The sequence below is a fragment of the Pygocentrus nattereri genome, chromosome 1 (assembly GCF_015220715.1).
Source record: "Pygocentrus nattereri isolate fPygNat1 chromosome 1, fPygNat1.pri, whole genome shotgun sequence".
In the NCBI taxonomy this organism is placed as follows: Eukaryota; Metazoa; Chordata; class Actinopteri; order Characiformes; family Serrasalmidae; genus Pygocentrus; species Pygocentrus nattereri.
The window spans coordinates 33223641-33345536 of NC_051211.1; the positions used below are offsets into that span (position 1 = coordinate 33223641).

Sequence of the window (121896 nt, forward strand, 5' to 3'; positions counted from 1 at the left end):
GAAAATTTCACAATGTTCCTTATCTTAAATTTCCCCATCTCAACTTTGATTAGAATGTGTTGTATGCATCTGTTTCAAAATATTTGTGAGTTTATAAACAGCCAATGAGGTAAAACATTACTGTGCATTTGTCTGGCAAGTTGATTTATGGTGTTTATGTTTTTTTATGTAAACTTTTTTTTGTCAGCATACCAAATGAGCATGGATGTGTGGGAGGGAATGGAAGTGGTGAGAGAGCAATTATTTGTATCTATGCTATCACTGTTCATCTTCTTTTGTGGAACTAGGTTTGTATAAAGAGTTTCTGCCTACAAAGTGGCCCTGGGTTGCTACTTGGTCATTCTTACTCTGAATAATGTCCAGCTATTGATAATTTAGCTGCCAATTTTATTCATCTGTTGTTGCTAATGTAATTCCAGTTGCATTGCATGCCCACCATGGGAACAAATGATGTCTTGAAATAGTTTCTGAGTGGAGTTGACATCCTAACACTGCTTCCTTATAGGGTCATTCTAATAGGATAATACGGTACTTGATGGGGTATCACTCTTAAATATGCAACCATAGACACACACACACACACACACACACCTTCTAAGCTGCTTCGCCTTCTGGGTCATGGGGGTGTGGAGCCCATCCTAGCTCTCATCGGGTGGAAGGCAGGATACACCCTAGACAGGTTGCCAGTCCATCACAGGGCAGACAGACAGACATACACATTCACTTACACACTCACACCTAGGGACAGTTTAATATGTCCAATAGGATTGACTGCATGTCTTTGGACTGTGGGAGGAAACTGGAGAACCCGGAGGAAACCCACGCTGATACAGGGAGAACATACAAATTCCACACAGAAAGGACCCTGGTCGGGGAATTGAACCCAGGCCCTTCTTGCTGTGATGTGACAGCGCTAACCACCGAGTCACCCTGCAACCATACAGTGCACTGTAAAAAGTGGCTCATCAGATCTACCTATAAAAATGACTTCATGTGGTAATAAGTAATTTAAATAATTTTATTTAACCTAAATAAATACTTTGAATGAACAGTTCTTTCAATCAACATAGGTTTTTAAGTTGAACTAAACTAGTTCAATTATCACATGAAGTAATTTTTTAAGTAGATCTACTTTAATGAAACCAGACCACAGTTTGATGACATGAGAGCTCTTTCAAGTCTCACACCAAATTTACAAGTGCAACACATCAGTACCAAATAAGCGTATGTGAAGCACGAGCAACCATGCAGAAAATTCACACACTGCCTCTGACTCTGTCATAAAAAGACTTCAGGCAGAAATATCAGCTGTTTATTCTTTTTTTTCCTTTTCTAATTGAATAGTTTTGTAGAATGTTTAAAACTTGACAGTGCAATCAGCATATCTTTCTTTGTAATGAAATAAGAATTACAGGTAGTGTTTTTTTATCATAACAGTAGTCTCCATACACTTCCAAGACAGCACCATCACCATTTAATGATCTTGTTGAAATTATTTTATGTATAGTTTAAAATGCAATAAAAGGTGGAAGTGTGTGATTTGACTGCATATATATGGCAGTTATGCTTTACTCACACAAGCAAATAAAAAAAATAGACTTTGTATGTTCATATATATATATATATATATATATATATATATATATATATATATATATATATATATATATACACACACACACAAACTAGGCCGTTAAGAAGGGCTAGTGTTTTGATGGAGGTAGAACAGTACTGCCAGTGGAGATTGAAGCAATTGTGAAACCAGAAGTGTTTGTAATCCATTGGATTGATGAGTAAAATGCTTTAAAAAAACAGCCTCCAGTGTAAATTGGCCTTCATGGCATATTTTATGGTTGATTGATTGACTCATAAATCAATGGGCAGATAGACAGATAGAAACACAATCAAACACCCACATATACAACACAGATAGACAAACACATAGGCTACACATTTGCTACACCAGCTAAGCTTTGCTGAGCTTATCAAATATGGACCTGTCTAGTTCCAGGAGCCTGTTTAGTTCCACTGTCTCTCAAAAAAGTTCTGTAATGCTGAGGTGAATAACTGACTGACCACATTGATTTATCAGTCTACTTAGGCTTTAGCAGAGCTCAGTAACGCTGAGATTAATTACTGATCATCACATGGATTTATCAGCCTGCTCAGGCTTTGGCCAACAACAGTAATGCTGAAATGAATAACTGACTGAACCCATTGATTTATCAGCCTACACAGGCTTTAGCAGAGCTCAGGAATGTTGAGATAATTAAGTGACAGATCACATTGATTAATCAGTCTAATCAAGCTATGACAGAAACATGAATATTTCTAAAGAAGCAGTTTGTTGGCATGCTCTTTAAAATATGTCTTAACAAACTGTGTGCTGATTTTAATATTGTTAATAAACAAACTTTGATTGTGTTTTTAGATGCTATATATTTTACAAAATACAGCTTTGAATACAGATTTCTGTATTTTGCACATCTTCCAAATACTACTGATAGATTCTTATTTCTGCCACTGGCCTGGGTAAGGTCCAACAATTTTCTCATCAAACCAGAAACTAAAATCGTCCATGTAAGATGGTCACCTCTGCAGCTACAATTCCTTAATTTCAAGCCACTTCAGGAGATTTGTATAATGGGGCAAAAACACTTCACACAGCAATTTAGCATATTCTTTGTTCAGGCAGGGATGGGTTGGGTGTGTAATGACTGCAAATTCATCCGCATGTGTGCAGATGGATGCATATGCATGATTAAGTGGTCTTGCCCTATGAGGACCCATCTCATTACATCTTCATTATTTCTTTCAAAGATTTTTCAGCACTAGACTAGACTTTTCAGCCTAATGATTATGTTCAAGTGACCTTATTAGCATGGCATCTCATGTTCATCAAGCTTTACACATAAAATGCATGCCCATCTAGGCAAAAACTGGCTACATGTGAATAGAGTTTACATCTAGAGAATGAATGATATCTAAATCTTATCAGTTACTTATCCCAAATATTTTTGTAATCTTTGTCCTCTCTCAAAAAATTGGTTCTTCACAGGATTATTCTAGGTATTTTATTTGGCTACTCTGCAGAATGAGCATTGATATGATGCACAAATATCCCCAAAATGTTGCGTCATATTTCTACAAACAGGTCCAACACCTCCTATTAGAGTGAAGAGAATGAATTGCATGATAAAAAGTGAAGCACTAATGCTAGTTATCTATTTGCTGTGGAATTGAAGTAGGTTACATTTACCCAAGGTTCAAAATGGGTGAGGGGTGGGCATTCTGGCTATTTGGTGAACTGCAGTACTTTACAAAAGTAGAGACCAGTCAAAATGGCCATTAAGTACAAATTATTAATTTTTGAGCATTTTGAAAATCCAGAAAATCTAAAGTACTATGCAAGTTATTTTTTAAGAACATGTTGCAAGCATTGCAATCAGAGTGGCTGGCTAAAATATTAAACTTGTCTTTGTGACGGTGGGGAACGATGTTGAGGTGAATGCATGTGTGGAGACAAATGAGATTTATTATGGGCAAAACCAAAATCAGGGTCAAGACAGTGCAGGTTCATAGAGCCAATGCGAAGAGATCGGGGTGCAGACATGGTAAACAAACACAGAACCTCAAACAAGAACCAAACAACGCGAGAATACAGTACAATACATCCAAACAAGACCAACAAGAAACTCAGGAAAACACAGGACTTAAATACAAGGGTTACTGAGGGACAGGCGGAAACACAGGTGGGAACAATCAGGGGCGGAGTCACAAAACAAGGGGCCGGACTAAAAACCAAAACAAAGAAGCATATGGACAGGACTGGGAAGTAAACACAACAAGAGCGGACAGGACAGGGAGGGGCCAATCGTTACAGTCTTTGAGTTTAAATACAGATCAAAGTGGATCTACAAAGACAAATTGTGGTTTTTATTTACATTTCACATACTGTCCAAAAATGCTTGGAATTGAGCTTTGTATTGTATTTAGTTGTTGAGGCTTCTGTGTAATTTTCTGTTGAAAGCTTCAGACACTACAAAAGGTATTTTTAGAATTTGTGCAGAAAGCACTTTCAGTTTTCAGTCCAGATAAATGTGGGTTAGTGTCACTGTGCAAGCTATAATGACCTATGCTGCCTGTCAATGTATAAACCAATAGAAACAACACAATGCAACTAGCTAAAAAATGCTAACAGTTAACCCCTTAGTCATTTCTGTCGTTTTTCTATCTACATTTATTTATGTAAATATATAATTACAAAGTTGGCTACACACTGAATTTCACTGAAATTTGACTTACATTCTGTTTTGACAGGTTTGAGTCTTCACATATGGCTTTTTTTCCTGTTTGTTTCAAAGTGATGAAAAGAAAAATATTAAGGGTGGTTTCACTCTCATCAAGACTCCATATGCCCACAATACCCTTTCATCAAATTCAAGCCATGATAAAATAAAATATCTCCTCTTCTACTTACAAATGCAAGTATGGTATGCATTTAACGTTTCCAAAGAATTCCACAGTGAGAAATAATTCAGATAAAATTGCAACATGTTTTATTAACACCAGCCATTACTGAGGTTCCTAGAAACCAATTAGCATTATGCAAATGACATAGTGCTAATTGGTGTCTCTGCTAGCTTCTATTCATTGTTAGCCATGTATGCATTTTTAGCAGTAGTTCTCAATATCATTCCTGGCAGGCCATGCAGTGCACATTTTTCTGTGTTCTCTACTCCAGCATGCCTCATAGAGAGCTTGATAATTACCTGGTGAGCTAAATTAGGTGTATTGGAGCAAAAAAGTGCCGGGGATTAGAAAGCACTGCTCTAGGGCATTTGAAAATACCAACCACCACAATGCTTTGACCTACAGAGGTGGAGGCCATCTGTTATTTAAGAGGAGAATTAGCCATTTGATGAATTAGGGTTAGCACCAAGGGTTACTTTGGAGAATAAATCATTTGTGCCACCTACTAAACATCTACCTGTTAATTACTTTAAACAAACTAAACTAAACAGGACTGCCTTTGTTTTCCTATAGACAGCATAGGAACCAATAAAGAAAAAGGGGACAGAAGCAAGAAAATGGGAATTATTAGGTTTTTCAATATCAAGGTCAAACGATCAACATCAGTCAATTTGGCAAAGATGTGTTAAACTCCATTAAAATGCTGCATCCAAACCTTTACATTAGTAAAAAAAAACCTCTCCACTCTGTTAGCACTGCATTACCTACTTGTTTTTGGGAATTTATTAGAAATTAAGAAGTTGTGCATGGGTAGCTTAACAGGTATGGATTTATCATCAGTTCTGTTTACCAGTGTTCAATCATCCGAATGTTTAGTGACACGAAATATCACTTATATGGAGCACTTCCACTGCAAGCGACTGAATTATTTACTACAGCTGCAATTTACTTCTTTTTTTTTCTCTCTCATGTTTTTCTCATCGATCCAAACAATGGAGTGCTGCTCAATAGCATGGAGCACCTCAACACCTGCACATCATGCACTTCCTCTATGAATAGACATTTAAATGTATTAACCAGTGGTGTAGGCAGAAATACATGTTTGGCTAGGCCTGTGAAATAGTAGGCCAACTTGGTAGACACAATTTCCACTATGCACTGCAATGTCAGGCTATAGCGTACTGCTAACAGCAGTGCTGTCATCATTAAACCTTTTAAAACCTAAGAGATATAAGACTATCACGGATGTGTCAACTGGTATCACCCTGAATGCTGGATTCACATAAACACACACAACATTTCACTTTACTAACCAACAGCACAAAGCAATTGCCCACTCACACACAAATTTGGTCTAATGAAGATGACATACTTTAATTTACAAACAACTGAGATGCACATAGATGAGGAAAAACAGCAAGCTTGAAATCTTAAACCAAACCACGTTACGCTAAAGCATATTGACATAGGCACGAAAAATCAGGTGATTTTCAGGTGAATCAGGTCTCCTTTTCTCTCTTGCTTCTCACTCTTCACTGATTACTGAAAAGCCTATATTAAAATGTCATAAAAAGCTGTTTCTACCAAACCGTAGGTTATAAAACATAATACAGCCTAATGCACCTGTTGATTTCTAAATTGTGTTTCATGATGCTGTGCCATCAATATGATAGTTAACCTTTGCATGCTTATGGCATTTTATGAGTAGGTAATACAATTACTTGTAACTGTCATTCATTTGTCAATCGACCACTAATATAGCCAAATAAGGAGCGTGTAACCTTAGAGTAAACTGAGTAGCTAGTGGATGAAGGCTAAAGCATGCTAGTTTAGTGGTCCAAATAAAAAAAAATTAATTATGGGCTTTACAGTCATGATCTATTAGTTACTCTCGTGACATATTCTAACATAGGTATGTAATAGGTTATGTACTGCATACCTGTGCACCTTGAGAACAAACTGAAGGCTTGAGGCAGTGGTAGGTAGCAATGGTTGCTAAGCATTGATTAGGGAGCTGAAAAAATAAAGCATAATGATTTAAACTGGCGGATCCAAAGCTTTATTTTATTTCTATGACCTAAGATTAGCTCAACCAATTTCCACTGACTTCTCTGTAGGTACTGAACAATAAGCTGCAATTATGTGCAATAAGCCTGGGATTTTAAGGGGCTAATTAACCATAACACAGAGGTCACTTTCCTGTGTGTCGCTGAAATTCCATACATATCCAACAAGTGGCAGTGTGACCTCTGTCTGAACAGTCAGATTTGAATTCCTGTGATTTTATGCCCATCCAACTCATTCTTCATCATAATTTCGCATACGCACAAATGGACCCTTACATCATCAAAACGTCTGAAGCTTCACATCTTTCATTTTTGAAGGACAAGCAAGACAAGCATGTACACAAGTTCACATGGTGAGACAAATCAAACAGATTTTTCAAAAGCAGCTTTACTTCAATGATATTTAAAGAGAGAAAGAAGCAAAGGAGCTTTCCATAGAATAAATTCCTTTATGCAGTGTATATATTGGCGTCTTGTAGCTGCGTTTGTGCCCCTTTGCTAACATTCTTCTTCACAACAAGTAAATTACAGAAATTGAACTACATTTCTCTGCTTGATATTTTCTTTGTAAACTTTATTTCAATGTGGTCATTTAGTGTCTGCTTTTATTGTTGTCCTTCATATTTAAAGCAGCTATTCAGACATTTCAGGTCATGCCATGTTCAGGTCATTTTGACATTGCGTGGAAGAGACTATCAATTTTAAGGAAATGTGGAGGACAGCTTGTTGGATGAGTGGGCCAGATAGATCAGCGTTCTTTTGTACATGTGGCTTAGTTTAGGAGAGTGATCTTTTCAGACTCTTGCTAGGGGTATGTCATATTAAAAAGATAAACAACCAAACAACAAAATTACATTTGGGCAGTAAACTGGATCCAGGCCACTTTTACTTACAGTCTGAACATATCCCAACAATACTGAATTTTAATAGGCTTAATCAAATGATTTAAACACATGGCTTAAAAAGTGTTCTATAGATTTGTGCGAGCTCCAAGAACATATGGACCAAAAGAAATTGAAGATTTCAAGCTTTATTTCATTATTTCTTTATTTAAGGTCCACATGCTTTGTGGATGCTCAGCTAACATTCAGCAGATTTTCCAGTTTAAAGACCAGGAAAATCCCCCTCTGATGATTTATCATTTATCATTAGACAAGGTAGATTTCTGGGGGTGGATTGGGTAGAATTAGATTTTTCTTTAGCTCTGAATGCAGAAGGAACTCGAATGTAATAGCTAATATTACTTCTAGGGAGCCAAACATCTTATTGCAGCCATATAACTGTATTAACTTCAAATTGTTATTTATTTATCTGGAAGCTTTATCTCAGTTTGCCACCGTTTCTCGGTCCGAGGGTTAAATACTTGTCACTGGTGTCCTTTTGTGTTGAATTAAGATATAACTGCAATTTTCTGTATAATATTGTTTGTCAACTGAGGTAAGATAAGCTTTTAATGCTAGCTTGGTTGCGGCTATTAGCCTATAGATCAGTGGCTAGGGTAGCAGACAGGACTGGTTGACACCACAGGGATGTCCAGATCTGTTACATGTTTGAGCATTGTAGTGAGAGAACACTGATGAACAAAGACTTGAAAATTTTTGTAAAATCTCGATTTCTGTTAAACTAATAAGGCTGAGCAATATAATACTGTGCTAAAGAATTCTGCACAACCCGACACTCAACATATTAATCCAGTTTTATGCCAGAATAACTTCAGCACAATATCTGGTGATAAACAAGGTTCACCAGATTGTTAACAATGTGAACATTTGCAGATAATCTATATAGAAATCCAAAATAAAGTGTGACCAGATTATGGATGCTAAGGCCTAAATAATGGATGTTTATTATTGCATTTCTGCTTTTCTTATAGGACAAGGGTCCCATAAGGGTGGAGGACACAGATGCATAGCAGCCTCTGCTGGACACAGAGGCTTTCAAAGGCCTATTTTTATCAGTGAGCAGTCAGTAGTGAGACCAGGCTCTTTCCCTTGCCAAGTCAAGCAACAAATGTTCGGCTTTGATACGTTTTCAATTTTCCACTTTCAATCCTCCATTTATGGCATGCATAAAACATAAGCGCGCCCTGTTCCTTTTCCAAAAATGTCGAATATGAATTAGCACACCCGCAGTGAGTTTTCACAGGGCACCAAATGCACTGTAATGAATATACGCTGTTCCCAGCAATAGGGGAGCTCTACATGGATGGCCGGTCACAAGGTTTAGCCTTTCCCCTCTGTTCATCTCCTGTGCTTCTCTTCTTATCCTTTCCTGTGCCCGTTTGAAAGTCTTCAGCCTTTACTTACTGGGTGGTTCATGTGTGAGATCTCAGTGATCTCATAGGTTCATCTACACTTCAGCTCAAGGATTTGCATCAGAAAGTAAATTTGGAGATTTTTGCTAATAGCATGGTTTAGCTTAGGTAGTAAAGTGTAAAGTGCATTATTTAACTGAAGGACATGATTCAACTGCATCACATTTGGAATGTTGAATCAGTTAGGAACCAATTAAAATATCCAATAAAATATGAACTATTGTTTTATGTATTGTTTTATCTGAGGCAAACCTTTACTGTTAGAGGTAGGTCTTCAATTCAGGCCACTAATGAGAAAAAAAACACCTCTATGATTAAACTTGTTTCTACTTCACTCCTATAGGATTCTAGAAGTGTGTATAAGTATCTAATACTAGTGTTGATTCACATTATTTGGCCATTCTATATCAAACACTGACATTTGAAGCTTGTAACAAATCTATTAACATATTTTTGTGTGGCATACTTGAGATTCCTTCAGGAAAGAGCCGTTTCATAGACCTGCCTCCACTGTTTTCCATTTCTAACATCTTACTGAAACACATTGGTCAGGCTACCATTTCCATTTCATTTTTAACAAATGTGGTCCAACTTGTTGTAAATCAACTCAAAATTGATTAATTTCACTGTCACTTGCCAATTGTGTTAGTGGTTAACTTGTCCCTTTTGGCCTTCAGTTCAGCTCCTGAAGCCCAATGAGACCAATCAATGAGAGAGCATGCTTTGTTGTATCTATTCAGAACCTGATTGGATCATTTTCTGGTGATTCAAGAGTTTCCAAACAAAATGTAGCAATGATATACTACCTTACTACATACTTTCTCAACATAAATTCTCACAATACTAGGTTACAAGCTTGATGATTAACTAAAAGTCTTTATTTTGCAGATATCATTAGGCCTTTATTAAAGGCCTAGAAGACCTCGACATGATGGTTTTATCATCTATATTCCACTACTACTGTGCAAGAAGTTCCTCCTGTTACATTTGCATGCTTAGAGTTTTTTTCAGAGTTGTACCAAAAATTAGATGAAATGTGGGATTTTGTAATGCCTCAAATGAATGCAGTGAATACTTCATTAGAGTAACTTTCTAAAGTTAGTGGAAACCTGTTCCTCCAGCATTTCTTCTGAAACCAATGGTATGAATAGGGAGTTTGTCTCCCTTTGCTGAAAGAACAGTCTTTACTGTTCTGGGAGAACTTTATACAAGATGTGAGAACACTGCTGTGAGGATTAGATTCAATAACGAGAGCATTAGTGTGATCAGGATGTTGGATATTCTGGATCCTAAATGCCACTCTAACTAATCCCAAAAGTACTGGATCGGGCGCCATCGCTTCAGAGAACACAGTTCTACTGCTCCACAGCTTAATGCTGGGGGATTGTATATCCCTCTATCTTATGCATTGGACATGATGACATTAGGCTAATTTTCAGCTTCATCTTCTGGCTCTGAGCTGGATTCTGCATCTGCTAGCTGAAACAAGGACAACTGTACAGGTCCAATAAAGCTGCTAGACAGAGCCAATTGTATGTGTTTGTGTCAGCTGAACCACTGCTAGATGCTTCATTTCAATCCAAGAGAAGCTTTGCCGCCTAACCTAGTAAGGTAATGCAAATGCCAACATTAGTATGAGTCGGATGTCGGCCTACTATTTGCCAGTTTTTTGTTAAAAAATTTCCAGATCTACCTTAAAATGGTGAGCAATTACATTCTGGCATATACAAAGCTGAAGTCACCTTCCTAAATTTTCCTGTTTCCACCTTTAACGGTGCAGTAATTACAATGTGGCAAATACGAAGCTGAAGGTAGCTTCCTATTTGAATTCTCCCATTCCACCTTAAATGGTTCAGGATTTACATTCTGGCAAACATGAAGCTGAAAAGAGGCTGTACTGATGTTATACACTTAATACTTAAGAATGTCTTATTCTATTGGCAGTGCTTTTCTGTGGAGATTCTATAAGCTGTATGTGCACAATTGATCACCTGTATCAGCAAAGGGTGCACCTTAAAGTAGATTAATACTTTTGGATGTGTAGTTTTTTTGATGCAGTAAATCACAAAGAATTGTAATTGACTGTAATGAAGATGAAGTCAGAAACGTATCCCTCAAGAAACCTCTAGAAGTTAAGATCATTTTTGGTGATACATGGTAAACCTGTAAAATTTTGGACAGTTCTGGGATTGATGCACACACCAACACTTAGCTAGACCCTGTAGACTGTAGAAGCAGCACTTATATTAGAGCAGGAAATGAGGAAGAAGAGGAGATGTGCCTGGACTGCAATGCTGCTGGTTTGATGATGATGAGGAGCAGACGAAGACGCTCATCAATCTGACACAGGCTTCAAACTCAGCAAGTCACAGACCTGTAACCTCACAAAAAAGGCAGGCTTACTTTGAAATGTGCTGAAAAACTATGGCTGTTATGCAGATTAGCTTTAGTATACCTCATTTTTACTTCTTTGGTGACAAAACCTGGCAAATTTGAAAATCAAATCAAATCAAGTGCATTGGACATGATGACATTAGGCTAATTTTCAGCTTCATCTTCTGGCTCTGACCTGGATTCTGCATCTGCTAGCCGAAACGAGGACAGCTGTACAGGTCCACTAAAGCTGCTATCCAGAGTGAATTGTATGTGTTTTTGTCAGCTGAAGCACTGCTAGATGCTTCATTTCAATCCAAGAGAAGCTTTGCTGCCTAACCTAGTAAGGTAATGCAAATGCCAACATTAGTATGAGGCTGATGTCGGCCTACTATTCGCCAGCTTCTTGTTCAGTTTTTTCAGTTCCACCTTAAATGGTTCAGCAATTACATTCTGCTGAACATGAAGTTGAAGAGAGGCTGCACCTTTCCCATGATTGGGTGTGGTTTCAGCTCCTTCAGCGGACAGCCCCCAGCATTTCAGAGCAGAGAATATTGCTTATTTTTCATGATTTTGAAACGTAATTTTATATGCTTGGTGATTTTTTAATTATTGAAATGTGGCTGTTGGTTAATAACACAACTTCTGGTGGTGTGACAAACTCAGAACACACATTTATTTCTGCTTTACATGGACTTTAACTAAAATCCATGCTGATTACAAGAAGACATCAAGGACAAAATAAAAACTTAATTAAGATTCTTCATCCAGTCTAAATTTTATTTAAGAGTTGAAATTTTAAAGTCATACTGTCAGTCAATATCACACTCGCATTAAATATAGAGAAAAAGAATCAGAGATCCTGTGTTTTTTTTCTTCCCATAATCTTCAGGAAATTCGGATAATGCAGCTTCCTGTTGAACATGTGACAGTTATATTCCAGATATTTCATAGGATGGTTTTGTTCATGTATTAGGATTAAGTGAATAATGAGGGACACAGCAAAAATCTAAATAAAAGATAAATAATAAATAAATAAATTAGATGGTCTAATTAAAGTGTAAAGTGTAGCTATAGTAGACTGGGAAAGTTAAAAATGCTATTTACTTTAACTTTTTTATTTTACTTTAGAATTATTTTAGAAATGATGCTAAAAGACTTAAAAAACACCTCATTATATTAACATACATCAGAAGCATTTTTTTCCCATAATCTGTAAAGTTTTTTCCTTTATCTGTAAAGTTACCCTTCAGGGTTCTTCAGACAGTGATAGCGTATTATTGATCGCTAATGGCAAGATAGATTATTAGAAGGGTAGAAGTTGCATGACAAGACCTAGGAGCTTGGAGCAAATTAGGATTGAAAGCTCAATAAAAGAAAATAGAAATATTCCACAATATGGTTTGCTGGAGGATTATACTCTGCTTCTTTTGGAGAGAAGACAGGTCCATGAGTCTTCATAACAAAACCAGCCAGTAAGAGGAAGAAATCTTGAAAGGAACCAAGACTCTAAGGGGAGCCCATCCGCCTCTGGTCAACACTGGATAGAAAACAATAACACAAGAGCAAAAGGAAAAGAGAAAAGGGTTTTGGTATTATTATAAAATATTAAAATACAGAAAAGGGGAAAAGCAGGTGAAACAATGGCTATTATTAAACAATTTGAGTCTGTGCAGCAGCAGTACCATCAGGAGGATCAGTACATGCAGGTGAGGTTTGCCCAGCGTTGTACAGCAGGAAGCTCCATGGTGGTCAAAGTGGTCCAGAAGGCAGACAAGCAGTGTGCACCTAGTCGATGCAGATGAAACAAGAGCATCAGACTACACAGGAGAGGCAGTTGTTCAGCTCAGCAAAGAAACAGATAGACAGTTATTTTTGTTAGGAGACACTCAAAAGTGCATTCACTGAAGAAAGTTTATTGAAGAAAATGAGTGACTGCACAGCTTAAGCAGTTCCCAAGCATTGCTAGGGTCTTGTGGTATGAATGTGGTGTTATTGTATTTTAGATGGTTGCTAGGTGGTTTCCCTGGTATTTAAGTTGGTTGCTAGGGTTTTAATTAGTGGTTGTTAGGAGATTGCTGTGGTATTCCAGATGGGTTCTATGTTGCTGCTAATGCATTGTCAGATGACTGCTATGGTATTCCACATGGTTGCTAAGCTGTTGCTGAACTGAGTTGCTATGATACCTCTGGGGGTTGCCAGAGTTTTTCTAGGTAGTTGCTATGGCATCCCAAGAGGTTGCTAGAGTATTGCTAAAATACTTATCTCATGGTAACATTGGGTATATAATTTTTTTTGCCACATTGTTTCACCATTCATTCATATGGGAAAAAAAATCAAGTTTTAATTCTTCCTACAAGGAAACTGTATGCTCACTGTATACAAATCTGCATATCATAATCAGACCAAACAAACTGGCTGCAGAGCTGCAGATGGTTTTTTTTTATGTTGCAGAATTTTGATTAGAAATTTTCAAAGTGAAAAATCTGTCAATCAGAAATGGCTTTTCTCTGTTGTATCTAGGTAGATGTAGCTAAGCAAGCTCTTCTTTTGGTTGTGCCTTCAAAAGCTGAAGAGAAGCCCTAATGTGTTACATTAACTGCCTACATATTTTGTATTAAATCACTCTATGCCTTCTGGAAGTTCCAGATGCATTACTATCAGTGAATATAAGCAGCAGCATATTCAGTGAGTTGTTAGAAATGGAAATCAGTTGAGGCAGCTCTACATCATAGCTCACTGCTGAAACTTTGTACCTGCTACAAGGTAAAATATATGATAGCATGTCTGTCACAAGGTCTGAGTACAACCCCATTTCCAAAAAAAGTTGAGACACTGGGCAGAATGTAAATAAAACTATAGGATATAATGATATGCAAATCATTTTAAACCATATTTTAAAGGAAAATACTATAAAAACAACATATCAGATGTTGAAATATTTTGAATTTGATGCCACACATTCCAAAAAAGTTGGGACAGGGGTATCTTTACCCCTGTGTTTCATCACCTCTTCTTTTAACAACACTCTTTAAGTGTTTGGGAACTGAAGCGATCATTTGCTGTAGCTTTGAAAGTGAAATGTTTTCCCGTTCTTGTTTGATATAGGATTTCAGCTGCTCAACAGTTTTGAGTCATATTTTTTCATTTCATAACGTGCCAAATGTTTTCAGTGGTGACAGATCTGGAATGCAGACAGGTCAGTTTAGTAGCCTGACTCTTTTAATATGGAGGCATGCTGCTGTAATATATGCAGAATGTGATTTGGCCTTGTCTTGCTGAAATGATCAAGGTCTCCCTGAAAAAATGTGCTTTTACAGATGTCCATGTCACCCATGTCATGTGTACTAATGCACTGCTATACCATCATGAATACTGGCTTTTTAACTGTGCACTGGTAACAAGCTGAGTAGTCTTTAGTCTGGAGAATGCAGTTTCCTTGATTTCCAAAAATGGTCCACAGGACACTTTTCCACTTCATCTCAGTCCATTTTAAATGAGCTTGGGCCCAGAGAAGGTGGCAGCGTTTCTGGATCCTGTTTATATATGGTTTCTTCTTTGAGTTTTAACTTGCATTGGGTGAACTGTTGTGTAAACAGTGGTTTTAGAAGTGTTCCTGAGCCCATTGAGTGATTTCATCTACAGAATTATGTCTGTTTTTAATGTAGTGTCACCCGAGGTCTCAAAGATCATGGCCAGCAAATACTGATTTTTGGCCTTGTCCCTCACATACAGGGATTTCTCCAGATTCTCTAAATCTTTCAATGTTATTATGTACCATAGATGATGACTCAGCCTCTCTGGGACACTTTTTTTATACCCAATCATGTTACTAACTTGCCAATCAACCACCAGATTTTTTTCTTAGCATTACACAACTTTACTACTACTCTTTTCTTTGCATAATCCTTCCATGTTTTGTGCAATCCTCCATTCTGTGTTTTCCCATGCACTATACATGGCTGAGTATCAACCAGCGCAAAAGGCCAGAGTATTTGACATTTTTTAACATGTACACTACTTCACAGCCGAAGCTTCTATTTCTTGAACTCTTCTAAATGAACTGGTGTGCAAGAGACATTTTTCTAAATGTCAAAACAACAGATGATGCAACAACATTAAATTCCAAAGGCAAATTCCACAAGCACACAATGCTATTCAAAAATAACATCCAAGGTTAATTGATAAGAGCCACGTTAGGACAGATTTTAATGAAATTTTCCTCCACATGTTTAATCAAACATGTTATCTAAGATTCTTGCTCTATAAAATAGACACTTTGTAAATAATCCTCTTGCAGAGGCATGCTATGTCATGTACAATCGCTTTGAAGTCCTGACTGTACAGAACTAATAGAGGAATTAACCATTGTTGAGTAAGTGTTCCATATCAAACTAGGAGCTTTGATGTTTTTTACCTTTTTTTTGCTTCTTTTCTGCTGATGTAATTCAAGAATTAAAAAATAATAATGATCAAAACTGAAAACCAAACCAATTTTGGTCATTCATATTGGAAAAGATATCAAGTGCTGTAGGTTGCTCTGTGGATGCATTTTGAACATAAGCCAAAAAAAGGAAAAAAAAAACACTATCTTATGAAATGTATTCCTGTATGATATTGTGTGCTTGTTTAACATTCATAATAAAGAAGAAATAGTTATCCCTTAAATGCATGATTTCCAGTCCTGAGGGCTTGCATACCCAGAACAACCAACGAGCATGACATTCTAACCACTCACATGACTTACTCTGCCCTTCAAATGTTTGGAAGCTATTGAATATAATTTTACTACAAATATGTTTTCTTTTGTCAGTTTGTAATAACTTACCATATTAAAGAATACAGGTGTTTATATAGTGGAAAACAATATCATACCTATTACTATTATTTATAAAGTTAGGGACAGTGCTAGCTTAGGAAAAAAAGCCAAAGCCACTCATTATACCCCCTTGTTGAGATGCTAGCACACATGAACATTCAAGAGTTTCAGATGTTTTAACAACCTTTGGCCAAGGAGAGTTTCCATATGCACTTTTAACAATATTTTGGAAAAGAAAACTCTAGACAACACCTGGGCTTTATGCCACAGAAGAGGCTTTGATGAACATGAAGCTAAGTGTTGAAGATGAAAAGTGCATAGCTTGTTTCTGCTAAGAAAACCTATACAGGAGTTTTTCTTTCATAACTGTTCATAGTTAAAAAGTAATAGTGAGAAAATACACATTTCAAACTAAGGCAAGGCATCCTCAGCCTTGTTATCAGTCTTATCCTCTGTTGTGGTTGTTCGGTAGTTGCAGCTGTTTGATCTTAAGTTAGAGTAAAGTAAAAGTTTCTCCTAAAGAAACTTAAATTGTAAAGTTTCTCCTAATCCATACATTGAGAACAGTAAGTTTAAAAGGTCTGTGGTTGGTCAGTTTGCATGTCAGTCAACCGGCCCCTTTCTTGAAAAATAGGAGGTTGTTGCTCATGTTAACCCTTTTAATGTCCAAAGTTTTATTACACACTATAACATAAGAATAGCACAGCCAGTTTGCATTGAGGTCCCTGTAGTTACAGAATAATATGTTAAAACATAATGACATTAATGCGAATGGAGAAATACTTTAAACGGAAGGCAGATGAACAAATCCAAACTGTGCTTTACAAGAAAGTGGTATATTCTTTCATCTCTTCTATTTGTATTTTATGTGTGTTCATTCTGTTCTGCCACTTGGGTATCTTAGTGCAGGGGTGTTCAAATTAGCTTTGGTTTCCAATAGAATTAGCAGTGGAGAGTAGAAAAGCGAGTGCTAATTAATTTGCATTTGAATTAGCTGAACACAGGAACACTAATGCTAAGTTAATGGCATTAACTACATTAAGGGTTAAAAATGTTAAATAATGTTATAAAGTATGCATTATTTATGCATGAACTTAGTGATACATAAATAGTATAGTTATTATTTAGTAAATGATTAGTACTTAGACATTGGTAAATAAGTACTCTTTTAATTGATTACCTAGTTTGCTATTAGTTTCTAGCTTAATCGCTCATTTACTGTTGACTAATTGTTGCTTATTACACTGCTAATGAACTGATGTGAGTTTACTCTTAAAAAAGTAGCATGAGAATTGACAAGTACTTATGTGTTAGCACTGTTAATTATACGTTAATTCATCAGCTGATTTACCATTTTCTTTCCTTGTACATTCTTTTATGGATCACAGTCCATGGGCATAGGAGATATATCACCATATGGCATTTGAGATATAACAGGTGCTCTGGTCTTTAAAATAGCATCTCATGTTCACATTCTCATTAGGCCTAACACAGGAATGGTCCACTAGGCTGCTTACAAAGACATATAACGTTTCCTTTAAAAGAAACAGAATGAAGTAAGCACATATTGACAGTATCTGTTATATTATTACTGTACACTCTTAAAAAGAGTGCTTCCATAAGAGACCTTCAGTTAATACAATGGTTCTATACAGAACTATGAATACTCAAAGAACCATATTTATATGTAAATGGTTCTGTATAGCACCAAAAAGGGCTTTCTGTATTGTTACAAGCTTGACTTCATAACAATGGTAGAACCTTTTTGGACACTTAATAATATCATGTTAAATATAAAGCATGGAAAAGCTACAATGACTGTATAATAGCAATCACCTTTTACAGTAATAGTTACTAATCAATTAATAAGTGTAATAATTGTATCATTGTTTTTCAATTATTACTAAGTAGTTACCACTACAAATAACATTCTCTACAAATTTATTACCAACTACAAAATTGCAATGTTTGGGTCAGTACTTGTTAGTGTTCTTAGGTAGTACCACTTCTTAACACAACAATTGCTTATGTATTATTTAGAAACACAAAGAAAATTTAAATGTAGTTTTTAGATCAGTACAACTTGTTACTGTAATATTATTATTTTATTATCTGTTTATTACTGATCTGTAAAGTAAAGCGTTACCTGAATTTTTCATCGCTGCGCCACTGAAAACATAAACTATCCAGTTTGCCATTGACCACCTTTTGTCAATGTGTATAAACATAGCATAAGTCTATGTTGAAACTATGTTAGTTGGTGCAACTGTTTATATTTTAATAGCTTGTAAACTCAAATGTACAGGCAGTTCATATTCAAACTAGGCTAGGATTAAACTTACATTGAGTTGATATGAAACTGACATCAGTAACATCAACCAGCTTCCACCTGCCAGTAGCCTCAGTACCCTCAAATGCATGCAAAGGTGTTTGATTAGTCTCACCTCATTCTTGCTCTCCATAAAAGAACACCTGAAATTTCTGACAGTTTAAATCTAACACAGGAATACATGCTTTAACACGTCATTGTTTTGAGAAACTGTTGCACAAAGGTGTGAATGAGCACAGTAAGATCACAGCTATTCTTGATTTCCATGCATGTGTTGAGATCTGTTTGTTTGTTTATGTTCATCATAGCATCTATGTGTGTTCATTTGGCACAAAAACTCATAAACTGGTTAGAATGGGCTAACAATTTGGGAGAAATTTACCAAATTATGCTTAGAAGAAATGGCAACACTTTCTTTTACAGTCTGTAAAGCTCTAGATATTAAACAGAGAGGTATGAGATACAAACACCAAAGTACTAGGTAACTATTTTTGGTCACATGATCATAAGTTCCAAAGCAGTCTGCACTGTAAAAAATTTGGTTCATCACATCAACCTCATAAAAAATACTGTGTAAGAAAATTATTCTAAAATGTCAAATCAGTTCTAGGTATTAAGTGGATATGTCTGCATCTCCACAGTACTTTGCAGTTTTGGGGGGTAAATATTAATGTACTGTGAAGAGCAATTTGGGCTTTTACCTTAAACAAAAGTCAATGTTCAGGCTGCCATAAAATTGAATTATTTGAATGTCAGCTTTTATAATTTAATTGTTATACTGACTGACATTTTTTGTCAATGTTAAAATAAATATTTAGCTGAGCTAAGATGAGAATATCTGTTGTACAAAGAAGTACAAAAGTACAAAAATTACAAATTGGTGTTGGCATTGTACTTGATTACACACACACACACACACACACACATACATATACATATATATATATATATCCATCCATCCATCATCGTTGACCGCTAGTCCAGACAGGGTCGTGGTAGCAGTTGGGAGAGCAGAGAATCCCAGATGACCCTGCCCCCCCGCAACTTCCTCCAGCTCATTCCCAGGGACCCCAAGCCACTCCCAGGCCAACTTGGAGACATAATTCCTCCAGCGGGTCCTAGGGCGACCCCGGGGTCTTGTCCCGGTAGGCCATGCCTGGAACACCCCCACCGGGAGGCGTCCAGGGGGCATCCGGATCAGATGCCCGAACCACCTCAGCTGGCTCCTCTCAATGCGGAGGAGTAGCGGCTCTACTCTGAGCTCCTTCCGGATGACCGAGCTCCTCACTCTATCGCAGAGCGTGTAGCCGGCCACCTGACGAAGAAAGCTCATTTCCGCCGCTTGTATTCGCAATCTCGTTCTTTCGGTCACTACCCACAGCTCATGACCATAGATGAGGGTTGGGATGTAGATCAACCAGTAAACAGAGAGCTTCGCCTTTTGGCTCAACTCCCTCTTCACCACTACAGTCCGGTACAGTGACCGCATTACTGTTGCCGCCTGTCCCAGCCTTCGGCCGATCTCACAATCCCTCTTCCCGTCACTCATGAACAAGACCCCAAGATACTTAAACTCCTTCACCTGGGGCAGGTCCTTTCCCCTTACCTGGAGTGGGCATGCCATCCTTTTCCGGGCCAAGACCATGGACTCAGACTTGGAGGTGCTGATCCGCATACCAACCGCTTCACACTCAGCTGCAAACTGCTCCAGTGAGCGCTGGAGGCATCCATGTGATTCCGCCAAAATAACAACATCATCTGCAAATAGCAGAGACACCACCCTCCGGCCTCCACACATAATGCCCTCCTGACACCAGCTACGCCCTGACACTCTGTCCATGAATATCACAAACAAGAGTGGAGACAGCGCACAACCCTGGCGGAGTCCAACGCTAACACTGAAAGAGTCTGACTTAATTGCTTAATTGAGTCTGACTTGCCGAGTATACGGACACAGCTCTCACTCCGGGAGTACAGAGATTGGATAGCCCGGAGTAGTAGCCCCGGCCCCCGTACTCCCGGAGGACCTCCCACAAGATATCTCGAGGAACATGGTCATAAGCCTTCTCCAAGTTCACAAAACATATGTAGACTGGGTTGGCAAACTCCCATGCCCCCTCAACAATCTGTGAGAGGGTGAAAAGCTGATCCATTGTTCCATGGCCGGGACGGAATCCACATTGTTCCTCCTCAATCTGAGGTGCAACTATCGGTCGGAGTCTCCTTTCTAGCACCTTTGCATAGACTTTCCCAGGGAGGCTGAGTAGTGTGATACCCCGATAATTGGCACACACCCTCCGCTCCCCCTTTTTAAAAATAGGGACCACCACCCCAGTCTGCCAGGGTACTGTTCCCAAGGTCCATGCAATATTGCAGAGGCGTGTTAGCCATGACAGCCCCACAATATCCAGAGCCTTAAGCATTTCTGGACGAATCTCATCAATATATATATATATATATATATATATATATATATACACTGGCCACTTAATTATGTACTGCTACCTTGTATTTATGCTCATTTCCCATTTAGTCAGGTCCATTTAATGTATAAGCGCACTTTCTAGATCTGCGCACTTTGCTAGATCTGGCCCTACTGTATCACATACAGCAATGCTTTTAACACCTCAGCATGACTGTTGAAGTTAGAGTAAAAAACAACATCTACAAGGAGGACTAACAAGTTAGGATTGTCTAATAGAGTGGACAGTGAGTGGAAACGGTGTTTAAAAACTCCAGCATCACTACTGTGTCCAATATATCACCCAAATAATACTAGCTCTCTGGAGGGCCTCTGAAAAGTGAAGAACAGGGTGAAAGGCGAAAGGCTAAAAGGTATGCAGAGAAACAGACAGACTGCAATCTTTAAGTTGGGAATACTTTTAAAATGACCAGTGTGTGTTTACGTATGTGTAAGAAAGAGCAAGAGAATAACCATCTGAAGCCTATCATTCTGTGCTAAATACACACATCCCTCAACAGACGGGGAGGTCTCTGGTCAATTCATTTGTCACTTGCAGCTTCTGAGGATGGATTCCCTTACAAAAATAACTGCAGTTTCTTGTGACAGTACTGCATGTTTCCTTGAAGCAAAAACACAAATGCATTAAACTGCAGGTTTTTATAAAATACTACAACCTTGGCAGGCTCTATGCAGTTCTAATACAGTAATAATGTAATAGAACTGCAATACACACATACACACACACACACACACACACACACACACACACATTTTCTAAGCCGCTTCTCCCTCAGGGTCGTGGTGGGGGGTTGGGGGGTGCTGGATCCTATTCCAGCTGTCATTGGGCAGAAGGCAGGATACACCCTGGATAGGTCATCAGTCCATCGCAGGGCAGAACTGCAATACAAAAGCAGTTATTTAATTTGATTATTTAGCAATATGAGTGTAATTGAAACAATAGTGATACTTGTAGTACTGTACATACGTCTTCAGTAACTGCAGTATCCACAAAACACAACTGCAGCCCTACATTTATGACCCGCCTCAAAAATTATGGTTAATAAATGGTAAAGAAAATTAAAACATACCAAATGAAACATCCAATGAAATTTATTGTCACAGTTCATTTACAGATTGTGATTTTTCTAAAGATACAATTTTATTTTCACTTATCTAAGCATGAATTATAACAACTGAATTCAAATTCAAACAACTGAAATCAGAGGATGAAACTGGTGCAACACAGAATCTTTTTTTTTTTTCAAAGTTTGTCTTTATTGTTCAGCTTTGTACGGATGACTGCCTTAATCTCAGATGCTGAAACATTAAACTTTTGCTGGATGTGGTCTGTAACAAAATGAAGAAAAAAAGCTTACATAATTCAATTCAATTCAACTTTATTGTCCTTATACAATACAGGGTAGTACAGTATAACAAAACACTATCGGGCTACTTTTCCAGTGCAGTAATAAAAGATAAAGAGCAAACAGTGCAAAGACAAAAGACAGTAAAAGACAGACAAAATGTGCATAGTCAGTAGGTACAGGTGTCGAACGTAGACAAAGTGTGCATAGGTAAAGTTTATAACAGGTATATTGGACATATAGTCAGATATTGAAGTGTATCAGATATATAGACAGAAATGTGCTGGTGAATTGCAGTTCATTTTCCGTTAACTATTCTTATTTAAACTACACTGTATGTATTTTATCACAATTTAGTTATATACAGTTCCACTGATTTTTCCCCCACTCCACCACAAAACAGACATCCCAAGCAAGTAGGGCTGCAGGCCACCACATGTAGCAGAGGAGACTTTTATTTTCACACAATTTGAAGGACAGCTGCTGTATTCAAATGACTATTTAAAATAAAGATACTTATGGTTTTTCTTTTAGCTCTTGAATCTCCATTTTAAGTTTCTCTACCTCCTTCGACAAATTGTTATCTGCTGATCTCATCTCAGTGCCTGGTGTATATTTATACATGAGGTTATAAAATGGATGACCTTGAAAACAGTTAAGATACAGGGGCAGAAAAAAAAGTGACTACTCACCATATTTTCAGAGCAGCTTTGTTTGACAGCAGCCGTTATATTTTGATGAATGACATTTTTGTTTAGTCTTTATTTCTTTGCATTAACTGGAAAGTCTTCCTGTGTAAAAATTAAGAACAAAACGATGATTCAGTAACAACAGTTTAAGGTTATTACACATTACCTTAATTGCAGCTACAACACTGTCTGTTGATGATTCACAAATGTTTATGCAGAACTTGAGAATCCACATTTTTCAGCTTTTTTGAGCATCCCTGGGAGTATCGGACATGCTGCAATATTCTTCATGATTCTGTTCAAATGTCCTTAGAGTTTAAGGGTAGGCAGCTGTGCGGCTAAGATCAAGAAGTCTGCTGGATTAATACCAGACAGATTCTGTAACTAAGGCAAACAAGTGAATGCCTTGAACCGTGACCATACATTTTTGAGTGCTAAAATTATGAAGCTCTGTGTGATGCAACATTTACAGCTTGAATGATAACCAAAAAAAGCTTTTGAGCAATTTATTGTGTTTCTCTTTTCTCTTTATTTTTTCAATCTGATGTACAAGTAAAGTAAATAAATACATAGACTAAAGAAAATACTAAAACCACATAAAACCTCACCGAAAATGCTTTCATAAAGTGATATCCTGTGTTAATAACCTAGTTTGTACTAAAGCTTATAAAGTACTGATAATTTACACTTTGTTACATTAAAAAAGGGGCTAGTATCATGGTATTTGACAGTAAATCCACTAACCGTTAAGGAAGTCACCCCAAGCTCATGGCTGTATCAAAAATGAAGAAAAAGTAAGCACATTGAAAATAAACACTCACTAGACAAAACATGAGATGGGAAAGTTTTAGTTTGTACTTTTCTGTCACTCCAACACCTGTCACTTGACCTTTTGCTTAGATTTGAGCCTTTATCCATTGTGAGTTAGAATAAGTTAGCTGGAACTGAGCTGCTCTTCCAGCAGAGCAATGAACTTGGAGCCTGCTAACATTAGCTACGCTTGCACAAGCATGACAGCTAGCTAATGTAACGTTAAAAATTTATTTTTTTTTGTTAAAATTCCACCAGAATCCTGATTTTTCCTGATATTTTTCTGAATTATTTGTTTTCATGTTACATATTTTATGTATCTGCACTGGGGAATCTCTTATTTTGAAGTTTTTGTTAATTGTGTACTGTCACTTTAAGAGTCATAGTATTGCTTGCATAAGAAATGCAAACTTGGAGAGAAGTATCAGCTGTTATAAAGAGAGCCAGTAATCAGCAGCAGATGTGGTTTGAGCTCTTTCTTCAGTCATTGCAGGACTCATTGAACACAACGCAGATTAAGGGGTTAATGGTTGTTCAGTGGGACTGCTTTAAAAACACACAAGTCACCACAAACTCCAGTTTCACTAATATCTTTACTAGGCTAGCTACCACAGCAAATAATGACGAGCTGGCCAGCTAGATAACTAACTGTTAGCAAATGATGCTCATGTTTGTTTTATGAAGAGATCAATATTAACAAATTATAGTATTAGGTTTGAATAAATACCACTCTGCAATGTCTTCCAGGTTTCTCAAGCTCTAGAGGGCGCTCCCGAGCAAGTCCAAAATGAATGGGTCTCTATGGAGCATTTGAGTAAATCATAGTTTATAAATGCTTAAACATTTGTAATGTAAAAAAATAGAATAATTTCCTGAACACAGAAGAGCATAAAACATTTTAACACTGCTGTTATATTTTAGGCAAAATATCTCATTATGAAGTAGTTGTTGCAACATTATAACATCTTTCAAATTGCCAGATAAATGCTTTATTTCTTGAAAGATCTGTCTGTACAGGAAAATAATTTCATTGGATGAAGTGACCAAAGATAAGCAAAATGTCTAAAAATATGTTCAGTAATCTTATAAAAACTAATGTAAGGCATACTTAGTACAAAAAAAAAATTTGTTAGCCAAAACATCATGTTCTGCACTGTAGGTGAGCATGCCAGCTTAAAAGGTAAAGGAATACCTCCCAAATGGTGTATAGATCCACTCTCTAGCATCCAAGGTGCCTTCTTTTCCTGGCAGCTGATAATCCTCTTCTTTCATAACTTTTCAGCTCTTTAAGGTCTGCTCATAACCTAAGTGAACTCAGGTTTGTTCATTTTTTCAGTGGGTAAAGATTATTGTCTGTATTTTTCTCTCATTTCTATCTGCATTTGTGTCTGATATGTAAAGCTTTCAAGTACCACTTTCTGCACAACCTTCAGTTTTTCCATGCTGTGAATGATGAGATAGCATGATATGCATCTTCTGCACTTGTCCTGCTTTTAGAGTAATCTTCAGTTTTCAATTCAGGAGCACATTTGACCAAGCCTAGAGCACTTCACATTTTCAACTCAGAGGCTGGTAGCTTATTACATTTCACTGTGATGAATGGCATGTCAAGTTTTTCACCTTTTCTGTACGTTGCTACAGTCTAATTGGAAGGATTGCTTCTTCACTGGATAAATTCAGCTCAATTTATCCTTTTCTAACCTTGCTGGTTCAGTCTCCGAGGGTGTGTTAACTTGTGTTTCCATGTAAAAGCATTACAGGTTTTTCACAAATGTCCCAATTAACCTAAATCCTTTGTCATACAGCCATGATATGTTTCTGAAGTTTGCTTCATAGTTTCTAGGTTGTCTTAAAACTCCAGCTACTCTTTACATTATGTGAAAATGGAAATGATGCTTGACATTGTGCTTGATGATGTACGGCTTGCATGCAGCTGCTCGGACATGGAAACACATACTATGAACTGTTTTTTGTGCTGATGTTAATGCCAGAACTCTGCAGTTATAGAGTCAGCAGAGCGCTGGCAACTTTTGTGCTCTATGCACCTCAGCAATCAGCGACCCACTCTGTAACTTTATGTGGTCTGACACTTCATAGCTGAGTTGCTGTGATTCCTAAACACCTTCACTTTTTAATAATACCACTCACAACTGATCGTGGAATATCTCGGTGGGAAGAAATTTCGCGAACTGAATTGTTGTATCGGTGGCATCGCATTACCGTACCACACTTGAATTCAGGGAGTTCTTTAGAGCAACCTATCCTTTCACAAGACAGCAGTGGCTGGGTTCTTGATTTTATACATCTGTGACAATGAGACCAAATGAAACACTTGAATTCAATAATTAAGATCTGTGTCCCAGTACTTTTGTGGTATGGTGTACTGTTATCTCATTATCTTAAGTCTTAGGTGCCAAAAGGTTTCTTTTTGGAGCGAAACCCACTCCCTTAACCGTGATTGCATAACTATATTTATTAGGAGCATCATACAAGAATATCATATATCATACAAGAAAAGCACAATAAAATTACAGGTAATGATCAACAACTCATACAAACATTTCCAGATGTTGCAGATGTCATCCATGTGTATTTTAACTTAGAAAACACTTATAAATTATGTGTAGAATGTGACTGTCTTAAGACATCCCTGCATCTTCAAAACAGTGATAGGAAAAGTCCATTTGTCATGAAATGTGCACACAATGTAAAGAGCAGCTGGTGCTTTCAAACAGTGCATCAGGAACCTTTGATGTGTCTCTCAATCCAAAGCAAACAGACTTCTGTGACCGTAACCATTCCATTGCCTTCATCTGAATCCCCACTTTCAACAGGTCACATCCATCCATTTTTACACAGAATTGGTCATGAATATTACATGACTTTAAATTATAGAGTAGGAGTTATTAGCTCTGGTCACGTGTGCATATTAGTATGTTATGTATGTATGATGGCACAACTCCACCACTGATGCTAGCCTGGTATATCCAAATGACTCATGAAATCATTTGGAATTCATTTTTATTGTGTATAGACTATATCAATCATGTGCTTTTACAATTTCTGACCTGAATTTATGCCTGCATTATCTATGCAACTTTAAGGCCTTGAACATAAATTTATCACAGACGTTGCCTTTTCCAGATGGTGTCCCAGATGGCCATTTGGGTCCCAGAATTAAAAAATGGCAGCAGACCTCTAACACCGATGCTAGCCTGGTTCATAATCTCTCATTAGGCCAGTAGTGCATTTCATCACAACTCACTTTGAAAACAGTGTTTTGCAGTTAAACCCAATACTCAGATATCAAGCATTTTAATTCAGTAGCACATTTCTCTAGTCAGTTATTAGCAGGAGATGATTTACCATGGAAATAAGTAACAGGAATGAGAACAATTGATTAAGCAAAGCAATCTGGAAGTATTTATTAGGTGTTCTGGCATGCCACTACACACACACACACACACACACATTCTCTCACACACACACACACACACACACACACACACACACACACACACACACACACACACACACACACACAAACACACACATCTTCTTCTGTGTCGAAGGGGGAGCTGGAGCCTATCCCAGCAGTCATTGAGTGGAAGGCAGGATACACCCTGGACAGATCACCAGTCCATCGCAGGGCAGACAGACTGACAGACACATTCAATACCACTATACAGTTGTGTACAGAGAAGAAAAATAAACATGCAGTTTTCAGTGACATTTTATTTTGAGGGGTACTTTATATGTGAATCAAACATTCAACAGACTCTCAGTAACATGTCAAAAACATATTAGGTTCTTGGTTAAGGTTAGAATTAGGGCTAGGGTTAGGGTGAGGTTTTAGATAGAGTTGGGTAAGGTTAGGTTTTGTGTAATGGAAGTAAAACACAAAGTTCACTTTGTGTGTTACTTCACTGATGTTTTACTGATGCTCTGATAAGAGTTTATTAATCATCTACAAAGGATCACTCCAAATAAAGTGTTACCTTAAGTGTTACCTTGCCATAACTTTTGCAGAGGATTTGCTTAATTTCCCTTAGAACATCAGCAAAACATGTCATTTGAACAGGGGTGCCCAAACCTGTGCACATGACTGTAGTTCTGCTGTCATGATGAGTTGGGTTGTTGGAATAATAGTGTCAGTATTTTACTTTGTTTGCAGTGTAGCAAAGACGGTTGTTGGTAACCTATTCAAAACTGTAAAGGTGAGTGTAAATTAGATATGTCAGCAATGTGGAATAAGTGAAATGGTCACATGAGTCAATCTTCACCATAATCTCCAATCTATCAGCAAAATAGTCTGTCCACAGCTACATAGAAAGGGATATTATAGCAGGGCTACAAGTGCATAACCCTCCTCATTACAAAGACAAATGCACATTTGAGTGTTCAGTGGTGTAAAACCATCAACACTGCTCTACAGAGATGTGGAAAAGGGTTATATGATCAGATGCGTCATCCTTCACTGTATCCTTCACAAATGGGAGACTGCATGTGTAATGTACACCAAGAGAATGGTGCAGGCCTAAATGCTAGACCCTTACAGCGAGAGAGTTTGGGGGATTTGTTATGCTACTGGGGGCATTTTGCTGGCATGGCTTGGGTCCACTTATCCCACTTAGAGACATGGCTCACTGCAAATCAATACAAAGCTTTGCTGATTGATCATCTTTATGCTGTGATGAAACATATCTATCCTATTGGGTATGGTCTCATCCAGGATGATTCTCCCATCCACAGGGCACAAGGGGTCACTGAATGGTTTGATGAGTAGGAAAATGACGTGAATCATATGCTGTGGCCTTTGCAGTAAAGAGATCTCACCCTAATTGAACACTTAGAGATTTTAGATTGATGTGTTATGCGGCGCTCTCCATCACCATCATGAAAATATTAATTAAGGGAATATCTTTTAGAAGAATGATGTTCCATCCCCCCAATGCAGTTCCAGAGACTGTATAATCTATAGCAATGTGGATTCTGTTCTGGTGGCTCTGGTGGTCCAACACTTTACTAAAACACCATAGTCACCTTCTATGTTGTCACTGTGGTTTGTACCCCTTATATTACTGGGGTGGTACCCTCAAACTGGGGTGGTAACCTCAACTGAAGTTAATGCCATTGCAGTTATGTTCCATACACCCTTTCTCTGTACCGTTCCCCTGGAATTGTTCGTTTTAAACCTAATTTAAGCTACACAATTAGATCTTAAGATCACTGTTTAGAATGTATATTTTGTTTGTACCTTAATGAACAAAAAAGGACATGTATGGTTCCTTTGAGAGTGTATTTATTTACACATATATTTTAGTATTTAATGTTAAAGAGGAGATGTTAAGATGTTTAAAACAGAAACAAGAGCGTGAGACATGGAAAGAGAAGCAGTTGTCGTGACTTTATTGCCTCATTTTCTGCAATGCATCATGGTTTCAATACCAATCTGCACTCAGTAAGTTGCATCAATTTACAATTGTTGTTGTGAACTGTGTGTCTGTGTCCATGCTGACACGATGACATGTAAGACGGAGTCTGTCCATTGTTTTCATAATGAGAGTTTTGGGGCAGAACGGGATAATGAGAAGACTCTGCCTAGAAGTTTTGGAAAGAAAGAGGATATAAAAAAAACAATAAAAACAATAAATATTGCTACAAAACAAGCATGGATGAACTTCACCTCCGAAGGATGGTGGCAAGCTGACAAGAAAACTGTTGCCTGGCCAATTAGTGAACAAGGAGTGTAGGCAACCAACCATGTTTAGACAAGATGTCTCCCAGATCATTTACCTGAAAACACACATCCACTCACACACATGCACAGTCCTGAGCTAATGATTGAGAGTTATAGAAAGAGAGAGCATAAATGTTAAGAGGAAATAGCTACAAATTGTCATGCTGGCTGCAGCATTAAGCATCCACTGGGTGCATCTGCAGAATCTACAGAATGTCAATGGTGGAATGATAAAAAAAAAAAACACACACACAGGCCACAATCACTTGTCTTTACCAAACTCAAATTGCCAAAGCGTTTTACTCTCAAATTTATGTTCTCTGTAATGGACAGCATTACTTTACCATCGCTAATTTGCTTTCTTTTCCATCCCTCATTTCCTTAGACAGATATCCGATTTGTACCATATGCAGTGGCATTTCAGGGACTATTAGCCAAGCTGGAGTGAACACGGTGCTGAGCTCAAATGAGACAAATAATGTCTCTGCTATGTACCAGTGACTGCCTACGTTTCTCAGCCTGCCCAATCAATGGCCATCCCATTTTATCTGCCCTGTCTGTTCAATCATCGTTAACACTCCATTACAGCCACTGACCACCACAGTCTAGCCATCGACTGCTCCGTCCCTGTGATTAGGGGAGTTAGCTTCACAGTGCCCGTCTTGTGAGAGGCATCAGTCATGTTGGGTTTGGCTTATTTGGAGAGAATGGCTTGGCCCCACTGGGTTGTAATAAATGTATACGGCATTAGCAGCGCATGGCTGGGCTGTTACCTTCAGAGGACCATCATCAGTCAGTTTCCTTCAGGCAGAAAAGCATTCAGGTGTAATAAGAGTTGTGGCTTTCCAATGAAGGGTTGAATCTGTGTCCTACCCTTAGGTCAGTCACTTCCTTTAAGTCATGGACCGTGGAATGGGTGGTGGGAGGCTCTTGCGCCATGGCTTGAGTTTTCACTATCCTGTCATCATATTAAATCCACATGTATCATCCCCATACATTAAGTTATTGATTTATTAGGTACACCTACATCATTCCACTAGGTACACAACGACTTGCTCAAGGACCATCATAGAGCCACCACTGATCATATATTCTTTGGGCAAGTGTGTGGTGCTTGTACAAGTGTATGCACAGGCCTGAGAGTGGTCTCACCCAAAAATATCCAGTGAAAAGAGTGCCTCTGTGGTCAGAAATGATCACTTATGAAGGGGGTAGAGGATGACTAACACAAACTGCCTCAGCAGATGTGCTGTCTCTAAGAGTACAACAGTAAAGTGGACCGAACAATCAGGCCTGCAATTTTGGTCTGAACTTGAATACAGCCTGAAAACTTAGTTTGAGCGCTACTCGACCCAGCCTATACCATTTGAGTCCAGTTTTGTGTCCAAACCTGAAGCAAGCCTTGAAAAACATTTGTCCAAACACCACTTGGACCATATCAACATTTTCTTCTGTCCAAACTGAGCAAAACTTTTCCACTATCACCTGAAATGCCACAGAAAACTCTGACAGGATAGAGCCACCTGCCATGTAGTGACAATAATAACCACCGCAAGATCACAGACAAAAACAAAAATCTAAAACAATGTGATGCAATGAAAAATTAAAAGTGATGCTTTCAAACAACATCCCCATTGTGTGATGTTGATGTGTGGTGCCGATATAGAAGGATGTGACCCTTCAGTTGTTTGATGCTAAAGTTCTATTTCATTGCATAGGACATAATGCATACATAGAACATGTAAGGCGGGCTTTACAAGGTAAAAGTTACATGCAACTTTAGTTGCTTGAAACATACATAAAACTATACTGCACTTCTTGGACATCAATTAGTGTAAAGTGTTCTGCAGTTTACTTTACACTCAGGCACATTTTGTGAAACAAGTTACATGAAACAGTCAATCAAAATACTAACAATGCATCATGAGATCATATGGAATTACATAATTTCAAACTAATGATTGGATCACTGGACCTGAAAATAGAACAGAGGAAGTTTCTTGGGGGTTGAAAGGAACCTTTTTACCATTTTATCAGTTTTCAGAGTCACAACAACAAACTCAAAGCTAACATTTCTGTAAGCAGCTGCTTTATCTGTACTGCTAATACTAACAGTTATTGAAATTGATGCTTGTGCCACTGTTTATTTTTCTAGGCTGCTGTTATAGTGATCTGTATAGTGAGTTTTCTGTGAGTTTCAGAGAATAACATTTTTTTACAGAGCAGGTGAAAGAGACAAACTCCTCAGTGAACAAGAGATTAAAAAAGTAAAGTATATAATACAGAAACCTAGTGTCACAATTGGCTCCTCCCACTCCATGCACTTTTTTGTTTTGTTCCAGTCCATGTGCGTTTGTTTTGGTTCGGCCCATACGTATTTGTTTTGGTTTTTAGTCCAGCCCTCTCGTTTCCTGACTCCACCCCTGTCCCTCATCAGCCCTGCTGTATTAACGCTCAAACACCCCTTGTGTTTGCTGGTCTTTGTTGGTTGTTTTGGATGTACTGGTTAATGTACTGTAGTTTGTTCTGGTTTATGCACTGTTGTTTGTTCTGGTTTGTCCATCATGTCTGCCCCCCGATCAATCCGTGTTGGCTCTATGACCCTGGACTGTCTCGACCCTGATTTTGGATTTGCCCATAATAAATCTTGCTTATCTCAGCACGTGCATCCGCCTTCTCGCTCCACGTTACACCTAGACAGACATAAATATATAGAATAAAAGAATAAGAATGACAGGTGGAAAAAAGAAGCACAATAAAAATGTGGCCAATATTACACTTATATTATATTACAATTTGAGGATGACTTCATGAAAAGAACAAAATAGTTTATCAAAAGAATATGAGCTGCTAATTTGCCAAATTCTTGCTACCCAAGCGGAGGAACTGAATGTGTGGCATGAAACTTTGTCATGTCTTTTTGAATTGGTTTGCGTGACTTTCAATTTGCATGGAAATTATGTTGCAGGCAACTTACAACATGCAAAAGGTTGCATGAAAGTTTCACAGTGCAATGCCAGCCTAACACAAAACAATATTTTTGACCATACAAAAACAAAAACAATCTTTTGGCTGCACTAAATGTCTGTTTACTCACAAGTATAGGCCTTATGGACCTTCAGCATTAACAACCATTTTAAAGTAAAGAAAGCAGAAAGGAAGAATCAAGGTAAGGTAAGGTAAAACCTTAGGAAGAGGAAGAGGGGGAAATGTGGGGTAAAAACTGTTTAAGTGGGAGGCAGGCTGTAAGAGCCAGAACATGAAATTTGAACCGGACTCGAGACCAATATATACTTGAGCAATGCAACCAATGAATCCAGCTTTGGGTCCCATCAGGTTCCGAAAAATATTCCAAGCTACAGTAGCTACAAGGGAGGGATTTCTAATAAAGTGTCCAATAAATGCATATTCATAGCATAAATAAACTATACTTTTGATTCTTAAGACATTTTTAAGACATTGGTGTAGTTTACAAGCCTATTTGGTCTCCCTGTGTCACAATCAAAGCAATTAAATAAGCATTATTTGAACTTCTTCTTCTTCATGATTGGTTGGCTTAATTCTGCACTTTCTGCAAGCACTGGCAAACTGTCACAGGATTATAGAAACAGAATAAATGTACTGTGTACTGAATGGATAGCAGTAAGTGACTGCTCTGAAACAAATGACTGAAGCACTGTACGATGATAACCTATTTTTTCAAATCATAGAGGCAACTGTGACAAATTATTTTACATCTTATGAAAGTTCAAGTAAGGATTGGGTATATTAGTCAGTGGTGGTGTGTGGGTGGAAATACTAATGCCCAACCTTGCTTAGTAAAAATACATTCTGTACTTCATGGTTTCAGTGAACAGCATTAAAGTTGAGCAATTTAAACATTTTGTTGTTGCTATGTCAACAATCCAACTATACTATTTTTTACATAGAGACAGTGAGCAGCAACTTTTTTTATCATTTAATGATGTAAAAGAGGCCATCTAAAAGCAGATACAAATACAACCAAGCAGTATTGAAGAATTATTAAACTTTGACATACAAGACGTTTACATAATCAGCATATTGTCACTATCCAATCAAAATCTAATTTTTTCACTTAATAAAAAAATTAAAGCCTCTTTTTCTTAACTTGCATTAACAATTAAGGATGGTTTTACCTTCTCTAAAATAATGGCATTACTATTTTATTGCGTTACATATTAGTACATTATCATTTTGGAGATATGTGTTTTTCTTTGGATAGCAAATATATTCATTGTGAAGGAAATGGTCTAGTTTTCCATTCAGTGCCACACAAATTATACAATGAAGGTTTTTACAGAATGCAAATTATGCTTCTAGCGTATGGATGTTTGCTAACACTTCTTCATTCATGTGTTAAACAGGCAGGGGGACAATTTTGAAATGAGAAAATCGAGAGACATTTAATTGTAATGAATCTGTAGTATTTTATCACTTGTAATCTGTTTTTATTGTACAGAGGATGGGGTTCTTCAAGGTTTTGATTTCTCTTAATTGCATCTTGTTTTCATGTTTTTTTTTATCAGTTCTCTTCATAGAAAATGTTTTTTTTTATGTGTGTGTGTTAAAAGATGTTATTGCCATGCTGAAGGTTTGGACGTGGATATATTTTATAGTTTTTTCTTTTCTTCACCATGATCATATTTTGTGTTCAAATTTACAAGTTCAGCTTGTCTTGCTGTAATAAAAGAAAACAGATGGTGACTTGAAGCTTAGCAGTTGCTAACTGGGCTTTCAGCAGGCAACCATGAAGAGATTATGTACTGTAATTTTCTGTTAAAGAAATGATCAATCTGACTGATAGATTCACTGAAAAATGTATAATGGAAAATATTATAGAAAGTATATTTTCTTTCATGTTTTTTTCAGCCTACCATCAAGAAGGAGTTAATTGTATTAGTTTTAACCAGAGTTAAATGAATCATTAACACTTAAAAAGTCTAAAGTAAATTTTGAATAATCACTAATGCTGTATGTTTTTTTTAATTGTTGGTATGCTATCATTATGTATGAGCAATTATACAGGAGTAAGAAAGGGATGATAAAGAATTATCTATGCACTTTAACACATAAATGCATTTTAAACCATAGATACAGGCTTCATAAGAAATGTTACTTGTGTCTCTTTTTACAAGAAAATCAGTTCTGTCTCTACCTAATAAGCAACATAAGCAGCTGCTGTATTACTGCTGTAATATTGTCAGTATATAAGGTCCTATTCAAGTTGGATTAGTTTTACCTGTGGAGATGTTGTGATTATTGGTGGGATCAATTATTTTAATCCAGTATGAATCTGCATAGTTTTTAAAAGTAATAATTACAGACCAAATGATCTTTTATTATTTGTCAAATACTTGGAGCTCCCTCAGTATTAGTAGTCCTGTTTGAATTGACATCACAGCAATGTAATAACAAAATCTCGTAACAGGAAATGGCATTGCCATTTGATTTTGTGTGACCCACAGACAAAACTAACAGCTAAAATGGACGTGAATGAATTTGGGCCATTTGCTCAATCGACAAGTTCAGGAAAAGACAACATTTTTGGTGATGGCTGAATGTCACTCTTCTACAAGGAGAAGGAACATGAAATATCTCAAAAGCATTGCAATGCAGTGTGTTTTCTGTCTTGTTTGGCAGTGCTCTTTAAGTAGAAGGAACCCAGCCTAATGTTAGTCTGTATGCCATTTAGCCATGCAATGTGTTATTATTGTTCAGCAGTATGACACCTGTTGCATAATGCTGATGTAAACATCCACGTGATGATGTTTCAAAGCAGCCAGTCTTTAGTTGCTCAAGTGAGGAGAGAAAAGCAACTGGTTAATTATGTCTCCAAAAAAAAAAGAAAACAGAAGATGAGGAAAAAAGCTTAAAGGTTTCATTTGGTAATGTTGAACTGAATTTAGGAAAGAATTAAGAAGGAAAGACAAAGAAAGAAAGAATGAAAGAAAAGAGTGAGAGAAGAAAGGACAAAAGATAAGTATGAAAGGAAAGCAGACAGAGAGTGAGACTGGTAAATGAGAGATCTGGTGAAAGTGTATAAATGCAAGTTCACAGCTTTTTGCTCTGAAGCAGCAGACGTGTTGACGTGGAAAAGCAAGAAAAGTGCAGAAGACAGAGAGAATGAGAGAATGAACATGGAAGCAGCAACAGCAGCAGGCTTTTTTTTTTGCCCTCGTGTTTCTCTGCTCTAATAGCAGGGCCGGGCCTTCAAAACCACTTGTCTCTTCTGGCTCGCCTGGCGCAGTAATTAATGCCTTGGTGACAAATCACGCCGCCCAAAAACATCAGCAAACACACGGTCTTAACGAACTTGAAGTGGGCTTTCCACTGATGCTGTAATGGTGCTGTTTCCTTGACAGCAGCCTGCCCAAGGCTAAATCACCTCACATGCCTCGGAACTTCTCTTCATGATGATTTCTCCCCCTCTCAACACTTTATTCAATTTCACTGCGTAAAACGTACAGCTTTAAAATTCATATGCTACTCTGCTCCACCCAGGCAAGGAACAGCCAGTCTCTTCTAACTTATTGGTTTTCTAATGCATTTAAATGTATTAATTATTCACTGCTGATCTAAAATTTCCATCCACTGCAGTGAGAATGAAGATTAGTTCATATCCCGTCTGGAATACTTGGAACTTCCAATGGAAAACTGCTTTCAACCCTTTCATACAGAGGCCAATGTAACTATTTGCATCTTCATAGGTTGTCCTATTGTCATCAACTCCCATTTTAAACAAGTTAATGTATTAACATTAATATATTTCATACTTCAAACCATTATTGTGGCTGTAATGAAATAGATAATGCTTCCATAGTGTTTCCATTCTGTATGTATCGGAATGCTTACCCTTAAACTATCACAGTGTATCCAACAATGTCAACATTGAGCTCTGGACCCACTTTATATTAATAAATGTGTAGTTACACATTAACAATACATGCAACAATGGTGTAACTAATGGTCATGTATTTGTTGTTATAGATGGAGTACAGTAATACAGCTAATGTACATACAAATGTGTCTTAACTTCAGTTTTTGCTCATGTAATGGCATTTTGATAGTTATTGTCACTGTTGTGACAAAACTTTGTATCTACAAAATGATAACTTTATATTAGAAAGGAACTTGCATATTCAAATTCTGCAAAAACATGAAAACTGGAAAATGGAGATACAAGGTTTTGCTCTGACAGTGACAGTAGTTTTTCTAATGTTATTACTCATATGTAATAGGGTGAGTGTAATTACATTTGTATGAATTGCTGTTTTCCAATTGGGGCTTTTCCAATAGAAGATTACTAATATTCTACATTATGAGAGCATTTGTATCTGCACAGGAAATGCCAACTTTCCTAACATGTAGCTAGCTGTAGTAGTCAAGAGGCTTTTATTGTAATTCCATCTACGTACAAGTACACAGTGGAGTGAAATTACATTCCTCCAGGAACAACACGATGCAACAAGGAACAAAGAGTACAAAGTGCAAACATGCAGTCAACAGACAGGACAGTGCAGCACAGACACAGCACTCATTCTGGACGTGAGGTAGTGGAATAAGGTGCAGAGATGCTTAACATGCTGTGATCTATGAGTTACGCAGTCAGATAACATACATAAACACAGCAATTAATGAGGTAGTACTTGAGTAAACCGTGTAAACACAGTGTTAGGAGCAATGTTCCAGATTTTATGTAATTATGTAATAAATTTATATGTTGTCCCATGTCTGGAATATCAGGCTATAATTTTACTGCATCTACATAACAATTACAAAGAAACTTTCTACTTACTATGGTTTTCTTGCAATTATGAAAAATGGTAATTTTTTTATATAGTACTGAATAGTGGGCAGTGTTTGTGTACTCAATTTTTATCATGATTATACAAGTCCAATAGCAATAATCCATGTGAAATACTATAACAACCACCAAGCAACAACTTGGAATACCAAAGCAACCACCTAGCAACAGCTTAGGCAACTGCCTGGAACACCATAAGAACAATCTAGACATCCCCGAAAAGGCACTTGGGATGTTGCAACCACCGTTCACATAAGATAATATGTGTTTTAATATCCAATGTGCAAAGCATTTACCAGACATTACTCACAATTATAACATATACTACTGTTAAACAGTTTGATATTACTTATCTCTCATTCATAATTTATAATAGCCCCAATTCCCAAAAAGTGGGGATGCTGTATAAAATGTAAATAAATGTAAATAAAAACAGATGCAATGATTTGCAAATCTCATAGAACCATATTTTATTCACAACAGAACATAGAACACATATCAGATGTTGAAACTGAGACATTTTACCATTTCATGAAAAAACATTAACTCATTTAAAACTTTATGGCAGCAGCACATCTCAGAAAAGTTGGCACAGGGGCATCAAAAGGCTGGAAACGTAAATGCAACTCATAGTAAAAAACAGCTGGAGGAGCAATTTGCAGCTAACTAACATGACTATGAAAAGAGCACTTTAGAAAGGCAGAGTCTCTCAGAAGCAAAGATGGGCAGAAAAATATATATCTAACAATTCTGGAACAATTTCAGAAACATTTTCCTCGATTGTAAAATTGTGAAGAACTTGAATATTCCACCATCTACAGTACGTAATGTCATCACACTGGAAATCATTATATGGGCTCAGGAACACTTCCAGAAATCATTGTCTGTGAACACAGTTCACTGTGCAATCCACAAATGGAAGTTAATGCAACACGATCAGATGAATCAAAATGTTTTATTCTTTTTGGAAACCATGGACACCATGTCCTGTGGACATAGCAAGAGGAGAGGGACCACCCAGCTTGTTATCAGCACACAGTTCAAAAACCTCCATCTCCACATTCATTCTTCTCCCAAAACTCCAGGAATTGGTCTCTTCGCTTCCGAGACGTTTATAGACTGTTGTTAAAAGAAGAAGAGATGCCACACAATGATAGACGTGGGCCTGTCCCAGCTTTTTTGATATGCATTGCTGCATCTCAATGAGTTGTTTTTCATGAAATGGCAAAATGTCTCACTTTCAGCGTCAGATACGTGTTCTGTGCTCTATTGTGAATAAAATATGGGTCTGTGAGATTTGCAAATCATTGCATCTGTTTTTATTTACATTTATTCACATTGTACACATGCATCCAGATAAGTGCAATGTGCAATCCAGATGTGCAATCATAACTTCTACAGTGTAAATTTAAAAGTCCTAAATATATACTTAAGGCATTTTTTGTTTTATTTAATATTGTGAGTGACATTGTTATCAGGACACACCAAAAGTTAAGGGTACATATATATTTAATTAAAAATTGCACAGAACAATTTCTAACAATGCACTAATTGTTAAAATATATAAATATTCTGAACATTAATTCTATCATAACCTTATGATGTCTTGTCACAATTGGCCACTCACAGTCCTGTCCATGTGTCCTTGTAGTGTTTTGGTTTTAGTCCAGCCCCCACGTTTCGTGACTCCACCCCTGATTGGTTCCACCTGCGTTCCCGCCTTTTCCTCATATATCTAAAGCCTGTGTTTTCCCCTGTCTGGCCGCTGGTCTTTGTACTGGTCTTTGTTCTGTTGTTTGTACTGTTCTGCTTGTTGATTCTGGTTTCTGTCATGTCTGTCCCCCCTGATCAATCCGTGTTGGCTCTATGACCCTGGACCATTTGCACTATGACGCTGGATTTGCCCATAATAAATGTCACTTATCTCATATGCACATATGCATCTGCCTCCTCGCTCCCTGTTACATGTCTTTAGTTATTGTGGGTTTATCTACAACTCAGTTGATCATTCTAGACACTTTTATTGTTGTCTGAATTTTATTTAGAGCCAAACCTGTGAAATTGCATATGGCTTGAGTATTATAACTATTTTTTTGCTTTACATTCTTTTCAGCATTGATTCCAAAAGTTTGAATGGTAATCTATTTGCCTATTAAATATTAGGTACTTTAAAATGTCATGCTAATCCTGGAGAAATCAAAACACCACAGGCTCTTTTCCACCCAGTTAGAAAAATCTATAACAAACTGAATCAAAAAATAGACCGCCAGACAAGCTTTTTCTGGAATCAGTCTGAACTGCATGAACTCCATCAGCTAATGAATTGACAGGCTTGCACAGCACTCACTGAACATTGTGGAACAAGTTTTAATAAACAAATTAATAAATAACAACACCAACAAGATGTTGTAACACCATGTGAATTTTGTCCTGGCCTGCCACATTCCACTGCAACAGTCATGTGTTCATTATTCCTCATTAAATTCCAGCTTTGGCTGGTAGGGGCTAATTACAGTGTGTAAGTGTGGTTGTTAAAATGGGTCAGGATTGGACAGTGGTGTGAACATCATTAACAAGCTTCCCAGGCACCAAGGCCCGTGCAGTGGAGTGATAAGCTGGGCCGCAAAAATATTCATATCAAGGTCAGCTCAGTATAGTCACACACTTCTTAGGTCCAAAGTTCCATGAGTCAACACACTCCTTACAACCTCAGTCCAAGCAGATACAAAGGGAGAGGCCTATAGCTCTTGAAAATTCCCTCTACAATCATGCAAGCGATATCTGAACGTGTTGTGAATTGCCCCTGCATTCAATGTCTTATTAACCTTTTGCCAGATAGTTAACAGTGCTCTAAAAAGTGTATGGCTGGCAGGAGTGGAGTCTTCTGTTCATGTAGTGTAAAGCATTGCTTTTAAGACTTGGGCGACATTCATTTGTTAAAATTGTCAAATAGCTGTTACATTTCATGCAGGGCCTGCTACAGCCCATTGAGATCCCTAAGCAGGATTTTACTTGAGTTTCTAATAAGTTGTAGTTTCAATTACAGATAACCTTCTCTGCATTCTCATTCCAGCAGACTCACAATGAAGTATTTCTTGCTTACCTAGCTGATTTTAAGCTTAGTTCTATGTAACCCCAATGGCAGTGGTGTAAGCATCATTTTTACAGTTATAAATGCTTTAATTTACATATTTGTGTAATATGTCACTCTTTCATGTGCATGTATACGTGGATTATCACAGAGTATTTAAACCTGGGTTACCAAAGAAAGTTGATAATGTTGTAAACGAGGTTACCACGTCTGTGTTTGTTAAGTTTTTTGAAGCTAAAACTGAATTACAAGTCAAAATTCACTGATCAGGCATAACATTATAACATGCTTGTTTCTATGCTCATTGTCATGTTTTGTCAGGTCGACTTACTATATAGGTGAACTTTGTAGTTCTACAGTCACAGACTGTAGTCCATCTGTTTCTCTGATACTTTGTTAACCCTTTCACCTTGTTCTTCAGTGGTCAGGACCCCCATGGACCCTCACAGAGGAGATACTATTCACATGGTGGATCATTCTCAGTACTGCGGTAACACTGATGTGGTGGTGGTGTGTTGTGCTAGTATGAGTGGATCAGACACAGCATTGCTGCTGGAGGTTTTAGACACTGTGTCCACTTACTGTCCACTCTATTAGATACTCCTACCTTGTTAGTCCACCTTGTAGATGTAAAGTCAGAGACGGTAGCTCATCTGCTGCTGCACAGTTTGTTTTGGTCATCCTCTAGTCCTTCATCAGTGGTCACAGGCCCACAGGATGCTGCTGTCTGGATATTTTTGGTTGGTGGACTATTCTCAGTCCAGCAGTGACAATGAGGCTTAATAGTTACACTGAAAAAGCAAGTCAAATTGTTAAACACACAGATACACTTGTAATATTGTAATCTTGAAATCTGTGCTCCAGGAAGGAAAATATCTCTGATCTAGGACTGCTGCTTAAAGGCTATTAAGTAAGTATGAGCAAGTATTGCATGCTTGGAGGAAAAGTGGCTGATGTAACTGCTATATTTAAGGTGGAACTTCAGCACGATCACACACAACATGGTATGTCAAAAATAGAAAGACCTCTGTCACATCTGTCAAAAACGGAGTGCTGTCTGTTGTAAACAGCTTCGTTGATTGCAATAGAAGTATTTAGTTTTATAGCAGGCTTTTTGCTCGTGATAAAGTTGTGGACATTACTTTAACATTGCTAGGTTACTAGTGAATAAGGGGGAGTGAAAGAGATGCATTCAGAGTGCCATTATCAGTAGATATTGGCACTCATAGAATGCTTCTCAGCTAGTCACATTGTCAAGTCAGAACTAATTGTGCTATAATTAAAGGTAAACATAACTCCTAACAACCACACAAGAATTTTGCAAGACCTATTGTAGTGTTTCTCAGTTGAAAATGAATAACTTGAATAACCTGAATTTTAATGGTCAGTAAAAGTTGTAATACACACTTTTATGAAGTCTTACAATAGCACCTTAACCTGTTTACATTAAAGTACCTGTAGTTAGTAAGTAATAAGAAGCCTTCGTATGTAATAAACCTGAGATTTTAAGGGATTAATATCCATTTTAAACTGGAAATTATTGAAATGGGGTGTATGTATATATATATATATATATATATATATATATATATATATATATATATAGACCCTCTTGGGCCTGGAATTCACCAGAGCTACACAGGTTGCTAATAGAATCCTCTTCCATTCCTCCATGATGACATCACGGAGTTGGTGGATGTTAGACACCTTGCGCTCCTCCTCCTTCTGCTTGAGGAAGCCCCACAGGTGCTCAATTGGGTTTAGGTCTGGAGACATACTTGGCCAGTCCATCACCTTTACCTTCAGCAAGGCAGGTCTCATCTTGGAGGTGTGTTTGGGGTTGTTATCATGTTGGAAAACTGTCATGTGCCACAGTTTTTGAAGGGAGGGGATCATCCTCTGCTTCAGAATGTCACAGTACATGTTGGAATTCATGTTTCCTTCAATGAACTGCAGCTCCCCAGTGCCGGCAGCACTCATGCAGTTCCAGACCATGGTGCTATCACCACCATGCTTGAATATAGGCAAGAGACAGCTGTCTTAATACTCCTCACTAGTGCGCATCCACACATGCTGGACACCACCTGAGCCAAACATGTTTATCTTGTGCATCAACTTCAGAAGAGGCTTCCATCTGGGATGACGGCCATGCAGACTGAGTTGATGCATAGTGCAGCGTATGGTCTGATCACTGACAGGCTGACCTCCCACCTTCTTCAACCACTGAAGCAATGCAGGCAGCACTCATGAGTCTATTTTTTGTGGACCCAACTACTTTGGTCGACCCTGGTGAGGCCTGTTCCGAGTGGAACCTGTCCTGGAAAACCGCTGTATGCCCTTGGCCGCCGTGCTATAGCTCAGTTTCAGGGTGTTAGCAATCTTCTTATAGCCTAGGCGTCTTTGTGGAGAGCAACAATTCTATTTCTCACATTATCAGAGTTCTTTGCCATGAGGTGCCATGTTGATTATTCAGTGGCCAGTCTGAGAGAATTGTACCCAAAACATCAAATTTAACAGCCCTGCTCTGTGTTCTCACCTGTAACCTTGTAACTCTAATGAGTCACATGACACCAGGAAGGGACAACGACACAATTGGGCACAGTTTGGACATGTTCACTGTGAGGGGCAACTTGTGTTGCCAGCTATTTATACATTAATGGCTGTGTGTTGAGTTCTTTTCAGAGGACAGTAAATCTGCACTGCTACACAAGCGGTACACTGACCATTTAAGTTACATCTAAGTTTCATTTCTATAGAGTTGTCCCATGAAAAGATATAATAAAATATTTACAGAAATGAGGGATGCACTAGCTTTTGTGAGATACTCTCTCTCTCTCTATATATATATATATATATATGTATGTATATTAGTACTGTTTGGCCTGTATCATGCATTTCTAATGGTCCATTCATTCATCATGAAATATCCAATGCAAAGTCTAGCTGATATTTTCAAGTTATGTTCCAACAATGATAATGTATACTTATCTATTACATAATTTTCACTCTGTTAGCACAAATGTTTGGACTTTGGTATTTTGACTCTAACATTTTTGCAAGTACAATTTGTATTTGGTCAATACCCACCCACCACCAACACTCCCCTAGCCCCCACCCCATATGCACACATGCAATTTGTAATCAGGCCATACAGCACTTTAATGCGTTCCTCCGTCTTGACCACCCACCCAGTCAGATCACCCCAATCTTTTATTAGAGATCAAATATGTTCAGCAAGTCACACACCAGACAGCAGCCCACCCACTACCAGGTATATAAGGGAGGTGGGAGTGGAGGTTTGTCAATTCAAAGACAATTTCTCAGCAACAGGCCGTCCCTTTAAAAATAGGCCTCTCTGTAATAAAGGAGCTATGGCTTTTAGCAGAAAGGATGAAATGGGTGTGCTGTGAAATAATAGTGCACATTAGTGGATCTGCTATAATGCTGCTGCTGCAGAGGCTAAGCTAGAGCTCCTGCATAGTCAATAGAGCCTCTACGACAACAGCTCTACTGACACCTTTGGGATCATCAGAGGAATTACAATCAAGTAATCCCACATTTTTCTCTCTATTAGCACTCTGACCAATTTACCAGAAGCTCATCTCTAGTAGGTCCACCTTGCTGGGGTACAGTTAGAGACTGTAGCCCATCAGTTGATACAGTTTGAGCTAGTTATCCTGTAGTCCTTTATTAGTGGTCAACGTCTGGCCACGGAGACAATCTTGGCTGGATATTTTGGGAGGAGGTGTGTTGGGTGTCACTGCTATGCTGACAATGGTCCACCACCCACATAATATCTGGACAACAGCGGTCCTGTGGTTAGAAGCAGAATAGTGATGAATGGGATATTGGGTCTGATAGATTGTGCTGCAGCAGATGGACTACAGTCTGTGTACTTATATAGTGGACCTATGAGGTAGGTGGAGCTCATAAAGGTGGAATGCCTAAAGCAGGGATCGGCAACCCAAATGTTAAGAAGAGTCATTTTGTCCTTTCAACAAAAATCAAATCACCTTGGGAGCCACAATATTTCATGTTCATTCTTTTAAAGCAACGTTTTACCATCTTGGCTGCAAATCTGTCTCAGTATGTGCTAATACACTAGTATAGGCTACAAAATGTGACATATGACATGAAATGGGGACTCACTTTGCTCTACTTTAACCTTTAGCTGAGCTATAGCCGCTTTTCTCTCTTCTCTTGAAGGAAACTTTTCTGCAAAAGTAGACTAGTTTCATGTAAAATGTCTGTCAAAGTTAGACTTTTTATGAGGAAGTAAAAGTCAGCTTGAAGTCAGCTTCTTATTCGCCAGCTTGTTTCTGTTCCACCTTAAATGGTGCCTGATGCACCAGAAAGTGACTGTTGCCCCATTAAAGGTGGAACGGAAAAATTTGAATGAGTGGGTGACTTCAGCTTTGTGACTTTTTAATGTTTGACAGTTTCTCATTGCAGATTAAACATATCAGGAACCTGGAGTGATTATGAATTCAAATAAGTATTCATCTCTAAATGATCGATTTTCATCTTAAATCTTTCTCTTCCTCTTCTGATTAGCTAGACGAGTCTGTGGTCTGCATTGCTATGTGGCCAGCAGTCTGCGCACCAATCTTCAGGGTTAAAAGCAGTTATAAGCAGTTGTACTTTAACTCCAGACAATTTATTGTTTAAAATGTGTTTATTTCACTGCAAAGAAGGATTTTATTTTTTAACTAAGACTCTGCTCTGGAGTAAATAAGCCACACGTGACTCCAGAGCCTTATGTTACTGACCTCTGGCCTACAATAAGGACAGGGGGGAGAGGACAGTGATCCAATTTTGTCCTTTGTTTTAACATGTACAACTTTTTTGTACATGTATTGTTGACCAAAAAGGCACGTTTTAATTTTGTGTGAATTATTTCTCACTTACACCTTATTGAATAAAACAGAAAAATTATGTAGAATATGTAGATTATAAATTTTCCATACATGCTATATCAGCACTGGTAAGTTAAAAAAAAAGATATTTTATTATGATTGAATTCCATGCATTTTATTGTTGATTTGTGGGAAGAACAATCACCCTATACATGTTTTTGGCTGGTTTGAACACCGAAACGAACAGAAAAAGGTCAGAAGTTCAGATTAAAACCTATTGACGCAGACTGTAAATTCAATGGAAATGTATTCCACTGCATGAAATAGATAGGCATTCATTTCATTACTTATGAATAGTATGGTAATACAATACTAATAACACTCAACTCATAGGGCTCTGTGTTCAGTATAAAAAGCAACTTCTGGTGGTTAAACTATGTTATGAGTGCCCTCTCCAGGGTGCTACAGAAAGCAGAATGTCCACACTGTCTGGGCAGCTGCTAAAAAGGTCATTTCTTCCTTCCCTCTGTCCCTCTGTGTCTGCTCGATCTGCTTGTTTTTTATTGCTCTAGATATTGATTCTGCTCCAAAACTGATTTAAATAATTTAATTGTGGGGTGGCTGGCTATGATAAATCATAATTTGGCTATAAAGCCTGATATGAAATATTATTTATTAAATGCAGCATTATTAGAAAAAAGTGATGCCACTATAATTCCTTACTCACATCACAAACATAATTTATACTTTAGTGGAGATGAGTCAGAAAGACGCATTTCCAAATCCACTGTAGAACCTGGAGTTCTCAGTAAAACAACATGCAGTAGTCCTGGATAGCATTTTACTTTATCTTCATTGGAGATTCCACATGCAGTTTTTCTTAATTGATCAAAATCTGTGTACCTTTCTTAAACAGCTTGTATATGACCATAACACATAATTGTAGCACTTTTCTTTAAAATGTTGTGTTTTAATGTGTTGTTTCTCGCTGTAATAGTATGCTGTCAGTCACCTCAGACACTTACGTTGAAGTAAAAGCTTTAATTAGACACTTATCGGAACAGTAATGTCAAAGAAAATGCTGTACTATGAATCATTCCTGTTTGAAGGAAATAGGTGCTTATCCAAAGTGTTTATTTATTTGTTTGTTTGTTTGTTGGTTCTTTCTAATGCACCATTAATAATGCATATTATAATGCACCATTAATCATGCATATTCCATTTTAAGGAGTTTCATAATGCTGAACAAGCTCTACAGTTTTTCTCTCACTATGAAAATATAAGGGTTGTTGTTGTTTTTCTCCTTCTTCTTTTTGTTGTCAGGACTTGTGAATTACTGACTGGGCAACAATCTCACAGCCTCTTGGCCCTCAAATCACATGACCTGAGGGAGGTCAAATACTTGGGACCATTCAGTGCAAATATAAACATTAGATCAACAAATACCCTTAAATTGTAGAAATCATGAAAAACATTAGATGAAATTAAGAAATGTTTCAGCCCCTTGAGTTTTATTTTATTATTATGGGATGGCCATTGAAATAGGATAGCTTGAAAAACATGAGAAGACATAAAGATTCAAATCTTACAAAAACAGTTTCAAATGCAGACACAATAACACACTTCAATAAGGCTAATTTGTTTGTTTTCCAGATTTTTATTGACCATTCCTCCAGGAGCGCATTTGTGAGGGCAGACACTGATGTTGGACGAGAAGGACTCCACTCTAATTCATCCCAAAGGTGTTCTATCAGGTTGAGGTCAGGACTCTGTGCAGGCCAGTCAAGTTCTTCCACACCAAACATGCTCATCCATGTCTTTATGGACCTCGCTTTGTGCAGTGGCTCACAGTCATGTTGGAACAGGAAGGGGCCGTCCCCAAACTGTTCCCACAAAGTTGGGAGCATGTAATTGTCCAAATCTGTTGGTCTGCTGAAGCATTAAGAGTTCCTTTCACACCATAATCCCCCCTCCACCAAACTTTACACTTAGCACAATGCAGTCAGATAAGTACTGTTCTCCTGGCAAACCTGACAAATACTCTTCTTCCCATCACACCCAGACTCGTCCATCGGAGAAGTATGATTCATCTTTCCAGAGAACAAGCTCTCCACGCTGTTCTTGAGCTAATCTAAAGGCCACAAAGTTTGGCGGTCTGTAGCGATTGACTGCAGAAAATTGGCGACCTCTGAGCAATATGCGCCTCAGCTTCTTCTAACCCCGCTCTGTCATTTTACATGGCCTACATGGAGTTGCTATCATTCCCAATCACTTCCACTTTGTTGTAATACCACTGGCAGCTGACTGTGGAATATTTAGTAGCGAGGAAATTTCACAGCTGGACTTGTTGCACAGGTGGCATCCTATCATGGTACCATGCTGGAACTCACTGAGCTCCTGAGAGTGACCCCTTCTTTCACAAATGTTTGTAGAAGCAGTCTGCAGGCCTAGGTACTTGATTTTAAACACCTGTGGTCATGGAAGTGATTGGAACACCTGAAATTAAATGATTTGGATGGGTGACTGTTTGGAAATATACTTTTGGAAATATAGTGTATATATATGTTTGACTGGAAATGTGTGCAGTTGGTGAGTTGAACCATTTCCAAATCTCTTCTTGAAGAAGGAAGTCCAGTATGAACAGTTGCCATCTAATGCCTACTTTATCTACTCAATCTTTCATTAAATTAAACATAAATCAGGTGCTGCTGATGGAATACAACAAATCCATGCAAAGACTGGAGTTCAACAAGAAGTCAGGAACCAAAGGTTTTTCTAACTGAATTGTTCTACTCAACATATAGTACTAATAACTTCAATAAAAGCAGAAAAGAATTCATATTCATGCAATGCTTTAGTGTATTTGTGTTCATCTGTATTATTTGTATTTCATGTAGTGTTTAACTGGTAAAAACACATTTTTGCACAGTATACCTTGACTCTAAAGCTGAGCCTTCACACCCAGCTAACCTCTGCTGCAAGGTTCACAATTAGACTCAGATAAAATTGCTACCTAAAGTCCCAGTCATCAAAACCAAAGTCTGAGCTGACTGACAGCCTGCCATTACTGTGAATAAAAGCATATTCAGTCCCAAATAGCTGTTCACCATAACCTTTAACCCATCTGCCTCCCCTTTGGCATGTATGTATTACATTTTGCTTAGTTTTTTCTCTCTTGTAGCTCATTAAAAAAGCAGAGATATTGTCTGGAAGGTATAAATTCTGTGGCACACTGGTGTTTGAAAGTAGAAGAAAAAAGAGATTTGTTGAAAAGCTACTGTTGCGTCTTGTTACACGGAAAGAAAAAAAATTCATTTTGCAATGTAAAAAATAAAAAAATCACTATGGTGCGCAGTGTGTGCGACTGTTATTGAGCTATAAAAACCTCATTACCATTTTAGAATGATCATTACGCTCCAGTGGTCTTGTGTAGGCTAAATTCAGAGCTTGTGTAGGGGAGTTGCTAGATTGGATCTCAGACCAATGTTAATGTAATAATACATGCTAATTTAAGCTCATGGTTGAACATACCTGTAATGAAATCTTCACCCTAATTGGGTGACTTGTGAGCACAGTCTTACCACTCATTTATCATCCCCCACTCTCAGATGTATTACATAGACTGGATCTAGTCCCCCCTCCTTATATATACATGTGAATCATATATAGTGCATTATAGCACACTTTCAAGAATTTAAATTTTGTTAAATGCTGCTGAAGTTGACTTGATCCTTAATCTGTTATAAGTATCGCTGTCTTTTAAATATATTATTTAGTCGTTTACTGTTAAAAAAGAAGCGGGGTTCTTCAGGGGTTCTTTAGAGAAGATGGTGTTCCTATATAGAACCATGAACATATTTAAGTAGTTCATTGCCTGGTGAAATGTTTCTTTAGATTTTTGGAGAATGTGTTGTATGAGGATCTATGTAGAACCTTTTTCGAGAAGGTTTCTATATAACACCAAAAAGGGTTCTTTTGTTTTAATGTCAACCCTTTTGGAACCCTTTTGGTGCTATGTATAGAACCATTGTATATGAACCTTTGGAGTATATGCATGTGTTATTAGGTTCTGTGCAAATAGTTATCTAACAAAGTGTTTCTTGCATTAAAGAAAAATTAATAAACAAAAAAAAATACAATGAATTGCACATTAAAAAACCTGTGCATCTGCATTAAAAAGGGTACAGCTCTTCCAACAGTGAGATACAGCTTATCGTAAGGACTTTTTCAGATGATTTAATTTCATTTCTGTCTCTTTTTGTTGTTGAAATGAAAAATTCTTAGAGCTGGTTGCTATTATTCAGAAGAGTAGTGAAGACTGTAATTTGGCCTATGGCGGTGTACAGGGTGTCATGTAGGGCAGGTGTTGTGTAATGTTCAGCGCAGTCCACCTACACAGCACCTCCACTAGCTACAGCGACCTTTTTGCCTTTTGTCTTGAAAGAACCACTTTGCTTGCTATTCTCGGACACTTGGGGCTGAGGGGAGAGCTGTCTTTCACAACACGTCTCTGACTACCTCACTCTTCTGGACCTTACACTCTCCCTGCTGCCTCCCAGGAGTAATCAGATTTCTTAGCACTTCATCTGGAGTGGATCTGAGGACACTCTTTTACAAAAGAAAGCCTAGTGGAATGAACAGCAAAGCAGGAACCTGAAAGTCATGAGTTTTAATGTCAAGTCTGATTAGATGTTCTTGTTTGAGGCCCAGGCCGAATTTATATTGTGTTTATGAGTTAATCATGGTATACTCATACTATGAATATCACAATACTTTAGTGGTTATTATTGTATATATCCCTGTACTGCACCTGCCATGTGTCTATTTTTCATGAAATATTTTTTTTACTTAAATTATATGTCATTTTATGTTGCATTATTTATTGCAATAACAAAATTAGATATACAGTTATATGCAAAAGTTTGGGCGCCCCGGTCAAATTATTACAGAGAAAAAATGGGAACATATCCTCTAACGAGAACTATATATATATATATATATATATATATATATATATATATATATACATATGTGTCTATATGTGTGTGTGTGTGTGTGTGTGTTGGACTGCCTATATATATATATATATATATATATATATATATATATATATATGTATATATATATATGTGTTACCCTTTTTTCTCTATTACTTTTGCCTGCAAAAGAAATGCAAGAAATCCAGAACCAATCCTGTGTTCTTCTAATTAGCCCACAGAACACGACTTCTTTTTTTATTCTTGCTACTTTTTTTACTTTATCAATGTTTACTTGTATTTACTTTAATGTTAGAGACCGTGACAAGATAATTCACACTTTTTTAAATCTCACACAATGTCATAGTTCTACTTTTTATTATTTTTCCTTATTGAAGAAATGAGGAGCTTCAGTTAGAGGAGCACAGCATGGCAATTTACCTTTAACACATCTGATTCAACTCACTGCCTAATTATCATGCCCTTTATGCCACAAGTGAGATCTATTAATGTGTGCCTGTCAACCAAAGTGATAATTAAATATTTAACAGGAAAAGTGAGCCTCATATTCAATTACATGTGCTTTGCTCAAATCATGTTTTTGACATACAGTGGGTTGCAAAAGTATTCAGCCCCCTTGAACTTTTCAACCTTTTGCCACATTTCAGGCTTCAAACAAAAAGATATGAAATTGTAATTTTTTGTGAAGAATCAACAACAAGTGGGACACAATTGTGAAGTGGAACGAAATTTATTGGATATTTTAAACTTTTTTTAGAAATAAAAAACTGAAAAGTGGGGCGTGCAATATTATTCGGCCCCTTTCAGTGCAGCAAACTCACTCCAGAAGTTCAGTGAGGATCTCTGAATGATCCAATGTTGACCTAAATGACTGATGATGATAAATAGAATCCACCTGTGTGTAATCAAGTCTCCGTATAAATGCACCTGCTCTGTGATAGTCTCAGAGTTCTGTTTAAAGCGCAGAGAGCATCATGAAGACCAAGGAACACACCAGGCAGGTCCGAGATACCGTTGTGGAGAGGTTTAAAGCCGGATTTGGATAGAAAAAGATTTCCCAAGCTTTAAACATCTCAAGGAGCACTGTGCAAGCGATCATATTGAAATGGAAGGAGCATCAGACCACTGCAAATCTACCAAGACCCGGCCGTCCCTCTAAACTTTCAGCTCAAACAAGGAGAAGACTGATCATAGATGCAGCCAAGAGGCCCATGATCACTCTGGATGAACTGCAGAGATCTACAGCTGAGGTGGGAGACTTTGTCCATAGGACAACGATCAGTGGTACACTGCACAAATCTGGGCTTTATGGAAGAGTGGCAAGAAAAAGCCATTTCTCAAAGATATCCATAAAAAGTCTCATTTAATGTTTGCCACAAGCCACCTGGGAGACACACCAAACATGTGGAAGAAGGTGCTCTGGTCAGATGAAACCAAAATCGAACTTATGTTTGGCGTAAAAGCAATACAGCTCATCACCCTGAACACACCATCCCCACTGTCAAACATGGTGGTGGCAGCATCATGGTTTGGGCCTGCTTTTCTTCAGCAGGGACAGGGAAGATGGTTAATATTGATGGGAAGATGGATGGAGCCAAATACAGGACCATTCTGGAAGAAAACCTGTTGGAGTCTGCAAAAGACCTGAGACTGGGACGGAGATTTATCTTCCAACAAGACAATGATCCAAAACATAAAGCAACATCTACAATGGAATGGTTCACAAATAAACGTATCCAGGTGTTAGAATGGCCAAGTCAAAGTCCAGACCTGAATCCAATCGAGAATCTGTGGAAAGAGCTGAAAACTGCTGTTCACAAACGCTCTCCATCCAACTTCACTGAGCTCGAGCTGTTTTGCAAGGAAGAATGGGCAAAAATTTCAGTCTCTCGATGTGCAAGACTGACAGAGACGTACCCCAAGCCACTTGCAGCTGTAATCACAGCAAAAGGTGGCGCTACAAAGTATTAAAGCAAGGGGGCTGAATAATATTGCACGCCCCACTTTTCAGTTTTTTATTTCTAAAAAAAGTTTAAAATATCCAACAAATGTCGTTCCACTTCACGATTGTGTCCCACTTGTTGTTGACTCTTCACAAAAAATGTCAATTTCATATCTTTATGTTTGAAGCCTGAAATGTGGCAAAAGGTTGAAAAGTTCAAGGGGGCTGAATACTTTTGCAACCCACTGTATTAAATTGAAGACCTGGAAAACTGGAGAAGCACATAATGGTATGTCTTTGTGGTAGGACTGTCTTTGAGGCTGTAAAATGTGACATAGACCATATTTATCTTTGCTATATTTTGCTATTGAATTGACTTGATTCAGATGTCACAGTAACAAAACTGAAGTTGTAATGTAATTTATTAATGCACAAAATATGTACTCAATTGTTAATGCAGTACATTACTTTTTCAGTATGTGACTGTTAATTTGCTTAGGATACACAGTGATATTTTGAAGTCTTCAGTGTTTGACTGAGGAACTTTTTGTAGTGTAAGTACATTAAAGTTCATTGCAATAAAAGGGTTCTTTACTACTTTTTACTGCTAAAGCATGGTCAGTGAATTAGTACTGTATCAAAATATTTTTTGTAAATTTTAATGTAATGAAGTATATTAGTATATTGTAAGTTTAGTGATGATGTACATTAGTATGTTATAGGTATAAATATAGCAATGAAGTGTAGTCGTATATTATAAGTATAGTAATAAAGTATATTACTTTGTCATAGGTATAAATATAGTAATGAAGTATAGTAGTATATCACTGCTGTCAGAAGAAAAACATTTTTTTACATGAAAATGCCTGATGCCCTTTATATTGTATGTAAATTTCATGACAAATGGACCAACAGAAATGGCCCAAAACAACTTGGAAGAATGTTTGGTTCCACTGACTTTAAATTATTATTATTATTATTATTACTTTAAAATAAAGAATGTAAGTTTTTTAATTCCCATGTGAAGTTACCATTTTGGAGATACTAGGTTTTCTTCCAACAACAATGATATTATAGGTGTAGTAATGAAAAAGTATATTGCAATGTTATAGGTATAAATATAGTGATGAAATATAGTAGTATATCATAAGTATAGGAGCGAAGTATATTTGTATATTATTAATATAAATATAACAATTAAGTGTAGTAGTGTATTAAGATAATTACTAATTTTGGAATATTATGAAAAATGTAATGAAATGCATTAGAATACATTTTATATTATATATTGACAAAGTATAATTATGTCTTTTCTTTCCGCTGTCAGCTGCTGGAATTAAATTTGGCTGCACCCTGCCATGCTGTGTTAACTTGGTGTTAAATTGACAGCTTTACTGCATATGGCTTTTTCAGGTATCTATCAAGGTGTCATCCAGAGCTTTAATTGATTGTTTGCCTTTTGTCTCCTCATCTTATGTTTCTCACACAGCAACAGTGCTTAGTTCACTAGCTTTCAATAAACTGGACTAGCAAAATGTGTCTACACTAAAAAAAAAGGGGGTGACAGAACCAGTTCTTTGCATATTGCCATGGAAGAACCACTTTTGGATCCCTAAAGAACCTCTCCGTGGAGAATCAATTTCATAAATGTGAATGTGAAGAAGGTTTAACATTTTTAAAAATGTTTGAAGAACATAAAAGGGCTCAGTAAAAGGGATTTCCTAGAACCACAATATCAGGCCAAGAACTGTTTAGGAACCTTTACTTTGAAGAAGGGCTATAAAGGTTTCTTCCAGCAACATCACAGAAGAACAAGTTTTGGTTTCTCAAGTGTGAAGACCCTTCTAAATGTTTAAAGGAACTTAACATACTGTGAACATGATGTAAACGTTTAACAACAGTTTAAGAGGTTTTTTAATTTTGAAAAAGTTCTTCACACTCACACGTCATTGAAACACACACACAGACACACACACACACACACATACACACACACACACAGCCTCCCCAGACCAATTTAACACACCGAGCAAGCTGTACTAACAATATCCACTCAGTAACAACTACTTACATGAAAAAGTTTTTCTTGATGGGAACCCAACGCTTTCCCATGGTGGCACAGTGGGTAGTGCTGTTGCCTCACAGTAAGAAGGGCCTGGGTTTGATTTCCCGGGTAGATAACCAGGGTCCTCGCCGTTTAGAGTTTGCATCTTGGGGACCTACAGAGAGACTGGGCAGAGCCTCTGGGGTGCTGCAGTTGGGGTATTTGAATGTCCACCACCCTGGCAAACGAATATGCCAGTGAACATGTGCTTCTCTTACACACGGGCACAGAGTCCTCCCTCTCAGCCCTGCAACTTCTCCCCAGGTGTCCTTGGCTGTGAAGACTTGAAGGTCGGCTAGTAGGACAGACCACAAACACTGGTCCAGCTCCTCTGGCAGCAGCATGCCCCATGCTGCCTTACCAAATGCCAGAAATGCCTGCCTGACCATTGTGTCCAACACTACCAGGCCTCCACGTTTCCCTGCCAGCAGGTTCTTCTGGCTGGCCATTGCCAGGTGTCCCCCCAGCCCTCGTCCAAGACTCTACGCTACTGATTCTTTCCACTAGGCTATGCTGCCAGTTCCCACTATGCTGTCACAGTGCTTTCAGGAAAGGCTCTTTTATTGAACTAGCAGCAGTGGAGCACCACCACTCACTCCAACACAGAACAGAGGCTAGAGGTAGTGCAGAGGGGCATAACACACAGGGAAAGTAGACACACACACACACTAATACATCCACACTCTCTGCACTGATTTAACATGCCCTGCATGCTGTAATAATAATGTCCAATCACTCACAACTATTTACATTAAAAAAGTCTCACTGGGAGTCTGGTCCTTTCCCAGGGGGCTCTGCACGTCTACAGCTGAGTGAACCAATAGTGGAATGGTACAATAAATAAATAAATAGATAAACACTAGTCAACAAATCCTTATAAATAACCTTGGTTATCCTTGGTCAAGAAAAGGTGTTTCAGTCTAAATTGCAACTTTTTTGAAAGTGCTGGATGATTTCCACTAGAAAAAAAAAACAATTTTCAAGCCAGGCAAAGTTCAAAGTCACCAAATTATGCAGTAAAGGTCCTAAGAGCCAGCCTGGATTACACACTCTGAGAAATGTTCTTTTCATTAAGTTCCTAATTAGCTGACTAAGATATATTCATGAAACATGTGGAGCACATATTTCATCATATCAATGCATAATTTATCATTCTTATAGCATGGTATAGATGCTATATTTTAGAATGATTGATTGCACATAGAGACAGGTGGTAACCAGTCTTGGTTAATTTGCAATTTCTTTTCAATAGGTGCAAATGGCTTCTTCATTAATGCACTGTTTATCTTGAAGTGAGATGAGATCAGGATGAGTAGGTGTGTCTAGAGGGGGGTGTGATTAGGTATGAACTGATGTGCAAGCCATGAGGCAACATGGTTGGTCCACTACACCATCTAGTGTTCATCAGTTTCATCACAATACATGTTTAATGCAGCCCAGATACTGAGATATCCATGCAAATGCAAATACTTTTGAACACAGCAGCTGTTCTTTACACTTTGTTTCAAAGGGACCAATAGACATGCTCCAAAATTTGCCTTCTCATTTTTACTTTTTCGGAGATGTTGGGGAAAAAAGTACAAAATGTAAAATATGCCAGAATTTTTGCGCAAGCAATTTTATGTTTTTTTCCCCAGTATTTTAAAATCAGCAAATAAACAGTAATTATGCATTGAAATGCTCAGAAGTATGTTCTCTATGGAGGATCCATTAACTTAACTACTGTGGATTTTTACATTTTTAGTAACATACTTTTAAGCATTAATATTTTTAGTAGCATACTTTTAAGCATTAATATTTTTAGTAGCATACTTTTAGGCATTAATATTTGTAGTAGCATACTTTTAAGCATTAACATTTTAGTAGCATACTTTTAAGCATTAATATTTGTAGTAGCATACTTTTAAGCATTAATATTTTTAGTAGCATACTTTTAGGCATTAATATTTGTAGTAGCATACTTTTAAGCATTAATATTTTTAGTAGCATACTTTTAAGCATTAATATTTTTAGTAGCATACTTTTAGGCATTAATATTTGTAGTAGCATACTTTTAAGCATTAATATTTGTAGTAGCATACTTTTAAGCATTAATATCAGACAGCATTAACCCACGCTTTGTTTTATGACATTCGCATGGCAGGGCAGGCAAAGAACAGACAGTATGTGACAAACATGCAGAGATGTACGCAATAACAGGAAACCGGCCAAAGCCAAAAACAGAAGTAGGTCTGCGCTTAACCTTTAGTACATGAGGTTTTCGTTAGAACATGAGGTTTTCGCATCCATATATTGTAAACCATATGTCCATTGCACCCACTAAACAGGAACATGTACACATTTAGGTTCAGCTTATACGCACACACATATTCAGCTTCAGGGTATAAAAGGAGTCAGAACACATTGGGAGGTCAGAGCTTACTTGGGAGACACATGATGCATGTTCTCTGTAACCTCTCCAGAATTCTGTAATAAAACTTTGTTTGTTTCACTTCAGTCTGATCTACTCATGTCAACATGGAACATGCAGGACTGGTTACGTCCACATTACTGAGTCACATAAACATGTACTTTCATCGAAAAGTTTGCCCAAACATATAACTGTATATAGTATTAAAATTTATTTGGTCTCTCACTGGTTGAGGTAGCATGGTAAGATTGTCCATGGTAAGAGGTCCATAAGGACATGGTTTGATGAGTTTGATGTGGAGGAACTCCAGTGGTCTGCACAGAGTCCTGACAACAACCCCAATGAACACCTTTTGGATGAACTGGAACGTTGACTGGTGCCTGATGTTGGACACAAATACCCACAGACATACTTCAACATCTTGTGGAACAAGCTTATATAGATGTGATGGGCTGGTGTCCTTACACTTTTGACTACATAGTTCTACCGATCTACTTCTACAGAAACAAAGCTGTGCTCCATGCATGTTAGAACAATTATGTCATTTTAGACCATGAAAAGAAATAATGCAGTGAGTTAAAACTATAGCTTATCTGAAGAAACCCAGAATACACTTCAAAATGAATTTCTCATATCAAATGGAATCAAACTGAAAAACAAAAACTATAGAGAAAGTAAATAGGCTTTCTAGTATTCCTGTCACTCTGTGTTCATGTTAGACATAGGCTCTCACACTTCCATTCAAGAGGGCTCTGTGTACCTCATGCTGTTTTACCTCCTTAGTTTTTTAAATCAGGTGCTTGCCAAGTCCTTCACAGGCAATCAGTTGTGCTATAGTAGTGATCTGTGGAGCATTGTGTCAGTGAGAAATGGATTCAGTACAGAATTACTGTGCAGCTGAAAGACAAACTCTGGTATAGCTGCAATTAGAGCTGCATGACAGGCCTGGTGTCAAGCCAACCAATCATCATGCCCCACTAAACCCACTACAAATTTTATAGCAGCAGGTGGCAAAAGACTAAACTTGAAACTAAACTTTATGCTTGGAGCTGTGATTGATCAGGATGCTTACAGTACACAGCAAAAGACACTGTGATTGATAAGAGGCCATTGTATCAGCTCCACTTACCATATAGGTGCACTTTGTAGTTCTACAGACTGTAGTCCATCTGTTTCTCTGCATACTTTGTTAGCCCCCTTTTACCTTGTTTTCAGTGATTAGAATCCCCACAGGACCACCACAGAGCATGTTTTATTAGGTATAATTTGGGTGGTGGCTCATTGTCAGCACTACAGTAACACTGATGTGGTGGTGTTTTAGAGTGTGTTGTGCTGGTATGAGTAGATGAGACACAGCAGTGCTGCTGGATTTTTTAAAACCTTCGGTGTCACTGCTGGACTGAGCCAATAAGGAGGTGGTTTTATTGTGTCGGCTGATTAGTGTATACTGTCCAATACAATAAAGGTGGGTCAAACTACAGTTCCATGAGAATGCGTTCTTATAATAAACTTGCTATGCCTTCCAGCAACATCTATTCAATGTGACAATATGGGAAGATGGAGCTAAATGACTAAACTGCAGATGCCATATACATCCAGATTAAAACAAAAAGTGCGTTCCAGAGTCTAAATTCCCATTTCCCATTCCTTGTATAACCAATCAAAAATCATACTATGAAAAAAAGTTTATTTACAGTTTCACCTTTGAAGAACCTCTCTTTTTTGGGTCAGACAGGTAATGTAAAAAAAAAAATTATATTGGCTTCACATGTCAAGAATGCCAATCCAAAGGCAATGAGAGAACTGGCTCTCATACAGTTACAGGTCAGTTCATTTGTGGGATAGGCTCCAGCACCCCCTGAGGGAGAAGCGGCTTAGAAAACGTGTGTGTGTGTGTGTGTGTGTGTGTGTGTGTGTGTGTGTGTGTGTATTATAACAGGTCTGGAAGAATTCATTAGCTGATTAAGTCTGACAATATAAGCTCATGCATGATCATTACATGCTATCTCAGCCTCTTTGGTTAGCTAGAATTTCTTGAGTGCAAGAGCTCGCAAACCTCAGTATAGCTGATTTGTCTCGGTAAGTTAGCCAAGCTGATGTTCACCACTTCGTCTAATTTTCTTAGTTGCTACAATCGTATGTGATGTCAGTCATGGCAGAAATATTTTCCCACTGTTTTGGTGTATAATAGAGGCAGAAATAAAATAATACAGTGGAACTCAAACTCAGGAACGTACTTCATTTTATGTTAATCTTATCCTTCAGAACTTCTGTTAACTCAATTAATGAAACTATAACTTAATATGTTGTGAGCTTCTACTTAAAGTACACTTTACTTTTGTATGTTCTTAATCATTTATGTTTACAAGATTAAAAATAAGCCTATGTTGCTCTTGGGCTAATGTTATATTCCAGTTGCAGGGAAAAAGTTCAGATGCAAATTTCCATCATTTGCACTGAGACAAAAAAACAAATCCACATATACAGTGTTTGTTTTCCTATTTGCCTTTTTATATATCTTAAAAAGGCATGAAGTTTGGTTGGTGGTGCTGTTATGCTGTGAAGAATGTCTGGAATTTAGCTTCCTTAATGTATGTAAAGCCGCTTAATAAGCTCATGCACATTGTACATTATGACACAGCTGTTGAGATGTAAGCAAAGTCATGCCGAGTGGTTTGATGTGAAATTGTAGAGAAACTTACTGACTCCAACTTTGTTACAGTGGTGGTTATAGGAACCAGTGGTCACAATGTGTATAATGCAAACATAGCCATTTTTTCACTAGGCATGGAGCTCTGAACCAAAAAGGAATTTAAAAAATACTATTATAAAATAGTGTTTCAGGTATCAGGCAGTATATTCATAATCATTTCATGTAATAACTTCCTTAGCTTTTAGAGGCATTCAACTCTTCAGACATTTGGTTCCTATCACCACCACTGTGAACAATTCTGACTCAGTAAGTTTCTCTTGAACAGTGCACATCATACCACTCTAAAAAATGGTGTTTACAGCTCAATAAATAAATTATGCAGAAATTTAGAAAAATCAGTGGAATTCCCCTTTAACCCTTTGGTTTTACCATTCAGTTCACCTTTTAGCAGCTTAAGCGCCATCAAAAACCACTATTACTCCTGCACCATCAGCATAAGGTGCCTGAAACTGATTCTGTTTTAAAAAGTTAATAGACAAGCATGTGAATATTTGGGAAAAAGTTTATTTAAGGCACTACCAATTACTGTATCAATGCAAGGTTGATAAAGATGAGGTAGAAGATCCTCTCAGGGGGGACTCAGTTTTTGGCCACAGAGTTTTTTTTAAGTTTTTAGTGAGCCAGACATTTTTCCAGCACAAATGTCCTACAAATGAACACTGCTGTCAGAGTTATCACCTTCTAAAATACCTGCACAATGTATAGACTCTCTAACACCCCCTTTTTTCAATAAATCAATGTTCTTTGACATATGATATAAAACGAAGTTACTTTTAACTGTACGCTGAAAAAATTGCTTTAGTTGAAAAAATTCAAAAATAATCAAGTGGAAAAATACATATACCTTCAAGTTATATAGTCCTGCATTTACACAACTGTTCAAGAATCTGGCATCAATGCTTTCAAAACTGTACAACTGATTTGCTTTAAAATTATTAATGATGATTAATATGCCTTGTACAACTTCACAGATTTTAAATAATTAGTAGAAAATTAGGGAGCAAAATAGAAAAAGGTGTATCCAAATGAGTTTCCTAGTCAGAGCTTTCTGAGGGTTCCAATAAGTTTAATATCCAACATGAAATTCTAATAAAATTGATATCTGGATTGATGTTCTGAAAAAAAAGAAAAATCCAAAATTAGGTTATACTAAGATTGATGGCTAGAAAGAAGTTCTAATAAAATTACTATCCAGAATGCTTCATATTTTAAAATGGAAGATATCAAGTCAAATATATTGACATGGAATACTCTGTCCACTCTTTTAAGGTCTGTCGATTCTGTTGATTCTTTTAAAAAACTGCTGAAGACTTGTCTTTTTAAACAGGCATTTGCGTAATTGGTCTATATTCGTATTATGTGTATGTATATTTGTTTTATGTTTGTCTTTTGTTTAACATTATGTTTTTGTTTTTGTAAAGCACTTTGTGGCCTATGCTGTGAAAAGTGTTGTATAAATAAATTTTACTTACTTACTTACTTACTTACTTACAAATTTTGTAAATAGTGTAAATAAATAATTAGTGTATTATCATTTATTTGTTATTATTACCTTTTGTGGCTCCTCAAATCAACAAAATATTGAGCAAAAAAAAGTTATTATTGTACATAAAAGGCAAAAATGACTAAGAAATGATGTCAAACTTTTGAACAGTAGTGTAGTTTTTGTCAATAGAAATATAAATACACATAAAATGAAGTCATAAATCTGAGCTTTGCTCTGCTGTAATGATTAAAATCTCAGGTGGAGAAATAAAAGCTCACATTGACTCCAAGTCTTCATTCTTCTCTCTGTCTTCATACAACATGCCTGTAATTATGTGTCAGTGCCTGTCAGCTCTTTTCTATTAGCTTCCTGTTACATTCTTAGTCCTGACATTACTATGTAGTCTGCTGTGGACATCGAGGGATAGCAGACAAATTCTATAGTGGGTTTCCAAAGCATGATACTTCATGACAAGACGGTGATTACATACACAGCCTGAGTCAGTCTTCTGCTGGCACGCTATGTGTTCAAAAGTATCCAGACACCTTCTAATTAGTGAATTTTAGTTAATTTAAGGTGGACCCAGTGCTGACACAGCCACACATGTAATCTTTATTTACAATCCTAAGTTCTCTACACACCAAGTGTCAGCATTCAGCACATATTATACAAGAAGCTCAAATCTAGAGACTTCACTACTGCACCTCACCCCTATGCAGGCTATCAGATTTCAGTGACACCTGAACTTCCCACATGTCCCTCAGACACTACATACCCTTCATCCTTTCTGTTGCTGCCTGCATTAGATTTAAAACCCTGATGCTTGCCTACAAACCAAAATGGGCCAAACCCTACCCAACGCAATGGCAAATGGTCAAAACCCGACACATAATTAGAGCCCTTTGACCTTCAAGTAAAGCTTGGCTTGACCCGCCATCCCTCAAGACACATGGAGGACAGACATCAAGACTGTTCTTTGTCCCGGAATCCAGGTGGTAGAATGAACTTCTGATGGCATTTCAACCAGTGCTGGAACGCCTGCTTGGAATGCCAACTGAAGACCCATATCTGTGAAATGTATTTAAATGAACACTAATCTTGCACTAAAATGTCTTATAATTGGATTTATGAAATGTTATTTATGTATGTGTGCTGTTGTGTATGTATGTGTATGTGTGCTGTTATCTCAAGGGTGTTAAACTCCAGGCTATTTGTACTAGCTACGAATAAAATACATTTCTGATTGGATAACAAAGCACTTTAGTAAGTCATTCTGGATATGAGCATCTGCTCAGTGATGTAAATGTAAACTGCAAGCTGCTGCAAAACCAACTAATGTGCTTACGTTAAAAGAATCAGTCTTTCTACCAGTGAGAAAAGTTAGATTAGCTTGAGATTGAAATGGGTGTTGATTAAATAACTTACATGCACTTTTGGATTAGGATTCATACTGGGTTAATTTCCCAGACACATACTTTGCCTATTTCCAGACTTGAAAATGATTTTCAATGTTAAACTGGAAACTGACCTATATTGTATTTTGTAGCTGTCTGGCTATTTCAGAGACACTTTTCTGTCTGTTCTTTTATAGTAGCGACCTGCAGAAAGCAGATAATCATCTGATAAACCAAAAGAAAACAACGTCCAACAAAGCTGACAGGATTACATTCTTATCATTATTTATTATTATATTATTTATAGCAGTATTATTATATTATTATTAATGTGATTATAATTAGATTTATATAGCTAGCTCACATCAAGCCAGCTAGTGTTAGCTAAAAGGTCTTCTTCTGCTTAAGATTAAATAGTTGGTTAGTTCTGTTACTAATGTTATTTTGCATATTTAGTAAACCCCTTTACATAAAACTGACCTGATTCTAGTTAGGTCAGGGGTTTTTAATACTTCATTTTTAAATAATTATTTCCTACTTAATTGGCCAATATCACTGATGAAACACTGGAGTGGAATCAAGTCTCCACATGTGGTGTAAAACCTACCTAGAGTGACAAATCCTTATTAACGCCCTTGATGTCTGGATACTTTTGGACCCAACTGGGTCAAAAAGACACAGGTTTAGCCTGTACAAAGACAAATAATATGTTCAATGGTCAACAACCACAAGTCCTGGACTGTTTATAAACCACAGTGTATCTATAGCTGTTCGCCTCATTCTGGCACTTCAAGCTCAATTGTTGGAGTCCATTCTCTTGCTGTAGCAACCTGCAGAAAAAAGATAATTACCTGATGAACCAAAACAAAATCCACTAAGCCAGGCTTGAGTGATTGTGCAAGGTGGGCAAAGTGTACATTTTTCATTCAAATAAGCACTAAGCAAAAGGCTATCCTCAGGACAGCAGGAGTCTATGAAGTATAAGGACACTAAGTGCAGTGAATGCACAGGGCAGCAGGGTGGCACTGTGGTTCTCTGAGTTTAGTAGCTTGGGGGACACACAGGTGGGTTGTATTGTTGCTCCTAAGGAAGAATCGCTGGAGCTCCTCTGAAGCTGGAAATTGTGTGTTAAAGCACTGAATTTCTCCGGACCGTATGGCACTGAGATGGTCTCTGTGATGGACACATGTGCCGAGTGTGTCACCTGCAAAAAAAAAATTTTGACAAGTGATTTTTAAGGATGAACTAAAACTAGCTAAGTGCTAAATAAACTGCTTCCTTAGTTTTGAACCAGATCTACAAAGTTAGTAGAGCTAATAAGCTATGGAACACTATTGCCCACCAATTAGCATAATGCATGCTACATGTCTAAATCATCCCATACTGTCAAGCTATTATGTAATTTCAAATTGAATGGTCTGTGACACATTTTGTTTTGCCTGTTCTTTTTACACACTACATTCACTGCATGTAGCACTTGAGTTCTGTGGATTTTTCTATAATGAAGGACTTGAGTTAAGGTTTTTTCTATATTGAAGGACTCATTACACTCAACTCAGACTCACACTCCAGAGACTTGAGACGAAACTTGCACGTAGTGACTTGTGAATGCATCAGTGAAAATATCTCCATTTATAGCATTTGTAGGCACTCTGCTACAGTCTTTTCCTTTTAATACTGAACTGGGTCATGGCACCAGATACATGGAGTATGATGGTTTACATTATAAACAGACACTCCACTGCTAGACCAGTTATTGTATTTGCCTTTGGGCTGAGTATAGTAAAGGAACTTTTACTTTGTCTGGCCAGCCTTTTACTCACAACCTAGTATGAAAAATAAAGTAATTTCCAGATTCATAAAGCCACTATTTCAGTTTTTAGCTCTTCCATGGTGCAATGTTTTTTTTTTTTTAGTAGAGCATAATTTATCCAGTCTGCCACATATGGTCCCTTTATTTAGTCTTTGTATGTGGCTTTTAGCTTAGGGCAAGAATTTGTTTTACAGTACAATCTAAAAAGGATTGGTGCCAAATTCTTCTCAGACTCATTCAAGGGAGGGAAACAGAGACTGCAACTGAGATCAAACTCTATCCATGCCCAAATGAACTGGCTTTACTAAAGCCATTTGTATTGTAACCCTCAGGTCCATAGAGGAAACTGATCTTACAGCTGAAGTATTATTTTACTAGGCTATTGTGTTGAATGCTGTAGCAGCAAAGGTCAAACGTTTTGGTAATGCAAGTTTCTCAAAGTTTTAATCAACATACTTTATGTGAGTAAATTTAGAAAGTTTTATTAAATGCTGATTTTTATGAGACATTTTATGAGTACAGAATTTTCAGAATTTTGCTGAACGCTCTAAAATCTCTATATTGCATTATTGATGTGCACTCACATTTCACTTCATTAGAAACTCCTATCTTGCCCCACTCACTGTCCACCTTGTTCCACCTACCTTTTGGCACTGTTATACAAAGTTGCATGCTAAAGTGCAGCACAGTAAAGCACAGAAACTTTATATATATATATATATATATATATATATATATATATATATATATATATATATATATATATATATATAACCCCTTAACAAGCCATGGTGACATGTTTAGAAGTGGCTCAAGCAGAAGCCTGCTTACATGATTATCTTTCCCACTTTCTTTATTGCGCACATGTTATCAAAAATCCAAACAGCACTATAAAAGATCCTTCACCATGGAACCTGCACACATCTAGTTACACAAAAACAAAAATAAAACTCAAATTCATGACAGGCATTTTGCTGCTCTTCCTTGACTATTCTCACTTAATTTACCTTTCTACCGCAGAGTGCATATCGGCAGCAACACTAGCTGTCTTACTTGCAGCAGTTAGACCTCTCCTCTACCTAGACAGGGCCTCTCCTTAAATACGTATAGCCCCTCTCAGTGGACTAAACCAAAATTAAATTCAGGTATTGGTAAGGCAAAACAGTCACATTCCCGTTCACAACACCCACATCTTCAGAATTTACTTTGAGTATATGTATCTACTGATGTCATTCATGGCCAATGTTCAATATTAGCAATTAGTTCATTAACAGTTTTCTTTTCTTTTTCCTAGAGCACCTCCTAAAATTAGGCAGTTTTGTCTAGGTAGGTTGTGTTTATTTCTTTTCATCTCAAAAACAACATGTTTCATCATCAACAAAACATGTTTTGGCCACGGGAGTCCAAACTCTTGCATACAATTACAGACTTTAGCCCATTTGGTGCAGTACAATTGCTGCACCTTTTAACAGCCTCCTCTATCCTATTCATTACTGGTCAGTTTTTGACCACAGGGCAGCTGTTATAAAGATATAATTTGGGTGGTGTGCATCAGACACAGCAGTGTTTCTGGGGTTTTTACACACATAAGTGTCTAGGTTGAGTGTGCACCGCCACCCGAAAAACCCAGACAAGAGCGGCTCTGTGGTCAGAAACAGGGCACTGATGAATGGCTAGAAAATGAAAATGGGCTCTAATTGTCCACCAGCAACTGCCCCTAACTGTGGTTTCTGCAAGTGGTTTCTGAAAAAGTGGCCACTAAGTGCAAATCAAACACCAAACTTTATACTCTGTCCATTTCCACCAGCAGATGGCGCTCTCTCACCGTGACTGTGTAGTTCCCAGGCAGCAGCAGCCTGTAATACTCCCCATTACCATCTGTTCTGAATGGACAAAGGTTTCTCCTCCCATTAACCTCCACTGAGGCATTCTGGACAGGTATCCCATTCGAGTCTAGCACTTGACCTTTCAAACCTGTGGGAAATCAGACAAGAAAGCTCAGATTTCCACTCAAGCACTGTTAAAGCAAAACCAAACACGCATGTGAATGGCACGAAGAAAAACAAAAAAAATAAACGAGTGAAAGTATCTTCAATGTTTATTTATTGGCATTTAACTACAAACAAAAGATTACTCAAGGTACTTGTAGACATTTTTACTCATAAATGCATTAATGCTAAAAAAGTGACATTTTGCTTATGCAATAACATGATTTCTCTTTACATTATCTATACATTATATCATTTAAATTTATAAAAAATTGCAAAAATAATTGGCAACAATATATATGCATTTGCAAAAATCTGAACACCCCTTCATCAAATTACACATTTGTTTGATTTTCTAAACACAACCTCTACATGGAAATTAAATATGGTATTTTTCTGCAAATGCTTTTGCACGATTTCTGTTTATTTTAAGAGATTAACATAGTGTAAAAGCACATATGTATGTAGGGTTTCTTCCAAAAATGCTGTAGATCCATTTTAGGTATAATGAGCTTTTGAAAAGGAAAAACTGCTGATTTCTCTGTGAAAATATATATTTTTTCTTTGATGAAGGTGGTTTTAATTATAATATACCTATGTATAAGTATAATAACTATATGTAAAGCCCACTTCCAGCAATGTATATCATGAAAAAATAAACACTGAAAGTGGTCTCTTGTGTATATATATATATATATATATATATATTTATATATATATATATATATATATATATGCTGTAAAATTCTGTGGCAATTCAGTCTTTTCAGTTGAACTTTATGTTGAAACCAAGAGCCATTTAAGAACCTTACATTTTGCATACATACATGTTGCATTATGGGTTTGCACTCTCTCCACCATGTCACGCAGGGGCCACACATGTAATGGTCTTTCACCTGTCTGCACAGCTAACAAAAGCACTTAGACGTCAATTTAAAGTAGTTTTTTTTGTTTGTTTTTTTTGTACATTTGTGTACGTTTGTAAATGTTTTTTTTTTCTTTCAGCTCCCACTTTGCACTGTGTATAGTTGCCATGATTTTTAGGCAAGAATGGTGAACTTGAAGGGATTTTTGTTTGTTGTCTTTTTTTTCTCATGAGTTTGTACTGCTCCTTGCCATGACTTGATCATCTGGGTAGGTGGTCATGTTTCCACTGTGCTGTTCTTTATCTGTCCATTTCTTGCTTTTTGCAGAGTAATTGAGTGGAAATGGAATTGACTGTCAGAGATTGGAGGTTTTTTTTTTTTCTTTTTTTGCATTTATGTTGTTTTGTTCCTAAAGGATGAAAACCCTTAGCCAAAGCTTAGTCACTATTTGTGTTCAGTGAAGATAATCTTTTCCTGAGTTAGAACGTTTTAAATGTTTTTGTGTATTTGCCTACTCCCTAAAGATGGTCAATGCTACAATACAATTGACACTTGTAATGTGCCTGAGCTATGTGCAATATTTGTTTGTATCAGATGTGCTAATATATTTATTATTAAAGCATGGTAACCCTAAAAAAAAAAAAAAAAAAGAACCGTACATTTTGATAGTGTAGATGATGATTTCATGGTTTTGAGATGTGAAAGCTGGCTGTAATAATGTGTGAAAGCAAAAGACAGAATGTAGGTTTTTCCACTGATGGTTTGAATCAATAATCAGACAAGCAGTCTGAAACTGCAATACACACTAGAATTGTTTCCACTGTCTTAAGCTTCATTTCAGAGTAAACATGTGGAGTCAACTCAGCGTCTTTGTCTAGACACTCCAGCTAAACATTGCAGGAGATTACAGAAGAGTTCATCACCCTTTTATCTAGGCTGATTTATTCAGTCAGTTATCAGAATGGACCATTCACTTTTCCATATCAGTTCACTTCACTTTGAGCAAACATTGCAGTGACTGCTCATTTTGATAGTAAACTGCAGATGCTCTATATATGCTGGCCTAGTATGCAAAAGTTTGGATGTTCTTGATCAAAATGCATGTTTTCTTGATTTTCTAATTGGAAATTTAATACGTCTTCTAAAGCAGGGGTGACCACACACACATGAAAATAATATACAAATACCAATATACAAACAACTACATTTCTTATTATGAATATGAATTTAACAAGTTAGGGGTACTGTGCAAAAGTCTATACAAATATATAAAAGCGTAAATTGGATTAAATATGATTTTTTGGGCTCCCAATTGGTGCAACCATCTAAATGCTGGTACTTCCGTTGGGAGGTTTCAAGTTTGGTCCATGTTAGCCAATTTGGGCGTCTGTTAGCCGACATAACAGAAGTAGCAGTTAATGTTCTCCTCTAAACGTGTTGAGTTGTCCAATCATGCTATTTTAGCAGCAGCTGGAAAAGGTCCAGTGCTGCTTTTCATGTCTCAAAGGAAGCACAGACTAATCTTCTTTAAATCATTTCTTAAAAAATCTCTACTTAATAGCTTCTCTAGGTGTAAAGTCATCTGGCACTGCTGTCTGAGAAAGGAACTTGGTGCTGTTTATTTATTTATTTTTTGTGTTAGAGCTTTTGCTGTGAGCTCAGACGTTTGTTGGGGTCAGCTTTCATTGCTGGTGTGTTAGATGAAGTTGTGGACCACAGAGTCATGTTGATACCAAGGCTTTGTTCAGACTACTGAGCTGGAGTGGTATCAGATGGCAGCAGGTCATGGATATGCTGGTTTCTGTGTCTCTTATGTTGTGTTGATGATAATGGTGACTTTACAATGTTATAGTAACACAACAATGGTGACCTTACAGCAGTGATACTACAGTAGTGATACGACAGGTTTAACCACACCTGTCTAACAATAAAAGATACTTTGTTTCAGTGTTCACTGTTTGCTGGTGTTCAGAAAGGGAATGTTTAAAGGAGGGGACAAATATTTTCATAGAATATCCACTTCTAACCCTTTAAAGGTTAAGGGCCTGACCCTGGACCCACACTTCAGTTACACACCCTAATAACTGCAAATGACTCACAGTATTTATTGAAGAGGTCTTCAAATCAATTGTTGAGTAATTAGGCTGCAGTTTAAGAGGTTAACAAGAGATGTGGAGGCACCAGTGGTGTGAATTTTTATTGGTAGGGTGAGGGCAGAGTTGGTTGGCACACTGGTCATTTCCAGGACAGTAGAAGCCACAGTCATAAAAATGTGACATTAATATGTTTGCTTTCTTTATCCTTACTCACTTATAATGTCAAGACATGTGAATCCACAGGAGAAGCAACTTTTCCATTTTGTTCTAATACTTCCTTTCTTTTTACTGAATTATCCCCTGGTAGACAGGAGATCCACTGTATGTGTGATGGCATCCAGACAGCCCTAATTAGAGAATTCAGCTTCTTTAAACACATTTTTGCTGACACAGGAATTAAGTTACACACACACAGCTTGCATAAACTCCAAGCATTACCAAATTTCCAAATAAGATGGGACTGTGATGCAGCTGCATATAAGCCAAAGGTCACCATGGAGGCTAGAGTGGCCAGAATTGGGCTGTAGAGAAGACAAATTGTTCTCTGGAGGGATGGAGCTCCATCCAGAACCTATGGGATAGGCTGGAGTGGCATTTCTAATTCAGAACTAATCATCCAACATCAGTGCCTGTCCCCACTAATATTCTCGTGGCAGAATGCAATTGAAACCTCATAGTAACCTTACCAGAAGAGTAGAGGCTGTTACTGCAGTATATAGGGACAAATTCTTTACTTTAACACAATTGATTTTGGAAGTAGCACTAGATGGTGTATAGGGCAGACAATGAAGACTGCCAGTCAGCCTTGGTGTCCCTTCATTTTATTGTTTATTATATATTTCCTTTTTTTCTGTAGAGGCTTCTTGACAGCTTACAGGGAGGGATGGACAGAAACTTTTAGGCCCGTTTTAATCTAATGGTGATAGTGTTGGTCATCTACCAGGTCTTACTCAATTTTGGAACTCCACTTTTGGAAGCTTACCTTTTTTTCATTGATTTTCTTTTTTGCTCTTTGTCTCAGACTTTTGCATGATATTGTGTGCGTGTGTGTGTGTGTGTGTGTGTGTGTGTGTGTGTATACCTAGATGAGCTTGCTGCATATATGCAAGCAGTGCAGGCTTGTTGGCCGCCCACAGACCCGGCAGTTCACTCTCTGGAGGGAACTTACAGCAAGACAGTTCCAGGGTGAGCTCCAAACATTGACCCCATACATAATTATAGTCCTGCATCCCCCCTGAGAGAGAGTGAGAGAGAGAGAGAGAGAGAGAGAGAGAGAGAGAGAGAGAGAGAAAGAAACAGAGTGTAATTTCTGTCACATGTCTCATAAAACTTCCCATCATATTAAAAGAGAACAAACAGGATTTGTTTCATATTCTCTGCCAAACTCTGTCTTTATAGTGAATTCTGATTTAATATTAATGTAATTCATATCAATATGAATATTTTAATTTTTTTTTTTTTTTCATTTTTGTTTTTTATTATAATGTCATTAGCAGCCATGTTATAATCATCTACAGGTCTGTTTACCCTGGACACACAGACACTTCTTTCTCCACCTATAGCCTACAGCAGTTTAGCCCCTCCCATTCACACTGGAGTTACAATTGCTATTGAATGATGTAGAAAACAGTGCAGAACAGAGGTCATTTGCATCTATGTCAGTCTTAAAGGCACAGTAACCAAACCTCCTGTTTAATTCTAATGAATAAGGAAAGGTTTGAAAATGGGCAGGGGAAAATGATGACTGCTTTTAGAACATCAAGGCGTACAAGTATCATACATAAGTCTCAAGAAAATGAAACCAAGACAAATGTAAGGTATATGCCCTTTAGATGTTATTATCCTTCTGTACCTGTGAGGGGATACCAGCTATAGCCATTGGTGATGCCGTCAGTGAAGTCTTTGGAGTCGTAGCAGCTGTCTCCTTTGTGCATGGTGGTATGGTTGAATGAGTAAGTCTTGGCCAGGTGGATGAAGACGTCATTATCTGGGGTGATGCTGGACAACCCCTGCAGCTCACTGCCTGGATGAGGGTCAGCACATGCGAATCACACCACAATATCACGACAACATTAGCATAAAACAGAAATACCGGTTTAGCAGAAACTAAAGTCATACAGCTCAGGGCTACAGGCTCCAGCATAACTCATAACATTAACACTTCTTGGCAGATATTTCCTAGAGATTCAATCATGTTATAATGGTTCATTTTCAGATTTCATATCTGTCAGATATGTCATAATTCTGTCATTTACCACACAATTCATGACACATACATGTTTCAAACTGTGTAAGCAGGGGTGCTTTTAGGTAGGCACAGAGATTAGGATGATTCCAAGGGCCTTTATGTGACTTTAAGGCTTGGTGAAAGATTCTTATTGAAACACTTTATTCATTAAACATTAAAGGCTACTTTTAGCTACACAATCTTGCATTCTGACATCCCTCCAGTGACCCCCCTCTGTAAATGTTCAGTGGTTTAGCCCTGACATGATATGTAAAAAGAACTGAAGCAACATGCCAAAAAAAGAAAAAAAGAAAGAAATGGCAAGAAGTACGATGATAGTATGACACCCAGTTTTTTGAAGGTTATCATGAGATACTGGAAGCTTAAAAAACATTATGCAATAGTAAGGGCAGTCGCAAAATGGAACTGCTAATTTTTTAAGTTTTTTTTTTCCCTCTCAAATCAGTAATACAACATATTCTCTGTTAAGGTGTTCTCTCCATCGCTGTAACAGAAAACTTTATTTTAAAGTTTTACAGGACAGCTTAAAATTTCTCTTGTAGGATCAATAAAGTACATATAGCATTAGTTTCATAGCTAAAGGATAAAACTAAATGTGTAAATTTCAGACACCAAACATGTCTTGTATGATTGATTACATTCAGAGTGAAAGAAAAATCACATACTTTTTGAAGAGTTATTGTGATAAAATGTTCCGATCCAGCTTTTTTCCAAATAGTTGTTTTATTTTGTATGCACGTATGTGTTACTAACCTCCATTACTGTTGTCATAGGGGTAGCTGGCCACCACTGCTCCTCCATGGAGATTAGCAGAAAGGACAAATCTTTCTGTCTTCATCCACTCCATCACAGCTACCACTTCTTTCTCCCTCAAAATCACATTATCATTTGAGAAAGCGTCTGGAAAATTACGGTTGAGGTCCACACCGTTCTTGTTGAACCTGTGAATGTAAGTCATTAAAGTGATGGTTTGGTTTGGACAAAAGCCAAATTGACACAAATTTCCTCTTACTGCAAATACAGTGGATCAGCCATTTTTGCTAACAAGTAATGGACATTTACAGAAAGAAGTTACCATTGTGCAAACTGCATGCCTACATTATCACTTATTAAACCTCCTTAAACCACGTGAAGTAATCAAAAAAATAGACTTATTCATGTGGTTTCTGACAATGTGTGATATAGTGTTGTCTACAAAAATGGACAAAAGTATGTAACAGCAAGAGTCATGTTGAAGCCAGGATTTTGTCTGGTGTCTAAGTAATAAAGTGTCAGAAAGGCTATTTGAGATTACTTAAAACTCTGACACAAACAAGTGTGTGATTTATGCATGCATTTAGCACCACGTTACACTGTACTGTTGTGCTGTTTTTATACTCTTACACTCTTAAAAATGATGGAACTTCAAAAGTTATTTAGTAAAGAGAAAAGTTCTATTCAAATCCATGAGCTCTATGTAGAACCATTTCATGCTTAATGGCTGAAATCGGTCTTCAGATTGATGGAGAATGTGACATATATGATTTTATAAAAGACCTTTCTGAGAATGGTTCTATATTGCACCAGAAAGGGTTCTTCTGTTATTACAAGCTTGATATAGTAATAATAGAAGAACCCATAATTGGTGCTATATAGAACTATTTTCAAAAAGGTCCTATATAGAACAATTTGCAACACATTCTCCATCAACCTGAAGAACATTTTCACCATACAAAGAATGTAAGCATAAATGTATAAGCATAAAATATAGGGCTGATTGTTCTAAATAGAACCATTCTCTTTACTAAAGAACTCTTCTGAACTGAAGAACCGTCTGTTTGAATGTATAATGGGCTTTGATTCATCGCTGAAATACAAAGATTGACTGTCACTCAGTGAGGCACAGAGTAGGGGCAAATGTCCTTTATGGGGCATTTTTAGAGAGGAAAATGACATACAGATCTTGTTGCAGACAGGAAACTATATGCTAACCCAGACCATTATCCCCATTCATTGAGACTTAAGAGACAGAGTGGCTGAAAACAGTAGTCCAGATTAGAGTAAAGGGCTTGTTAGCATAGCCTATACATCAGTAGCACAGGGTGCACGCAGGGATTGAGTCAAAGGTCAAAAATGTCTTACGTGTCATTCTATTCATGTCTCTTCTCCATGTCATTTTTGTGATACATGCAGCTGATCAGTGTTCTAGAAATACTGATGATATCCATGATATGCTCAGATAAGCAGGCCATGATGTAATTTATTGCCAGAATATTGTTATATTGTCCTAGATAAAAGTACACACAGATGAGACAGAGACATAATGAGAAAGTACAGGAATGCAAATAGTCTAACCTTAACTGAACTGCAAATGCCAGTGCTGACTGTTGAAATTCCTTTTTAAATAAGGCATAGGTGTAAACCTTGGACACCAGGAAGCCTGGTCCTGAACATTTCCTGGTTATGCCTGCTTACACCAGCATGCCCTCAATTTGCCATCATTTTGCTTAAAACACACCTAATGCACACAGTCAAGGCATGTATAATGCTGATTACCAGGCCCAGATGTGTTCTGAGCTGCAACAGAATAGAAATGTGAATTGCCGGGGGTTACTGGAGACTGGATTCTCCCTGTCAATTGTCTCTGGCACTATCTGAGCTTTTCCCAGAAAGCTTTATTTAATGGAATGTGCATGATTTTATTAGTCAGCTGGTCAGGGATAAAGTATCAGTGTAATTTTCCCAGTCTCCCACAGATAGCCTAAACTGAAAGGACAGAGTCTGGATGATCACGTTATGAATACACTACTGGAAACAGTAACAATAACAACACACCACACAGCTGTGTCTGTTATTAGATATTATTATTCTAATCATGAGGTTTTTATTATTATTACTTATTAAGTAACCCTTATTAGTCCCACAACGGGGAAATTTCACCTCTGCATTTAACTCATCCGTGAAGTGAAACACCACATACACTCTAGTGAGCACACACACTAGGGGGCAATGAGCACACTTGGCCGGAGCGGTGGGCAGCCCAATCTGCAGCACCCGGGGAGCACTTAGGGGTTAGGTGTCTTGCTCAAGGACACCTCAGTCATGTGCTGTCAGCTCTGGGGATCGAACCGGCGAACTTCCGGCCACGAGGCTGATTCCCTAACCTCCGGCCCATGACTGCCCCTTTTTTGGTACAGGGCTACTATTAGTGAGGGAGCTACAGGTTTAGGTCATTAAGACCATTCACTCTACAATTATTATCGTCAGATTCTAAAAACTACACTCAGCAGATACGGTAGATTCATACTGGATTAAAATCAATCCATAATTATGAAAATCATAATCAAAAATGAATGCATTGCAGATTCATACTAGACAAAAATGCCTCCACAATTATTACTGTCAGACTGTAAAAAATACACAATCTGCAGATTCATACTGGATTCAAATCACTCTATAGTCATACTGTCAGACTTCAAAAACTACAAAAACTGCAAAATCATTCTGCTTTAAAATAAAGATCTCCTCTGTAATCTCATAGTAAAACTAACAGTGCCACTGGAGTTTTAACCTTAACCTTTAACATCTAACATCAAGTTTTAACATTTAACCTTACTGATAAATGAAGCTCATGTCAACCTCCAAATATGCGAGCCTCATTCACCTAACAGCAGCTCACATAAGCCAGCACTGCACTCTCTGACTCATGTGTGCTTGATTAGCTCATGAGTTCCCAATAGGCCTGTGTGGTAATAATGCTTAATCCCCTACATTAGGTAGTCCAAACCACTCTGCACAGAACTGCTGTGCTCCGCAATTCTATCTGATACACATCAACAGAACTGTGAAGTGTTATTGCAGAGCCATCACAGTAGCAGGTACAGTTCAATACAGTTCATTTCAGCTCAGTTTAATTCAATTAAAGAAACAGGTTGGCTGAAGATCATTTCCCCCACAAATGTAGCCAATTGTCCAAGACTGTTTTGCTATGGAGTAACAAGGCTATTGTAACAATCAAGTAATGGAAATTAGTGCCAGCTTTACGTAATAAATGCCATAAGCACCTCCTTAAGGCCCTCCCCAACAGCTTCTGGGTTATTATTGTACATTGTCTAAGGATGTTTTCACTCTTGTGCTGAATACTTGAGTCCACACCCAGGACTGATTCTGGGCTTGTTTGGAGAAGGGTCTCAATATCACGGGTTTGCTTTCACACATAAGAATTCTATTTGAACTGTGGATCAATTGTGAAATTACATACTTCACTTTTCTATCTGCAGGTCTGCAAAATGATGGGCATTAGCTGTTTTATTATTTTCTTTGGATACAAACACAAAAGTGACAGTCGCAGGCTGGAGGTTAGGGAACTAGTCCTGTGACTGGAAGGTTGCTGGTTTGATCCCCTTGGCTGACAGTCCATTACTGAAGTGCCCTTGAGCAAGGCACCTAACCCCCAACTGCTCCCCAAGCACCATGGATAGGGCTGCCCACTGCTCCGGGCAAGTGTGCTCACTGCCCCCTAGTGTGTGTGTTCACTAGCATGCATGTTTGTGGGTGTTTCACTGCACAGATGGGTTAAATGCAGATTTCTAGTTCACAGTGTGCAAAACACACTGACAAATGGTTGCAAATTCTATTCTAATGGTGCTTTTTGTGCACAACAATCCTTTCCCTGCCATCACAAAACATAAAAAAAGAAGTGACACGATAAGTCGAAGCAGCCATGTTACAAAATTAACAAATCGTGAAACCCCACAAGGTCCCGCAAGCAGATAGCTTCTACACGGGCAGTGGACCACACCAGAGTTCACTGGAAGTGAACCCCAGATCGCCAATTTCAGGAGGACCAGAGATTGTGTCTCTGGATGCTTCCAGGTTTGAAAACAGCTTTCATATTCGACCAAATGTACCAAACTCACAGAGCAAGCAGTCCTGGGTCCAGAAACAAGCTCTAGTGTGAAAATGCACTGAGACGCTCCAGTGAGGGACAAAAGCAACTGGTTAATCATGTCTCAAATAAAGAACATACATGTTGAGGGCCGTAGTGGATCTGAGGTCTGTATAATGATGACATTGTTCAATTGACAAAACCTAACAAACACAGCTGTGGTTATTTCATTTCCCAACAGCAGTAAACAACCTTTCTCTGTTAACCCAGGTTTAGATATTTAGGCTGTGATTCATCCTCAAGCTCATGCAGATGAAAACATGGCATTTATGACAAACAGCCAATGATATGAAACATGACAAGTAGTCATCAAAGAAGACACTATATTTACTACCTGAGTATGTAGAAAGTAAATAAGTGATACTTTTTTGATCCCACAACCGGGGAAATTCCACCTCTGCATTTAACCCATCCGTGAAGTGAAACACCACATACACACTAGTGAATACACACACACTAGGGGGCAGTGAGCACACTTGCCCAGAGCGGGGGGCAGCCCTATCCACGGCACCCGGGGAGCAGCTGGGGGTTAGGTGTCTTGCTCAAGGACACCTCAGTCATGGACTGTCGGCCCTGGGGATCGAACCGGCAACCTTCCGCTCACAGGGGCAGATCCCTAACCTCCAGCCCACTACTGCCCCAAAAAGCATGTATTACAGTGAAAAAGAAATGCCGAAGCCACTTCCACTGGAGTTAGAGATAGAACTAAGATTAAAGTTACCTGGGTAAGCACGAAAGAATGTGTTGAGAATGCTGAGAAGGTTGTCTGTAGTTTAAACTGTTTAGCATTGTTTAAATTGCATGCCACACAAAGTAATCTCAAATAGCCTTGCTTATGTGGTTTTTGATACTGTTCAAAATACTGTTAACTACAAACGTTAATTAAAGCATTTACAAAATTCAGGCTTTGAAGTGATTCCCCTCTTTAGCTAGGTGTCATACTTGTTTATAAATTTTGTTAATTACATCAGCATCCTAGTTCCAGTACAAAATCATAGAAGCAAGCTTGTCTTGTCGTGGCTGATCGACTACATCTTGGGCCGGGGGACAAATCTAATGAATCAATTTTCCGCCACACTATCCAATTTATAATAGATTAAGTTTTTGCTTTAAAGTAAAACATGGGCAATACACATGTACGATGAAACTCAGAAGGTTTTACGAAGATTTCAGAAGTTCGTGGGTGGTCAAGTTTGGAAAAAACGAATGTAAAACTCATAGCAGTAAACAGGAAGCGCGATGTTTTACTGTTTCTCATTTTTCCTGTAATGGCAAACAGTTTCTGATTGCACTCACAAAACAGCCAAAGCTGAATAGGCCACAAAGGAAAACAACCCCCAAATGTCCAACTGCTCCATCTCCCAAACGCTCCCTTAGATGACACAGTTAGAAAAACGTGCAAATCTTGGATCCATTAGACCTGCTCTTTGAAAGCTCTATAAACATGAAGGGATTCTGCTCTTTTTTTGGATGTAACCCTTTAATATCCTCTACCTGAGATTTCTTCACGCAAAAGTTTAGAAACTCTGTTGGAATAACGTGAATACTTCAAAACTGTAAATTAATACATGGATTCAGGCCAAAAAAGTACATATCTTCTGGCCACTCTTTAAAGTAGCTTCAAGAGGAATCACTTGAGATGGTTTTCCAAAAGGACTGAAGAAAATCAGTGACAAATGTTCACAAACAATTGCCCTAACATTTCACTTATATGTGCTAGGTACTGTTTAAAGAATTTGAGCTGTATTAATATTATTTTGAATGAACACATAAGAAACATAAGGACATAAAAAGAGACATATGAAAAAGTTAGCTAAAATTTAACTTACGCCTTAATTGTAAGAGACGGAGGGGCTAATTGTAACAGCTGACTGATGCAAACACTAGTAAACTGATGAAAACACAATTCACAATTCTGTGCAATTCTTTGCTTCAGATAAGATTTCCAAGTTAAATACGTGTAAAAAATATTTGCATGAAAATAAATACAATTAGTGAAAATATAGTGTACCAAACATAACATTGTTTTAGATTACAAAGTAGAACAGTAAATATCAGCATAATAAAATTTGAACATATTTTATTTACATGAGAGAGGTAATATGTTCTTTGAATAATCTGTGAATAAAAGGTTTGGAAAAGCGTATATATTTCAGGGGTCTTAGTTGTAACAGCATGTTAAAACTAACCTCGCTGTGTGGAGGCTGTACTTTAGCCTGGCTAGATCTCGTCGATGGTAAACACTCAGTAAAACTTAAACACTCAGTAACCAAAAACACATATGATGAAAAACTTACTTTTATGCTACAAACACTATTCAGTGGGAATCTGGAGAATTATTTGTACAATTTCTGGTAAAATTCACAAAGCTATGTGATGTTGCTATGGGAATACAAGATGACCAAAAGCACATTTTGCTTAAAGTTGTTTTACTACACAAAGAACTGATACATTTTGCCCATGTTAGGTTGTGCCCAGCTGTAACCTACTGTGAGTCAGTTCTAACAACAGTGTATTACACTGTACAACAAAATTAAAGCACAAGTCTCTCATGTTCACAACTGGCAAAAAATAAAAAGAAAGACATTCTAAAATAAAACTCATCCTATTTAAAATAAGTTGTTATAGGCTACTTAACTTTTTTCCCCTTTCAGTCCTCTATGTTTTTAATCCACCAATGTATTAAACAAATGTTTAGGTGCACTTTGCCTCAGGCTAATCTATACACTGTGAATCTCACAGTGGCATTAAAGCAAACAGGGTTCTTGGCAATTTCCTGATGACTTCTTGGAAATGGTTCCCTTCAAACTGCACTCAAAGGTGGCAATAGTGGTACTTAAGAGTGAAGGATGTAGCCATGTCAGAATCCAAAGCAGAACTTGAACTGGCTTTACCGGGCAAGTATGTTGTCATTTGAAAGGAATCTGTCCTGGCCATAGCTCACAGACAAACACAGTGATTAATATTTACATGTGCAGAGCCCACTTTGCTAACATTACTGCTTGAAACTATCAGCATTACAACTGGTTTCCAGCAAATACTAAAGTTTCAGCTTCAAACCACATTTGGAGTTTCAAAATATACTTTTATTTGAAATATTAACTGAATATTTCAGTTATACATAAATATAACTGTGATTTAATGACATTCAAAAATACATTATGGGCACCAAAATACCCTCATACTTGTGAACCATTTGTCTAGCCGGAGTCCTGACTGAAGCTGATGGATGAGCGTTTTAAACAAAGCAATGCAGTGTTTATGGCTCATAGAAAAGTGTTTGGATTAGTGACAGAATAGAACTGATTTACTTGAATGTCTCTGGCTGACCTGTAGACCAGGTACACACAACGCACACACACACACACACACACACACACACACACACACACACACACACACACACACACACACACACACACACACACACACACACTTGATGTGGTTCATATATCAGCAGAGTCTTCTGATGCTTACATAAAGCCAAGTGAAAAACACAATGGTGACTGAAGTTGAGGGCTCACCATGTCCCTATAATGTAAGTGTGCTGAAATGTTTCACAAATTGTGTCAACTCAATTTGTCTCTCACTGACAAACCTACTTTTTATAATACTTAACTCCAAAACACACACACACACACACACACACACACACACACACACACACACACACACACACACACACACACATTTCCCATGGTCTCTACTTACCAGTACTGTGCAAAAGTCAGAGACCACCAATGATTTATTCAGTTTCCAGTCAAAACGGTCAAGTAATTATGTTTTAGGAAATATTTCTCAGAAAAGTAGATATAAAATTATCACTAAACTTGCATTCGGCAGGAGAAAGTCGAAGGAAAATCCATGAAAAAATAAGTTTCCAAAAATAAAATTCAGAGAGAATCAAGCTCCACTTTTGCCTTAGATCTGAAAAAATCCAGTGTTTCTGTTCATCCTTCCATTGTGTGACGACAACTTAATGATATAGGTTTGAAATGATGTCCAGCTGTCAATGTATAGCTGAGAAAAGAACCATAGACAAAAAAAAAGAAAGAAGAAGCTGCTGGTCTTCTCAGAACAATTAACTGACCAGCCCAGAGACCAGACCTCAACATCACTGCGTGTGTTTGGGCTTATCTGAATTCTGAGAAGCAGAAAAAACCACCAACCTCTAAGACTGAACCTTTGGATGTGTGGAAAAATATCCCTATAGATTTCTTTGAAAAACTACAAGCAAGTCTCCTGAAAATAATGGAAACTGTTACAAAGACAAAGAGTTGGACACATTACGTATTAAATATATATACTATATTTAATTATTTAGGCCTCTAATCTTCTGATAAATATATGTTGCCTGCTTTTTGACTGGATTATTAATTGATCACATAAATAAATAAATGGAGGGTGGTCTTTGACCATTGCACAGTATAGTATCTACGCTACCAGATTTCACCAAACACACACACACACACACACACACACACACACACACACACACACACACACACACACACAGATCTCTAGGGTATGTTTCCAATATGAAAATTTTGCGGGCATAACTGATTTTAAAGGCTTCTGGTTAGTAATAATGTAATTGTCTTTTAATTTTATACTAAAATAATATAAATATAGCATTGGGAGTGGAGCCTAAGTGAATTCTTTCCCCTGGTGGTATAACCATCTAAGGTTAACCATCAATCTAATATCCTTGAAATCACAAGTTTGGGCGCATGACTGGCCATAATTGCATTTTGGCTAAACCTAATAAAACTACAGGTTCTGAGTATTGTCAAGGGGTCACTGAATGGTCACCAGATGTTGACCTATGGGAAATTTAGACTTTTAGATTTTAGAGTTATTGCACAGTGCGCTCCAATACAATCATTAAAACACCAAGCAAGGACATATCTTTTAGAATGATGTTCAGTCCCCTCAATACAGTTTCAGAGACTGCAGAATCTATGCCAAGGTGGACTGAAGTTGTTCTGGTGGCTCCTGGAGGCCCAACACTTTACTAAAACACTGTTGTTGTTTTTTTTCCCTTTAAATATTCATCTGCAGCTCCTGGTGCTAACATGCCATGACAAGAATTATTGCATTGTTACATGCATTAAAGTGGGTTAACAACAATATTAGCCTGAAAACTCCCCAATATGAAGTATGAATCTGATGTTAGCTCAATGCGACTTTAAAGTGTCCTCCACTTCTGGAACCAAAACTAAACCTTTGAGCAGCCTGAACCTCCAGAGTCTAGCCCGTGCTATTTTAGAATTCTGTGTGGACCAGCTGTCCCTCTATCAAATTATAGCATTGCCATTGGAACATTCAGATGTTTTTAGCAAGTCAAAAACTGACCAGTGGTTAGTCTGTATGTGTGTGTGTGTGTGTGTGTGTGTGTGTGTATATACACATTTTCCTTTCCAGCACATTTGTGGATCTGTTTGATGTTTATTCTAAAGCAGGCCTATATACCTAAAACCCTCAAATGTAGTCTTTTCAAGAGGAATTATTGCTGTATTGCACGTAAATCTGACAGCACATTGGATGGTTACCAAATATAGCTGTGGGCCTTTGGCCTCTGGAAATTTAAACTGCTCCAGCTCCAGCACTTCTGCATAGAACATCTGTTTCCTGTCAATTAGGGCTTTTAGTGGAGTAATGGCACATTCATCATCAACTGACGCTGATGTACATACATAGTCAAGGGCTTTGAATTTGATTTACAGTAGTGAACATGAAGAAAGAGAAGATGCTCTCACATCATTATGGTTACATTACAGAGGTCAATGGATGCCTTCAGAATGTGCTTGCCAGAACATTAGCTGTTAAATGTATGGCCATTTGTAAAGCTGTTTAAACAGATGGACTGAGTTTTATCTAAACCTTCTCAAGCATTTCTTCCAATCAGCCATTGAGATAAACTTTACATTGTACATACAATGCCGATCATGCTTATTGCATTTAAAACTCATTTCTCATAACCTTTTGCAACATTTCGTTGCAAAAGCATATTCTTAAATGCTTGAAATGTATGAATCTGAAAAATATAAATACTGTAGGTGATGACTGTCTTTGGATTTGTTTTCAAAATAATAATGTAACTATATATGCAGTGCTGTGCAAGAGTCTGAGAAAATGATGTGTAAAGCTATTTATCTGGGTAGCAGACCTTTACTGCTCATTTACTTCTTGAGGAAGTCTGGTGTTTTCCAGTATTTGTGGTTACCATCCAATACCTAGTTTATCTAATCAGTCTTTCGTTCAGGTGCCACTGACAAAATGTAACAAACCCATGCGATGACTGGGGAGAACCAGACGGTTTTCCTCTAAGCAACATGTTGAGAACTTAACTAGAAACAAAACATTCCTGTATAAAATTGTATTTACACTGTACAAAAACTGTATTTGTGTTTTTTATTAGTGTTGAAACAGGCAAAACCACGTACTGCACAGATAAATGGTTTTAAATAATATTCGTGGCTGCCTAGGACTTTTGAACAGTACTACACATTTCTGAATACCTCCTCAACAAGTAGTGTTCAGTAACCAGTGTGGTGGGAGTATATCACTGCTGTCAAAAAAAAAAAAAAAAGATAACTTTATAGGCAAAGGAAAAACATACTGTACTCTTAATGTAGGTGAATGGAACCAGAATTTTATCCAAGTATTGTTTCACTATTTCTTTTGGTCCATTCTTCATGGAATTAACACATATTTAACATATAAAGGGAAACAGGTATTTTCAAATGATGTCAAAACTTGAAAAATGACAAAAATGGAGATATGAGGTTTTGTTTCGACAGCAGCAATATGTGAACTTGCTGTTATTTAGAAATGTAAAAATAAAGTTAAATAAAATCATGAACAACAAAGAAAGATAATCATTAAGTGTTTCACATGGTCTTTAATGTGTTTTGGAACAAAACATAATCAAACATATAGTGTTCATGTGACTGATGGTTGATGTTGCCATGCCAACCCTCATACGAGAGCACAGCGAGTGTAAGTGAACCACAGAAAGTAAAAATACCAAAACACCACCAGCTGCACTGGAACACTCATTACTCTCTCTCTCTCTCTCTCTCTCTCTCTCTCTCTCTTGTGTTCTTTCACTCGAACACAGACACACACGCGCACACACACACACACACACACACACACACACACACACACACACACACACACACTGTTAGATGTTAGATATAATGTTTATAGTTTTCTATGAACAACAATACATTATCGAATGATACATAATATAAAGTTTTTATATACATATTTATACAAAGTTAGGATATCTCTGATTTATTTTCATTATAATTTTATTCTCAGTGTTCTACAGCAGTCTTAGTCATTTTAGAATGATGTACAGTTCTTTTCATCATTCTGAACACATCTAACATCTTTTCATTTTATTTACAGCTTCATAGATTATGTATATTGAAATGAAAGCTGTGAAGCTGTACAGTACTTGCATATTATAATAATTTTATACATGTATCTTACACTAGATTTTTATATTAAAAACATTATTAAAAACAGAAATTCTAAACTTTTGAATGGTGGTGTATGAAAGTGGTCAGTTTAGTCAGTGTGCTTACAGATCCCGCTGAGAGCCTGTGCTGTCTTTAACCCAGTGTTTTGCTCTCTATTTCAGGCTATGTAGATGAGCTTTATAGAGTGGACAGTGGTCAGACTGGACTGGCCTAGGAAATGCCAAGACTAAGAACTGACCCTCCTAACAGAAAAAAGCTCCTACAACTATTTTCAAAATTTTGCAGATTTTGTATGTAAAAGTGTGTAAATTTGAGTAAATTAGATTATTCTAAGCTTTCAATGTTGCAACCAGCTAAACATTAGTTCTGTTGTCATGAGATCACAAGTTCTGTCACAGAGCCATCGATTTAAAGAGAACATAATTGACCTCTCCTTTCTCCTTGAGTGGATTCGATGGCCCTCCTCCCCCTTCAGCATGATGCTAGCCAATACACAATGTAATAGAATTAGCAGCTAAAAGCTCTCCTCCAAGCATGTTGAGATGATTAATAAGAAACTTTAGGATTTCCCAGCAGTGGTCAGGTTGAATCGTTTAGTTCAAGATGTGTAGCCAAGGGGTGGCCAGTGCCACCCTGAACTGAAGCATGGCCGTCCTTCTGGCTACCCCAGTTATGGAAAATGAGAGACCCTAATTGAACAACTTCTATTGCCTGTCTATGTGAAACATTTTCTTTAAGGGTACGCTGGCACAACAAAGTGATGGATTTCATTTACTTGGTTCAAATACATAATTTCCTCATGAATTACTCAAATATCTTGCATCACAGTTTTATCTTTCAGTTTGCTTTTGGTAATAATTGGGATGATGTTCTATCATAAAAAAGAAAATAAATGGTCTATAATGCATTTTGGAACAAATCCTTTCAAACATACAGTGATTATTCATGAGATTGATAGTATTTGATGTGGATAGATTTAGTTATGTACACAATCAATACAAAAACCAACACATTAATTTGTCATTTTAACACACTAATGCAATCCAGTGCGCCACCCCAATAAAACCTCTTGGTTTTACCTGCCCCCATTCTAAAAATTCTAGCTCCTGTTCAGTTCCAAGAGTCTTTATTCTGTTTCTTCACTGTTGATGGTTTGCATTCCACCCTAAAATGCCCTTTGATTCCCAGTCATTTTGTTAATAGGGGTTAAACTTTCACATAACCTTTGCCCACAAATGTGTTCTCATGTAAGACAACCTTTCAAAATTAAAATTTCTGTTTAAACTAATGAGAAACTATAGTGCACAATAAAAACAAGACCAGTATTCGTTAAAATGTGTAACTTTAGAGTTATTCATTTTAAATGATATTCATTTTGCATGAATGTGAAAGGTCACACTATTAGGATGTGTTATTTGTAGCCTTCTTGTCGCATAATCAAGCTAATGTTAGCACAGTGGCAAACACGTTACTCTCATTTCCAACCGGTTTATTCCTGAGCTACCTCTCAGAAATAAAGACACTAAACTGCCACTGGTGCAGTACCTCTCGTCACTGTGGTGGAACCTCAAGGTTACATCTAAGTACCTTTAGTCAGGGAACATAATTTTATCATCTAACTTCTACACCCAGTCTCATCTCCAGGATTTTAACTGTATTGTTTTGTTTTAAAACAATGTTATTAGTGGTATAAATATGTACCTATCACATGGGAAAAATGTATTTAAGGTACACAATTGGACCACTGTTGTACCTTTGAGGGTACATTTACATTGTTTGTACCTTGATGAACACAGTCCAGCTCAGGAACACAACATTTTACACTGTAAACTCTACATAGTAATATATAAATACTGTAGCATTCGGGTGTGAATAATTTACATGTTTTAATAAATATTGAGCTCAACAGTTTCACTGTAGACTGAATGGCATTTTTGCCAGCATCCTGTGGCAACAGTAGCTATGAAAGGACACATTTTCCGGCAGAACATATAATAAGTTCTGCTGTTGAATATTTCCAGCTGCTGCTAATGTGTACTCTCGTCCTCCTAGAAAGTATCACAATCTACCGTTTGTCCCACTGCTTCTTTTGGTTCACAGTCTAGAACAAAATCATGAGCAGCAGCGCTAATTACTGATAATCTCCTGCGGAAAAAGCTGCTCACTTCTCTTATTTTGTAAAACAGAAGATGTCAAATGGTATACAACTCAATTTTAACTCCCTCAATCAGGAACAGAAACATTGTAAGGATAATGCTCTCAGTTAAATGTTGTTTTCCTCAGGATGTTGCTTGTGTAATCAAAACTCTATTTTTGATTTTTCCTTTGAACACTTGTCATTGTCCCAGAGGTGTATAAGAAATGCTTTGATGATCTGACAACTTATAATCAGCATCTCCAATGTTTTTGTTTTCCTTTTTCTGCCGGTGATTGTTTCTGAGAAAATAGTTCCTTCTAAATAAATCAACACATCCACCAACCTGTCTCTCTGTCTTTCTAGCAATTAACCAATTTATCAGTCAAACCAATTAACCAGTCTATCTATCTATCTATCTATCTATCTATCTATCTATCTATCTATCTATCTATCTATCTATCTATCTATCTACAGTTGTAGACAAAAGTTTAAACACCTTCAAATTACATCAACACATTCCCCTTCAGGAAACAAACTTAAATATGGTACTTATTGTAGCGCACAATCCTGTATATGTATTGAGGAAAAAAACATATTGGGGAAAATCATGCAATATAAAATTTCTCCAATGTTTTCTCCATTGAAGATATAAAAAATCAAGCATAACATGTAATTTGACCATGGGTGTCCAATTTTTTTTCATGCAATTGTATCTATCAATCTAACCAGCCATAATCCAGACCATCAGTCAACCTTTCTGTCTATAAAAGGGTGTAACAATGCACATATTATTAGATTTTTCATTTTGTTTTCTGTGTTGAAAATACCTATCCTCTAATTATTATACTCTATACTCTAATTATTTTAGTATCTATTAAATGTTATATTATATTATTATATTTTAATGCTACTTTTTAACCATCTACAATGGGTAAGCACCTCAGAAACATTGTGTGGGTGTGTCCACATCATAAGCCCCACCCCTCTTTATAATTATAGGATGCACCTAGATTCCAAATTATGATTGTTGACAGGGTATTTTTTTTCATGAAAGACAATAAAGAGACCTTCAGAAGTGATGAAGGTTGAATCAGCAACACAGCTTTACATTTTCCTCTTCTGTTTTGAATATTCACGTTTTTGTCTATTTTTTTTATACTGAATCGGAATGAAAAAATCAGCCAGACAATCTTTGTCACTCTTTTTGTCCACATTAATTAATAAATCAAACTCAGTCAATCAACCTTTTAATTAGTCATTCCATTTAATAATCATTTATCAATTAATTAATGAATTAACAAATCTCTCTCTCACCTGCCCTGCGAATACATGCAGTCTCGTCCAGATGATTCAAAGCCGTCTGGGTTCATTGAGGGCAGGATGTGGATGCGTGTGCTGTTGAGCAGTCTGGTCACGAAAGGGTCACTCAGGTAATTTTTGATCAGGTAATCAATCAACTGGAGCAGCAAGACACGTCCCACTACCTACGCTCACACACACAGAGGGCAAGAAGCACATGTGTGTTAAAAACAAGATCTTGAACATGCGAAAAAATGGCTAGCATCATGTTGTCCTATAACCTCCATCTAATATTTCTATGTATATAAACTATATGGTAGAAAGGTGGACCCCCCTCCTAATGTGTTAGTCCAGGTGTTTCAGCCATACATGTTACATATTTCAGCCATAAATATTACATACACGTTACATACAAATATAAAATAAAGCACATAGCCTTGCATGATTAAAAGATGAAGATGGAGGCAGAGCACAAAATAAAGAAAGTGAGAGTAGAAAAAAGAAAAAGAGAGAGGGAAGGAAACAGAGACAGGGAGGAGTGAGAGAGAGAGAGATTAATATGGAGGGAAAAAGAGACAGAGAGAAGGGGTGGAGAGGGTTAGGCAGACAGTGAGACAAAAAAGAGACAGAGAAAGAGTGAGGGTGAGTGAAGTACAGACCCCACCCACCAATGAATTAGTTACACAATCATCATCTACAAACGCAAATGATCCATAAACAAACCATTTCCTCTCAAACCCAGAAACATTCTGAGGCTCTGATAGACCACAATTCCACTCTTATGCTTGATTCCACTAAGGCCTGAAACAGTTTTATAACATCTAAAAATTGCGAGTAAAGAAAAACCTCAACCCACTCCATCAGGGTCAAGACAAAAAGGCAACATGGTCAGATAGCAGAGGTATTTGTAGACACAATGCCGTTAGTAGGCATTATACAGTGTCTGACCCTCCACTGGAGGTATATGGAGTGCTTGGGTAGAGGATCCCGGTACAGGAGCCTTCATTAAGGCCACATGTCCTCAGGGACAGATATATTGGCTCTATATAAAGTCAACTCTTCCCTTTAGCTCACTGAAAATAAATATATTTTATACAGGTCTGGTAAAGGTCTTACCAGCTTTGAGAAGCATTGCATGCCTTGTAAACCTGCAGGGGAGGAAAGTTGTCTCTCTCCATTCCTGTCCTCAAGAACAGTTGCAGGCAATGCACAACTCTTGAAACTGCACATGAGTCAGTCCACTAGATAAGACACTGATCACAAAATACATTAAATATTGGGACTTTCAGTGCTCTAATTATGTTGCATGTCACCCTTTCAAACCTTAAGGCAACCCAGATCACCACTGCCCTACTCAGAAGTCAATCAGACGAGTAGGCAGGATCTGTTGGCTGAAAAATGAGGCTGTTGTAAATAATAAAATAACATAACTCTCTTATGGTCACATCTACTTAAATATTTCTTAATTATTGTACATATACTGACTGTCTAGGGTGTTTTCTGCATTCCACCCAATGACCAGCTCCACCTGTGACCCGGAAGGATAAGTGGCTTAGACAATGTGTGTGTGTGTGTGTGTGTGTATTTATACTACTACTACTAATGATAATTATACTACTAATTATTGTTATTAAAAGAAGTATAATTATAATTAGTAGTAGTATAAATACAGTCATGTAGAAATATATAATTAAACTTCCATTTAACAGCGGAATTAAATGGGACTTTTCTTGTGATGGCAGTGAGTGTTATTGCAAGTGAAGTGTTGGGTTTAAGGATACATTTCAAATATGTGACAAGTGGGCTGGTAGTTTGAGATGCTTGCTTTAAGCATTCCTTTGACTGCACTGTGAAGAGTAATGAGCATGCAATATTTATGTACACTTCTTTCATGTCAGTTTGTGGTATAGAGCTTGTGTAGTCTATGTGCATATGTATGTGTTTGTTAGGTGCTGGATGTCTGTTTCTGCTGTTATAACTCTCAATCAGATTACAACCTGAACCAGACTGGGGAAGATGCTGCTCTTAAATATGGAGACACCTACAACTTTATTTTGACATTGTGAGATAACTTTTACAGTTATCAAGAATTATGTGTTTACTTGGAAGTAATTTCTTTCAGATATATGACTACATTAATAATGTATGTGGAGATTAAGAAAGCACTTTGCTTGTAGTCCAGAGCCATTAAATATACCCTCTAGCAGTTTTAATACATGAGCACACTCTGCGAATATTTGCACTATGGCTCTAAATTTGGCCCTGAATTAATTTCGTGTCAGGATAAGCACTCTAAGTAGAAAAGTGCTGAGGAATTGTAAAAAAGGTTTATGAATCATTAAAAATGGCTTATGAATTACTGCTGACTTGCAGTGAGTGAGCTTATAGCAGAACATCTTGGGTCGCCTACATCTCAGTTATGCAGTGCTTCAAACTATGCATGCTGCAACAGAAAGGTCGGGAGGTAATTATTTTATATTTTTTAAATGAATTTTATATGTAGTATTACAGTTCATATAAAAAACTCATAAAATACATACATTTTAAAAATGCAATGTGTAGGCACAATAGTTAAATGTATCAAACTATTTTCTTTCAACAATATATTTGAACAATAGATTCTCATGTTTGCACTTGAATCTTTTTAGATGTATTCAAATAATTGTTGTTGTTACGTTTTCTGAGTCTGACTTGCCACACCTGCTCCTAGGTATTATATTACACTACAGTACAGACTACTGTAATACTGCTTCGAGAGCACTATAGTACTCCATACCAGATCCTGTGGTACAGTACTATGCAACTCTTTCTATTGTCTTCCAGTACTCCACATCTGCTCACACAGCACTACAGTACTGCCCCAGTACTCTACGGTACTCTACATTACTGTTCTCCTTACCTGCTCCTACAGTACTAAAAAATTTTACACCTTCTCCTACAGTTCTGCAGAGCTATATACCTGGTTCTACATTACAACATTACTCCAGATCTGCTCATACAGTTCTACAGAAATATACACTTGGTCCTACAGTACTGCTGACCTATATACTTGGTCCTAAAGTACTACATTACTCCACATCTGCTCATATCAAAGTACAGAACTATACATCTGGTCCCAAAGTACTCCACATCTGCTCACCCAGTCCCACACCCGGTCCCACTTGCTCATATAATAATACAGTACTCCATATCTGCTCTTATAGTACTACAGAGCTATAAACCGGGTCCTAGAGTACTACTGAGCTATACACTACAGTACTATGCTGACGACACCCAGCTCTACCTGTCATTCACGCCTGATGACCCGTCGATCTCTGTGCGGATATCGCAGTGCCTCTCGGACGTATCCGCACGGATGAAGGAACACCACCTTCAACTAAACCTGTCCAAGTCTGAACTTCTGGTTATACCAGCTAAACAATCCATTCAACACAACTTCACCATAACCATCGACTCACTCTCACTCTCCCCGACAAAGGTTGCTAGGAACCTGGGGGTTATGGTAGATGACCAACTCGCCTTTACGCACCATGTTGCCTCGGTGTCTCGGTCCTGCCGCTTTGCGCTGTACAACATCAGACAGATACGGCCGTTTCTAACACAACGAGCCACCCAACTCTTGGTACAAGCAGTGGTCATCTCACGCCTCGACTACTGCAATGCCATGTGTTGTAAAACCACTGAAGACGGTTCAGAACGCTGCAGCGCGTCTGGTCTTTAACCAACCAAAACGGGCGCATGTCACCCCACTGCTCATTGAGCTCCACTGGTTACCGGTTGCTGCTCGTATCAAATTTAAAACTCTTACGATTGCCTACAAGGTGTTAACAGAGCAGGCTCCATCCTACGTGCACTCGCTCCTAAAGGCTTACAGCACCGCCCGGCCGCTGCAATCCTCCAATGAACGTCGCTTAGCTTTGCCAAACATTCACACAAAGCAATCGAGACTGTTCTCATACTTGATTCCCCAATGGTGGAACAAGCTACCTTCCGCTGTCAGAGCAGGGGCGTCCCTCGCTATGTTTAAGAAACTCCTGAAGACGGAGCTCTTCAGGGAGCACTTACTCTAATATTATCTTGCAATCTAACTACCACCAACCTCATCTCTTTCTTGCCCTCCTTCCCTTCTCCACCCCGCTATTACCCTTTGGCCTCCTTTAAGGCCTGACTATGTTTGTTCTATGTACCACATTATTTGTAAGTCGCTTTGGATAAAAGCGTCTGCTAAATGTAATGTAATGTAATGTAATGTAACAATGTTACTCCACATCTGCTCCTATATGGCATGATAGATTTACACACCTGGTCCTACTGTACTACAGAACTATATAGCTGGTCCAACAGTACTACATTAGGCCACATATGCTCCTACAGTGTTACTGAACTATAAATCTGGCAATACAGTCCCAAAAAATTATACACTTGGTCCTACAGTCCTACAGAACTATACATCTGGTCCTAAAGTACTACAGTACTATATTATTCCACATCTGCTCCTACAGTACTATGGAACTATACACCTGGTCCTACAGTATTGCAGAGCTATATGCCTGGTGCTACAGTACTAAATGACTTCATATCTGCTCACCCACTGCTACAGAAATACACACTGCAATACTGTATACTTATACTTACAGCATACAGTGCACTACTGTTTCATCTGTAATACTTTAATGCTATACACTTGTTTATACAGTATTGTAGTTTGCTTTTGCAGCTCATATGGTACTATAATGCTATAAACCACAGTACTACAGTACTTTAGATCTCCTACAGTACTACAGTATTCCTCACTTTCTTACTGCTATCATTGTGCCCAAAGTTAATGAGTTTATAAGTCTGAACAGTGCAGAGTGCAAACTTCCTAAAAATGTTTATTCTTGTTCTGACACTACCTTTACTCATAACTCATTAACGTTTTATAGGAGTGAGCTATTTTAACCATGTGAGTATCTTATCTACATCTGAAGCTCTAACAAGCCTCAAATATGCAGAACTTCCTTGATTTAATCATGTTTCACCCTGTTCTGGTACTATTATCACCCATGACTCATAACCTTATGCAATTTTAATCTTGAGTGTATATATGTCATCTACACCAAAAGCTCTACCAAGCTCCAAACATGCAGAACTTCCACAATATGCAGAACGTTCACAATATACAGTCATATTGCACAGACTCCTTCCAACAAAAGCTGTCCCAAAGGAATGACTGACATCATGTTCGCCCTTAAAGGGACACTAACATTTATACAAGCAACTACCCAAAGATACTCAGCTGCCTAAATTTTGTTTAATGTCACATGTCAGACTTTTAACTGATTTAGACTTTAGACTAAAATTCTTATACGATTAATGTCTCTGTAACTTTTCTTGATTTTGTTTAAACAAATGACTGAATGTTCCTCCTTACCACTACAACATTAATGCTTCAAAAACTTGTTTCAGAAACAAATGTTTCTGTAGTCACAGTTTTAGCTAATTTTGAGCAGAACTAAAAATGGCTAGTCAGTTTATAAGCAAACACAGCTATAAACAGTTGCAGAGACAAAAAAAATTGAAATATTTTTCATTAAAACACAAAAAAGCTTACTTAATTGCAAATAAATGTGTTTTTGTGATGTTGACCAATTTTAAGAAAAGGAAATAGACAAAAAAGCACATTTGCACTAGAAGACCAAAACATCTAAGATGTGGAGTAAGGTTTTTCAGACTGATGAGTCTAAATTTGTAATTGCAATTACTTAAATTGTAAGAACCAAAAAATATAACCACCTTCTAAGACTGAATTTTGGAGATTTAGAAAAATATCCCTGGAGATTTCTTTGAAAAACTGAAAGCATGTCTTTTGAAAAGAATGGAAGCTGAAATAACTGCAATAAGTGAACAAAATTCATACTGAAAATCTGATGTTATATTTACAACCCTATATTCAAAAAAGTTGGGACGCTGTGAAAATGTTAATAAAAACAAAATGCAATCATGTACAAATCATTAAAACTCTGCATTTTGTTGAAAATGCTTTAAAGACAACATATATCAAATGTTCAAACTGAGAAACTGTATTGTTTTCGAAACATATATGCCCGTTTTGAATGTGATGCCAACACATTCCATAAACGTTGGAATGAGGCGACACTAGGCTGGTAAAGTTGTGTAATCTAAAAAAAAGACATCTGGTGGTTAATTGGCAACAGGTCAGTAACATGATTGGGTATAAAAAAGCATCCCAGAGAGTCTTTTAGAAGTAAAGATGAGGAGGGGGTGAACTCCTCTCTGTGAAAGAGTGCCCAGATGCCGTCTGATCAGAACAAACAATTCAAGAATAACATTTCTTAACATACAGTAGAAAAGAACTTTTGCTTTTCTTCATCTATGGTAGAAAATAACACTAAAAGATTCTGAGAATCTGGAGCAATCTCTGTATGCAAGGGACAAGGCCAAAAAACAGTATTTGCTGGCCATGATCTTTGGGACCTCAGGTGAGACTGCATTACAAACAGATATGATTCTGTATTGGAAATCACTGCATGGGCTCAGAAACACGTTTGAGAAACACTATCTGTTACATTTTATACATTTTGTGTAAATTTCATTATAAATGGACCAAAAAAACAGCCCAAAATGACTTGGAAAGTTCGGTTCCATTGACTTACATTAAAAGTGAATTGGGTTTTTTTCCTTCTCCTGTAAAGTTACCATTTTGGAGATATGAGGTTTTCTTCCGACAACAGCGATATGCTGCCATCCAGATGGTGTCTTTTCAGGGAAGACCTTGATGAAAACGATATTCTGCATGTATTACAACAACATTGCTCCGTATTAAAAGAATGCTAAACTGACCTGCCTGCAGTCCAGACTTGTCACCACTGAAAACATTTGGCACATTATAAAATGAAAAATATGACGAAGGAGACCCTGAACTGATGAGCAGCTGAAATCCTATGTTAAGCAAAAATGGGAAATGGGAGAACACTTTGAAAACTTCAAACACAACAAACTGAGGCCCAACAACAAACATGCCCCCGTCCCAACTTTTTTGGAATGTGTTGTTGGCATTAAATTAAAAATGGGCATGTATTTCTCAAAAAGCAATAACATTTCTCAGTTTCAACATTTAATTTGTGGTCTTTGTATTATTTTCAATTAAATATAGGGTTTGAATTATTTGCACATCATTTATTTTTTATTCACATTTTGCACAGCATCCCAATTTTTTGACTGTAGTTGTTGAGATTTCTGTGTGATTTTCCATTAGATGAAGGTTTTCTACTTTTTTCCTGATGCTGAAAAATGAATAACTGGTAACTAACGGCTGTTTTGACTGAAGGTTAAATGAATGAAAGGGGTTCTTTAGTTACTTTTTCTTCTCCTAACCGTACTCTGTTATTCACGGCCATTCATGCATCATTAACTGTTCTGTGTGGCTATTCAAACGTATGAAGTGAAGCAGTAGTTTCTGTCGACCACACCCAGTTCCATCACGCCAGCGCTGATGTGTATACTAAGTGTTGTTTGTTTGTGTTAACGTGAATGATGGTAAACAAGTCTTGTTTGACATGCAAAATTAGACTAATGTTAATACTGGACTAATGTTTGAATGTTTGTACTTCAGACTAATGTAGATACAATGCCACAGTGTTGGTGATCTCAGAATAGCACACAAATTGAAATGATTGTGCGAAAAATAAGTTGCCGCCCAAAGTGAGTTAAACAGTGATTCATCTCATCTCTTACCACTCTTCAAAAGACCTGCTGAGAGTTTAAATAAATGTGTTTAGGACAGAGCCAACACAACAATATTAATTAATAATAATGAAAGATAATTATTTATGATCATGAATTATTGGGAATAATACAAACAGCATAATAACACTTTCTTTTCTGATTCCAATACTGGTATTGAAACTTTGAGTACTGGTTAATACCAATCCTTTATTTTTGCTTTATTTTTACTAATTCTTAAAATGAGCTATTTTTCCTGGTGTCATTGCTCTGTTCACTAGAATAAGTGAGAATACTGCCATCTAAACCCTAGTGTGAACTGAGCGGAGATTCCAGGGCAATTCCAGGTAATTTGAAGTATGAACGCAATATGGACCGGAGAGGTGTAAACAGACTAAACACAAGTAGATTCGTTGTTGTTAAAAATTTGAAAAATGTGGAAAAAGATAAATAATAAATAAATAAATACATTTTAAATAACTTTTTAAGTTTTAAAACACTTCCAAATATCGTAAATTGAGTTTTATGCTAGCAAAGGTAGAAAATGTAGAATATGGTCACAAACACAACAAAGGACTGTCCAGTGCTGTACGTTTGACCTGACGAAGGAACACTTTCCTTCAGTTCATCAACAAAAGTAAGTGGTCGATACTAAGAATAAAGTGATAGGCTCTGAAACAACAGTGCATGGCTGAGAAGAGGCAGCAGAGAGGTGGGAAAAACAAAAAACTACTTCAGGTCAAGATAATTCTGCTTAAAGCAAAAACCGAGTTAAATCTCTCCATCTTGCTCATTTTGATGCAGCCCCTAATCATGGTAGCTATGTCATAAGTGTCTTTGCATAGCTGTAGCAAGAGTTAATTTGCATTTTTTTTTCTGCTGAAATTTCATAAATAAACATAACTTTTGCAAAAGGCTTGAATGGAAACCTGGCTACAGAACGTTGTCTCCTCTTAGCACGCCAGCTTTCTTTGCACAAATTTGTGGTGCTTTTTTGACATGTGGACATTTTTACCATCTCTTCATTAGCTTAAGTTCATTATCTAGATATCTGTAGGCATCAGCAGTTACTTGTGAATGGTGATTCACGAAATTCAAAGAAATTGCAGTAGGTGGAAATTCCTGGAGATTTATCAAGTGAGCCATCAGTGCAACTTATTCAAACTCAGCATCTGACTTCAGTCACGTCACGACAACATACAGTGCACAAGCAGCTTGGCTTCAGGCTAGAGCCACAGATGGTTTAAAGGGCCAAGCCAAGAAAATGCATTAGCTGTTTAAAAATACTGGCATTAGTTTTGTAACACGTTATCATGTAATTAAAGTGTTAACTTTCACACCACTATTATTAACCCATTAATATCCCAGGCTTATTACACACTAAGGACTATTATAGAGTAATTACATGGCCTACAGTGCAAACTCATTGAGAAATTCTTAGGTTGTAGAAGTGTGTAGTAAAGCTTTGGACCTCCTGGTGGGTTCTGGCTTTTTAAATGAAATAAATGAAGGGTGGTCTTTGACTTTTGTACAGTATTGTATATGCAGTAATGTTCATTTTTAAAGCCTAAACTCATGACTTGTCTCTAGTTTTACTGCAAACACAAGGTATTTTGTAACAGAAAATATACAATAAAAAACAATCACAAACAGACAAACACACACACACATTTTTCTTACATTAGTAGTGAGGGCTTCCACTGATTTCTTATTACTCTAGCCAAGTAATACTACCCATACACCTAAACCTAACACTAATCTTAACCTCAGTATCCAAAAGGCAATTATTCTGCTCTGCTTTCAGTTTTTCCCCAAAAAAAGTAATTTCTAGTGAAAACAGCACATGCTCAATTTATTACAATCAAAATGTCCTCACTAGAGCAAAAATCTCAATATTGTCCTTTCACTGTAAGGACATGTAGTCCTCACAAGGATAGCAAGACAAGCAAACACACACACACATACACACAAACATACACACACACACACACACACAAACAAAAGTCTTTAACAAATGTATCTGTATTCATTACTCCTGGAAACCATTGTGGTTAGTCTTTAGAGTGAGACGTGTTACAGAAAAGAGACCAAACAGATTTCAAAAATGCCTTCAAAACAAACTCAGGGGTGTCAGTGTTGCATATGAGTTTTTGTTGTTTTTTTTGTTTGTTTGTTTTGTTTTGTTTTTTCGTTTTTTGTTTTTTTTTTTTTTGGAATGAGGCTAAATTTGGACTGGGCAGGGGTTTGTGTTCTGGCTTTAAAGGATGTGTGTGTGTGTGCATATGCATGTGTGTGTAAGAGAGAGAGAGGGAGAGAGAGAGAGAGAGAGAGAGAGAGAGAGAGAGAGAGAGAGAGAGAGAAGTAAAGAGAGTTTTTCTTTGTGTGTTACTCTGTGTTTGTAAGATAAGACGTTACAGACAGAAGGGCACTGAAGTGTGACTATTAATATCGAATAAGATGTGTGTGTGTGTGTGTGTGTGTGTAAACGGGCGTCTGTGTGTGGATGCATATGATGATGTAATTTGAATGACAGTAAGGGTTGAGATGGCATATCATGTTGATGGGGGTGTTTATTGGGCTGATATTAGTAGAAAATGCCAGATCAGACATTGGAAGGATGAAAGAATAAACCTGATCCAGTCCTGTAACACATCTATCCTGAAATAGTTGTCAGATGTTTCTACCTGCAGTTCAGCTTTCATGGTCCGGACCAAAGCAGGAAATGATAACACATTTTAGATCAAGTTTTCCTAGTGTTCACATTAACATATTTGACATAAAAGCAAAGATATAAAAAGACCTTATATGTACAAAAATGTCTCAACTCATTGGACAAATTTTATGATGGTGACATACATTCGGTGACAATAACTGGGATAATATCCACTGAACTTTCTGAATCATTCTGTATTCTGACTTAACTGAACTTGTGGGGTTTCCCAAGGTTGCCAAGTGGAGTACAATCATTAAATAAACCTGGTGCATTAAAATAATGTGTTAATGTAAAAACATGTTCATGAAGCAAGACATTTTGGATCATTGACCTGTTCTTTCATAAATAATTCCACAGTGTGAAGTACAGTTATTTTCATACGGTGCAAAAAAGAGTTACAAGGTTTCTAAAATGATATATAGGACATTTGATACCATAGGTCCTGTCAAAGCATGAAAACAAATGTGCATATGTGTTTGTGTGTGTGACTCACCTCGTTGCCATGCATGTTGCCAACGTATTTGAATTCCGGAATGCCGGTGCGGTGCTGTCTAGGATTCTGACCCAGAATTAACACCCACAGCTCCCTGCCTGAAAAACAAACACAAACACTGAGCCTTTAGCAGCCAAATCCCCTCAGCACTGCCCACAGTATCGACCGTCAGTGGACTTCTGAGCTGAACACATGATTACTGTCTCATTGTTGTCAATCTATTCAATAAGATGAGTAAATAATGTTTCCGTGCAGTGTAGACAGCACCTGGCAACCCAGTCCCAGGCTTTCTTCTGCTCCTTCTCATTTTTTCTTTCCTTTCGTCCTTCCTTTATTCATGACAGATACTGCTGACCCATCCAATTCATAATGAGAATTTTAAATGCAGAGTTATTGACCACCGTTTTCTGTTATTCCTTGGTTTTTTGGATTCTGTTCATATATGAAAGCATATGCGAGAAAACTACTGAAATGATGAATTCAGACATGATGCAGTGCAGGTACAAGCTAAGAATGTATTCCCATCTCCTGTAAAGCTACTCTTTTGGGCATATAAAGTTTTGTTAAAGTTTTTTTTAGAACCACTTACAACCTGGTAACCAAGTTTAATGACACATCATGCTGTACTGTATGCAACAAGCTTCCAATATTAACAATGTAGCCTTTCACACCAGCTACGTATGTTACACTGACAAGCACAAAAACATACTTTGGGTCTATTTTTGACTAGCAGTCTCCAGACAGTAATTGCAGTGTTTATGCTATAGTATACAATCCAGGCTAAGAAACAAATCAATAAATGAAGATTTAACTTTGACAACGTGAAAAAAATCCCTTGTGTAATTAAGAAGCTCCCTCTCCTCCTACAGCTGTACGTCACATGGCGAGAAAGCTGGCAGCAGTCTTTATATCATCTACATAAAATTTATTTAAGCAATTAGTGGACAGTATGGACATTTGAAATATGTGAAAATGCAACACAAAGAAAAACTGCTTTTGCCTCATGATGCATGTGTCGCGTGTTAAAGAACAAATATGTCTGGTGTTCAAGAACAAGGAGTGGTTCTAGATTACCTAGTGTGAATTGGGCTTTAGTGTAGTTCAGCAAAATTCCGAAAAAATGAATGCAGTTGCTACTTATAGACTAGACATGCAAAGCATTTAAAAATGAATTCTGTAATTACACATTAACCCCTCATCAGACAAAAAGTTGCCTCAGCTCTCTGTGGTCTAAAGCCTGACAAGAGAAAGCCCATCACTGAGATTTCAGCTTATATTAAGGCAAGGAAATTCACTGTTTTTCTAAACTAAACTGTTTTCTAGTCTAGATGTGTTAAGGGGACTGTAAACTAAACTAAGTATTATCCTAAGAAGATTAAACTATGCAGAAGGTTGATTCAAAATTTAAAAATGACCTGACATTTCGTTTTTTACAGTGTACAAAAGATAACAATTGGCCCATGGTTGGATAATAGTATTTAGAAAGTATTTCCATAAATCAGACAGCAACTCAGCCAGGAACTGGTAGGCCATGTAAAATAACAGAGCAGGGTCAGCGGATGCTGAGCTGTATAGTGCGCAGAGGTCACCAACTTTCCGCAGAGTCAATCACTACAGACCTCCAAACTTCATATGGCCTTCAGATTAGCTCAAGAACAGTGTAGAGAGCTTCATGGAATGGGTTTCAATGGCTGAGCAGCTGCATCCAAGCCTTACATCACCAAGTGCAATGAAAAGCGTTGAATGCAGAGGTGTAAAGCGCCACTACTAAACTCTAGAGCAGTGGAGACGTGTTCTCTGGAGTGACAAATCACGCTTCTCCAGCTGGCAATCCGATGGACGAGTCTGGGTTTGGTGGTTGTCAGGAGAACAGTACTTGTCTGACTGCGTTGTGCCAAGTGTAAAGTTTGGTGGAGATGGGATTATGGTGTGGGTTTGTTTTTTAGGAGTTGGGCTCGGCCCCTTAGTTCCAGTGAAAGGAACTCTTATTGCTTCAGCAGACCAAGAGATTTTGGACAATTACATGCTCCCAACTTTGTGGAAACAGTTTGGGTATGCCCCTTCCTGTTCCAACATGACTGCACACCAGTGCACAAAGCAAGGTCCATAAAGACACGGATGGGTAAATTTGGTGTGGAAGTCCTGACCTCAACCTGATAGAACACCTTTGGGATGAATTAGAGAGGAGACTGTGAGCCAGGCCTTCTCATCCAACATCAGTGTCTGACCTCACAAATGTGCTTCTCATAAATACACTCCTAACACTTGTGAAAAACCTTCCCAGAAGAGTTGAAGCTACAAACGGTGGGCTAACATCATATTGAACCCTATGGATTAAGAATGGGATGTCGCTGAAGTTCATATGCATGTGAAGGCAGACGATAATACTTTTGGCCATATAGTGTATACGTATATAACTGATTTATTCAGAAATGGTATTTACTTTGTAATTTTGTAGATCAGGTGTGCATTTTTTGTGGTGTGTTCAAGCTAACATAACCACAGTGGCAGCTGACATTTCCAACCTGTCTAGCTTCGATTACCATAACTGTAAACCCAATACTTTGTAATGACTATAAACCAACATTGCAATTTTCTGATCTGAATATAACGGAGTTGTGTGTATCTTTACATACATAGTATTACATACTGTATACTATACTTTATATAGTATACAGTAATGAAAAATCAATCAGAAAATGTTTCAGATGTGGGGCAAAGACATTAAGTTCTGATGGAAGACTACAGTCAAAAAAATGTCAATTCTGATATCATCCATCCATCCATCCACCCATCCATCCATTACCTAAGCTGCTTCTCCGTCAGGGTCACGAGGGGGTGCTGGATCCTATCCCAGCAGTCTTTGGGCGGAAGGCAGGATGCACCCTGGACAGGTCGCCAGTCCATCGCAGGGCAGACAGACAGACACAGACAGTCACTCACACACTCACACCTAGGGGCAATTTAGCACGTCCAATTGGCCTGACTGCATGTCTTTGGACTGTGGGAGAAAACCGGAGAACCCGGAGAAAACCCACACAGACACGGGGAGAACATGCAAACTCCACACAGAGGACCGCCAGGCCGGGGAATCGAACCCAGGCCCTCCTCGCTGTGAAGCGACAGCGCTACCCACCACGCCACCGTGCTGCCCATTCTGATATCAGGTTGACTAAAAAAAAACAAGCTGGTGATGTAAAACAGTCTGTAACTGATCATATTTTTCAACATGCAATCATACGTTGTTTACAAACAATGCCACCATATTATTGTAGCTCAGGCAATTCAATTTTAGAATATCGTGTGAGCATGAAATAAAAAACCAAGTCACTTGTTCAGTCCTTCATTCATTCTGTCTCTCTTTCTTCCTCCACCACTTCTTTGTGCATGAGTGTTCTCTCACACATACATTCACACACTCATACTTCATTCACTCTGCAAGTCAGAGCATGTTTCTCTGAACGGCGTGTCAGCAAGTAGAAATCTGACTACCAGGAAAAAAGCAATTCATTCAGAAGGCAGGGTTTAAGATTATCACCATGGAATGGACTCTGTGGACATGGAACACTTTGAATAAATGTGTAAAAGAGTGTAAGACTATAAAATGTTTGTGTGCATGAATCAAATCTCTCTATAGCCAAGCAGGTAAAATAATCCTCTTGCATAAGGAACAAGAAAGTAAAAGGAAAATAACTCAATAGAAGTTTCCAAAACTGTAGTCCAATAAAAAAGATTTCTAACAGCCATTACTGACCTGATAGACCACCAAAAGTGTCACCATCAGATAAACAGTCCTTAAAGCTTTCAATTTTGAGAGATAGGAGAAAATCAACCTTCCCCCTTTGGTTCCCATCTGGAACACTTGAAATTTTGCCAGAAAGCAGACACATACGCATACTGCCTCAGTGTACATTGAGCAAGTAATAAAGGAAAAGAAAAACCCAGAGATCACAGTTTTAGAACTGCACCATTTAGTTATTTCAAAATGAATCAGACGTCTTGCAAAATTTCATTGGAACTACAAATGCAATTGTGTAATGTGATCATCATGTTTAGTGGGAAAGAAGCACTGCATACAATGAGCATCACCTGAAACTCATTGTCAAATATGAAGACAGATAATTGATCCTTTGGGGCTGTTTGGCTGTTAGTGGTCCAGAGGGTCTTGTGAAAATCAATGGCATAGCAAATTCCACTAGATACCAGCTTGCGGGGACATAAAATCAAAGGTTTGCAGTGATCTTCTCAATGTCCAGATTTGAACCCAATTAAAACCTGTGGTGTTTTTTCAAGAAGGCAGTCCGCAAGCAAAGGACCCAAGAAAATCAAGGAACTGGAAATGTTCTGCATAAGGGAGTCGCTCTTGTCAGCAGCACTTTACAAAATATTAATAATGAGGGTCATCATATTTTGACATCTGTTCTAAAAAATGTGCTACTTAGAAAGACCCTTTTTTTCAAAACAGTGCAGAAATAACAAATAAAGCTTATCTATTTCAATTATGAAATATCACTTCATTTTCATGAAAGGTGCCAATAATTCTGGAGTAGATTATGTATCCAAAAGTATTCATATGTAATAAGAACTCTCTAAACCTAACCCTAAACATAACCCTAATCTTAATCTCGGTAACCAAAAAACAAATTGTTTTGCCCTTTCTCACACACACACACACACACACACACACACACACACACACACACACACACACACACACACACAGTAATTTACTCTGTTCTCTTTCAGTAAGCCAGCAAGTCGTGAGGTGCAGGATCTTTTTTAAGCGGTGTCTGACAGCCAGTTTAAAACTCTGTCTGGTCACTGAAGGAAACTGAGGTCACACAGGTGGCTCTTGGATTTAACTCCAGTCATCTTGGGTCTCCAGGCCATTCACCTCAGCTGACCAATACAGTGGGATTAAACTGAGGCCAGCCTAGCACAGCCAAGAGGCCTTGGTGGCTGGACAATCTGCTCAAGCTTTGCAGGAAAACAGGGTCTAGGGCCAAGGCAAACTATTCCTAGATGAATGTGAATCATATATTTCCTGTGAAAAACACCCCACTGGGATTTGGATGCTTCCTGAATCATGCCTCTTAACTGAATGGGTTCCACTTTATTTAGATAGTCCTTAAAAGATTATCCAGTGGTGTGCAACTGACAGCACCAGTGAAATGTTGACATGGTGACAGCGTAACGGGTGAAAATGGATGATTGTCAGAGGAAATTTGCTGTATAACACCGGGTTAGTGTGGAATTCAACAACAATAGTTTTGGCTCCCAAAAGAATTCTTGAAGGACTTTTCCACATACTGTTGCAATCGGCAGAATGGTGCCATTGGTGGTGGCAGAATTTTCCATGGCAGCTACATTGAAAACAATAGAATATTGGGTTTGCCATCAACTGTGATGTGTGGTTAATTATCACACTAGTTAGCCAGCAGGCATTCCAGTTTTCAAATAAGTTACAGCATCTTTGAAATTACTCACATGTATTTCAGACGGGTTAAACAGTGCTTATTATTGCTTAAAAATATGCATCTACTCACTGTAACTATAAAAGACCTATTTGTTTCCTTTACTTAGACAGATAGCTAACAAAAAAAGGACCTGATATGTGGCTTATATTCCTATTTGTGTTTTTTAAGTTCAGGAAAAAAAATACTTTTTTAAAAAAACAAATAAAAATTTGCAAAGTTTTAGCTTAAATCAGTCAGATCATGTTGACCCACAGGTAAATCAAAAGGGCTAAACAGTGTTTATTATTGTTAAAAAATATGTGGCCACTCATTGTAACTATGATAACTGGTGTATTTGCTGTCTTCATCTAGGCAAATGTGAAAGCTTTACTTTTAATTCACTCTTTAAGTCATGGGGATTTAGTGGCTTAAAGAAGAGGTGGGTCTGGAGTCATTATGATTGATTTAGTCTAGACACAAGTCCAGGTCTGAATGTAGTTCTCAGTCTGTAATTAACAATGTCTGTAATGTCTGTAACTATGCTACAGATTTAGATAACGCTAGCTAGAATTAAAAACACCAGAGACATACGAGCAGGAGACACACAAATATCCAAATTAGTCAGAATACGCAGCCTTAAAACGCTGTTTGCAATCGATCTCATAAACACTGCGTTCCTGCGGTGTGAACCGCAGATGGAGGACAGGAAGTGATTTTCTACTTAGGAACCACTGTCACGGGCTGCTCAATTCAATCTAATAGAGAAACTATGTTGTGCTTTCATCGAGTATTCAAAATTGATGTTCATGAGAGGGACAAATACAAGAAACTGACCAAAAAACAAACTTTCACCTTTTCCTCCTCTACCTTACATGGTGCTGTAGTTACAGTTCAGTCTCAGGTGTTACAATAAATGCTGTGCCGTTTAAGGTGGAACAGAAAAATTAGAATAGGAAGCCAACTTGAGCTTTGTAAAGTTGTATGCCTCCATACATTTTATGCTTTCATTTGTTTTCTTGCGCATAAGGATGGATGGAAGAGAGTGGAAGTTGAATGTATCTACTGCCTTGACAGCAGCAAGTCTTTCAGTTCATTAGAAAAATCACTGCTCTTCATAACAAACGGATCACATTCAACGTGTGCTGTAAATTCCTTACAACATTATGAGAGAAAAGCATAAACAGAAAATCAAGTCCAATATATGCTTTGATCTTCTATTTATGTCACCAGAGCAGGTACAGTGCACACATGACCACGTTTGCCACAATTAAATGAGCTTTCTATGTGCTACCTGTTTTATCTATCACTGTATGATAGATGTAAAAGGGTTCATTTTTTGTTGGATACAATGTGATTTTTTCTGAGACAGTGTAGTCAGAGGTGAACACATTCAGAGGTCAACCTGATTTGTAATTATTGTATCAGTAAAAAAAAAACATCTTTTGTGTGACTTATTTTACTGCTTGCATAGACAAACTAAATAAAATATACTCCCCAATCAGTTTTGGCTTAGGCCAATTAGATCCCATTCTTTGCACATCATATAAATGCAACAGCATCATTGAGAAGTCATGTATTTGATGGAGAAGAACAGATTAAATAGCTGAAATAATCAAATTTTTTCATAGGCGTTAATTAATGTAAGGCCTTTTGTTTCACAACCATTAGAGAGCAAGGTTAACGATTAAAGTTAAAGACATTCTCTTACAGTGTAGACATCAGTGTCCACACTATTAGACCATATGTGTAAAGGGGCTACACAACTATATGGCAAAAATCGATTCTCAGCAGTAATAGGGTTCAGATTAGGATTAAAATTAGAGTTAGGTTTAGGTTTTGGGTTAAGGTTAGGGTTAGAGCTCTACATTTAGAGTTCAGTGATGAAAGCTATTTAAAGATGAATGCCATGGATTTTTCAAAAAATCTGCAAACTTTAATTATTGAGATGTACACAAAGTCAGAGTGGTTTGATGTGAAATAGTTAATTGTGGAGAAACTCACCAATACAGGTTTCTTTACAGTGGTGATGATGGGAACCAGGGCAAAAATAGCCATTTTACTTACTATCCAACGCCACCAGTGAAACTGCATGAGGTTTTTAATCTAATGCTGATAAAAAAGAATAATTAAAAAAAAGATTACTTTGGGAACTGTTGAGACTCATCATGAGCTGATAAAAAAAACACACATTTTAGACAGAAAATCTCAAAGCTGTCACAAACTTAATGACTTAAGCATTAAGCACTGAATTCTTAACTATTTCATGTAATAACATTCTTAGAGTGAGCTTTTGGAAGGATAAAATCTTTTAGACGTCTGGTTCCTATCACTACCACTGTGAGTAATTCTCTTCAATTATTTCAAACAGTTAATATCATGTCAAACCACTCTGAATGGCTTTGTTTACATCTTAGCCTTTTTTCAGGTGTGTGGATTCCCCTTTAATAGAGTGTAAATGAATGACAGGGTAAGAATCTGTAAAACAATTACAGGGGGGCATCTAAATAAAGTTTTATTACTGAATGAACTGATAACAGCAGGACTAAGATAAGTCTGGGACATATTATGTCTAGAAGCAGCAACTGAGTGTCTGGAATCAGAAGGTCACCCAAGGTTTTAATTTAGCAAAGTGCAGGCAGACGCCAATCAGGAGACAGACGTTTTCCTGTTTTTATTTCAAGTAGTCTTTAGTCTTTTAGTCTTTTGCACAGGGAGGACCACCCAGAGGCTGAGAGACTGGGCGCAACGGTGTATTAGCATGTGCAGCCGACGAGAGAGAGAGCAAGACAGCGAGAGAGAAAGAGAGAGAAAAGTAGTGGGGTACAAAGACAGCAAGAAAAACAAGGGGTTGCCTGGCAGACTATGTGGTCCCTCAATACTGGTTTTGTGTTGAGCCAAGGAAAGCAACCTGATCCAGTGGGTTTCAAAATGCCACAGACTGGCAGAACCCAGGCCTGAGATACACCAAAGACTTTATCACCCAGTAATCTGAAACACCAATATGAATACAATGCCTGCAATATCTTTAATAAGCTGAAATCCTCATATCCTGCTTTGTATAATATTCTCTGAGATCTGCTCCTTGAATTCATTAGGACAGTAAACGGAAACATCCACTAGAAACATTAAGCCCTTAAACTGTCAGCTGTGGGCTGTAAAGCAACACTGCTGTTTCAAGACTTTGTAACTTATAACCTTTTTTCATGAATTATTTTTGCTCCACTTGAAAACAACAGCGATCCTTTTCATTGTGTGAACATGTATTAATTAATGGACTAATTGAAATCTCGATTATTTTTTTCTTTACAATTTCAGCTTAATTTCCACCATTACATTGTGCTGCCAGAGGGAGGAGGATGAAGGTTAGCATGTACTTCTTCCAACACAAATTAAGTGCCATTGCATGTTTTCTATCTGACACTAACACATCACTTTACAGTTTAACAGGCTTGGAGAACTCTAGCTGTCAATGCTGTTACATCAGCCCATGTTTGCATTGAGGGATGGGGTGGAGGAAGGGCCAGCCACACATGGCTGTGACATCCTGTGGGTCTGAACTCACAAATTCCTGGCACCAGGGCAAATGCAAAGAGGGTCCAAGGGTCTCAAAGGACTGACCCGTGGACAACAGCTAACCTGCTAGACCGCATCTAACAGCACTTAACATGTTTACAATCTATCTTGATCTGTCCAGCAAGTCTTTGTTTTTTTTCATTTGTCTGTAGCTAAATATTTACATCTGGGTAGATTAGCTTCACCCATAAGGCCAGTTATCTAACATGCGTTATATAAAATCAGCTTAGAGTGATGATTGGAATGATAAAAGCAACAATAGTGCACTGCATGCAAGAGGAACTGTTTCAAACGAAAACCTGGCACAGAATGAACACTGCACATTGAGCGAGCATGGCTATAATTAACTTAGATATTCTAATTTAGACCGTTAGTTAACTCTGCCTTTGTAGATTCATTAATGACAGAGCAGTAGACACACACACACACACACACACACACAGTTCTTCTAAGCGGCTTATCCTTCCGGATCACGGGAGGAGCTGGAGCCTATCCCAATAGTCACTGGGCAGAAGGCAGGATATATCCTGGACAGGTGCAGTAGATACAGTGCATTAGAATGAGTTAATAAATAAATAGAAATATTACATTTTATAAAATTTCATATTTTTTTATGAACAAGACTACTTGGCTGGTAGCCTCCAGCTAACCTGAGTTTAAAACCTCTAGCTTAAACAACTGCATCACCTTGGAGTGATCAATTTAACAATTTAATATTAAAGTCACATTTTTTTCCCTTCTGCTGTCAAGTTACTTTTTCAGATATATGACATCTTACAATAAATTAATTAAACGATTGGTTACAATTCTAAAAGAAATGTTGAAGTTTGAACACACAGGTTTAAGTAAACTACATTCAAATCAACCAAACCTTTGACATTTAATGTAGAAGTTGCATCCTTATGAATAATTCAGTGTCCTTTGCCTCCGTTTCTAAAGACTCAGATCTGACTTTCCGGCTTCTTCCTATAGGCAAAGCAAACACGAGTCTTGCTGGTCATACTAATTTTTTCACCACAGGAGATGCTCTGTGCTCTTTTACAGCAAGCATATATGCTCCTCTTTTTATCTGGAAGAGCCTCAATGGCTGTTTCAAAAGGCAACTCTGAAGTGGAGCTGATTTCACTTTTAAATAGCAAATGCATTTAGAGCAGCGCATTTATCCTTCCGGTTCGGCCATGATGACACAGGCCTGATCAAAGCAGCCTTTCAGGGTGGGCATGAAGATCAGGGCTGTGTTCGAAACTGTTGCCTATTCACTATTTGGGGATTCTGTGAATTTGTAGTTCTGTCTGAAAACATAGTGGACAATACTCAGTCTCACAATGCATTGGAATAGGAGTGCAAACAATATGCCAATAGACATAGGAAATCTGCAATGCACTGTATCATATGTAATGAAATGAAACCATTGTCACAGTGATGAACAGAACTGTGTAAAATGCTAATTTAAAATAGCATTAAGGGACCACTTCTTTTTTAAAATAGCATTCTATGTAGTGTTCCAATAAAGGCAATAGTGATTGGTGGACTTCTCTATAATAGTGTTCAATATCATCTTCCAGTGTAGGGAATTTGAATTTCTCTATATTAGAACACTATATAGAATATTTTTATTGAGAAAAGAACTCATCCTCTAATCAGGACTCCCTACACTGGAACACCATGCAGTGATAACAAGATCATTTCTATTCGCCGTAATGTGTTCTATACAGAAATTATTTGGAGGGAATAAGGTTAGGGGACCATTTGTCTTCTCTATAACATTCTTCAGTACTGTGCTCCAATGTAGGGAATGGTGATTAGGGGACCATTTCTCTTCTCTATAATAGTGCTCTATACAATTCTCCAGTGTTATGAATAGTGATTAGCGTTAGTTTCTACTCCCATAAAAGCATTATATATGTGCCATTTTACTATTTGTAACAAATTAGAAACAATTAAGTATTCAGACTTTAAATGTTTACAAGGATTATGTTATCATCTCTTTAAGCTCACCACATATAACATACTTTCTATCAGGAGGTGGCTGTCCCAAACCCAGAACCCTAAATTTCAGCTTGTGAAAATAATACTTATAGTAAAATTGAAAGATTCGATTCACCATGAGTTAAATTTTTCAATTAAACAAAAACTTTTCCACATTTCTATGTCACTACCAAAAACCAAACCAAAAAAGAATAAAAGATCGGCCCTTAGGTGGAGCCTTAATTTAGCCACACAGTTAGATCCCTTTGTTTTGAGACAAATGTGTCTCAAAGCGTGAAAATCAGTGTGTAACCTGTCATTGATGAAATTTTCTGCAATTAAGCAAACTTTTTTTTCATTTTCATGAAAAAAAAACAGATTTTATTCAGTGTGTGCAACTGTACAAAGCAGTGTTTGCTAGTTATGTACTGGCTAACATTTATGAATTCTGCTCAAAATTAGCTACAATAGTCACTACTGAAACAGTCCCTCCTGAAACATTTGGTGAAGCTTTGAAAGTGTTATGATTGACACAATAGAATTATCATAATTAAAGTATAGGGTTACTCAAAGCAATAAAGAGGTCCTGATTTTCTAATGCAGGGGATTGTGCTGAAGGGACCTTTTCTGTTCCCTAAAAAAAATTTTATTTTTATAATCTTATTTTATAATGTGAGAAATAGTGATTATGGGATCATTTCCAGCAAAGTATAGCTGCATACCTGAATCAAAGCGCCTTAGCTCAAGTGAAGAAGCGACCTAGTGAATGTAGACTGTGATAAAGATGTAGAAGGGTGGCTTGCATCACAACATAAGGCTGATATGTGCAAATGAGCCTCTAACCAGCCCATTTCATGCAATCTTAATCTCTCTACCTGTCTCTGATTGAAGAACATGCTCTTATCTCACCTGAGTCTGAGACAGATAGGGCTCCACAACACAAGACAACTTTAAAGTGCATATATCTTCACTGGCATGTGTTTGTGTCACCCTTGGTGTTGCTTTGAAGCTACATAGGTTGTGACAGGCTGAGGCAAGCGTGGAGATAGCAATCAGCTCTTGTGTCTCAATGGTAACTATATGTAACAATATGCTGCATTTCTCCATGGAACGTTAAATGTGTCTATGCAAACAGAAAGATCATGTCCACAAATATTTTCCATTAAAAACCTTATGGGAGCATTCTCTAAAATTAGCTTCCACAGTCAGGATGTGGAGGTTGGACTTATTGTCATGAAGTTACCACACTTACTGGAGTAAATGATTCAGTCTGGGCCACGCATGACTTTCAGAAATGTCTGAAGTAAATGATGCTTATACATATGAGCCTTTCTAGTTTCCAGTATTGGAGTTAAAAATAATTTTAAAAAAACAGAGAAAATGCCACTTCTAACAACCACGGACGACCTGGTAGACCACCAAAACTATCACCATCAGATAAACAGTACTCAAAGCTTTTATCTTTGAGAGAGAGAAGAGAAAATCAAGCTCCATTCTCACTTCAGATCTGAAAAAATCCACAGATGTTTCATTCCATCTGTCCACTGTGAAAGAACAACTCAACACTGAGTCTGAAATGATGTCTATGAAGATATTTAGAAAAAGACGTAGACAAAAAAGAACACTGAAACTGGACATCTGAGAGGTGGAGGAAGATTTTATGGACTGATGAATGAGTGTAAAGTTATCATTGAGATTATCTGTGAAGCAGAAAATACAACCAACTGAACATTGGAGGTGTTCACAAGAAGCATGTAATATAGGCAAAGGTTGGACACTAAGTACTGTAAATAGTTTTTCCTGGTGGTGTTAAATGAGTAATTTATACTCAGCGGTCGATATGAATGGAAATTATTTAAAAAAATAACTTACGAAGTGCTGAAAGCGCACTCACAAAATTTACAGTTAATAACTGTAGCACAAATCATCAGCGCACCTCTACCCCGGACATCACTGGAAAGTGGAAACTGACCACTGTGGACCATTCTCAGCACAGCAGTGATGGTCATAATAGCATGTGTGGTGCTGGTATGTGTGTTTCAGATCAGTGGTCTGGCTGGTGTTTCACATACATCAGTGTCACTGCTAGTCCACTAAACAAAAATAACCAGGCACGAATAGCTCTGTGGTCAAAAACTGACCATTGATGAAGGGCTAGAGGGTGACAAATTATGTGTGGGAATAAATGCACTACAGTCTCTGATTGTACTCTGAAAGGTGTAAGATAAGCGTGAAATAAGTGTCTAGTGAGGTCAGTAAGTGTACACAGCATTTAAAACCCCAAAACAACCCTGCTGTACTTGATGTGCCTGAGCCAGTGTGTGTTACTCATGCAACACCACACACACTACCATGACCATGTCTATATCGCTGCAGAGCTGAGAATGATATCTGGACAGTGGTTGTCTTTCCATTGACAAATGGAAAAGAGGGGAACTGATATGTTGAGCTTCAATAAACCTGTTTCTGATAAAACGACCAATAAATACGAGTATCTAATGTGGTGTTTTCTATATTTTTTACACCCCCCTAAAGTTGTTCCATGAATAACATTTAATATTTTGCCTGCTTCATCTGAATCCTGCTCACAGCAGATGCGTTCCTTTCTGACAGAACAGATCCACAGTTTCTGCACAAGCCCTTCCAACCAACTAGATCTTTTTCTTTTTTGAAGATGAGCAAATTGCATCACACATTTTCACTTTCTATATTGTTTTGAACTATATTTAAGACAATAAAGTACTAAAATGTGATATTTTTTGGCTTAGTTTCCACTGAGCAGCTCCTGCGCTGTACTAACGATGTGTGGAGGCTACTGTTATGATGAGGCCTTTACCGGACAAGAACAGTGGTATAAAGTTCATCGTCTTTGAAGGTACTATACAACTACTGAAATAAAAAAAAAAAGAAAAGGAGGAAAAACAGCTGATATTCCCAACTGAGGTTTTTGCACAGCAGAGATGAACCAGAGGCTGTGCAGATTGAATCAAATGCTTGTGCTTCACATGTACTATGCTTATGCGATGTTGAAGTGACTTTAGTGTCTAGTATAGATGTCTGTTTTGAATAAATGAAATGAATATTTTCCATCTGTCTAAAGTGTAGTAAACATGTAGAGTAGTTTGGAGTAGATTTTATTTTTATTATTATTTCTTGAGGATACCAATACACAGCCATAACCAATACACAACCCTAAGCAGGGTCCATATTACTGAGCCTGCTTAGATCATCCAATCCTACCTCTACTGTTTGGAGACAGCCATGTTTAACCAGCCAGGCCAAAAAGCACAAGTACAGTATGAGAACTAAACAGTATTTCATTGTTTTTGTAGCAAATACTGTAGACATAATTTAGTGAGCATATACATATACAAAACCCTGGCCCAATGAAATGTACATTCTCATATAAAGTGTTCTCACAGAAAGAAAAAATAAATGAAAGAAAGGCTAGCTTTCTATTAGCTGGCTGTATCTAGCAAATAGCTGCTTTAGCTTAGCTTTATATAATCCGTCAAAAAACAGAGACTATATTATGACAAAGAACTGTGGTATTTTTTATCTGTCCAGCACATCTGACATCATCTTTACCTTCTGAAAGTTCACCCAGGGTATGCTAGCTAGCCAAAGTAAGTTAAAACAGCTTCTGATTTTTTCGTGACCACAGCAGTCATCATCCACACCTCATTGTCTTTCTAGTTCACTTTATCATCATAGCAAGGGAGAACAAAAGAAACACAGCTTGAGGTTTCTCATGACAATCTGAAAACATGAACTCATGAGTTTAGCATAATGGTGGTGTGATGAGCGACGGGGGGCTTAGTGGTGTGGTGATTCAGCTGTGACTCACTCTGTGGTAAAAAACAGGTTGTTTGTGAGAGAAACCAACAGATACTGATGTGAGTACAGGATACAGTCAGCTAGGCAACTTCTAGTCATGGTTTCGGTGTAGATGTATTGCATCTGTTTGTGGCCTCTGTAGCAAAAACAGGCCACAATTTTATTTTGTATATCATCTTATACTTCTGTTATTTATAACCACTACCACTTTTGCCACATTCTAATCCATTTGAAGAGATGGTTTAGGTCAAGTGAGCACATGCATGCAATGTAAAGCAAAAATGCATTTTATACATGTTTGTGTTTTCTCTTAAATTCTACTCTGAAAGTATTATCTAGCTGCTATGCTATAGCTTCTAACATTATGCTACTTACAGTTTTAGTGTATATAAGGGTGCATAAGCTATGTCTTGTACTGAATGTGCTACACAATACTCTTTTGAACATTGATTTACTATGTTATTTTACCTGTGTGTGAAATTCTATGAGAAGTAAATGCAAAGCTTCTGTGTGGAGAAACACTTGGCACAGAACTATATATATGTAAGTTGGGTAGTGCATATTCAGAAGGTGTAGAACATTGAGGCCACATTATCCGGAGACTGTATAATTGCCCTCTTAGTTGGTGTGTATAATAAAAATTGCCTCTGCCATTGTTTAAGAACTGTTTCAGTGAGGTTACCTAAGCATTGTCCCGGAAATAGAGTTTGTCGGTCTGCCTTCATTCTAGAAGATTCATTGCTTTGTCTGTCCCCTCTGGTGCAAAACCAACCACAACTGGTGATTTTACCTTTAATCTGTCATAGACATGCTACACATGGAACACTGATCATTTCTAAGAGTGTGCAATGTTTCATTATGTAGTTACTCTGAAAAACAACAAAACAAACAACAACAAGGAGTTTTAATTGCTACACAAAAATCAAAGATGGATACAAGGCCCAGTTGAGCTCTTAAATAGAGCTATAATGAAACCAATGCAGTGATTAAATAGCGTAGTGAGTAACACCGTGGCTTCACATGTATTTTTGTCGGCCTTTGCAAAAGCTCTTCATGCTATGTTTGGTTTGAAACATGATCATACTGTGTCTTGATAAGAGTGGTTGCACTATGCTGTAAATTACTTTTTTCTCTGGAACAAGTATTTCCCAAAATGGCCTACAGCATTGGCACTTCTGGTAAAAAGGGGAACTGAACCACGGTCTGCCATGTATAGAGCTATGGCATTAATCAACCAACAACCAACAAACACTTCCCTACTATTTGACATATTGGTTTTATTAGCATTCATTTCTGTCAACATTTCTTGGCTGTTCTTCAAAACCACATTATGCAATGTGATGCTTTCTTAATGATGCATTATTAGATATTATTGGCAGGATTTCCAATACTGTGGTTATGTGTGTGGGTGTGACAAGTCAGAATTGACTGAAAATCTAGACAGTTCCAAGAGCAATGAAACCCACTAGCTCTAGTCCCAGGGCAAAGCTGGGTTAACTATGCCTCACAGCAATGGATCTTGAACAATAGCAGATTCAATATAAAATACACACTGAGCAAGAGGGCACTTCTATAGTCTGATGGGAAAAGCCTCCTTGGGTCTATCTGTGCATGGACACAGACACACAACAAAGTTAGAGTTTGTTGCAATGTATGAGTTTTACATTAACAACAACAGCAACATTTAAACCCAGCTGGACACAAATTGACACTGTGACAGTGAAGTCAACACTGAAGAAGTTAAAATAGCTAAGGGTAGGAAGATGGTTTTAAGGCTAAAAACAAATCTAAACAAAAAAAAAAAAACACAAAAAAAATTGTGAGCCAATGAAAAACTTGTTGAAACGCATTTATTAACCCTTTAAACTACAAGGAATTTATTTATTCATTTTTTTTGGGGGGGTGGCGTCACATAGATATCAATTGTATGTAATTTATAGTACAACTTCTGCTATAGTTATTTGGTTACTTCTAATATCTTTTATTTATTAAGCTTAAAGCTACACTAATAAAATCTGGGTATTTGTAGACCTCTCTGGCGGAAATGTGTAATTGCACACAACATGTGGAAGAATATTTTGTAACAGTTGAGCTTCAGACCCCTTCCCCGAGCAGATGAATGTAATAATTGCAAGCACATTGAAAGAGCATTCAAAAGAACTCAGTGAAAATTTGGTGAAGGATGTAAGTGAATAATCTACTATTTCTTTTATCTTCATCAGTGTAAAGTTGATTTAACATGTGAGACATAAATCGAGTCAGTCCTTTTTTTGAGCTTGTGAGAGCGACATTAACACATACAGTCGCATGATGAGATATGATAAACTGTGGAATCTCATCCAACACCTTTGGCTCTTAAAAATATTATTTCAGGCTTTACTAGGTTTTTTACTCTGACACAGTAATGCTACTTCTTTCAATTCTACCACAAAACATACATAGTGTAGTTTTAATAACTGAATAATATGCCCAGTGTTTTATTGGGTAAATGCTACAGCAGTAGATCCACTTCTAGGCGCTGCTGAAGTGAAGTCATCCACTTACCTTCTACAGAGTGGCCGATGCTGTGCAGATGTGTGAAGCTGGAGTAGTTCCTGCTGACCTCTCTCAGGTACTGCTCCACCTCAGCTGAGTTGTGATAACGAAACTCTAAACCAAAGCCAGCTGGTGTGAGCCAGAAGCAGCAAAGCACAAGAAACAGCATGGTGTCTGCTGGGGCACGAACTTGCTCAAGGCCTATGTGTCTGTCTGCGAAACAGAGTAGAAGAACATACACAGACATACAGGAACATTAGAAGAAACAAGCCTAGCTGTGGAGAAAATCCTTCATAACCCCTACATTATGGACTATGTATCTATCTATCTGGTTTTAAAAATGAAGGAAATTCAATGTGTAACAAATGGTACACATTGCACTTGATGGCTGAGTTGCCAAGACGAATGAAGCTAATAGTCATACTGAGGTTCTGCTGCAAACAATAAAGAAACTCTAGCTAACGAAAACAAACTTTAGCAAGTAAATTTCATACGTGATCATCAACTGTCAGTCTTATCTGTCTAACATTCCCTTCCAGAGCTCCCAGAGTTCACCTAGTTCACAGAGGGTAAGAGGAAAATAAAAACGCTTAAGGGCTTCCATAGACATAACAATTTTTAGCGTCTTAAGATTAATAACGTTGATGAAATTTGGGTTCTGTAATAGAGGCAACATTTGGACTCCAACTTACAAAATGTCAACAAAAAGCTTAGCATGAGGCAAACAATTGGAATATCTTATCCTGTAAACTTTTGACAGACAACATGTTCTTATTTACATAGTGACAATTTAGCTAGTTCCTGCACAACTTCATTCATATAATTTTCAATCAAAGCAGAATACAGTGCAATATAAGCCCTAAGTGGATAATTTAAGACTTGTGTTTTGATATAACTGAGAAACTGGAGAGAAATCGAGGTTTTATTATGGTGTAGTAAGGTTGAAATTTACATTGGAAACCTATGTTCTTTGCCTACTGAAATACGTGCAGTGCTGTGCAAGAGTTTTGGCACCTTAGAATGTTAGATTTTAAAAAACGGTTTATTTAACTGCTTACTTGCTCAGAAAAAACACTATTAGAACAAACATAAATAACTTTAATAATTTAAGTAATGCTTTAAATAGGTCAGTTTGTTTATTTAGCCATTTCCAGATGTCTCCTTGAGGCAGCGTAGTATTTTTTATGGATAGCATACTTGGTTTGGCTAATCCACACTTCTTTCAGTTAAATTAAGTGTACTAATAACAGCATTTAAGAAACACATGTCATGCATGGAGGAGAAATCTCAACAAGACAGCAACTACTTTTTTCAAAATGAGAAATTCTTGTTACTTTCACTGTATTTATGTTCATTGTATCGTGGTGACTTTACATGCAAAAATACACTTATTGCCCTGAATAGTTTTAAACAGGGTGTTTGGATTTCATGAACCATTGTAAACTGGGAAGATGTTGTTGTTCACTTCCTACTAGAGTTTCAGTGAACCCAGTGAACATAAGGCAACATTTTAAGCTTCTAGGTAAAACAGCTAAATCAATTGTTTACAGGGTAAATGTAGATAGTCATGATGTCATTGGTGTCAAGCCCAAACATGCAGGCCAATGGCGTAAACCATGAATAAATTACAACTGCCCAGACCACAGCTCTGAGCAAATTACTAGGCTGCATTAAAAGCTCCTCTGACAACAGTGTCATGAAGTCATCCAATCATCCACAATGCTGAGCTTCAGCTGTCTAAAACATCGAAGATAAAACCTTGCATAATACATTTTACATGTTGACCGCCTGTCTACCTCTCCAACTTGTTTTAAAGCAAATAAAGTGTTACTGCTGTCAGAACAAGGATTACAACTAAAACAACATTGTTATTAAGACTTTTAATGTTACTCATGCTAGTGCTAGTACTGCTACCATCACAGACACTGCTTTAAATACTACTATCACTGCTATTACTACTGTTGTTACTACTATTGTTAATATAACTAGTATTACTACTATTACAAATGCAATTGCTGCTTCTGTTGTTCCTACATCAGTTGTAACTTCTGCTAGTGTTACTATATACTAATATGTGATCACTTGTACTATTACTACACTGTAAAACTGAATTTGGAGTGTTAACTTCAAATGATGAATGATAAGAATAAAATACCCACAATTATTGTTCCATTTAGATACTTTCTGCTATTTAATTAGCTTGGAATGTTAAAACATCCCATTTAATTACATTTGTAAGTTAAAATCAGTATTTGATTTATTGACTATTACAACTGTCGCTTAATCTCGCTTATACTACTACACTTACAATTTATTCTCCTATTTACTAGCACTACTACAAGTAATACTGTTAGAAGTATTGCTACTACTGTGTTTACCTCTGTTGTTACTAAAGTATTACTATTGATGTTATTACTACTGTTACTAATAATACCACAAGCATTACAATTGATACTGATGAAATTGATACTATTTGAATGCTACTACCATCCCTAACATTACTAAAACTATTACTACTACAAAATACACAGTTAAAAATACTAATAATACTACACGGTGAAAATGGTTCAATGTGTTAACTTTTAAAAAGTTAGTAAACTATTTGTCTTAAGTTCTTCCTCTTATAGTAACAGAACAATAAGCTGTAATAAATCACTTGAAGTTCAAAACTCCAAGTTTTAATTCTTGCTACTTAGTATGTTGAAACACAATCATTTTTACAGTGTACTAATGCTCTACTCTTACTCTTACTCGACATGATATATACATCTAAGCAATACTACTACACTCGGAATACTACTATGTTTAATATCACTACTGCTATACAGTTGATACTGTTATGCTTCAAGAGAACTAGTGTTATTAGTACTACTCCACCTATTGCTACTCACTTTCTTTTCCCCACTAACCTCCAGCTGTCTCCTGTGTTATCTCTCCCCTCTCTTGTCTTGTCTCTGGTTCTGTAGAAGTCTGTGGACGTGCTGTTTCCGCGCAGCGTGAGCTGCTCTCTGCCCCATGTGTGTGTGACTGTGTGTGAGTCTGTGTGTGTTTCTGTCAGTCTCTCTGCTCAGCTAAGGCGGAGCTTCAGAGCTAGCGCACTCATATAAAGGCACAGAGATGCACTTCAAACAGCCAGTGGAAAAAGCCTGCTGTGTATATATAAACAGACATTGGCCACTTTTTTAGAAGCACCTACTTTTTACTTCTACTCACTGGCCACTTTAGTGGAAACACCTGCCTTCTACATCCACTCACTGACCACTTTATTAGAAACACCTACCTTAAACATCCGCTCACTGACCACTTCATTAGAAACCCCTACCTTGTAGTTCCACTAACCGGCCACTTTATTGGAAACATCTATTTTCTATTTTCATTCACTGGCCCCTTTATTACAAACACCTACCTTGTAGTTCCACTCACCGGCCACTTTATTAGAAACACCTACCTTGTAGTTCCACTCACTGGCCCCTTTATTAGAAACATCTGCCTTGTGAATCTACATGTATCTACTATTTCCACTGCCTAGCCACTTTGTTAGAAACATCTACCTTATGGGTCCATTATGTAGGTGTACAAGTACAGACAGTTGCCCATCTGCTGCGACACAGTTAATCAGCCTCTCTACCCCATTTATCATTGATAAGTTTCTGACCACAGGAAACATTATCTACTAGTAATATTATTACAAAGATCTTAAATTTCAGTCAAAACAGTCTGAAACTAGCAAAAAGATGTCTAATAAAGAAGGAGTAATCCAAGGCTTGTTACACAATAAGGCTTATTATTCTATAACTACAGAGACTTTGTTGCAAACTGGCTGAGCTGTTTATAGGCTATAGAAATGTGTAAGAAAACGTTGGGTCTGCCAGTGAGCCCTGGCTATTTCTTTACAGTGGTGTTGATAGGAACGTAAAGTAATCTTTCCTCCTTGGTCTCTGTATGTACCATCTGCATTATTTTTCCTTCCTCTTTTTCCTGACAAAGCACAACAGAGGTGTTGTACTTGTTGAAATATGAGTGTAAGGCTCCTCCAAGACCCTGAGGGAGACATACACACAAACACACACAGGCCTGTCCATGCAGGCTCATGTATGTGCACAGTGTGTCCTTCAAGTCTTTATTGTGAGTCTTTACAACCCTGCTTTATGTTCAAGTATCTACGTGCAGTAGCCTGTAAGCAAAGCTACTTGTAATGGATGCTTGTGAAAGAAGAAGGAAATAAGGAAAGAACAAATTCTCTTGAGATTTCTATCAGCAGTTTCAGTGACCAGAGATATAAATCTTTGCAGATGCAGAAATGTGTGTTGTTTACACAAGTGTGTGTTCAAAGCATGACTCTGAGAGAGTAAACTACTACACAAGGATAGATGATGTGTATTTTAAAAACACAGGCACTAGAAATATATAATGAAATAAAATAAAAAATACAGTCAATTTCACTTTGTTGTTCCTCTTCCATTTCATCACTGTTGGAACAGAGGCTTGCATCTCTATTTTGGTCATTTTTGATTTTTCTGGAATGCCAGATGTCTTCATTCTTTGAGAAATGACTAATAGAAATGGTTCAAAAAAACTTGTACATAAAATATTATTCCATTAACCTCCATTCAAAATTAAGAAAGTTTATATTAATATTACTTCGCCTCATTCAGCAAGTGTTCTTAAGCAGATATTTCTTCTTAAAACCCATTTGATATACAACCCCAATTCCAATGAAGTTGGGACATTGTGTAAAACATAAATAAAAACAGAATACGATGATTTGCAATTCCTTTTCAGCCTAAATTCAATTGAATACACTACAAAGTCAATATATTTAATGTTGAGACAGATAAACTTTATTGTTTTTTGCAAATATTCACTCATTTTGAATTTGATGCCTGCAACACAAAGAATGCCTTTGATGCCTGCAACACAAAGTTCCAAAGAAGTTGGGACAGGGGCCACAAAAGACTGGGAAAGTTGAGGAATGCTCAAAAAACACCTGTTTGGAACATTCCACAGGTGAACAGGTTAATTGGAAACAGGTCATGATTGCATATAAAGGGAGCATCTCTGAAAGGCTATGTGAGCAAATAGTCCAACAGTTTAAGAACAACATTTCTCAATGTGCAGTTGCAAGGAATTTAGGGATTTCATCATCTACAGTCCATAATATCATCAAAAGATTCAGAGAATCTGGAGAAATCTCTGCAAGTAAGCGGCAAGGCAGAAAACCAACATTGAATGCCCGTGACCTTCGATCCCTCAGACAGCACTGCATTAAAAACTGACATCATTCTGTAACAGATATTACCACATGGGCTCAGGAACACTTCAGAAAACCACTGTCAGTGAACACAGTTCGTCGCTCCATCTACAAGTGCAAGTTAAAACTTTGCCATGCAAAGTGACGCCATATATCAACAACACCCAGAAGCTGCCGGCTTCTCTGGGCCCGAGCTCATCTGAGATGGACTGACGCAAAGTGGAAAAGTGTCCTGTGGTCTGACGAGTCCACATTTCAAATAGTTTTTGGAAATCATGGACGTCGTGTCCTCCGGGCCAAAGAGGAGAAGGACTGTCTGGATTGTTATCAGCACAAAGTTCAAAAGCCAGCATCTCTGATAGTGTGGGGGTGTGTTAGTGCCCATGGCATGGGTAACTTGCACATCTGTGAAGGCACCATTAGTGCTGAAAGATACATACAGGTTTTGGAGCAACATATGCTGCCATCCAAGCAACGTCTTTTTCAGGGACGTCCCTGCTTATTTTAGCAAGACAATGCCAAGCCACATTCTGCACGTGTCACAACAGCGTGGCTTCGTAGTAAAAGAGTGCGGGTACTAGACTGGCCTGCAAGCGGTCCAGACCTGTCTCCCATTGAAAATGTGTGGCGCATTATGAAGCACAAAATACGACAACAGAGACCCCGGACTGTTGAGCAACTGAAGTTGTACATTAAGCAAGAATGGGAAAGAATTCCATCTAGAAAACTTCAACAATTAGTGTCCTCTGTTCCCAAACACTTATTGAGTGTTGTTAAACGGAAAGGTGATGTAACACAGTGGTAAACATGCCCCTGTCCCAACTTCTTTGGGGCGTGTTGCGGGCATCAAATTCAAAATGAGTGAATATTTGCAAAAAACAATAAAGTTTATCTGTTTGAACATTAAATATCTTGTCTTTGTAGTGTATTCAGTTGAATATAGGTTCAAAAGGACTTGCAAATCATTGTATTCTGTTTTTATTTATGTTTTACACAATGTCCCAACTTCATTGGAAATGGGGTTGTAGATTCTAACATTCAGCAATGCTTTCTTATTTGGGATTTGTTTTAAGAACAGAATCTATGCACACCCAGTCAAAAGCATAAAGGAGCGATTTAAGGATGCTGTGATGTAAGAGTATTATTGAATTGAATACTTGTACTTTTACTTAATTACATTTCCAAGAGAACATAGTTTTTATTCCTTACATTTTCATCC

General features: G+C 37.6%; 1 protein-coding gene across 3 annotated transcripts; it reads right to left on the reverse strand.

Moving 5' to 3' along the window:
* Window positions 1-60937: 60937 nt before the first annotated feature.
* cpm (carboxypeptidase M) lies at window positions 60938-118484 on the reverse strand. 3 transcript variants are annotated; one of them, XM_017707608.2, is made up of 9 exons: window positions 118336-118484; window positions 115436-115635; window positions 98058-98155; window positions 87142-87311; window positions 72024-72211; window positions 70875-71045; window positions 70104-70256; window positions 65898-66046; window positions 60938-63463 (listed from the first exon to the last, which is right to left on the reverse strand). In XM_017707608.2, the coding sequence occupies exons 2-9, from the start codon at window positions 115593-115595 to the stop codon at window positions 63215-63217; spliced, it is 1338 nt and encodes a 445-aa protein (XP_017563097.1). In that variant the 5' UTR covers window positions 115596-115635; window positions 118336-118484; the 3' UTR covers window positions 60938-63214. The 3 variants fall into 3 exon arrangements, with proteins under 3 accessions (XP_017563097.1, XP_017563095.1, XP_017563096.1); XM_017707606.2 differs by having other exon boundaries at window positions 115436-115639; XM_017707607.2 differs by having other exon boundaries at window positions 115436-115639; window positions 118318-118484.
* Window positions 118485-121896: the final 3412 nt, after the last annotated feature.

Excerpts from the sequence above, each read along its gene's own strand:
- cpm (XM_017707608.2), bottom strand. The coding sequence starts at position 115,595 with ATGCTGTTTCTTGTGCTTTGCTGCTTCTGGCTCACACCAGCTGGCTTT. Across the intron at positions 72,212-87,141 it reads TGCATGTATTCGCAGGGCAG|GTTCAACAAGAACGGTGTGG; the intron begins GTGAGAGAGAGA and ends TTACATTCACAG. Across the intron at positions 63,464-65,897 it reads CTGGGAACTACACAGTCACG|GTGACACACTCGGCACATGT; the intron begins GTGAGAGAGCGC and ends TTTTTTTTGCAG.